Below are 144,179 nucleotides of genomic sequence, written 5' to 3'. Positions count from 1 at the left end.
CAAGTTTCTATAACTGAAACGTTCAAACTAAATCATGCTTGATATCTCATCTAGTCATGATTCATTCTCTCGCTCTTTCTTTTAGGTCAAAGGTGAAGGGTCAGCCATGGGACAGCTCCTGACTGTTTTGATGACCTCTTCTGATTCTAAACTGATTCATGTATCCAAGCAATTAATCTGTCAGGTAAGTCTATTATACTTTGAACCCTTGTACTTTTTCCAAGAAATGAGATGATTTACTTTCATTTGATATGAAATTCTGTTACTTTTTTTGCTTCTATGCATAAAACAAAGGATATACTTTCCTCTTTCATACGATATACAATTGTTATATTTTATCATAGCCATATTTGGAATATTTGATTTCCAACATAATTCATCTTCTGATTTTGCAGTGTTGTTGTATAATATACAAAAAATTTCCTGTAGCTACTGTTCATGAATTGAACGTAATGTAATAATATGAGAAAGAACTAAACATAATGTTGAAAATTTTACAAATTTAATGTCTGTTCTTTGTATCACTGATTCCTAAATGTTGATTGTGACTTCATTCCAGGTCCTGAAGCACACCGGTCAGTTTGACCAATGCCCCGATGAACCAATCATCTGGCTTGATGCCTTTTCTGCCCCGACCTCGGTGACCCATGACCCCAAGGTCGTGACCGGCTTCCTGCAGCGTATTCTGAGCAAGGTGGTGAGGAATCCATACCCTCACAATGATCGCATCATGGAAGCTGTCACAGAGATGGCTATGAAGGAAGAGGATGATGGGAAGATGGAGGAAGCGGAGGAGGATTCCAGGAGCATTTCTGAAGCAGGATTGGCAGGTGAGATCACGATCCCATCTTACAAAGAGTTACGATTGATCCGACCAACCTCGATTCTATGGAAATCCATCATTGTCATAATAGTTCAGCCAAGAAATTTGAAAAATGTCCTTTGTAAACAATGAGAAGCACACTGATTTTTCAAGAAAACAATGAATGTATGAATATACATCAAAATTGGAAAATATTTTGAACAAACATGCATAATAGATGTTGACGTTGCTGGCTTTCCATAGTTGTCGTTGATCCGATCACTATGTAAGACGGGGCCCAGGATACTCCTTTACAAAACTTTGCTAAAACTTTGTTATCAGTAACAAGTTTTGATAACTGTTACAGGCTCTTGCAGTCATTGCACTTGGTTGTGGGATTGCAATTGTTTTTTAGACAACTTGCTTGTGTTGTTGATTTCATAATGTGATGGAGGGGAATGAAAGGATGAGGGGGATTAGAAGATGGATGATGAGGATGGTGATGATTAATGATGATGATGATGATGATGATATGTTTATTATGATGATGATGATGATGATGATGATGATGATGATGATGATGATGATGATGATGATGATGATGATGATGATGATGATGATGATGATACTGATGATGATGATGATGATGATACTGATGATGATGATGATGATGATGATGATGATGATGATGATGATGATGATGATGATGATGATGATGATGATACTGATGATGATGATGATGATGATGGTAATGATGAGGATGATGATGGTAATGATGATGAGCTAAAGAATCTTTAAAATAGTCTCTCTTCCTTTTTGGAGAGAAGTGACTTTGGCTTTGGTATTTTGCAATGGTGATTTACAAGTCTTTCTCTCTCCTTGTATCACAGCTATCTTAGACATGGATGAGATACCAATCATTGCTTCCCATCAAGATGATGATGTCATGCAAACTGACCAATTACAAGAAGAACAGGTGGTAATGACCCCTGACCTGGGTCAATCAGGATCATTACCCTGTAGTGCCCTTGTACCGGCATCATTAGAAGAGTTCAGTGCAATGGAGGAAAATGGAAAAGGTATTTGCATTTAATTGCTCCTGGTAGAGAAATAAGAGCAAAGAAACAGATATGATTGGGTATTAGGATTTCTCTCAAGTATCAGGATTGTAGAAGAATTTCACCCTAACATTCATATACTGTATACTGCAAACTTAGATAGGAACAAGACAAAAGAATATGATAAGATCCTTTTTTTATCATATTTGCTATGATAGGACAAATGTTTTTGAAGGTGTGGTAGAATTTACAATTTTAGCAAATGAATAGTTAGTGAAACAGCCTATGTGCATGTTAACTTTTGAACAGTCAAAGCTACTGAACAAAGGATATTCCATGATGACAATTCTAGGTCTTGAATATTACTCTTCAGAATTCAGCCTCAAATGTGCACATGCAGGGGCGAGCTTGATAACATAGTTCTTGGGTTTCCTGGCGTGGCATATCAGTGGTGGAGCACCCGCCTTGTGACAGATCGTGGCTTCGATCCCCTGGCCGAGTTCCACCAAAACTTTTATAATTGGATGACCTGCCGTCTATCCAGGAGTTAGGCATATTAAAAATAGGTTGGACAGGGTAATGAAAAAAGACATTTTATTCAGGGCCTCTGGAAGACCAGCATATTACACTGAAGAAGCTACATGTACCCTGGATAGAAAATACAAATTTGAGTTATTATTTATTTTAACTAGAAATGCGAATAAATCATTTGCTCTTCCATTTTCTTAACCGTTTAATTTATTTGAATTTCTTCATTCTCAGTTGCTGACTACCTTTCCAGAGTCCTCACATCAATCCTCAACACACAGCATGATCCAAGGGTCATTTGTCACCTGGTTTATCAATCCAGCCAGAACCAGACCAAACCGGTCATATCCAGCTGGAACCGCCTGCTATCATACTGCAATGAGTGGCTTCCAAAGTCAAGACAAATCAAAGTATCCAAGGTAATTATAAATGTTATTATTTTGTTATGTCTAGGTTTATTTTGCTGTATTTCTATTTTTGTGGGATGACATCATCTGGATTATTGTCATTGTGTTTTTCAATGTTACTTTATCATTATAGCCCTTTTGCCTTTAAATTATATAATCATAAATTTCTTGAGAATATCAGTTTTGCCATCTCATGACAGAAGGTAGCAACTCTTAATTTCTTTTAAATACTTTTTTCTTGATATTGGATATTTTCTGTATGCTCCACATGATGCTCCGAGATAAGAGACAGATAGGACCCAATTTGTGAAATATAGATGTTTTAAAACCAGGTATCCCTGAATAAAAACAATGACAAATCTTCCTCATTTACTCAAATTTCTTTGCAAGGAGTTGCTTCCTTTTGTCATGGGACATGCAGAGTTATCTGTGGTATGTATATTTTCTACCTTTGTTTTTTTTATAGTATTTGTTGATTTCAAACCTTTCTTTTTCTCTTGAATGGCAGCTAAAGGCCAAGCAGTCCTCATCATCACTGAAGACATTTTCCTCTTTACTCCAAGAAAGCTTCATGAATAGGGCAAAGCTAGAGAAGGATGTGAACATAAAACAGGATATCATGGATAGTGTGCCCTCTATTGGTCAGGATGCAGTCCATCCCATCATACAACAGTGTCTACTTTATGTAGGATCGTGCACCAATCAAGAGGTCAGTGACTTTTGCTATTTGCTATCAAATTCCACTTTTTTGTGACTAAGTGGAATAATTTGCTTGTCATCACATCAGCCATCAGCAATATAGGTGGGTTTTTTTTTTGTAACCAAAGCTTGGTCAGGGACCTATGATTGGTTCTGTCTCGTATCGATTATTGCAATGGGCTCCTTTCTACAATTCCCTCTAATCAATTAATTCGTATTCAACGACTACAAAATTGGGCAGCACGATTAATTTTACAGGTTTCCCGAGATCATCCTTCCCAACCACTCTTTAATTCTCTTCACTGGCTTCCTTTTAAACAGAGAATTACGTTCAAATTACTCTTGATTGTCTACAAAACACTGAATAAACAGGTTCCACAGTATTTAAGTAACTGCTTGAATCTGTATACACCTACTAGAGCACTTAGGTCGGCCAGTGATCACCTTCGCCTCACATATTCATTAACTCGTACATTAGCTGGTGACAGAACTTTTACGGTGTCGGCTTCAAAATCCTGGAACGACCTGCCACTAATAATTAGACAGTCTCCAACATTAGCAATTTTCAAAAAGTCATTAAAAACTCATCTCTTTCGTACTTTGTAGTTTTTAAAATATTACATTTGATTAATTCATTGTAAGCGCTTTGGGCCTAATGGGAAAAGCGCAGTACAAATAATAAGTAATAATAATAATAATAATATAAAGTTTAGCGATTGATCATACATGTAGGCCTGATATCTGCAATTGATTTACATTCATTATTACGTGTGAACAATTGAAAATTAGCCTTATGATCAATTGCTAAGCTTTATGCGACAGGGCCCAGTTCTCTCAGGTTAAATTGTCCAAGTTAAGTGTTCACTAACCATCATCATTCAAATTTAATTTATGAATAAATAATTTTCACTATCCTGAAACTGAAAGCCTTATTGTTTTAGTATACTCATGAAAAGAAAAAATGTTTGCATTGGAAAAAAAAAATAATATGAGATTTATGATGTCACCTTATTCTATCCTGTTGTTTGTTTTTTAGAGCTCCAATGATGCTGCACAGTTCTACACTGACATATTTATGGCTGTACTTCATCAAGCAAAAGAAAAATCAAAAGATGTCTGCAAAGAGCTGAGAGAACAGTGTGAACCATCACAGGAAAATACCGATGCCATGGATATCCAAATAGATAATGAAGATAGCTATAGTAAAGAGGACTGCGATTGGCTCAAGTTGAGTACTGTAATCCTGAGGCATCCAATCATATGTGGGCTTAGATACGACCCATGTACAGATAGGGTCAGGGAGGTGTTGACTGTGTTGAAGGAGTTTGTACCCCAAGTTGAACTTGAGAGAGAACTGAGGGTACTAGTTGCAGCTGCAGAGAATATGCTTCGGACTTTGTTGGTGCCATCTGAGAATGAGGCACATTCCAGAGTCGTCATTGATCTCCTGGTTAGTCTCAAGGGTTACATCCATCCAGGAAGATGTCTATGTGTCCTCAGGCAAGTTGTGTCCTTCATGAAGCAAGAAATCGCCAAGGACCAAAATTATGACTTTGAATCCAGAGGACTACTATGTTTAACAGGGGAATACCTCCTTATAGCATCAAGGATATCATCTTCAGAGTCCAATTACAGGAGCCTGGATCACAGAAAGGTCACATCCTCCAGAGGCACTTATGCAGCTGTCAAAGAAGTGCCACACCAACATCCCTCAGGGTCAGACTGTTTGAACACTATAGATGTCAAGGATATCCTAGCCATAGCGGTTGAACGGAAGTCATGGACTTTGTTGAAAGCCATTGGTGAACTCTTGAAGGAGCACACTCACCTGTTGCCGTTAGATTCTGATATGAAGGGAGCCCTCTCTGTTTGCTTGGAAGCTTCCAGACAGCAGCGTAAGCAGGTAAAGAGTTCTAGTCCATGTTTCCTTAGAAGAAGAAGATGAAAAAAACGATTTGAAGATCGAAAAGAAATAATTTGAAGATGTAATGTGGAATGTTGTATTAATGAAATTTACACTGAATAGTGAAATTAGATTGAAGTACATGTATCATTATCAGCCCCTTTGTCCTGAAGTCCTTACAAGTTCTTACAGCTTTGAAAAACTCTATAGAAAATTTAATTTACTCTGTAATTAAATTTATCTGTACAAATTGATTGTCTATATTCAATTTATGTATTCATATCATTCCCCCCTCCCTCCATCTCTCTCCCTCTCTCTTCTCCTTTTTTTCAGATGGGAGATGAGATCACTCCAATCCTTATTAAGGCCAATCCTTGCCAATTTGAGGACTGGATCATGGATAGCTCACAGAAGAAAACAAGAAAAGATAGCATAGCTAGTTTGTACCCATCAATAGCAGCTTATCTGTCCTCAGCTGGAGATAATAAGCGAAGTAAGTCCAAGCTTATACTGAAACACTTATTAATAAAATATGTAAATGTATTTGTAAAAAAAAACAAAATTTGAATATTTGACTCCTAATTCACTTATGAGTTTTTTATATTTTTTTCCAGATGTCATCATTATAGGTTTTCACAAAAAAAAGATTGCAAAATCAAATTTTTAGTTCTTCATCATTTGTTCTCTGTTTTTCCAACAAAATTCACTACTTACCATTAAACAACCAAACCTTACCGTAAATTAAATTAAATGCAATTCAATAAGCAGTCCAGAATAAGAAGTAACCACCCTTTTAAGAATTTCATCTGCCATTGGCTATGTACTTAAAGCACAAAAATGAGACTCTATCGGTGTGACACGCTGTGTCCCAATGCTATACCTGTATGCAGTGAGTTTGGTTTCAAAATTTGTGTGAGATTTGAAAGATCTATTTGTTTCCTTGTCAAGGTCTCCGATGCAGGAAGCATCTCCAAAAACTCTGCTGGACACCTCTTGTGAATGATATCTTAAAAGATCCTGGTAACCAGGACGATGATGATGATGGTACTACATCAACAGACAGAATTCCTGCTGCTGCATCATCAGAAGTTCTGTGTCTTCTTTTACCGTATGCACCCCAGGTGGAGTTGAGAGCCTTGTTTGATGCAGTAGTGGATCTACCATCATCTCAAAACAATTCACTAAATAAGTAAGTTGTGCATGCATTCCAATTTCAATTACTTTCTTATGTTTAACTATTAGAAATTTGTTTGCTTGCATTTCAGTACATGTATGACAATCCAGATTACTTTCCAGAAATATAAAGTAGCTACGAAACTGATGAATTAATTTTTTTATAAAGTGTCAATAGAAATGCTGGTTTCTGCTGTTTAGTTTTCTACAAAATTTCAACTGAATTATATTGTTTGAACAACATAAAATCTTGAGGTTACTGCTTTTTAATATAAATAATGATAGAAATGCTGCAATTTTGATAGATTGAATTGTAAAATTGCATAATTATGATAATGAAGTTTAGAAAAAACCCAATACTTGTAAACAACATAACCTAGGCCTCATAACACAAAGGTTAGCGATTAATCGCTAATTTGAAGAAAAAAATTTCTGATTGGTTCCTAGTAAGTCTACTGAGCAACAGTGGTCTTCATATGCCATTTCATTTTAGCGATTTATTGCTAACCTTTCTATTATGGGGCCCTGGTGCTGCCAGAGCATAGAAAACTATTAAGGAATTCAATAATGCCTTAATTTTCAATCTACTTGTGTTTATTTGCTTTAAACTTGTCTATTTTGGCAGGTCCCAACTAGAGGTCCTGAAAGGAATCATAGAAATTTTACTGAAACAGGATATAGAGAGAAGAGATGTTCTGCAGCAGAAAGCTCTCCGCTCCATTCTTCTGAGTCTGGTCAATGAATTCAAGTCTTCCGAAAAGAACCAGGACCAGTTCCAGGAACTGTCTATTCCCATCAAATACATGCTTGAGGTAAGACTTTGCCATCACTTTTTTTTTATATTTATTGATGTAAAATGTTTATTTACAGTAAAAACATAGCTGATAATAAACAGCTCACACAGTAACCCATTTACGGACAAATTTGTACTTTAGAAATCTGTTGATTTTTTTTTACAGATAACTTTGATTTAAACTTTGATGATTCATGAAACACTATTTTTATATTAATCTCCTGAAACTGGATCTGGAGCAAAATTTGATGGAGCAATAGTTTTGCATTAAATTCAGCATCACTAGAAAAATTATATATTTATAAAAGTTACTAATGACTGCTACCATGATAATTATATGTACTGAAATAATTTTCCATCAAGATTTATACAGTGTATTCTTGGAATATTCGCATGTACAGTATGGCATTCGGTATCAGCTTATTTATTGTCATGAAGTTACACAAAATTTAAATATTTGCTCTCCTAAAACAGCATCTGAAAGATTTTGAGTCGAACCGTGACCTTGCAGTGACCTGGAAGCAGTTTGTGATCTCTGGATTGAAGACCCAGTATCATAACCCAGCCTTCCTGGATCTGCTAACCCAGTTGGTGGAGCTAGTCTACTGTGCCAGTCACTCCGGCAGAAAGTTCATGCCACTGAGTAAGCTCTACCATGCAGTCGTGGGACATTCCAAGTTCCTTCCAAGCATGTTGGGGCCTGGTCAGGAGTCTACTGATGTACCCATTGAAACGAAAGGTAAATATTATTTTGAATGAAAAAAAAAAATTTAGGTTTTTTAAGCTGTTTTAATATTGAGAAAACAGGGTTACTGTGAAACCCTATGAGGATTTCAAGGTGCTTTGGACCATATATTCACTGTTTTTATATCATTTATGATATTGATTGTAATTTGGGGGCACAGTCAGAGTGAAATTTGTGCAGTCTTTTTATAATTATCTCTATTTATCTATGTTGGTTCATTTAAGCAATTTCTCATAATTTATTTGGCCTTTACTGCAAAGAAATTACATGTTTTCACAATATAAAGTTACTTTCTTGTGGCAATGTTATGCAAATCTATGCAAACGCTCCATGTCTTTACATTGGAATGTTTCTAACAAGGTTCACTCAAGGAATTCATCCCCCCCCCCCCTCCTCCAAAAAAGTCATGATTTGCTGTGTTTTGTTATACGTCTGTCAAGCAAATTCTTCTCAAAGTAAATTAAGGAAAGTTGTTTGAATATGTAAATGGAAAATGTATAATACATTAAGATTTGGAATGTGAACATCCAATGCAAGGCATGTACAGGCATGAAACACAATTTTCTCTTTTGAACAGACCTGCCTTTGCTACCAATAATCCCATGTTTGACCATATTTCACCCCATATCTTCCTTGTGATTTTACAGGAGCACTGGTGAAACTACTACTCGCTGTATCCCAGAGAGAACCGTCCTGTTGCAATACTGTCCACTTCACCATTCTCCTAGGTGCTTACACTGCAAGGAGGACAGTTTGTGATAGGGGACTGCTTTCTCTGATGCATATCTATGAGAAGAACAATGCCCACATGTGGGAGTACAGGTAAGACCAGGGTCAACGACTTTTATGATATTCTTCGCAAATCTTTCTGTGCATGGTAGGAATTGATTAAAGAAATGAAAAAATAGCCACTTAAAATGAATAATTATTGATTTCTAAGGGCATGTGTGTTCAGCATTAGGGCTTTTTAAAAACTTATTGGGGCTACTCCTGGGCACAAATTGCACAGTTTAGGTAAGCAGATAGCAAGTTGATAGCACTTCTTGACCTGTACTTTGCGTAATTTCCTGCTTTTTTTAATCGCCTTGTCCCTTACTAAGGGCTAGAAGGCAGTATCTCAGCATTCAGCCAGAAAAGTGCTGTGATAGTATTCAAAGGTTGGGTGAATTTAAATAATATTAGTCATAACTACACTTGCTTATATAGTGCTTAAAACTACCTTTATCAGAAGTCTCTACGTGCTCTTCAGTAATGCAGCATATTTTACATTCATTTGATAATTGTCCCATCCAGGCCTTACATATGGGGCAAGGAGGCAGTAACGCAGCATGCAGCCAGGAAAGCCCTAGGGAGAACCTTGTGGAAGCAACCTAGTGTGGAGGATGTCCTCAAGCTTCTGGACACCAAGGTTCTCTACGATTCCATGCTCAAGTTCCCACTGGACCAGTCATTACATGTAAGTTGACGATTGTTTGTGTTCAATTTTGTCTATTCACCACATAAAAATATTCAAAATACAATGCAAAATAGAAACATACATGTAGAAAAAAGTAAATACAATTTACACATTCATATAAGAAGTCAGCATATGGGAAGAGGCAACAAAAAAGATTAAAATCTTGCGGGCAGGTGCCTCTTTAAATGATAATACTAAGTAATAATAATGATAATAATAGTAATAATAATAATATGCTTTTATATAGCTCTTGATACATCAAGATGATTTCTCTAAGCACTTTTAAGATATATCTGTAGAAACATTGTGGTGTAGTGGATCTTCTTGCCTTTTACCAAATAATCAGGGGGTCACATATTTGAACCCCACTGAGGTCTAGTATCCTTTGGCAAGGCATCAATCAAGATATTGCCCCTTTCCACCCATGTGTAAATGGGTATCTGGTAAGATGTGACAGCCTAGGTAGTATGCCTGTCAGTTGAGTTTGGAAATGAGTGGAGAAAGTGCTTACATTGTGTGCAGGCCAATATCAGGTTCCCGGGGTAATATTATATCTGTATAGGCCACCGCACGCCTTACGATGTGAATAAACGTAGTAGAATTTGATGCTTATATTGAGGTATGTAGTGTCCTACTGTGTAATGTTCTAAGTCATTGTACGAATACCTATGTTCTAATCTCTGACTATGCTATCATCCTTTTTAGAATAAAAGTGAATTAAATATCTAGTCGTTATGACGTCACACCAATCGTACTATTGGCTACGATTCAAAATTAATTTGGCCTTCACTCAATCAAGGGCTTTAATGAGTCACATGACTGCAGAATTTATTTTTCTCTAGGTCAGTGCTCTCCATCTATTGTGAATTACGCATTCCTACTTGTTTACAAATTTTCATCCAAAAAATTACTCAGTGGTAGATTTCACCCTTCCTGTAATCTACATCCAGTACCACCTGTTGTTCTGCATACCGGGAATGTGAATTTCACACTGATGGTATGCGATTGTAATTTACGACATGTGTCATTCAAAGTCAGCTGATGAACTTTGTAACCTACTTCTACTTCTTACCAGTCTAAACCAGTTCAAGTGTGTTTATGTAATATTTTTCATTCTATAATTATCAGTCTTTTCCCCCATCTCTCCTATATCTTTTTCTTACAGCCTGATGTATCAGGTGAATCATGCGCAGGAGATATTGAGATACAGTCAGAGTTGTATGATCCTAGTTTTCTGCTTCCTCTTTTTAGTCACCTCCTCCAACCAGGTAATTTATCATTCTGCCAGTTTTTAGCAGTCCCAAATGATACTATTATTTCTGTTCATATTTTTGTGTAGTTGATTGCCATATGTGTATTTATGTAGCTCCCATTTGGAATTTCCTCTTTTTTACTTTTTAAGATTGCATGTTGAATATGATGTGCGCATCGGAATTTAAGTGCTACTCTGAGTCATACTTAAATCTTTGTGAAACACCCCCCCCCCCCAGTTGTAGGATATGAATTGCAGTTTAGGGTGTAGCGTTTTTTGTGGGACACGCTGTTATGCACAGTTCTTTATTCCATTATTTATGATTTCAGAAAATCTTGTGCCTTGTCAGACCTTTGTGGAATCCAACGCCTTAGGTTTTGTGATAGCCTCTTTATCCAGTCGTCATGACGATGTCAGACAAGCAGGGTATCACATTCTCTCATGCTTTGTTCAGCATCTAGAGGGCGCCAGATTCAGAGGAAGGAGAGAGGTGGGTTTCTTTCTAATTTCATACTCAGCCAATAAAAAAGAAATCAAAAGAACATTATTTTTTCAATTTTGGCTTTCTTTAAGTTATTGTTGGTTACACCAAAATAAGATTAAAGTTATTTGCTATGAATTTGTTTTAAATGGCATTTTTTTCTTGCTTTATTCATAAAGGACAGTTATTATGATCACATAATACTGCTAAATAGATATTGAAGATATGTAAGAGTATTTGTGTTTGAAAATTGAAAATAATATACATTTCATGCCTCTTGATATGTTGATACTGTTGGAAAGAAAACCTGACGTTGAACTGGTCTTGATCAAGTGTCAGTATGCATGAAGTTTAACCCGTTACCTATGGGAAGCAGGTGATCCCTGTACAAAGCCTATGAGAATTACAGATTTCAGGACTCAATAGGTTAACCCATTGTTTACTGGAAAAAGGTGATCCCTTTATACAAAGCCTATGAGAATTACAGATTTCAGGACTCAATAGGTTAACCCATTGTTTACTGGAAAAAGGTGATCCCTTTATACAAAGCCTATGAGAATTACAGATTTCAGTAGTCAATAGGTTAACCCATTGTTTACTGGTAAAAGGTGATCCCTTTATACAAAGCCTATGAGAAATACAGAATTCAGTAGTTAACGGGTTAATATAACAAAATTCTATTAATCTCCCACCTCAGATTGCCTTCATCCTTGGGATATTTCGGAACTCGGTGTCCTCCTCGACCCAGTACATCCCATCTCTCCTGACGGTCTTCCTGGCTAGGTCAATCCAGCAGATGTTACAACCGGAGAGCGCCCTCTATCCGATACTTATCTCATATCTCATGTTCAAACCTCAGCTGAACCTCGCCAAGGTACCGCTCTTCCCGAGGCTCTTCGTTGGAGCAGAAATGCAGGTAATTTTCATCCTTTAACTAGTCCTCTCCCCAACTATCTCCTCCTAGTCCATAATCTAGACAGAGGCTGCAACTTTTGTCTTTGTCTTATGAGTCCGATGCTGTTACATGAAACGTCAGCAATACCTACATCTGACTACTTACAAGCCATCGCCTATGCACTCCAGTATTGGGTATGAATGAATCTGTGAATAAATTAATGGATGGATGGATGGATTGAATGAATTAATGAATGATTGCTTGATTTATTGATTGAATGAATGAGTGAATGAATGAGTGAATGAATGAATGAATATAATGAATGAATTTATCAATCAATACAATGAATGAATTAATTGATTGATTAATCAATACATTAAATTAATGTACATGTATGAATGAATAAATCTGTGAATTAATGAATTAATTGATCAATTGATACAATAAACGAATTAATGAATCAATCAGTCAGTGAATTGATCAGTGAATGAATCAATGAATGAATACAAAATCAAAATAATATATAGTATTATAATTCTTCCTCTCCTGTACGTATTCACAGCACAAGAGTGAGAAGAATTGGTTCTTGTCCTTTCTAACGGATGGTCTACGTAGCCCTACTGATTTCAAGCTTTGTGCCAAGTCCAACGTGTTCCAAACCCTACTTGCTTTCTATGCATCTCCTCTCTGTGAAAAGGCTATTGGGGTAAGATACGGAACGTACATACTCTTTTTAAACCTATACCTCCTGCATGAGGATATTAGGAGATAACATTAATAAATGCTCATGAAGAATATAACTATTTTCAGAATTTCTGAGTTATTTTCCCAACCATCTGAACTCTAATATAAGGAAATATTTTCTTATGTGTAATACTGGGTGAAATAAATGCTGCTAATGATGACTATATACATTTACTGCAAATGTAATGCTACTGTGTCTAAGTTGACATTGTGACAAGGAACATTGCCTGGAAACTCTGTGTCTGCCATCAGTAATGAGAGCTAGACAAGTGCTTTGCTCACTGAAGATTAGATCCAAGAGCTTTATAAGTTGCCTAATCATTAGTAGTAGAAAATTAGTATTTGTTGCAGCTTCTTGAAGAATGATATATGAAGTGAAACAACAAAATTGATTACTTTAAAGGGGGAGTGAACCGTGTGTGGTCTCTCATTGACTGTGTGTCATAAATACATAGTCTTAAAATATATGTTTTCAGCTATCTACTATAAATACCAAAGAGAATAAATTGACCTATAATGGGATTTGTATAGAAAAAACTAAAATGTTTCGAGACGAAAAGTAATTGTTTCGCTACTTGGTAGCATAATTATTCCGATATAAATGTGTTGAGTAGTTAATTAGCATGTTATTATTCAACTAGGTTTATATTGCTAGACTACACCAGCATTATGGGTCAGAAATGTGCCCAGGATGACAAAGTTGAGGACTAGAAATGGTGCTATTGGTTCGTTTCTGCTTTAAATGATGTAGTTGAAATGTCAAAAGAAATAAACAAATTATTTATTTTCTCTTTCCACTAAGGACTTGATCATAGGTGTGTTAGTGAAGGCTTGTGAGATCCCAGAGGGCGCTGTTCAACTCGTCAAACAGAGCAAGATTCTAATCTGGATTCAAGCCCAGAAGGATTTGAGGTTAGTAATCTACCCCAAACCTCTTTAGCAAGGATTTTTTTTTCTTCTAAGATTCATATGTTCAATCCAATTTTATTTTGATATCTTCATTCGTTCAATTTTACTGACAAATACAAGAAAGCTGATAATAGGTTACAAAAAAAATTTGTAAAAAAGAAGGGTGCTGAATGTTATAGACAAAGCATGTGTAAAATAACTAAGAGTCGCAAACAGACAAATGGAATAGATGTGCCCACACAACCAGATAATAATGTTACAGGACAATGAATTCAAGCAAGAAAATTGAGAAATCATACTCAATGCTATTATTTTCATAGCTCTACTTGGATGATAAAACAAGTTTGGAAATATATTTATTATGTGAAAGTTTTTAGATAGCATTAGCGACCTAAGAAAGATCAATATAGATCAATAAAGTGGTTGATATTTGCGATCTCTGGTGAACTGAATTTCGAAAGCAATTTTTCTTTACTTCACCGGTCCGTCGGTCTCTGACCCCAAAATCACCTGCAGTCACCTGTCAAAGAAAAGAATGTTTTGACTCGGTCCTAGATTGCACCATGTGCACACCTCATGCTTGGATGAACCCTGAATTTTATTCCTTGTTTTCACCTTTTTTTTTTTTACGTCACTACCTTTCTTTTAATTTCAATTATGCACCTGTATGGGTTATTATTGATCAGTGTAAACAATTTATATATCATTTTAAGCACTGGCGGATCCAGGGGGGGCAAGCCAGCCCGTCCCCTCCCCCCCCCCCCCCCTTTGAGAAGCAAAATTAAAATTTGTAATGTACAAATGCCGTTAAAACAGAAGTGTGCCCCCCCCCCCCCTTTGAAATGAAGACCTTTTTTTTGCTTATCCCCCCCCCCCTTGGAAAATCCTGGATCCGCCTCTGATTTTAAGCTTAGTACTTGCTTTTTCAAGCTCAATGGAAAAAATGTAAAAATTCAATTTCTGTGACTTATTGTTGGTATTGGGTGGCAGGTCACGTTTATACATTGTCTATGTATTTTTCTTTTTCTTTGATGTACACAGTGCGGTTGAAGGTGTGGACAGAGTGCTTCATGCCTTGGAGAAAAGCTTTGTCAGTCTAGACAATGAATCAAGAGAGACTAAAGAAGCTCTTCATCATATTACGCTTCTTAAGACCAGCCTAAAATGATAGAAATAGTGAATTTTCAAAGCTACTTATGATAAGACTGTTTGTTTTCACAAAACTTGTGAGGAATGTGAGGGGCCAGTCTTGTGTTAACAACGTAGGATGATGGTTGCCAATAAACTGATCAGTGAACAGAAGTGAACCAGTGCTCCTTTCTTCAAATTTGCATCGTTGATGTTTTCCATCGTGCTGCACCGAGATCTGGTATAAAAAATACTGAAATGCAAAAAAAATCTTAGCTTCAGTACTCTATCATTGATTAACACCAATATAATTTGATGAAATGTGACCGAAAAACTACTCTCATTTATTTATTTGTTGCTGTAATATTAGCATTTCCACCATTTAATTTGAAAGCTACACAATGTGTAATTTAACAAGGTACTCTCTGGCTTGAAATAACGAATGAATCATGGAAAATGAATAGGTTTAAATCAAAGTTTAATTCCAGTTGTGGTAACAGTTTCATAAAGAAGTCTGTTCAGAATCAAATATGTGCCAAAGGATTCTGGAAGAGATAGTGTAATTGCTGAGAAATAAGCAAAATCAGCATGGAAGTCTAGTCGGGTTTTTTGTCTTTTTTAAAGTTATTACATGGTATAGTAAACTGTCCCTCATGATTTCAAAACTACATTCATTTATCTTTACTAAAAAGGCAAGCCTGAAAATATAACTTCCAGGAAATATTAATTTTTGAGGGCATGAGCACCCTTAAGTTAGGTCTATATTAATAAAAGCAGACAGATAACAGGAATGTATCAGTAAAGGTTTGATAAGTTTCATGTATGAATTATTTTGACAATTTTTTTGTGATCGACTCCTAAACTTGAGAAAAAGGGTGAGATAATTTCAACACCCCCCCCCCCTTCCCCACCCATGTGGTTCAATGAAGAGGATTATGAATTCTGTTAGTACTATAGATATAAAGATAAACTTTTGTCTATATTCATATTATTATGATCATGATTATGAGAAATTGCATTTAATTTGCTGCATGCCATGTTGTGATATGCAGACTATAGTACTGATGTGATTTATCATTTACGAATGTAATAAAAAGTAAGATCAGTTCATACATGTACTTGGTGTAAAGAATCCAATTTGTGTGTGTTGGCATCATAAGGTTAATCTACATGACATGTAAGTTAATTAATTCCAAACTGATATGAATTTTCATTGACGTGAATAAGTCACCTATCAATTACATGTACAGTCGTCAGTCACAGAAATACATGTAGGCCGGGGGGGGGGCAGAACCTGTAGTATTTTTGAGCCAATCTCGGCCTAAGCACAATGTTCATACTCAAGTATCTACATTTTGAAGACATTCAAAACTGTTGCAATCATGTGGAAAATATATTATAACCATAAAAATAGTTTAAAACAGTTGCACAACCAATTGTGGAAGCCCTGTTGCGACTTATCACATTTTTAGTATTTGAACATTTGTTGAACCTATTTTGAACCTCTAGAATGTGGAATAGAAAGTATTTGGCAGGATTTGCCACTCATAACATGATGCAAGAGGTTGAAATAAATTTAACAATGTTCAAATATAGGAAGATTATCAGTCGCATAGAGCTTTCATAATTGATTATATGACAGTTATCAACAGTATTTTGGTGGTATGTTTTGAACATGATTCGCAGCAGTCTCAAATATTTCCACGATTTATCTTGGAAGCCCGTTTACATGTATCACAGTCCTTTCCCAACAATGTCTATTTTATTTTACTCGAATTTGGTTCTGAAGGGAATGAAACACGTTTTCATCAACATGGATTTCAAGACATAGAATAGCCTTTGATTTATTCATCATTGGGAATTGTGTTCGTGCATGAACAGATATATGTTTTATTGAGCAAGCTATGTAATTCTAATACCTTTCTGTGATCACTAAAGCATTAGTTGCAAGTGTTCAATGATGATTACTTCATGAATTCAAATTTTTGATAGCCATATTGGTATCATTTCATTTGATACATGATTCTTTACATTGCAAATTGTTTAATTCATTTTGACAGGAACTGATATCGAGTATTGGGGACAGCCCATGTACAAATTCAATGGAGGAAGGTTTCGCTCGATTTTTATTTGTCAAACCTTGTTCCAAAATAATAAAGTCAACTGAAATGCTATGAATCACAGATCAAATTGAGGAATATTATTTCCTTGGTCAAAAACCTGATTGAACAAGCCAGAATCATAGAAGCATTACAAGTTATGGTTCAGTGATCACAGAAAGGTATCAAAATAAAATTAATTTGCTACCAATGGGTATCAGTTCATGCATGAATGAACAGGATTTCTAATATTCTTGTCTTGATGTACAGGCATGTTTCATTTTATTAAGTGCCCAAACTTGAAATTTTGCAAATACATGCCGGAGTCAAACCTTACGCGACAAAAAAATCTGTTTGGCTTGGGATAAGTTCACCTAAGAGGAGGTATATAAATACATTTTTTGCATTATCTGGTTCTAAAAAAATGCTTCGGCTCAAGACTAATTCCTTATAAAATGGAAGATTGACTTGTACAAGTATACCCGAGTCTTGTAACCACTACACAGACACTTACTTGAACGTAGAGAATCTATTGTCAAAAGGCTAAAGCCCTTCATGACAAAGCAGTCTTGTCGAAAATTTGTGAATCAAAACAGTAGTACAGGGGTTCTCAAACTACGAGCTTCTCAATCCGGCCCGCGAGACTCTGCTGGGTTTAAAAAAATCACTTTTAAGTCACAATATGAAACATAGCTTAATATGATTACATTGTATATCCATGTAGACCTAATCGTAGTAAAAGTAATGGCAGTCAAATTAATTTGACTTTTAAACAAAGTTTAGACTAGTGGAGTCTTTTCTGTCTGTTCGATCTGCGCTGTTCTCACCATGTTTAGATCTACATACCGGTACAGGTGCGAAAGTGCATTTTCCACAATGAACATTTAAAGAACTATCTCATACCGAAGTACCTTGACAGGGGCCGCTGGACGGTTTTCAAAGTGGGGAGGGGGAGGGGGCTGGCCATGCAAAACATCACAATCATAATTATGGTAATTTTTACGTTTTTGTACATGGTTTTCGAAAAAAGTGGGGTCGGCTGAAGCCCCCCGCCCCCTCCCCCCCCCCTGCTTCCGCGGCCCCTGTTTGTCCAGTGAACATTTGCACCAGTGCCTTCGTCTGGCAATTACACCTTTTGTGCCAAGGTTTAAGCAACTTGTTGGTGACAGACAGTGTCACTTTTCCCTTTGAAAGTGATTAGGAGACTGACACCCTTATTAGAGTCTACAACAGACATGCTCTATTATTCATTCTACTTTGACTACAAAAATATTGATACTTCAAGACATTATCTGTCTCCCCAATACCAGGTACGTATAGGTACAATCTAGATATTCCTTTTAACAAAGTACTACATGTACAATTTTGTTATCATTAATATCGACTCTCGCTATATTTTGAAATCTTTTCTAATTTTGCCTGCATTCCATATGAAACTGTAATAATTTTTTTGGATTAAATGCTCCCAAAATAAGGGCCAGATTGCACAAAAGAGCATCTATACCCCGACCGCAAGGGTCTTGCGCTTTGCGCACATTTTTTTCTAAGTATCCACTTCACCCTGGCCCTTTCAGGTTTACTTGGAGTCTCATCTGGCCCTTCAAAGAAAAAGTTTGAGAACCCCTGCAGTAGTATGTTCTGCGACTCTGAACAAATCATATTTGCAATGTTTTTGTCAGCTCAGAATTTGACGAAAATCAGCTGTCTCGGCTCACAAATTTTTGACAAAGATCTCTTAGCTGTCTATTGTGATTTGATGACCATTTTCAATAGATTTCCTATGTTGTAGAAATCTGTCCCCGATTGCGATACTATTAATAGCTCCTCGGGGGGGGGGTTAATAATTCTGCTGACAACTGTATTCAAATAATGAAGAAAAAAAATAGAGGGTAAACTACAAAATCTGAATCAATAATACATGTTGAATATCAGTTTTGTATCAAATAACATTTATTTCTCTTGATCACACTGTCCATGTAAAATGGAACATATACAATGTGCATGAACTGTATTGAAAAAAAAAACAATTAGAGTAGACTCGATTTACATACACATATCATTCATAATTTTTGTTGTATCCAATATTCAATTTAATTATTTTTTTGGAAACTATAGTCAACATGTATACAGTACATACACCTGAGAATGTCCGGCTGTCTCTTACCAATTGAATGTTCAGAGTAGGACTATATGTACTTGTATGTACTACGGCAAATATATTGTACAGTCGACAACCAGCTTAATGAGGTTGGCACTTAATATTTCAAATGGAAATTTGACTTGTCCATAACTTGATGGCGATTTCCAAACATCAGGGGGCCGTTTCATAATGCTGTTTGCTAGTGAAGAGTGACTAAGAATGACCTGTGATCCTTTCTTAGTTTCTTGTGGAAAATGATATTTACCATCAAATGTTTATTGGTCATTATTTTATAGCGCGTAAGAAAGGTTCACCAGTCGTTCTTAAAGTCGCTCTTACCTTACAAACAGCTTTATGAAACACCCACAAGGCCTGCTAAATCTCCTTCCCAATACACCCCTCCCCCTTCTCCAAGACTCTTCCTGTTTTCCATGGACAATTTGTGTTATAATCACAAGAACATTTCCTTTCATTTTGCTACTTTCATACTTTGAAAATTGAAATAAAGTTACATGTAACACATTCACAAAATATGCAACACAACATATTTTCGGATGCAGTGCTCATTGCTCAGCTTTGCTTTTTAATTTCTTTTGTAATTTTTTATTTTGTTTTTCTTAAAAAAAAATTCTGGTGTACATGGAAGTACATGTATGTCTGGAGAAATTGTTGAGTAAGGGAGTTGAACTCCCATCAAGTCAGAATTGTGCTGGTGAAGGTGAAAAGTGAAATGCTAATTTTCTTGACTTAAAGTGCTTTTCCTTTTTTATTCACTCTTATTGTTTGGCATAATGCTCTTAGAGAACAATTTATTTTAAATGTCTACTTAGGTGTTCCCAACAAGCTGTTAAGAAAAACTGTCAAATTGAAACCAAAAAAGTGGCATGGCCAGTCATTTACTATTAATGGATAAGCTTTTGATTACTACACTAGTACATGTACCTATAGATAAACAAATTTGAAGAGTTTGATTTCTTTAAAAAGTAAATTAGATTTGTAACTCCGGATTAAGGCCTCTTGGAGTGGAAGTTTTTATCTGTCTTTTCTAATTTCCTGCTTTAAATTGTTCCTCTTCCCGCAGGAAACTTGTAAAACCCATCCTGGAAATGTACACCGACAATGAATTAAGGTGTGAACAGACTTTCAGTTTTCTTTTTTGAGGTATAGATTATAACAAAAAAGAGCCTTTACAAAAACATTTTACATGCCCTATAAAAGGGATGTTCACCTTGATGATAAGTTGGTAATAATAAAAGCAGAAAAAATTGGTGAAGAGTCAATGAAAATCCATCTACATGTAAGAATAAGAGAATAATGAATTTTTAAAGTTTTAATTCTTTGACGTCATATGAAAGCTGCTCCTCCATATCATGTTATATAAATTCCACTCATTCTAATTTTCAATGGAACACTGATGAATGAAAATATTTTCTTAAAGAAAGGGGAATAAAATGATGTGTCTGAAGATATATTCCCTGCAAAAATGAAATTCCTTTCATTTTTTTTAGGAAATTGCATTATTTTCAAGGAATTTGTACAACATAACAAATAGAGAAGCTGCTCATCTGTGACGTCACAAAAACCATCAGAGAATAATTTTCCTGGTATCGCATCGCAACTTGTTCCACATTTTTGAAAGACTGCTATGCATAAAGTCTTTGTATAGCATATTTTTACATTATTTAGTTGAGAGCTTTTCTCTTATGATCAAAAATGCTATTCAAATTTGTAAAGCAAAATTATTCCCTGACCAAAACTTTAAAATTTCATAACTCTGTTATTTTTTTATGTATAGTCTCTTCACCAATATTTTTTTCTTTTTTTTTTAACCAACTTATTGTCAGGGTAAACTTACCCTTTAAAGTTAAAGGGATTTCATCTTCTTCAATCCCAAAACTGTAAGAAAAATAGACAAGTAACATTATTTCATTATCCATGTATTTATATCAATCCTGTCAAATTTCTCCTTCATCTTCAATGTCCCCTTCGGTTGTTTTATCATTAAGGACAACATATTCCCTTGAACTAAATCCAAACTTGAGCACATCTTTTTCCTTCATCTCATAGTACCTCTTTGGCTCTATCTGCTTGTTGTTCAGAAATGTGCCATTGGCTGATTCAAGGTCAATGATGTAAGGTCTAACTCTCTTGCTCATCGTGCCGTCATTCTTCTCGTACTCGACAAGCCTGTATTGGATGGCTGCATGCTGCTTGGAACACGAGGGATGATCGATGGGCAGGTCTGCTATCAACCTCTCTCGACCCAGAAGGTAGGCACTCTGTCGATGGATGTACAATGTGGGCAACTCTTGGTCTCCTTTAAACACATAAAGCCGCCATCGCAGCTTTGGCTTTCGAGCCTCCGGAGGCTCATTGTATTTGATCACTATCCCACGGAATGTATTAGTGTCTTCAGTAAGGGCTCCCGACAGTCCAAAATTGGGTTCTTCCTTTGGTGCAGGAGGAGCATTTTCTTCTGCATTTTCTTCTGCATTGTGAGCAGTTGTTTGGAACGGATTAGCATCCCCGACCTGCCGCCTATGTTCTCTCCTCCGCTCATCATTGTGCTCGCGTTCTTGTTTTATTCTGATCTGCGGTACTTCCTGCCTACTACCTCTCCTATCACCACCCTGTCTCGTGTTCTCTACCTTATCATCATCGTCCCATCGACTCCTTGATTCCTTTTCTTTCTCCTTTCTCTCAGGAAACTCATATTTTCTATAGCCTTTATCAGCTGGTTCAGACTTGATTTTCCTCACTATCGGCTCTTCTCTGTCTGCTCTTCGGTGGTTGCCTCCTTTTCTTTCTGGTTTTCTCCAGACATCTTCCTCTCTCTCTTGTCTTCTCTGAGAACCACTCTGTCGACAAAGAAAAAATGAAGTATGATCAGTCACATAATTACTAAAGGTATGCAAATGTATGGTGACATGTATGGTAAGCACATAAATTTTGATTGCCAACTTCAATCAAAATGGTAGAGCTAGGCGCCAGTAAGAAAGTCAGGATGATCTGTTTACATGGACTGTCTTTTACTTTTTTTATATATTTATTTTCCACACATGAAATCTAGGTAAGCTAAGTTCATTCAACAATCAAGTGCCGACACCAATACCACCCAACTTTGGCAAAAGGAAGCAAGTGACACATCAGTCAAATTTGAGTTATTGTTTTTTCTGAACACCCTTTGTATGTTGCACGTTTAGGAAAAATTTGGGGAGGAAATAATCGTTCTATGGAAAGATATTGAAAAAAATATGCTATTAAATTACATTGACGCCTATGTAAATGACGAACACACATTGGTCATTTACAACAAATACCACAGTGACAAATTGTGTACAACGGATAGCGGAGCGTTCAACGCTAGCGGGCGTATACATTTTGCTTATTACAAAACGTCATCCAGCCACTGCCAAGAGCCAATTTATGAATGAAAATATAGTAAGCATGTGCAGTGCAAGCCTGCGATTATTTTGGCGACCACGTAGTCATGACGTGATCTGCGCGATTGACCAATCAGCGGTCTCCGAATCGCTGTGCGGGGACGATCTATCCGTTGTACACAGTCTATGGATGATTTGTCGTTGTGAATACTATTGTTATTTGCTTCCTTTTGCCAAAGTACGGCAGAATAGGCTTCACAACAAGGTTATTTGTAGTAAAACAATAAGTCATGAAAATACACAGTGAACTTGGGGGTGCAAGGTGGGTATTGAGGTCACATAAGCGCGTTTTCGCCCAGCGTCGTACGACGCTATCTACGACGTAGAACGATCTCTTGGTTCGTGCGTCCGTCGCGCTCAACTCTCGCTTGTAAGCAGTTTCGCAAATCGCTGAACGGATCCGGATCGACCGGAAGTACGTAGACTGCATGACGTCACCACTACTAGGGAAAATCCCGCGCCCGCGCTCTATGAACTGGCTGTCGGCGCGGCTCAGCTCAGCTTGCTCGCTCTACAAGCGATCTGATTGGCTGTTGACGGCTGTTGACAAATCCTACGTTCTAATGCGGACGCCCACTAATTTGCGGAAGAACCGTCCGTGATTTGAGCTCAAGAACGCTCGGGCCTCTGTTTCCATGGAAGTTGGCGATTTTTGCACACGACCCTTACGTTCTACGTCGTACGACGCTGGGCGAAAACGCGCTATAATCTATTTTTAGCACTCTCATCTCAGAGTATCAGTTCCTGTATTTATTGCTATGTCCCACAGGGGAAAGTTATTTTAAACAAGTGGAATGCCTCTGGCCGTCTCACCTGCATCACGCGATTCAATATAGCAGCAGTGCTGATTTTGAAAACTACTATAACTCGCACAAGATCTTCAGTGATACTTGGTTACTCTTATTTCCACGTTTTATGAACTAGACCAATACACTTATAGAGATATGATGGCAATTCAACAAATACCCCCAACGTGGCCAAAGTTCTTTGACCTTACATGACCTTTGACCTTGATCATGTGACCTGAAACTCGCACAGTATGTTCAGTAATACTTGATTACTATTATGTCCAAGTTTCATGAATCAGATCCATAAACTTTCAAAGTTATGATGGTAATTCAACAGATACCCCCAATTCGGCCAAAGTTCATTGACCCTAAATGACCTTTGACCTTGGTCATGTGATGTGAAACTCATGCAGGATGTTCAGTGATACTTGATTAACCTTATGTATAAGTTTCATGAACTAGGTCCATATATTTTCTAAGTTATGATGACATTTCAAAAACTTAACCTTAGGTTAAGATTTTGATGTTGATTCCCCCAACATGGTCTAAGTTCATTGACCCTAAATGACCTTTGACCTTGGTCATGTGACATGAAACTCAGGCAGGATGTTCAGTAATACTTGATTAACCTTATGGCCAAGTTTCATGAACTAGGTCCATATACTTTCTAAGTTATGCTGTCATTTAAAAAACTTAACCTCAGGTTAAGATTTGGTGTTGACGCCGCCGCCGTCGGAAAAGCGGCGCCTATAGTCTCACTCTGCTATGCAGGTGAGACAAAAATGTTTGTATAATAAACAAAGACAATCTCAATTTATCAAGACATGATTTCTCCTAGTTCATTAGAATTTTCTCTATTTAGACGTTATCGTTTGCAGCTTTCTGGACAATCCTGGTTTTTCAACCAGTAGCGTAGTCTGATCTAACTAGTCACTCAAGGGTTCATTACATGCCGCTGCACACAGAAAAATCAAGCCATAGAAGTCGTGTGTTGTGGACACCAGAAGTGGGATCGCAGCACGCGCGACCCACTAGTTAGAAATCCACTGCCAAACGCGGTTCATGGTGCGAGGTTAGTATACTAATACTGTCCTCGCAATACATGTGACTTTTTGTGAGTGGATCTAGAGTAGACTAAAGCTAAGTTAGCCCTCTTTAGGAGATTAGCTTTTGTCTATCACTATTTAAAGTTGAAACTAGCGAAGAAAAGGTCTGATTTTGAATGCGACTCGCGACTTTGAGTCTGAAAGAAATCAAAAGACCCATTATAATCTCAGTCGTGGGGAAATAGATTAAAAAAGAAATGAGAAAGAAGACGAAGATCATAATGATGATCATGAAATGATGAAGCGACGACGGCGACAATGATTGATGTCTGATTAATAAACACCCACGGCTACATCTCAGCCGCCGACTACAGAATAATTGAAGGCACGGCGCATTCAACAAATAACGTTAATTTACGAAAAATTAATACGAGGACTTACAGAATGAAGTCCTCCTACGAAACTAACGAAACGATGTGAAGTCAATTCCTCATAATTTGATGAATATCCCTCAAAATGCGTCATTTAAGCGTTGATTTTACTTCTCGTTGACAAAATACGAAAGCTACTGTAGGATTGTTAATTTGTCATTTACCTACTTTGTTTATTTCCTTTGACTTGTGTTTTCTTAAGGTGTTTTACATTTCTGTTCTGTCTAGATCTTAGTTCATTTGCATTTCTTTTCAGTACTGCCCTTGCAGTCTGGACTAAGGTTATTTGAGTTTAATGATATTCAGTTGTCATTCATTCATTCTACTCTGAATGCCTTTCCTGTGTTTCTCTTGTCATCTTCATTCCTTCTCTATTCTCTCTTCAGGTGTTCCACTCATTCCATCCCTCACCTGACTCCTTAGTTTTTACTTCCATTATTACATAATCACCAGACATCTTTGTCATCTCATCTCATTCCTTATTGGTTTATCTTATGAATTGGGTTCTTACATTTTAGTTCGATCCTTCCATTTTCTTTAGTTTGATTGGTTATTTCTAATTTAAATATTTATGTAAATTATACTGTGATCCAAAGTTAAGCTGAGGCAAAATAGCCCAGATATTAAACAGTGTACAACCAGACTCCTTCGGTTTAAGTTCTCTTCATTTTGCGTCTGCTTCATTCCCCTTCAGTTTGATGATTTAGAACTTCATTTATTTTCAACTCCAAACATATAATTTTCTTCAACCCTACACTACCTTTCTAGCTCTCAAATTTTTCGTCTAATGAGCGAAAGAGGGCGCGCGATTTATCTTCATATCAAAGACACTACAATTGAAAGACTAGACACAGAAATTATCTTACACGTAAATCGATGCAAAGCGTTACGCGAAGTCGGCAGTGTTCAATCTTTTTACTGTAAAGACTTTGGTGGAACATTAATTGACAAACGAACGGTAGCACTTGCGGGGCTTTGTTCAAGGTACATAGAATTATCTATATTTTTTGTTTAATTTGTCATCGTTTTGAATATTTTCCAAAAAGTATTATCGTCAGCAAAAATAATAAAAAAGTACTTTTTTTAAGTTATTGCATTTATTGGGGTCTCTATTTTATCAAACAATTATTGGAATTGCGCATACAATGAATCATGAATCTAGTTTAAAAAAAAACACACAGCTGAATTAAGGTTGTGAACTGTATTAGCGCCACCAACGACCTCCTTATTATTTCCGTGGAAGAGACGTGCGAAGCCACTTTCCAGGCGGAGGTAAGCGATTTTGCTCTTTTTTGTATCCTTTTAAATTAAAAAAATATGTTAAAAATTGAAAATGGAACGCTTTATACCATAAAAAGCCCTGGTGAGTAGCGGAATGGGTTTCGGCTAACATCATTCACGTTATGAAGCGATGTTAACGACAACTCTAAAATCCACTACAAAAACATGATGGTTGTGCGAGGACGAGGTTCGTATACTATATTATAGGCCTAGTTAGTATAGAATATACATTTATAGTTTAAATTATACTAACCTCGCAATAGTCAGTGTGAGTGATTAATAAATGATGAAGATGATGACAGGGGCAAAACGGTGTACATGATTGACGAATAAGAAATAACAGTCGAAGTTTCCATCCATAGCCATAGCATAGGCTATAACGTTAGGTATTGCTTCGGCTTTTGAAATTAGTTTCACCATACATACCGTACCAGCCCGCCAGCTGCCCTGACCTCGCGCCTCGCCCGGCCCTCGGGCTAGGGCCGGGTTAATTTTTTGTGCATGTGCCATTCGAGGTGTCGCAGCCGGCAGCCGGATCTGTTTGGTCTGAAATTGTAATAAGTTGCTCCGCTACGTACCGATTTTTCAGAGCGATGGGATTTACCATCCTTTTCTCTGTTACTAGTTTTCGGACTTCTACTGCGAGATCTTGGTCTATGACTACGATGTCTATCGTAATCGTCGTGGCTTCGATGTTTTCTTGAGTCTGACTTTGATGACATTTTTCTCTATTCTGCAAAAACTACATTAATGCCCAACGGAAGATGGCGCTATAAAAGAAATCAAAAGACCGTATTTCTTTTAACTTTATTTGGGGAGGAAGAGATAGAATAAAACGCAAGGTTCTATATCAAGACTATTCTGTTGGAGGACTGAGAGCTCCAAATTTTGAGGTCTTTGTTAAGACCCAACGAATAATGTGGATTAAACGTTTGCTAGATGGAGGGAAAAGTTCGGGTTGGAAAGCAACCTTCGAATATTTTTTTAGCTCTTTAGGTGGTCGAATCATATTTCTGTGTGATTATGATACGATTAGAATGAATTTAAAAGGTATACCATTATTTTACATAGATATGCTGAAGGCATGACACGAATTGGATAAGTGTAGACATTTTGGAGGGAAAAGTAATCCCATTATTTTTAATAACAAGCGTCTATGCCTTAATAATAAGACCTTTTTTATATTGAATTATTTCAGAAAGGTATAGTTAAGGTCTCGGATATAATAGTTGGAGGTAAATTAAGACCAGTTTCATACTGGTATAATCTGAAATTTTCATCTGAAAACTTGCTCAAAATTCAAAAGATATTTTCAGTAATAACAGAAGAGTGGATACAAAATGATTTTATGGAAATGGATACAGACAACTTTGAAATTCAATTGATGATATGTGGGCATGTTCAGAAACTATGTGATATAAAATCTAGACGAATATATGACCACTTCATTGAAAATTTTCAAATTGATTATGTGCAATGCTATGCAATAAACACAGAGAATTTCAATACAAACAATTACAAGGGGCTGTGTACACAAAAAGGGAACTTTTTAAATTCGGTTTTGAGACAGATAATTTATGTTCCTTTTGTAAAAAAGAAGTTGAGTCTTACCAACATTTATTTTTTTATTGTCCTGAAGTTAAGCGATTATGGGAAGAGATGAGTAAAATATTTCAACTGAATGAACTTGGCAGTGACGTTTGGAAAACAATTTTCATGGGGATATCTGGAAATACTACAAGAGTAGCTTTAATAAACTGTATTATATTCTTAATTAAGTATATCATTTTTAGTTCAAGAAAACAGGGAATATTGCCAACCGTACAGAAAGTGACACATTTGGTTAAAGAGTATAGAGATACGGAATATCAAATAGCGTTTAAAAAGGGGAAGCTGGGGGTGCACTTAAGGAAATGGGAACAAATCAATGCATACCTTTCTTAATACTATGGATGTATTGGTTGCTTCATTTTGTTTCTGTTTTGTTTATTTGTTCAAATACAGATAATTGTACCAGAGCAGGATGCATTGTGTGTGGGTGTACGTGTGTAGATGGATGTGTGAGTTTTGTGACGGGGAAGAGGGGGGGGGGGAGCTGTGAGTAGTGGTGGTTTGAAGTGAGCTTGTGTGAGTGTCTGGGGAGAGAGATGAGGGGGGGAGGGGGTATGGGGGTATGGGGGTAAGGTGAGTGTGTAGGGACGTTTTAGGATAACCTTCCTCTAATTAACCTTTAAAATAATATTTTATCCTTTTTTTTTTCTTTTTTTTCGTACAATTAATATGTGCAAAAGAGATTATTTCTATTCTATTCAGGGAAAAATTCATTTTTTACAAAGTACGTTTTTTTTATTTTTGTCGATTGATACGGGTTTTTCCCCTCTGCTTTCACATTGTTATAGAAGAGAAATTTGGCAGTTTAATTTAATTTGTAATCATTTTAAAAATATTCGTAATCTCATTGATATTGATATATTTATTTGTTTGATTGTTTATTGATTGTATACATACAAAGAATCTTTATTTATATGAATTGTGATTGTAAACTTATTGATTTGAAAGAGGAAGAAAATAAAATATTATTCAAAACAAAAAAAAAGTATCTCAGTCGTGGGGAAATAGATGAAAGAGAAGAAAAAAGAAAAAAAAATGAGAAAGAAGAAGAATAATGTAAGAAAGAAGACGAAGATAATGATGATAAAGCGACGACGACGACGATGATGATGATGATTATGATCAATATGATGACAGGTGCAGATCTAGCTTTTTTCTAAGGAGGGGATTTTGACCGAGAAATTTGACAAGCAAGCAATAAAAAAAAAATGTTGGTTTTTTAATGGTTTCACTATCAATAGAAGGTCATTTGGGTACCGAGAAATGTTCTTGCAAGACAAAAAAAGGGGTTCACTACCAAAAGGAGGTCCTTTGAGTACTGAGAACTTTTTACACCCCAAAAAAGATGGTTTTAAAAAAGAAGGTCATTTTACCAGAAAAAAAGGTTCACTATAAAATGAAGCTAATCAGGGGTTTGATCCGAAATGTAGATTATTACTTTTTTTTACTTGGCAGCCCAAGAGAGGGGTTAAATCCTTAAACCCCAATCAACTGGGTGCCAAACAAAATACGAATACATGGGATTATTTTGTATTTGTAATGTGATTTTAACGGAGGGAACTATAGCTATATGCTTTCCAGAAGGTTCCCATTTCATTTTAATATATGCTGTATCATAATTCCGGCACTTTTTTTTATAGTTTTGTTGAAAATTTGAAATGAAATGAATTTGTTAAATAAAAATGGTAAATCAGCTCAGATTTCTTATTCATGAAAAATTGTTTTTCAGTTTGAAAATTCCTGAAAAAAAAACTAACTGGCAAAAAGTGTTTTCAGATTACAAAACATTCTTGGGAGTTGTATATTGTGAAATATAAGATAACTTTTTGCCAGTTAGTTTTTATTTTTATTTTTCCCCAAGTAATTTATGGAATCACACAATGACTACCACTTTGAACAAAATATGTAAATCTGAAATCATGAAGAATAATGGTTTTCAGCACCTTTTTTTAAGAATAGTCTAATAAAAGTGTTTAGGCGCTTTGAATATTTGAAAATCTGATAAGATACTTGAAATATTATATATTGGTTGAAATCTTGAAAATCAGCCCCCAGATATACAGTGCGTATACAGTTTACATTTAGAAATAATGCTGTAAAATTATAGATTTGTAATATCCTGAAGCTTTTTTCCACATGTAACCATTTGTACAGATCTCCTAAAGCAAATGACGATATATAACTGTGAGTACCACTTAAAGGACAAGTCCATCCCAGCAAAAAGTTGATTTGAATAATAAAAGAAAAATCCAACAAACATAACATCGAAAATTTCATCGAAATCGGATGTAAAATAAGAAAGTTATGACATTTTTAAATTTCGCTTAATTTCACAAAACAGTTATATGCACATCCTGGTCGGTATGCAAATGAGAGAACTGATGACATCACTCACTCACTATTTCTTTTTTATTTTATTATATGAAATATGAATTATTCTAATTTTCTCCTCATTGTCCTGCGAAATGAAGTTTTATTCCTACCTGAACATGTGGTATTACCATTCTTATAACATCTTACGGCTCATTTGCAGGTCACTGAGTTGTGCATATAACTGTTTTGTGAAAAATAAGCAAAACTTTAAAATGTCATAACTTTCTTATTTTACATCCGATTTTGATGAAATTTTCAGCGTGATGCTAGTTTGATTTTTCTCTATTGATTCAAATCAACGTTTTTCTGGGGTGGAATTGACCTTTAATATCATTTTCAAGCTTGGGAAAAGTGTGGAGAAACCCCGGGGGATAAACAAGTATTAATGAAATGTGGTCCCACTTTAAATGATAAAAACTTAGTGCGGCATGTAGATGTCTGAAATAAACTTTTGTTTACATTCAGTTGTGTCCTCAGATCCAGCTGGCACAAGAAAGGAGTAAAGGTTGAGCGTACTGTTTTTATTTCAATTCGCTAAAAATACAAAGGAAATGTATGAGAAATGTACCTTACCACACGGTTAGTTTGCTTTCGCCCTTTGTGCTTGACATAGCGTCAAAATGAGCATTTCTGTGCAACCGATTTCTGCAAGCTTAACAAAAATCAATGGACAGTATATTCACTCAAGTGTAACATTCTGTCAAAATGTTTACTTTTATTTGATAGATGTGACCCAAACCCAAGTATATAAGTGAACAAATTATCACCATGTTGTATATTTTTCAATTCCCAGGACTTTTTCAAAGTGTATTGATACCCATTGTAGATAGATAGATAGAGAGAGAGAGAGATGGAGAGAGGGGGAGATAGATATATGAGGAAGGGATATAAATCAGGCTTATGAATATCCTTAATTCCTTTCTTTATTATATAATGATCAATTAATCATTCCATATAGCGGTAATATCTTTGAAACAGAAATTGAATGAAAAAAGATGTGGATACAGGAAATGAAACATGCGATGTCACATGGACCTGGGAAGCGGGGGTGCTGGGGGTGCTGAAGCACCCCCAGAAATTTTCATGGGGGTGCTGCGTGTATTATTTTCCATAGGCAGCACCCCCACGAAATCAGGTTCCCCCTGTATTTTTTTAATATGTTTTAATTTACATAATTATCTCATCCGACAATCGCAAATCATTTACATAGTATTTCACATATTCCAATAACATCCCTCCTACAACTCGACTCAATCAAGCTCCGGCACTCCGATACAGACGTAGTCGCGCGCGATACGTAATAACCATATTTTACACCAAGGTTTACACACTACTCGATAGCAGGGAGGGACATGGGTGTGGTTGGACGAGAAACTTTTTATGTCGAATCAAGTGCGCGCGCGCCCGACCGCCCGTGTTTTGTATAAACAATTACAAGTTAGACAATAGAAATAAAATTTCACAGTCTTTTTTGCCCTGCCCCATGGCCCTGGGAAGCGGGGGTGCTGGGGGTGCTGCGTGTGTTATTTTCCATAGGCAGCACCTCCTGGAAATCTGGTAGGTATATGATAAATGACCAAAATGTAATGAAAATGAACGACGCATTGTAACCCCCCCCCCCCACTTCAGAATTTTCCGACACCGTACTTAAAATAGTGTTTAAATTCAGCCTTTTTCAGATCGGAATATCAAATATCTTAATTCTGCTCGCGCTTCGCGCTCGCATTGTTGGTTTTTATAATAAAAAATGTATTTAGAATGCCCAGATACTAGGTCTACCTCTAAACACCCACACGCATGTTCATTCAGATACGCAGCTTGTTTTGGGGGTACTCAGGGCTGAAAATATATCAAATAAATTATATCAAAGTGATTTTTTTTATCAACATCTGATAACAAATAGTTAAGTAAATTAATTCTAAAGTTAAACAATATTCTATGAAAATGTTGATATGCATGTCGTCATGAATATTTAATAGGTGAGTTGATAATGTCACATCCCCACTATCCTGTTTCTTGTGTTATTACATGGAATCAAAATTGTTTCATTGTTTTCATACCAGTGTGAATAATATGTCTCCCTTATAATGAAATAATTTGCAGCAAAGAATATCTAATGGACTAAATCCGTTGTTAATTCAATTGTTTAGTTCTTGAAGAGAAAATATTGAATAAACCTAATTTTATATAATAAAATACAAAAGAACAAGTGGGGATATGACATCATCAGTTTGCTCATTGAATATTAATGAAGACATGCCTAAAACTGTTTCACCGGAAAAAATGCTAATCTAAAAATGCAATAACTTTGATATTCCTTGTCTGATTTTTATCAAATCTTTATTCTTATGTTCGTATGATTTTTCTTTATCTGTTCAAACCATATTACATTCAGTGTACGTGGAGCTTTAGATCAGAATATCAACAAAAAATTGCTCGCGCTTCGCGCTCACATTATTAATGTAAGAAGATATCAAATTACCCATTATTTTCTTAATTTACAAAACATGAATAGAATGTCCCGTTTTTAGGTCTGAAATCTCAATTTTTTTCCGCTCGCATAAATTGTATAAAAATATATTCCTATCCTGTTCATGATTAGAAAAGTGCTTAAGATGTCCAGTTTTTTGTCTGAAATCTCATTTTTATTTCCGCTCGTGCTTCGCGCTCGCATCAATTGTATATATATACCTACCTATCCTCTTCATGATTAGAAAAGTGCTTAGAATGTCTCGTTTTTGGTCTGAAATCTCAATTTTGTTTCCGCTCGTGCTTCGCATCAATTGTATAGTTATATACCTATCCTGTTCATGATTACAAAAAGTGTTTAGAATGTCCAGTATTTAGGTCGGAATGTCAAATTTTTCAGCTCGCGCTTCGCGCTCGCATTATGTGATTGTTGATATATGTATCGTCTTCAAGGGTAACTGCAAACAGTCCATATAACACGTTCCTTTCGATCAGGCCAGAGCGTATATAAAAAATATCTGCACGCGCTGATCGCGCTCGCACTTATTATTTGTTACATACGCATCTTGTTCAGGACCACAAACATTGCTCAAAATTTTAAATTTTCAGGACAAAAATACATTAAATTTCAAAAAAATAGCTCGCGCTTCGCGCTCGAATTATCTATGTTCCTTTATGAGAAGAAAGCTAAGAAGTGACTGTCATATATATATGTATGTGTGTGCGGGTGCGTGTGTGTGTATTTGAATGTGTGAGAGAGAGGGTGTGTGTAATTATGGAAAAATCAATTGTGCCCCCCCCCACCTTTGAGGATTTGAGGAGAGATTTCAGCACCCCCACTGAAAAAATCGTTCTCAGGTCCCTGCGATGTCACGCTTAATTTGCCTTTGTTAAAGTAAGCAGTCAATCATAACCACTATTTTAATCGCCCAACTGATGAATTCAATTGTTTTCAGGATAAGTGACTGTGAACCGAACCCGCGTAAATAAAAGATAAATATTGTACATATCAGCCTAAAAGGTTAATAAATTATCAAACTGAAACTGTTTATCTCGATATCACGACTGGTCGACATGATAAAATGGGAATTATGAGCCATCGCATTTTATCCGTTAGGCTTTCTTAGAATTTTTTCCAGATATTTTTACATGTCACTTTTGTTTTTGTAGATTTAGATTTTTTATTTGCTTTCAAAGTCAACGGGTATTTTTCAAAAACCGGTTTATAACTGGTCAACCATTTGGTCATGGGTTAACTCAATTCAATCCAACACCAGTCTAAATTTCCTTTGTACTCCAAGATTATTATAAAATAAATGAATTATTGATTTTAAATCATAGATTTTTTGGCGCTGACTTCCCTCACTCCTAGCTTAATTTCCCCAAATAGTGCACGTATCATTAATATTTGGTTATCGAGCTTGTGAGAAAATTCAATACAGTTGGACTACTCGCAGGCTCGCCGCGCGGGCAGCGCAGGCATATAATGCATCGCAGATTCGCAGTATAGTAGTCTTTGCCATTTTATTTTGATTTGTTGGAGATACCGTACCTTAGGAAAGTGGCGGGTGTATTTGATTTAGTTTCTGCACGAATTTATCTCTATTTCTGACACATCCTTGAGAGGACAAAATTTGAACTTCAAACCAGAATGATGCTGTTGAAGTTTCGATGAAATATGTAGATATCTGTGAGTTTCTTTGATTATTTTAGACCATCACTTCCCGTTCGTAAAAAGTTGATTTGACATTTTTGCCAGGTTGCCGCGCCGCTGGCCGCCGCGCGCCCTCGCTGCCTCATCATCACTCTCACTCTGCCGGAGAGCCGGGGCGGCTGCTAGAACTTCGCTTCAGCTTCAGCGGCTGCTAGAACTTTGGTCTTTTTTTGGTGATTGGTGGTGATTTTTCACCTGATTGCTAAGAAAGCATGAATGCTTGTAAGCAAGCAACCAGAGGACCGACGGCTTAAGGTCCTCTCTGAAGGACCTGGTACTGAAGTCGAAGATTAATAATGCCTTACCAAAAATAGGGTGTCTGAAGCCACACTGAAAAGTGTCAGCATAACACAGTCACAGGCTGATTTAGGGGAAAATATGGCACATTTTTTCGGGGAAGTTCAGGCTACTAGAAAAATGTGATCTGAATTGATTATATTAACTTGTGTTTGGCATGTATGGAAAGAGAAAATTCAGGGGCTTCTTTTGACAGTAAGGACAAGTTTAGATGATCATTTTAAATAAGGATTTAGAGATAAATTGCAAACCCTTATTTTTGTGTGTGTTGGGATTGCCATTTCTCCATGCGTTTTCTATTGGAAAATGAAATTTTTGTTTTGCACAATTTTTTTCACTTTGTCGCAATTTTTCATTGTGATCTGGTTTCCAAATCTTTATAAAAATCATACCATCAGATAGAGCATAAAAAATCCTATTGGGCTCTTTATGGACAAGTTTTTGGCATCTAAGCCACTAGCGCACCAAGTCCAAGACAAGAAGTGGGAATCGAACCCGGGTCACCGGAATACGAATCCCCCGCTCTCCCGACTGAGCTATCGCGCCTCTTTGCTACAGCAGCCGGTGTAGCCAGTAGTAGAAGTGCTGGTCCGAAAATTGTGATTGTCCAAGAAAACAAGGATATCCAGCATTATCCTGGTACTTTAAGTCACCACTTAGGTATGTGACAACAAAAATGAAAATCTTCAAATATGAATAAATTTGGTATCACTTGAAAGCTCTTAAAAAGACCTTTAAAATGATACCAAGAACTTTAATTTTCATCAAGAAATTTTAAAGTTATTCCAGTTTAAGTCGCGCATATTCATCCAAATTTGTGGTCATTTGTGGTCTTAATGTAAAGTCCAACGAGTACAGAACCGATTTTTGTGACCATTTTGTGACCATTTTGAACCCAAGTCTTCAACAGGCTCTAACTTCTTTGTTTTTGAGCCCTATGAAGTAATTTAGGTATCAATGGAAAGGTGAGAGAAGGCTCAATTGATGTGTATCAATTCATCTTGTAATTTTTCTTATTATGTGTAAAATAATTTCTTCTAATTAATTATGCAAATGACACAAAATCACAATTACTCGCCTCTTTTTTTGCCAAATGAAAGTGATTATGATAGATAATTCATATAATTTAGTTGGCATCAAAACAGCATCATGTAGATAATTTCCTAAATGAATTTGTCTAGACTAAAGTATTGTTTTTGTAATTTCTAATGTATTTCTTTGTTTTTCTGATATAAATTACAAGCTCTTTTTCAACTTAGTATTGTAATTTTGTATATGTGTATGTACGGGGGTCCTTTTTTACATAAAAAAAATTTCTTTTGTACTTTGTATGACCAAATAAAAATATGTGTGCTTTTTTCTGATGTATTTGATTGTTTCACCAATTCCTTATGTATTCTATTGTTTCAACAATTTGTTATACATCAACCAAAAAATTACACGGGGGCGGCGGGCGAATTCGCCCCGGAAAGTCCAAAAAGAGCCCCGGAAAAGGGCTAAAAACATTCACACGAGGGCGACTGCAAAACTCATAATCGCCCCCGTCAACTAGGCTTGGGAGCCAGCGCCGGGTAATCGAGTCTACCCGATTCTCAATGCCAGAGTCGGGGAGTCGACCCTGATCTCTGGAGACTCGAGTACCAAGCGGCGGCGGTTCTGAGATAAAGGGACTCGAGTCTTTGCCATGCTCTCTCATTCATGGACGAAAATCGGCCCCAGCGCCGACTCCAAGCACTGAGATAAAATAAATGTAGAATTTGGAGCCGAGGAGTCATATACTTCGAGCAGAACGTTTCTCTGCTTGTGTGCTTTAGGCTCAGTGTGACTGCATGTGGTATGGGGATGCATCGTGTGCATTGTGTGTAGTGTGTATTTCTGTGTGTGTGACTGTAAAATGCCAGTAGAGACCACGTGCGCATGTGTTGAGCGACACTTGTGATTGTATCATGAACTGGGATTTGTGTGTGGATTGTGTGAGAAGTTTGGTGAAGGTGTAAGATTTTGGGCGACTTGATAGATGATTGCTCCCCCCCTCCCATTTATCGAGCTGCAGCCACCCATCTTCATCCTTCCCCCCAAAGCTTGTCTCTCCTCATTCCTTCTTTTCTTCCAAACTTTATTTCCCTATTATTCTTGTTAATTTCTCCTTTTACAAGTTGTAATTCACTACGAACTTCATTATAATTTTAATGAAGTGTTTATCACCTCTTGTTTGTTTTTAAATATTTTTATATCTCTGTTCAAAACAAGAGTCTCGTCTATCCCCTTAAAAAAAATCACGCTTTGATTTTTTTTCTTTCATTCTAGTCTTAAATGGGAGTCTTGCCTTATTGGAATATTGGCAAGAAGTTAATAAAAAAAATGATGTTATTGTTCTGTCAGTAATAAAAGTAGAGATTCAACTGGATATTTTTCAGTCATATTTCATTTAATCTTCGTTATTTTAATCCAAACATTCATTTTTTTTTCAATGATGTATTTCACCTTTGGCCAGTTCGCCATTTTCTTAAGTGACTGAAAACGTAGACTAGCCCCTTAATTCAGGGACATCAACCCTCGGCAATTTGTTTACATAACTTTCTTTGTCTCCGTCATGTATTGCACAATCTTGAGAAGCACATGTTTGGAAATCTGATATTCTTGTGGTGGTGGTGGGGGGGGGTACGAGATTGCCGCCCTTTTTATTCTGTTTTGGTTTGGCTGCCACATGGCCTCTCTCACTGTGTGGAGAAATTAGGTCAGGTAAAATTTGCAAAGACGTGGATAAGTTCATTTCGATTAGAGGCTGTGCAAGGCTAGGCATTCATGATGGATGATGGAAATTGCCAGTTTTGGTTCTGGTAGGCCTTTTTGTCATGAATCTGTGTAACTGTTACGAGCGCTTAACAATTCAATGACCTTTATGACTTATATCATTATTTTGTATGAATAATTTTAAGTCTTTTTAAAAAAGTGTCATTTAAATAACTTTCAGTCAAATATGTACGAAGGATATTTGTTCAACTTCATAACATTTGCAGGTACCTATATTGTATGATAGAATAAATTACCTCAGAATTGTACAAATTCAGAACTTTCTTTTTCTTTTACATTGTCTTTAGACACGAATACAGATCTTTCTAGATTAATTTGACAAATGGGCTATAACACTCAATAGTAAACACGCAAAGCTCACGTCAACCAAGTATCAAACATTCAAACTTGGATTAATTCATGGAGGTTCTACCTCCATGATTTAATCTGAATAGGTCTGTATTAGGTCCATGAATCAACTCAGATATCGTTCAAGCATCAAAATCAATCTATCATCACAACACTAAAATCATTAAAGGACAAGTCCACCCCACCAAAAACTTGATTTGAATAAAAAGAGAAAAATTCAACAAGCATAACACTAAAAATTTCATCAAAATCGGATGTAAAATAAGAAAGTTATGACATTTTAAAGTTTCGCTTCATTTCACAAAACAGTTATATGCACATCTCGGATGGTATGCAAATGAGGGAACTGATGACATCACTCACTCACTATTTCTTTTGTATTTTATTATATGAAATATGAAATATTTTGATTTTCTCGTCATTGTCATGTGAAATGAAGTTTCATTCCTCCCTGAACACGTGGAATTCCATTATTTTAACATTTTGTGCTTCAGGCAAGGAGGTCCTAATCATCAAATTCGTAAAAATTGAAATATTGTATTATTCAAACAATAAAAAACAAAAGAAATAGTGAGTGAGTGACATCATCGACTCTCTCATTTGGATGTAACTGGCTCGTTCATATAACTATTTTGTTAAAAATAAGCGAAACTTTGAAATGTCATAACTTTCTTATTTTACATCCGATTTTGATGAAATTTTCAGCATTGTGCTTGTCTGATTTTTCTCTATTGATTCAAATCAACATTTTTCTGAGATGGACTTGACCTTTAACAATCACTTCGAAGAAACAATGCTATATGCGAAGGTCAAACCAGGGAAGTGTTATACTTCCCTGGTATATGCTAGCTACCGTGTATATATACACACACACACACACACACAAACGCAAAAAAGCCGCGAAATAGCTCCAGAAATTGTAGCCCTGGAAAGTAGAAATTGTAGCCCTGGAAAGTGGAAAAAGAGCCCTGGAAAATGAAAAAGTAGCCCTGGAAAATTTTTAAGTTTCTCCAAAAAGAGCCCTGGAAAGAAAAAAAGTAATTTTTTGGTTGTTATACATGTATAATATGTAGCTTTTGATTTGAGAGACAATGGACATGTGATTACATTTTTTTAGAAGGAATGAGCAGCTGAGTGTATATGTATGTAGAATTGTATGCAATTTATTTCAAGTATCAAGAAGGACGAAAATTAAGTTTTAATATATTCTATCAGTTGTCAATTTCTTATATTTGTATACATACATTGTATTACAAAGGCCCTGTTTGAGCTCTCTTTTTAAAGAAAAATAAATAAATTCAAATTATTAGTCAAAGCCAAAAGAAAAGGAAAAGAGTGGTCTATTTCTTTCAAAACAGAACAAAAACAACCAGGAAAATATATACAAAAAAGCTCTAAACAACAACAAAACAGACATCAAAGCTCCAAACAAGCACTAAAAACAAGAGAAACAAAAGTGACACAAAAACTTGTACCAATCCCATCCCCATTTTCCAATTCAAAACACAACCCCAACCTGCACCCCTAAAAAAAAGAAAAGTGAATAAAAAAATAAATAGTACAATTAATAATAAAGAAAACATAAATACAGGACTTAGACCCATCTGGATATGAAATATTCTTTCCTCTGAGTTTTCATGTATTTTCTTACAAGAGTGAAAAAAATTACAAAAAAATAAAAATAAACAACATCTTTTTTTTTTTTTTTTGCAGGAGTTTCTGCATTTATTGTAAAGTCAAAATAAATTTACAATACATAAACATAATCATAGTATGACATGAAAGTACATTGTAATGTGACAAATTTATAGAAGTGTCATAACAAAATTTAGACATGAATACAATTTAAGGATAAGACAAAGTAGTGAAAAAAACAAATGCAGTGGCAAACTATATAAGCAAAATAAATGCTTGAGTAATAGCAGCCAAAGGGGGAAAGGGGCTACATGGAAACCAATTATTCTATATTTCTAGGTCTGGAAGAAAATCTTACGTCACAAATCATCAGAAAAGGAGAAGGAAGAAAAATGAAGAAATGAAGTGTGCGTGTGTGTGCAAGTGGGTGAACGTGCAGGTGTGATATTTAAGAATACTTCGATAAAAGAAATTTTTTTAATGAAGCTTTAAAAGAAAAGATAGATGCAGTGAGTTTAATATCATTGGGCAATTCATTCCAGATGTCTGGGCCATGATGTCTGATCGTTTTATGTGCTAATATTGTTATCGGGTTTGTGAGGTGGATGTTGGATGAGTGGCGTGTAGGATATGAATGAATGTTGCTGTTGTAAACAAAAATATCTTGAAAGGGTGTAGGTATAGATTTAGTTGAGAACTTGTACATGAAAATGGCAGTTTGGAAAGTATGAATATTATGAATTTTTAATGTTTTCAGATTCCGAAAAATAGGATCAGTATGTGCTAAAAATTGCGAGTGGGAGCAAATGCGTAGTGCTTTCTTTTGGAGGCGTAGAATTTAGTCTATTTTTGTTTTGTTGCAATTACCCCACAATATGTTGCAATATGATATATGTGACAAAATAAAAGAATTGTAAAGCATAAATAGTGATCTTTGGGAAAGACAATATTTCAGTTTGCATCTAGTTCGTGCATTTTAATAAAAAAATCAACATTTAAGATATTCTCCTTTCAAAAGCAAATCCAGTCTCCAAATAATGAAATATGACAAAAAAATGAAAAAATAAACAATACAATAATTTAAAAAAGAAACTTTAAAAATTATATAAAAAAAGAAACTAAAAAATAAACATAATTTTTGCATTTTAATTAAAAAGTCAACATTTATGATATTCCCCTTTCAAAAGCAAATCCAGTCTCAAAATAATGAAACATGATTGAAAAGTTTCAAAATATATTTTTTTTCTACAAAAGAAAAAAAAGAAACACTATAGATTTTGCATTTTAATTTAATAAGTCAACATTAAGATTCCACTTCCAAAAGAATCCAGTTTCCAAATGAAAACATGATTGAACAATCAAAGTAAAACATGTTGACTCTAGTATAACCTTAGGAGGAAAGAATGTTTTTGTGACAAAATGTATATATTTAAATCAATATCAGAATAACAATCTACGGTATAATGACAGACATTTTCAGAAAAAGGCACAATATTATCAAGTAAACAATTTAGATCCAGTTCAATCCAGCATGAACGACTCACTATCGACCGCTCCCGTCACCAAGCCCTCCGCATCGGGTACTGGTAGCTCGACTGCCGAAAGACCGACGGGAGCCCACCGCATCGGGCAGCTCGATTGCCGAGAGACCGGCTGTGACAAGGGTAGCTCGCTCCTCTTATATCTGGACTGCTCCATGAGAGAATCTTTTAATTTTACTTTTTTTGTCGATTTGAATATATTCTATAACAATTCATATACATAATTGGATCGTACTTTTACTTACCATAAAAAAATTTCGATCATTTGCGCATCCAAAAATTTGATGAACTTTCAAGCTCCGATATCCACACTTTACAGGCGAGTATCCACATTGAAACTTATATGTACAGAAAGAGCACATTTTCAACTGTCTGTATAAAGGCATGAGATTGCATTAACTATGTGCGCATGCGCATGAAACCCCATTTTCGATGAGCCGCCCAGACAGAGGCGATGCCACTTGCAGCAAAACCTGTGTGAAAACCGTGCAGCCAAAACCAGCGCTCGCGATGCGCCCGTATTCGCACATACCTACACCACTCCATTCACTGCCGTTTATTTCGTCAGCGGCGGTGACTTCTTTTTCTTGTACTTTAGTTTTAGTAGTACATCGAGTGCACAAATTTATCACATCACATCACATCAGGTACGGAAATGAAGGACTTCTCCTGTACGAGGTTTTCCGATCTTAACTTCTGGTAATTGACGATTATCTAGACAGTTTAAACTTGTGAGACCTTACGTGCGTTGAGAAATGGAGGTTTTAAATCTTTCCCCCCACCAAAATTTATCCAACAGATGTTTTTTAAACATTTCCACTGATTTTGCTTCCACTACTTCTGTAGGCAGTTTGTTCCAGTCAGAAATTAGTCTTTGACTAAAAAATTTGCTCCTAAGTTCCAACCGAGATCGTCCTGTGAAGAGCTTGAACTTGTGACCTCTAGTTGCTGAATGGATTGCTGGTGTGAAAAATGTGTCACTCGAGATCCCAAATTTTCCATTTAACAGTTTGTACACAGTAATCATATCTCCTCTTCGTCTTCTGTAAAACAGTGAGTGAAGGTTTAGTCTCTCTAGACGTTGCTCATACGGTAAGCTCTGGAGACCAGGAATCATGCGAGTAGCTCTCCTTTGCACCTTCTCTACTTTGTCTGCATCCATTTTGAATCTCACATGCCATAAAATGTTCCCATATTCCAGATGAGGTCGAACCAGAGATATAAGATACAAACAAAATTGGTAATATTTCAGGGGTTATTTGAGAAAAAGTCCTGTGTATTATTCCAAGTATTTGGTTAGCTTTCAAAACAACTGCTGAGACATGTTGGTGAAAATTGAGCTCTTCATCCATAATAACACTGAGATCGTTCTCCTGCTTACATGGTTCTAACTCATCTCCATTTATAGTATAAACACTTCTTGAATTGTTCTTTCCACTACACTGACATACACACGAGTCACGAGAAGAGTAATAACTAAAGAGAGGTGACTTATTTCAGGATAAGGCCGGATATCCTCATAAACCAAGACAAATCATGTCTTGATAAACTGAGACTGTACTTGTTTATGGGGACAGTTTTTTTCCACTTGTCTTATTAAAGTCCACTCCAGAAAAATGTTGATTTGAAATTGAATAAATAGACAAATTAAATCAAACTAGCCTAACGGCTTTTAACGCTGAAAATTTTATCAAAATCGGATGTAAAATAAGAAAGTTATGACATTTTTAAAGTTTCGCTTATTTTTCACAAAACAGTGATATATATGCACAATTCAGTGACATGCAAATGAGACAGTCGATGTCACTCACTATTTCTTTTGTTTTTTATTGTTTGAATTATACAAATTTCATGTTTTACAGATTGGACAATAAGGACCAACTTGTCTGAACCAACAATGCTAATTTTACATTTTCAGGGAGGAATTAATCGTTGTTTCACTTGACAACAAGGAGAAAATTAGAATATTTCATATAATAAAATGCAAAAGAAATAGGGAGTGTATGAAGTCATTAGTCTCCTCATTTGTATACCGACCAGGATGTGCTGTTGACATCGTAGACAAGCTTCAGTCTCTGTATTGGTTGTTCCGCTGGACTGCGTTGGCTCCACTCACCAATACATAGACTGAAGAGCTTGGAGGCCTGTACGTTAGATCTAACATTCGGCGGAAACCCGATTTTAGGATTGTTTTTTTTTACATAAAATGTCATATCAAAATGAAATTACATCCAACTTGACAAGAAAATATGTAAAATTCAGAAATATCGTACCTTAGACCTAGCCTTCAGGACTCTGTGTTCATTTTTTTTGGTGATTTTGATATTGTCATTTGATCACGGAGCCTTGAACCCCCTCCCATATACATATAAGGGACGCATATAAACAAAGATGGATTCCCGTAGGAAATCCATCTTTGAAGATAGAAATCATCATGGGTGTGAGAGTTCAGATTTTTAGCTGATTTCAGATTTTTTTTTTTTGATTTTCAGCTTAATTTCAGCTTATTTTTGGCTTTCCTCTGAACAAAAATTATGAGAGCTCTTTCTATTTCAGACTTTTTCAACACTCTTCAGCTTTTTTCAGATCTTTTTATTTGTGACCACTCACACCCCTGAATCACGTAAATTTCTATCATTTTATTTATCTTCATACGCCTAAAAATATGTCAATAAAAAGGTTAAAATGAGAGGTTTCGTACCAGACCGATCTCGTGTAGATCCCTCGATCCATTCGTATACACCGCACATACAATAGGCTTGACCCTTGAATTGCTTCGTTATGACGTACATGTACGTAGCTTCGATAAGCAATGTTACAAAATGCCATTTTGAAGAACAATATACAGATAAAAATTATTATTTAACAAATAATAAAATCTAAAACTTGATTATGAATATTATAGATAATTATTATTACAATAATGATTATTTATAATTAAGTTTTAAATTTTATTATTTGTTAAATAATAATTTTTGTCTATAAATTGTTCTTCAAAACGAGTTTCAGCAAATATTATTTCTGTAATGAAGCAATGTTTACCGACCTTTCAAAAATCCATTGTGAAATCATGTTCGTAGTGCGAGGTTAGTATAGCTAATGGCCAAATGGAATTTCAGGTGGCCCAGATATTATGTTAAGATGCATGCATATGCATTAATAACACTTGGGGATAACTGTTCAACTCCAGTTTAATGAATCACACAATAGCAAGAGTATTTGCAGTGATAAGAAGTAAAACTCAACTAGTGGAGCGCCTCCGGCAGTTTCGCCTGCATTATGCGATTTAATATAGCAGCAGTGCTGACTTTGAAAATGACTAAAATAATTTTTCACAAAAAACACCATTCATATGATAATAAAATTCTATGTTCATTGACCCTAAATGATATTTGACCTTGATCGTGTGACCGGAGACTTGTGCAAGACGATCAGTGATACTCGATTACCCTTATGTCCACATTTCATGAAATAGATCCATAAACTTTTAGAGTTATGATGGCAATTCAACAAATACTCCACACATGGCCAACGTCCATTGACTTTGGTCATGTGACCTGAAACTCACGCAGGATGTTCACTGATGCTTGATTACTCTTACAGTATGTCCAAGTTTTGTGAACTACATGTAGATATCGTACTTTCAAATTTATGACATTTCAAAAACTTAGCCTTGGTTAAAATTTTGTTTTGATTTCCCCAAAATAATCTAAGTTCATTGACCTTATGACCTTTGACCTTGATCATGTGACCTGAAACTCACCAAGGATGTTCAGTGATATTTGATTTCTCTCATGTACAAGTTTCATGAACCAGATCCATAAACTTTCAGTTATGATGGAAATCAACCAATACCCTCAACATGGCCATATATCATTGACCCTAAATGACCTTTGACCTTGGTCATGTGACCTGAAACTTGGTCAGGATGTAAAGTAATACTTGATTACCATTATGTCCAAGTTTCATGAACTAGGCCCATATACTGTCTAAGTTATGATGACATTTCAAAAACTTTAATGGGTGGGTTTGAAAGACTGGTCATTTATTTATTTATAAGTCTTTTTTTAGTAAGGTGGCTCCATCAATTAAAAATAGACAAATATATTGATAAAAAAATATTGCATAAAATTGTACTGCTTAACCTGTTGAATTCCAGGCAGGTTACTTTTCCCATTTCTGCATGCTTTATAAATTCAATGCCAATTTTAAAATGTCGCATTCGCAATCACAAGTATCTTTGTTGCCACTGGCCATGCATACTTTTGATTGCGATATTTAATAATTGGCATTTATATAGCGCTTTATCAATCTACGACTACTCAAAGCGCTTCACAATTATTATTACCCAGTCACTGGATTCATAGCATTTCAAGCTGCCTGTTAGGCGCACACTTGCTAAACCAACCACAATGACGGTTGTTTCCTACCGGTACCCAATTAGCACCTGGGTGAGAGTGGCAAAGTGTGGATTGACGTCTTGCCAATGGACGCTAGGCCATTGTGGGATTCGAACACACGACCCTCTGATTACAAGGCGAGAGTCAGAACCGCTACACCATGGCGCTTCCAATCCTGCTTTCAGGTTAAAAAAAAGGAGAAACAGATGTTGGAGTCTGAGTCAAAGTATGAGGAAAATTCGCAACCAACTTTTTGAAATAGGGATTAGTGATACGTACAGTAAATCAATAATGATTTCGTTGAATTTTACCCCTTTTTGCAGTGTAGGTCTATGATACTTGACCTTTGTGTACGACAACCAACCAAGGATTGAACTGATTTGATAGAATGGAGTCTGACAGTCTCCCATTTTCTGTCACTCTCTCTGATGACATCACTCCACCGTTGTCCCCTGTCTTACAAGGAGAGGATCAACCTCAGAAAAGAATGAAACTCAGCCAGGATATCGGTGAGCACACTCTCTATGGAATATACATGATCCACTTGGTCTATTAGCAGATGGATCATTAACACTATCATTGCAAAACCTTGACTTGGTCTACCATCAGTGTAGTCAACTGCTCAAGTGGTCCAATCGTCACTTGGTCTAATGCTTGTTTTTGTGGATCCATTCGGGTTTGAGTTGCATACCATTCAGATTTGAGCATTTAATTCGATAGTCCAATGGTACGTTTAATGCCCAGGTGATCTCATTTCCACTTTGTCAATTTTGGTTCTTCTTTTTTCTTCATAGAGACTAAGTGGTGTTGAGCAAAGTGGATATTCATTATTAGACAAAATGGTTATTACCTAACTGGAAATTAGTCGAGTAGTAAATGTGCTAAATGGCAAGTAGACAAGATGGATAGGAGACAAAGACCGTGTGGGATAAGACCAAACTGATCAAAGTGGGTGTAGGCCAAGTGGTTACTTACTATGTCTATTCATCTGCATCGTATCTCAATCTGTAGGGGACAAATTGACCATTTTTTCTGGTTATGCCAATCAAATGTGGTAGGAGATCTCTTCAAATGATACCTATTAATCATTGCAACTACATCAGCTAAAAGCAATATCTGAGATTCCACATAAACTCTTGCTTGTTTTAATTGCTTCAGTGATTCCAGTTTGATGTTGAGTGTCTCTTAAACTATTAAATTGGAAACATGATGAAAGTAATAAAATCCATAATGTACGAGTAAAAAAATAAGTGATTCTTTAAAAGTGTGGCCGAGTAGAAATAAATTCTACCCATTACTTTTAATTGCATCTTTTTTAACATCAGAGCTGTGTTTTTCACATTGGAATCATGCAATCATTTTTCATCTTATTCATTGTATTCTGTTTATATTGACTTTTGATTGGCAATAGAATACCTGTGGAGGGGAAAAAGATTTAAAAAAAATCTTCTCACCAATCCTCACATTCATAATAGACGAAAAAAAGGAGGAATGTGAGAAAGTAGCTAGTGCCTTTGAATGAAAATGATGCTCTTATCTGGAAGAGCAAAAAAAAATAAATAAAATACCTGTGGAGGGGAAAAAGATTTAAAAAAAAATCTTCTCACCAATCCTCACATTCATAATAGACAAAAAAAGGAGGAATGTGAGAAAGTAGCTAGTGCCTTTGAATGAAAATGATGCTCTTATCTGGGCCCTGTAACATAAAGCTTTGTGATTGATCACAAAGATGATTTTTAAGATTGATCATACATAATAAGCAATACAATTAATCATAGAGTTCAGCCTCACGATCAATTGCTAAGCTTCATGTAACAGGCCTCAATCTTTGTTAAATTACCTTAAGGAATGTCAGGAAAGATTATTTTTGTTCTTGACACCTCTTAAAGATATTCCCTGGGCACCTCCAAGGTTTGAATGCTGTCGTCATAGAAGCTCCTCGTCGTGGTCACCTGAAAACAACAGTTTCCTTGGATCAAGAACACTTAGCAGGTCAGTACCACTAACTCAGTGAACTGTGATTACCTTCCAAAGACCAAGGTGTCACATATAGCTTTCATGGGGATATTGACATTATAAACCCTATGAGGACTAGGGGGCTGAATAGAACTTTCCAGAGATTACAGAGAAAATTTCTAAGGAAAAAATGGCAGTTGCAAAGTTGTCAAAGGAAAAGTATGAAGAACTAAGGATGGCAGAGGAAAAGATATCAAAAGAGGTAAAAATGTAAGGATACATCTGGCAGAGGGAAAAATGACAGAGGTAAAGATGGCAGAGGGGAAAAAATAGTGCTCTTCATCGCAATTCTCTGTTACGGCTGATTGGGGGGAAATTGAGTCACACAGTCATCCTGATGATATTGACATTCATGGAAACTATTTGAATGACAGTTGAACAAATAACATTTTGATGACACTTTGCAATGCTCATGGCCAAGATTGGGTTTGGATTTATTGGACCAATTTTTTTTTTGCCATGGGAACAAGCTTCAGCAATCAACCACAATTAAAATTTCCATGGCAGTTACCATAACAACAAAGGTCCAGTAATGATATGCATTTATATCACTGCTTATAAGGCAATGGGATCCATATGTAATATATGTTGTTCAAACTGTAATTTTATGATAAAATGCAAGTGAAACCTATCATTTTCAGGCTCTTGGAGGGTAGTCTGGTAGTGGTAGACCAGCATGAGGGATTGACGACTCAGCTGTTTGGATGTTGTTATGTTACCAGTACAGCTCTTCTTGACCAAATATCACATCTCTTCTCAACATTGAGGTAAGGTATTGAGGAAGCTAACAGGGAGCTTACAAAGATCTTGGCCGGCCCTTTAACGTAAAAGATGCATTCAATTGTACAATTAAACATATTTTTAAATCTTTGTTGAATATCATGCCTATTTTTATGCATTTGTTCATATGAAGGAGTTGTCCTTACTCTACATCACATTGACATTACTTTTATTGCCAATTTAAGATCCCCACAGGTATAGAGATTACAATATACAACTTTAATGAAATTCAGAACACTCATTGGTTCTCTGATTTGTTGTCTCGCCTTCACCTCTGGTGGGCGAGACAAATGTCATCCGTCCGCCATCAGTGCGTCCCGAACATTATGACACATAACTTTGCAAAGATAAGTCACTTTTTATCCAAACTTGGGTTGTAGATGTACTTAGGAGAATTGCATGGGTCACATGGTAAGGTCAAAGTTCATTTTCAGGCCAACGTAAAAGTTTACGGGCAAGACTCTCTTATGACAAATGTTATTTCATCCTAGTTATTTAACAATGTACTTTTGGTACAATTCTCTTGCGTGCCATTGCAAATCGCGATATTTCTGGTTATTTCCACAAGTGAGCGTGACACAACATCGCTTATGCCTTGTGCTAGTCTATGTTTCATGAACTGCCCTCAAATATAGTACACAGATTTTTGCGCAATAGCGCCCTCTCCTGGTAAACTTATGGCCACTAAGTACTTCTGTTCACTCCCATATCATGCTAGCACGCACGCTGAACGTCCTCTTATTTTTGCTCTCGTGGATTGAAGAAGTCTCCAAGAAAGTCTCTTGAACAGGGGTGTGAGAGTTCAGATTTTTATCTGATTTCAGATTTTTTTGTTTTGATTTTCAGCTTAATTTCAGCTTATTTTTGGCCTTCCTCTGTACAAAAAGTATGGGAGCTCTTTCTATTTCAGACTTTTTCAACACTCTTCAGCTTTTTTTAGATCTTTTTATTTGTGACCACTCACACCCCTGCTTGAAAGAGCTAAGTACATTTTTAGGCCGTATTTTCTTCTTTGCAACCAGAATCTTTGCCAACACTTACTTTGGTAATGTTGCTTTGGCTCGTTTAAAATTCTCTGAGCGCGACTTTTTGACTGATTTTCTTAATTGCTTTTTCTTTTAACCCAGTGTACTGCTTGTACACAGTGCCAAGCAAGGTCTTCTTCCTCCTACAGCTTCCCCGCGCTCTCTCTTGCATGAACGCTCTTTTGCTCGACTCCTGGTCTTAATTTATTCTCGTCTCGAATATTTCCTCCTTTGCTTCCCAGCCGGAGCTTTGATCTTTCAAAGGTCTCCCCTCTGTGGAATGGGGCCCTACATAATGTAAGTGCACTACGCCTCTGTGGGGGCTTTCACAACGTCCAATTGGCTTAACTCCTTGTAGTTTTTGCCTCTTTAGACCAGAAGTCTGTTATTTTTCTCACAGACCTACTGGGGTGGAGCACACCCGAGTGTTGCTTTGCTCAGGGGGGGGGGGGTGTTATTGGGGAGGCTTTCACACCCTCCCTTTGTAAATTCTTTACATTTTTTGCAGTGTGCTCTTTTGGTGTAGGATTTTTTGAACAGGTCTTGGGGGTTTTAAGCACAGCTGGACCTGAATTTGGACTAGGCCAAATCTTGCTTCGCTCGGATGTGTTATAGGGAGGGTTTCACACACTCCCTTTGGTGTAAATAATTCAACTTTTGCACAGCGAGCTCTTTTGATGTTGGAATTTGTGCACAGGTCTTGGGATTTTCAAACATAGCCGGACCCAAGTCTCAAAGGGCCGTGAACCTCCCGTTGTGCTACACTTAGGGGGCTTTCACACCACCCCAGTATTATACCCTTCCCCTTGGCACTTAGTGCTCTACTGGGTATCATTACCTATGGCTTGTTGTTGGACAACACGATTAACTTAACCTCAAGCTGTTTTGGGGACCTGTGGCCTGTTTTAGTTAATTAGAGCAAACTTATGATTACATGATTTTCTTAAGGGGGGGGGGGGGCCTGATTCAGTCCCCAACCCCCCTGTCTTCTTAGGTGTGGAAATAACCCAGTTTTTCTGATTGTTCATAGCATGGCTTCGAGATGATGACCTGTGAATAATTAACTATATTAGGTGTGCCCAGTCAGATTTTTATATTAGTTTTTTTAAAACATAGTTTATGCAGGAACTTTATGTCAATTTTCGCTCGGAGATTGTATCCTGTGAATTATATGCCTACAGGGCAATGCCCCTTGAACTGTAGGTGGACGCCAGGCCCAGTCAGATGATTTGTTTGGATTGTTTACCAGGGAAAAGGGAGGGGGAGGGATATTTTTTAAGAGTTTCAATACCATTTTGGCTGGGAGATGGTAGTCTATGAATTGTGTGTCTACAGGTTCTTCCCCCTTAAATTGTAGGTGAACAGTCACGTCCAGTCAGATGAGTTGTTGGGATTCTTGCCGGGGGGTGGGGGGGGAGTGAAATGTAGGCAGATGAGGGGGTTTATGGAGTTGGATTATTTGAGTTCTTCTTTCAAATTTGATGTCAATAGTATTTTATTTATTCCTGACTGGAATGTGACTGGTCAGTGATGTGCAAACCTATAATCTACAAAGAGGCTGCAGCTTTTTGTCATGAGTCTGATGATGCTCTTTAGCAAATCGTCAGCAAAATGTCTAGTGGCAGGTTTTTTATAACAAAAAAACTGCACCAATTCCTACTTGACAAAATATGACGGTGGTGCTTTTGCAGCCATGGTTTGTATTTCTCTGCATGAGACGTATTGCTTGCTTTCGCAAAATGGCACCAGACTGGTAAATGCAAGAAAAAAGCTGCTGTCTCTGCTTAGATAAGTTTAATGATGTTTTGTAAGGCCTTGTATGCCCCTTATTAATTTAGATCAAAAGCCTCGTCCATTCAGATTAGGAGATGTATGCAGCTTTAGATGGAGATGGTGATCTGTGAATTATGTGTCAATTGGCCCTTGCCTTCACACTGTAGTACTATCAAACTGTAAGGGAACGGCATGATTAGTAAGATTTATATATATATATTTTGAACAGGTTTAGTACATAGTTTACATACATTTTGGCTGGGAGATTGTGGCCTGTCAGTCAGATGATTTGTTTGGATTGTTGCCAGTGGTGGGAGGGGAAAGGATGTCTTTTAACAGTTTTAATACAGTTTTAGTTTTCCATTTTGGCTGGGAGATGGTGGCCTGTGAATTATGTGCCTACCGGGCAACGTCCCTTGAACTGTAGGTGAACGGTCATTCCCAGTCAGGGTGGGAGGGGAGGGATGTTTTTAATAGTTTTGATGTGTAGTTTACATACATTTTGGCTGGGAGATGGTGGCCTGTGAATTATGTGCCTACCGGGCAACGTCCCTTGAACTGTAGGTGAACGGTCACGCCCAGTCAGGGTCAGAGGGGGATGGATGTTTTTAATAGTTTAATGTGTAGCTTACATACATTTTGGCTGGGAGATGGTGGCCTGTGAATTATATGCCTACCGGGCAGTGTCCCTTGAACTGTAGGTGAACGGTCATTCCCAGTCAGGGTGGGAGGGGAGGGATGTTTTTAATAGTTTTAATATGTAGTTTACATACATTTTGGCTGGGAGATGGTGGCCTGTGAATTATGTGCCTACCGGGTAACGTCCCTTGAACTGTAGATGAACGGTCATGCCCAGTCATGGTCAGAGGGGAAGGGATGTTTTTAATAGTTTTGATATGTAGTTTACTTACATTTTGGCTGGGAGATGGTGGCCTGTGAATTATGTGCCTACCGGGCAGTGTCCCTTGAACTGTAGGTGAACGGTCATGCCCAGTCAGGGTGGGAGGGGAAGGGATGTTTTTAATAGTTTTAATGTGTACATGTAGTTTACATACATTTTGGCTGGGAGATGGTGACCTGTGAATTATGTGCCTACCGGGCAACGTCCCTTGAACTGTAGGTGAACGGTCATGCCCAGTCAGGGTGGGAGGGGGAGGGATGTTTTTAATAGTTTTAATGTGTAGTTTACATACATTTTGGCTGGGAGATGGTGGCCTGTGAATTATGTGCCTACCGGGCATCGTCTCTTGAACTGTAGGTGAACGGTCGTGCCCAGTCAGGGTGGGAGGGGAAGGGATGTTTTTAATAGTTTTAATATGTAGTTTACATACATTTTGGCTGGGAGATGGTGACCTGTGAATTATGTGCCTACCGGGCAACGTCCCTTGAACTGTAGGTGAACGGTCACGCCCAGTCAGGGTGGGAGGGGAAGGGATGTTTTTAATAGTTTTAATATGTAGTTTACTTACATTTTGGCTGGGAGATGGTTGCCTGTGAATTATGTGCCTACCGGGCAACGTCCCTTGAACTGTAGGTGAACGGTCATGCCCAGTCAGATGATTTGTTTGGATTGCTGCCAGGGTTGGGAGAGGGAGGGGGAGGGGGAAGGATGTCTTTTAAGAGTTCTAATACAGTTTTAGTTTTCCATTTTGGCTGGGAGATGGTGACCTGTGAATTATGTGCCTACCGGGCATCGTCTCTTGAACTGTAGGTGAACGGTCACGCCCAGTCAGGGTCAGAGGGGGATGGATGTTTTTAATAGTTTTAATATGTAGTTTACTTACATTTTGGCTGGGAGATGGTTGCCTGTGAATTATGTGCCTACCGGGCAGTGTCCCTTGAACTGTAGGTGAACGGTCATGCCCAGTCAGGGTGGGAGGGGAAGGGATGTTTTTAATAGTTTTAATATGTAGTTTACATACATTTTGGCTGGGAGATGGTGACCTGTGAATTATGTGCCTACCGGGCAACGTCCCTTGAACTGTAGGTGAACGGTCACGCCCAGTCAGGGTGGGAGGGGAAGGGATGTTTTTAATAGTTTTAATATGTAGTTTACATACATTTTGGCTGGGAGATGGTGACCTGTGAATTATGTGCCTACCGGGCAACGTCCCTTGAACTGTAGGTGAACGGTCACGCCCAGTCAGGGTGGGAGGGGAAGGGATGTTTTTAATAGTTTTAATATGTAGTTTACTTACATTTTGGCTGGGAGATGGTGACCTGTGAATTATGTGCCTACCGGGCAGTGTCCCTTGAACTGTAGGTGAACGGCCACGCCCAGTCAGATGATTTGTTTGGATTGCTGCCAGGGTTGGGAGAGGGAGGGGGAGGGGGAAGGATGTCTTTTAAGAGTTCTAATACAGTTTTAGTTTTCCATTTTGGCTGGGAGATGGTGACCTGTGAATTATGTGCCTACCGGGCATCGTCTCTTGAACTGTAGGTGAACGGTCACGCCCAGTCAGGGTCAGAGGGGGATGGATGTTTTTAATAGTTTAATGTGTAGTTTACATACATTTTGGCTGGGAGATGGTGGCCTGTGAATTATGTGCCTACCGGGCAACGTCCCTTGAACCGTAGGTGAACGGTCATGCCCAGTCAGGGTGGGAGGGGGAGGGATGTTTTTAATAGTTTTAAAGTGTAGTTTACATACATTTTGGCTGGGAGATGGTGACCTGTGAATTATGTGCCTACCGGGCAACGTCCCTTGAACTGTAGGTGAACGGTCACGCCCAGTCAGGGTCAGAGGGGGATGGATGTTTTTAATAGTTTAATGTGTAGTTTACATACATTTTGGCTGGGAGATGGTGGCCTGTGAATTATATGCCTACCGGGCAGTGTCCCTTGAACTGTAGGTGAACGGTCACGCCCAGTCAGGGTGGGAGGGGGAGGGATGTTTTTAATGGTTTTAATATGTAGTTTACATACATTTTGGCTGGGAGATGGTGACCTGTGAATTATGTGCCTACCGGGCAACGTCCCTTGAACTGTAGGTGAACGGCCACGCCCAGTCAGGGTGGGAGGGGGAGGGATGTTTTTAATAGTTTCAATATGTAGTTTACATACATTTTGGCTGGGAGATGGTGACCTGTGAATGATGTGCCTACCGGCCAGTGTCCCTTGAACTGTAGGTGAACGGTCACGCCCAGTCAGGGTCAGAGATGGAGGGATGTTTTTGTCTCACCTGCATAGCAGAGTGAGACTATAGGCGCCGCTTTTCCGACGGCGGCGGCGACGGCGGCGTCAACACCAAATCTTAACCTGAGGTTAAGTTTTTGAAATGACAGCATAACTTAGAAAGTATATGGACCTAGTTCATGAAACTTGGCCATAAGGTTAATCAAGTATTACTGAACATCCTGCCTGAGTTTCATGTCACATGACCAAGGTCAAAGGTCATTTAGGGTCAATGAACTTAGACCATGTTGGGGGAATCAACATCAAAATCTTAACCTAAGGTTAAGTTTTTGAAATGTCATCATAACTTAGAAAATATATGGACCTAGTTCATGAAACTTATACATAAGGTTAATCAAGTATCACTGAACATCCTGCATGAGTTTCACGTCACATGACCAAGGTCAAAGGTCATTTAGGGTCAATGAACTTTGGCCGAATTGGGGGTATCTGTTGAATTACCATCATAACTTTGAAAGTTTATGGATCTGATTCATGAAACTTGGACATAATAATAATCAAGTATCACTGAACATCCTGTGCGAGTTTCAGGTCACATGATCAAGGTCAAAGGTCATGTAAGGTCAAAGAACTTTGGCCACGTTGGGGGTATTTGTTGAATTGCCATCATATCTCTATAAGTGTATTGGTCTAGTTCATAAAACGTGGAAATAAGAGTAACCAAGTATCACTGAACATCTTGTGCGAGTTATAGTAGTTTTCAAAATCAGCACTGCTGCTATATTGAATCGCGTGATGCAGGTGAGACGGCCAGAGGCATTCCACTTGTTAATAGTTTTAATGTGTAGTTTACATACATTTTGGCTGGGAGATGGTGGCCTGTGAATTATGTGCCTACCGGGCAACGTCCCTTGAACTGTAGGTGAACGGTCATGCCCAGTCAGGGTTGGAGGGGATGGATGTTTTTAATGGTTTTAATGTGTAGTTTACATACATTTTGGCTGGGAGATGGTGGCCTGTGAATTATGTGCCTACCGGCCAGTGTCCCTTGAACTGTAGGTGAACGGTCACGCCCAGTCAGGGTGGGAGGGGAAAGGATGTTTTTAATAGTTTTAATGTGTAGTTTACATACATTTTGGCTGGGAGATGGTGGCCTGTGAATTATGTGCCTACCGGGCAATGTCCCTTGAACTGTAGGTGAACGGTCATGCCCAGTCAGGGTGGGAGGGGAAGGGATGTTTTTAATAGTTTTAATATGTAGTTTACATACATTTTGGCTGGGAGATGGTGGCCTGTGAATTATGTGCCTACCAGGCAATGTCCCTTGAACTGTAGGTGAACGGTCATGCCCAGTCAGGGTGGGAGGGGAAGGGATGTTTTTAATAGTTTTAATGTGTAGTTTACATACATTTTGGCTGGGAGATGGTGGCCTGTGAATTATGTGCCTACCGGGCAATGTCCCTTGAACTGTAGGTGAACGGTCATGCCCAGTCAGGGTGGGAGGGGAAGGGATGTTTTTAATAGTTTTAATGTGTAGTTTACATACATTTTGGCTGGGAGATGGTGGCCTGTGAATTATGTGCCTACCGGGCAACGTCCCTTGAACTGTAGGTGAACGGTCATGCCCAGTCAGGGTGGGAGGGGAAGGGATGTTTTTAATAGTTTTAATGTGTAGTTTACATACATTTTGGCTGGGAGATGGTGGCCTGTGAATTATGTGCCTACCGGGCAATGTCCCTTGAACTGTAGGTGAACGGTCATGCCCAGTCAGGGTGGGAGGGGAAGGGATGTTTTTAATAGTTTTAATGTGTAGTTTACATACATTTTGGCTGGGAGATGGTGGCCTGTGAATTATGTGCCTACCGGGCAATGTCCCTTGAACTGTAGGTGAACGGTCATGCCCAGTCAGGGTGGGAGGGGAAGGGATGTTTTTAATAGTTTTAATGTGTAGTTTACATACATTTTGGCTGGGAGATGGTGGCCTGTGAATTATGTGCCTACCGGGCAACGTCCCTTGAACTGTAGGTGAACGGTCATGCCCAGTCAGGGTGTGAGGGGAAGGGATGTTTTTAATAGTTTTGATATGTAGTTTACTTACATTTTGGCTGGGAGATGGTGGCCTGTGAATTATGTGCCTACCGGGCAACGTCCCTTGAACTGTAGGTGAACGGTCATGCCCAGTCAGGGTGGGAGGGGGATGGATGATTTTAATAGTTTAATATGTTGTTTTATTTTGGGTGGGAGATGGTGGCCTGTGAATTATGTGCCTACCGGGCAACGTCCCTTGAACTGTAGGTGAACGGTCATTCCCAGTCAGGGTGGGAGGGAAGGGATGTTTTTAATAGTTTAATATGTAGTTTTATTTTGGGTGGGAGATGGTGGCCTGTGAATTATGTTCCTACCGGGCAACGTCCCTTAAACTGTAGGTGAACGGTCATTCCCAGTCAGGGTGGGAGGGGAAGGGATGTTTTTAATAGTTTAATATGTAGTTTTATTTTGGGTGGGAGATGGTGGCCTGTGAATTATGTGCCTACCGGGCAACGTCCCTTGAACTGTAGGTGAACGGCCACGCCCAGTCAGATGATTTGTTTGGATTGCTGCCAGGGTTGGGAGAGGGAGGGGGAAGGATGTCTTTTAAGAGTTTTAATGTGTAGTTTACATACATTTTGGCTGAGAGATGGTGACCTGTGAATTATGTGCCTACAGGGCAATGTCCCTTAAACTGTTGGTGAATGGCCACTCCCAGTCAGATGATTTGTTTTGATTGTTGCCAGAAGGGGGAGGGGGAAGGATGTGTTTTAATAGTTAATACAGTTTTAGTTTTACATTTTGGCTTGGAGATGGTGGCCTGTGATTTGGTACAGTAAATTTTATTTTGTTGAAATCTTTCTTTAGCAAAACTGTTGAGGGCACATAAAAATCTAAGAATCTTAATATCATTGCTATATTTTTATAATTACACAGTTCTTAGATTCTCTTCCTTTTCTTTATCAAAGGAGGCGAGTTCCCTGTAAATTTACCATGTGTTGTCTCTATGATTGTTATGTGTTAGGTGCTGGAGCCTGGTGAGTATACAGGTCATTAATAGGAATGTGGAGGCATGCTCTTGCTGTTGTCTAGAGCATTCTTTCTTATTTCATTCTCGCTTTTCAGGCTCTAGTACCTCACACAAATTTTTATGCTATGGTTATGTTTAAGCATTACACATATTCTAGTCAGTCCGGCATGGGTATTCAAATTCTTCCTAATACCCCTCTTTATTTCTTTTATCTTGCCTGGCGTTTCATGCTTGTTAATAATGTCTGTTGAATGTGTTTTATTTGAATTTTAATAATGTGTAATTTTTATATACTGGAATGTGCAATACTCTCTCAATGGTTTTTCCATGAGGGCTCGCATGCCTCTGGACAACAGTACTGAATTTTACTTTTGCGAGCCCTGGCCCATGGAAAAAACATTTTCTTACTCTTTTCTTTTCTTTCATTTCTTCCTATCCATATTTAATCATACAATTTCAAATTGTTTTTTTGTAATTACATTGTACAATTTTTGTCTGTTTTTATAGCCAAATAAATATATGTGCCAGCAGGCAATGTTCCTTGAACTGTAGATGAATGGCCATGCCCATTCAGATGACTTTTTATGATTGTTGCCAGGGTGGGAGGGGGAGGGATGTTTTTAATAGTTTTAAATGTAGTTTGCATACGTTTTGGCTGGGAGATGGTGGCCTGTGAATCATGTGCCTACCGGGCAGTGTCCCTTGAACTGTAGGTGAACGGTCATGCCCAGTCAGATGGCTTTCATGATTGTCGCGAGGGTGGGAGGGATGTTTTTAATAGTTTTAATATGTAGTTTACATACATTTTGGCTGGTGAATGGCCACGCCCAGTCAGATGATTGGTTTGGATTGTTTCCAGGGTGGGAGGGGGAGGGGGAAGGATGTCTTTTAATAGTTTTAATACAGTTTTACATTTTTCCTGAGATTGTTGCCAGGGGTGGAAGGGGGAGATGGAGATTCTGGTCTGGGAGCTGGTTGCCTGTAAAGTACATGTCTTGGTGAAAGATAGGGCCATTACGTCAGTTGATTTGCTAGGTTTTGCCTATCAAACTCTAGTAGCAGTGGCCATGCCCTGTCAGATTTTTTTTTTTTTTTACGTAGATTTGGCTGGGATATGATGGCCTGTGAATTATGTGCCTACCAAAGGCAACGTCCTTTGAGTGTAGCTGAACGACCATGCCCAGTCACATCTATTTTTATAGTCTGCATAGAGTTAGGAGATGAAGGTGTGTAAAGTATGTGTCAAGGTCAAAGGCATGGCCACTACATCAGTTGATCATTTAATTGTAGTAGCAATAGTCATGGCCAGTCTGATCATATGTAGCTTAGATTTAATACCTATTTGGTTTATGATGGCCTATGAATTATGCCTACAGGACCTTGCCCAATTATTAGAAGGTGAATAACCATGCCAAGTCAGTTGATTTGTTGGGATTTTTTATAGTTTGGATAATGAATCTGGCTGGGAGATGGTGGCCTGTGAAATATGTGCCTACAGGGTCTTGCCCTGAAATCGTAGGTGAACGGCCATGCCCAGTTAGTTGATTTTTTTTTGGGGGGGTAAGAATTGGTGATTTGGATTTTTTGAATTCTACTAAGATTGATATCAATCCCATTTTATTTATTTTTGAGTGGGATATGATGTGCCAACCTATAATCTAAGACAAGACTGGAGCTTTTGTCTATGTTATGACTCTGATGCTGTTACGCAAAGCGTCACCAATACATCTTTTTATCAAAGAATGTCCTGTGGCAGTTTTCTGTGACTAAGAATCTGCACCTAATCCTAGTTGATAAAAATAAGTAACTGAAGATCGGAGTGTATAGACGGTGGCAGCTTCACCGCTATGGTTTTTAGTCTTTTCTTGAGACGTATTGCTTACCTTTTGCCAATTAGCATCAGACTCGTAAAGGCAAAGACAAAAGCTACAGCCTAGAGTGTGGGCTAGTGATGCCCCTCATTAATTTAAGCGACCGGCCTCGTCCAGTCAGTTTAAGAGATTCATGTAGCTTAGATTGGGTAATCTCTGGCATTTACAGGCCCGCCTGTTAAATTGTAGGTGAACGATATGAGATTTTTAATATTGATCTATTTTAATAGCTTTGCTGGGAGATAGTGGCCTGTGAATTATGTGCCTTCCGGGCAACATCTTTTTTTTATAGTTCGCATAATTCAAAAATTCATATGGAAACCTTACTCCACCCACCATTTTAAAAGCACTTTAAGACTATTGGGTTGGCTTTCATTTTAGCCCCCCCCCCTCTTTTTTGTCTCGCCTGAACGAAGTTAATAAATTTTCCTGTTAGTCTGTTGGTCTGTTATAGCTAAGTCACATTCCAGCACGATTAGGGTTAACAATGTACTTGCAATGTGTTTTTTGGCCATTTTGGACTGGTTGCTGACTGAACGGTTGCTGACCGGACGCTTGTGATCATCGTACGAAGGCTGGGGCTCTCAGGTAGCATTGATGGGGGTGATCAGACAAAGATACTGGGAGATAAAGTTTTCTAATGTCTCCGCCGATATTTTTAATCGCCCACTCATCCGTGACACATCATTTAAGTATCGTTCAATGTCCAGCCATGAATCGGCCGATGTCCTTAGCATCGGAGGTCAACTCCTTGAGAGCAGATATCAGTCAGACATCGGCCATATCAACCGATTTCTGTTCGGACGTTAGTCACTAACCGATGGATGTCCGACCGGTATGCATCGATGTATGACCAATGTGATTGTCATCGGGCGGACAATGGTAGGTGATTAGAGATGCATCGTGGGCCCTTTATGAACCGCATCATTTAGCATGTACAATTGATGTCTGTAGGATACTCAATCAATAATCTTACGATGTCCGGTTATCGCACGAGTACCGTAGTAGGATTAATTTCGGATTATTATCAGATATTCAATCGATGACCAGATGTTGATCGCTGCCTCCCTGGCCCAAAATAATTTTGGTTGTATGGACGCGACCTCAAGATGGCAATTGTTACTGTGATGTGTTACTATTTGGCTGATGAGGACTGATGTTTAAAAAAAATGCTCACCCTTCGTCTACCCCTGATGTCCTGCCATCGGCCTGCGAATTTGACTTAATATGTCGTCTGTTGGTCTGTTGCAAAAATGTCCAGTTTTTGTTCAACTTGCTCTCATTTCTTTATTTCTGCATCAGTTACATTCATACTTGGTGCATACGATCCTTGGGTCCAAAGGTAATTTAAAGTCAAAAGGTCAAATGATATGAAATCATGGTCATCCTTGTTTTTGTTCAACTTGCTCTCATTTCTTTGTGCATCAATTTTCATCACACTTGGTTGAACGAATCCTTGGGTAATACTACATGTGTGTTGTTGAGGATGATCAAAGGTCATCTCGGGTTCAAATTGTAACGTTTTTGTTCAATTACTTGTTGTCATTTCGTTATTTCTGGATTAATTATGTTCACACATGGTCCATATGATCCCTGGGTAATGCCACATGTGTGTCCATGAGGATGATGGAGACAAAGGCCATCTAGGGGTCAAAGGTCAAATGATGTGAGGTAATGTCCATTCTTTTTTGAAGTCTTTTGTGTAACTTGTTCTCATTTCTTTATTTCTGTATCAATTTTGATCACACTTGGTACAAATGATCCTTTGGTAATACCACATATGTGTTCTTGATGATGGGGTCAGAGGTCATCTAAGGGTCAAAAGGTCAAGTTTTTGTTTAACTCTAAAAGGACTGGGCCCCCCAACGCTTTGCGCGATATTTCCAAAACGCAAAAAGATAGAGCCGCAATTTTTTTTACTTTTTTCTTTGAAGTCTCGTGCTTCTTTTGAGACCGAATTCGCAACGTACAGTTATAGTGTCACGACGCCACATGACTTTTATGAGACAATGTCATGTCAAAAATGGCTCATTTTTATACTTTAAATTTGTTTACAGTTTATGGAAGATGAAATTCATAAAAAGGTGTTCTAATTGGTCTGCTTAAATAATTTAGGGTTTAATTTAGTTGTTAAGTGGTCTGTAATAATTTCCATTGAAAAGAACAATGAAAAAACAAGATGAAGACATGAAGAAACAAAGAAATACATAAGAAATTCTAAAAACAAAGGAAAACATAAGAAAAATTTTGGCTTTCACGATTCTTTTTTGGAAACCTTTGATTAAGATTGCAAGAAAGATGACATCTGGGGGAAAAAATGAAAATTTTAAGTGAAATTGGCTGTTATATATATGCAAATAATGCTTTTCACTAATGAATTTGCATAGTTCATAATTGAATAAATGTTTCAAATTAAAAAAAAAAACAATGACCTGTAGTTTATGAGGTAAAAATGTGCCAAATTTCCAGTCCTTTTAGGGTTAAGCTGCTCTCATTTAATTATTTCTGCATCAAATATGTTTACACTTGTTACAAATTTTCCTTGGATAATTCCACATGTGTGTTCATGAGGATGATGCGATCAAAAGGTTAATTGATACAAGGTAATATCTATCCTTATTCAAGTTTTTTTTAACTTGCTCTCATTTCTTTATATCTGTATCAACTTACTACAAATAATCATTGGGTGAGACCACACTTTTGTTCTTGAGGATGATAAGGTGAAAGGTCATCTAAAGGTCAAAATATCATATTGCATATTTTAGTGATCGCAAAATCAGGAGAGATTGCTGGTTCACGAACCACCTTGTATAAAACTTTCACCTACATGTACGTGTATGTACTACACAGAGGTTTTTTTTAATTTATTTTTAATTTTCTTTCCAAACAATTTCCTAATTGTGTTGGATCGTCTTTGAGAAATTCCCTCCAAGATTCCAACAAAACTACTCCCCTGTATTCTTATTTTTTCCATCTTGTTCTATATACTGTCGATCAGGCAGGTGCTTGGGAAGATAGAGTCTTTATTGGGGAAGCAGAGCCATTGGTCTGTAACAGGTAGGTAACCAGATAACTGTTTTCACAAAACTGTCCATCAAAGCTGTGCATAATCTTATGAACAAGTGGAGTATGGCAAGCCAAATGTGTGTGTCTCAGTCACATATTGATATTGCTTTAGAAATAAAAAATGCTTTGCCTTGTAAATAGTAAACAGGCAGCCAAAACTGCTTTAAGACCACTCTTTAGGACCACCAGGCAAATGGGACCACAAATTTAAGTTTCCTCTGATTATATTTCCACATTGAATCATGCAGATTACCTGCTTGATAATGTTCTTGTCCCCTTTAAGTTGTTTTTATAGACGGATTGTTCATGTACGTATGAAGTAAATCATTTTATATACAGCAATAATTCTTAACATTTCATGACAACGGTTGAGCTTACAGTTTTTCACTTCATAATTCAGTCTATTGTAAAGTTATGCATGATATAATCAAGAAAGCTGTATGAAAGATTTTGTATGATATTTATAAAATGTTTCCACTCAGGTTTTACAAAAGATTTGAAGCTGATACACCCAATAGAAGGAAATGATAATGAATTGAAAATAAGAATTGACATCTAATTTGCATATTTTGATATAATTGCAAAACTGTTGTGTTGTAAAAAAAAAATTCAAATAGAAAATATCTTTGATTTGTGCCTTTTCTTTTACAATTTCTTAACTCTTCACGAAAATATTTGAGCTTACAGTTCTTCATTTCATTGTTCATTCTTTTGCAGTGTTATGCATTATTGAATGAAGAAACACATGGACCCCTCAGAAAAACAGCCACTTTGGCTAAAGAAAATGAAATACAAAATGTTGCACTGCTTGGTCTGTTCTCAATGCAGATCCATAAGGGGTCAAAATGGTCTGAAAAGTTCATTTATTAAAAAATTATGTTAATGGAGCATGGGGAGAGTTAAATAACTTTACAACTGATTTCATATTTATCCTGTAGATCCACTCATAGAAGCTAGCAACAAGTTGAGAGAACAGGTCCTACAATTCTTCTTCTATGTACATTCTTTCATTCAAAGGTTTGTATCAATGCTTAAGAAGACTGAAGATAGATTATAACATCATTCAACAAAAGTTTTCAAAGCAAGCTTTCAACGTTTTGTATTATTCTTCAACAACAGAGCATTTGAAAACAAACTGGAAGCAAAGAGGGCAAAGAGTTTAGATGAATTACTGCTTTGATTTTCTGATGATTTTGAAGTCTAAAGAGAAAAGGACAACACAAATGCACATCCAAAAGAAATGTTCAAAGATTCCAAAGTTGTCTGCAAGGGAAATGGTTGTTCATTCAAGCAAGAAGTTTTTTTGTCTCGCCTGCATAGCAGAGCGAGACTATAGGCGCCGCTTTTCCGACGGAGGCGGCGACGGCGGCGGCGGCGGCGTCAACATCAAATCTTAACCTAAGGTTAAGTTTTTGAAATGACATCATAACTTAGAAAGTATATGGACCTAGTTCATGAAACTTGGACATAAGGTTAATCAAGTATTACTGAACATCCTGCCTGAGTTTCAGGTCATATGACCAAGGTCAAAGGTCATTTAGGGTCAATGAACTTAGACCATGTTGGGAAAATTATTTTCAAAATCTTAACCGAAGGTTAAGTTTTTGAAATGACATCATAACTTAGAAAGTATATGGACCTAGTTCATGAAACTTGAGCATAAAGTTAATCAAGTATAAGAGAACATCCTGCTCGAGTTTCAAGTCACGTGACCAAGGTCAAAGGTCATTTAGGGTCAATGAACTTTGGTCAAGTTGGGGGTATTTGTTGAATTACTATCATAACTTTGTAAATTTATGGATCTAGTCCATGAAACTTGGACATAAGGCTAATGAAGTATTAGTGAACATCCTGCCTGAGTTTCAGGTCACATGACCAAGGTCAAAGGTCATTTAGGGTCAATGAACTTTGGCCAAGTTGGGGGTATTTGTTGAATTACCATCACAACTTTGAAAATTTATGGATTTAGTTCATGAAACTTGGACATTAGATTAATCAAGTACCACTGAATATCCTGTGCGAGTTTCAGGTCACATGACCATGGTCAATGGTCATTTAAGGTCAATGAACTTTGGCCGTGTTGGGGGTATATGTTAAATTTCCATCCTAACTCTGAAAGTTTATGGATCTAGTTCATAAAACTTGGACATAAGAGTAATCAAGCATCACTGAACATCCCCTGTGAGTTTCAGGTCACAAAACCAAGTCAAAGGTCAGTTAAGGACAATAAACTTAGGCCATGTTGGGGTAATTGTTGAAGTGCCATCATAACTTTGAAAGTTTATGGATAGAGTGAATGAAATGTGGACATGGGTGTAGTTGACAGTCTTAAGTCTCCGTTCAAATGTCATTTATGGTCAATGAACGTGGTATTATGTCATTATATGAATGGTGTTTTTGTGAATGATTATTTTATAGTAGTTTTCAAAGTTAGCACTGCTGCTATATCAAATTGCGTAATGCAGGCGAGACTGCCAGAGGCGTTCCACTTGTTTAAGAATGAACTGACAGTGAACTGCAAATTAATTCATACTGCATCCCATTTCTACAAAGAAGTACAAGACAATACACAGTTGCACTGTAGCCTTTGATGGTGACACGTAATGTTGACAGTTTCTTGAGAAAACTGAAAAGTGATTTTTTTTTTAAATAGATAATTGGGGATATATCCTATTTGATTTGATAAAAAGACATGGATATTGAACATTAATTTTTGACAAAAATTGAAGTTGGGTAAAATATTGTGTGAAAACAGTTTCAAAATATGACAAAATAACTTGGAATTTGACCATTTTAAATAAACATTTTACAAATTTCCATTTGCAGGTATTTGGCTACATCCAGGTTAGTCTCTTCTCAAGACTTCAATGTGGTGCCATCTCTGTATAGTCAGCAAGTGGAAGGTTTTCCACTAAGACTAGCAACTGAACTAGTTAATGTATCTATGTTTATTGGGAGGCTGAATGAACTCTCCTCGTCAAGGCAGTATGTCACTTCTCGTGATAGACAGGTATTATATTTATTTATTTAAGTATTTAGTCTTGAATTTTTTTATCAATTTGTTTCAATATAACAGTCATATGAATTTGACATAACATAACATTTTCTTTAAATGTGCGAAGTTATGGAACGCTCTTGCATCTGAAATGAAAGAAATACATTCAAAATATGCCTTCAAATGTAATATAAAAAACTCTTTACTTCCATATTGATCTTACAGCTCTTTCTAGTGTTTTTCTGTATGTTGTTTATTTTTTTTATTGTAATTTATTGTGAATATGATTGTTGCTTTCTTGATTCTCTGTTTTGTATGTTTTCTCAAGGGGAGCTCTTTTACAAGCCAGAGGTTTTTATTGCAATTCCTTAGCCACATTATATGTATATAATTGCTTTGTATTTTATATTATTAATAAATGAACTCAATTGTGAATTTTAGTCAATATGACTAGTTTATGTTTATGCATGTATTAATTCATTCATTCATTCATTCGTTTATGAATAGTTTATTAATTAATTCATTTTTGTCTCACCTGCATAGCAGAGTGAGACTATAGGCGCCGCTTTTCCGACGGCGACGGCGGCGGCGGCGTCAACACCAAATCTTAACCTGAGGTTAAGTTTTTGAAATGACAGCATAACTTAGAAAGTATATGGACCTAGTTCATGAAACTTGGCCATAAGGTTAATCAAGTATTACTGAACATCCTGCCTGAGTTTCATGTCACATGACCAAGGTCAAAGGTCATTTAGGGTCAATGAACTTAGACCATGTTGGGGGAATCAACATCAAAATCTTAACCTAAGGTTAAGTTTTTGAAATGTCATCATAACTTAGAAAATATATGGACCTAGTTCATGAAACTTATACATAAGGTTAATCAAGTATCACTGAACATCCTACATGAGTTTCACGTCACATGACCAAGGTCAAAGGTCATTTAGGGTCAATGAACTTTGGCCGAATTGGGGGTATCTGTTGAATTAACCATCATAACTTTGAAAGTTTATGGATCTGATTCATGAAACTTGGACATAATATTAATCAAGTATTACTGAACATCCTGCCTGAGTTTCATGTCACATGACCAAGGTCAAAGGTCATTTAGGGTCAATGAACTTTGGCCAAATTGGGGTATTTGTTGAATTACAGCCATAAATTTGAAAGTGTGTTGGTCTAGTTCATAAAACTTGGACATAATAGTAATCAAGTATCACTGAACATCCTGTGCGAGTTACAGGTCACATGATCAAGGTCAAAGGTCATGTAAGGTCAAAGAACTTTGGCCACGTTGGGGGTATTTGTTGAATTGCCATCATATCTCTATAAGTGTATTGGTCTAGTTCATAAAACGTGGAAATAAGAGTAACCAAGTATCACTGAACATCTTGTGCGAGTTATAGTAGTTTTCAAAATCAGCACTGCTGCTATATTGAATCGCGTGATGCAGGTGAGACGGCCAGAGGCATTCCACTTGTTCTTTATTTGATAGTTTAATTCTTGTTCAGACATGGTGTCACAAATATTTAGCCAATCAGTTCCCTGAATTCAGGGGTGGGGGGGGGGCAGTTTTACCAAGCAGTTTGTAAACTACACACTACTAGTGAACCTTTCCTGTGCTAAATGAGGTGTTTATGTGTACCATATCTATTCCTAGTGTATTATCAAGATCTTACCTACTTTGACAGAACGGAAGTCACAAAGTATAAAAATGTGACAAGTAACCAAAATTTCTGAAGGTTTCCATGGCGAAGAAGAATAGTGTAGTAGGTTTCACAGTACACCATGTATCTTTCTTGGTGTCACGTGGGAAGTGACTTTTTTTAATTATTTATCTACTGCTGCTTGACGCCAAATAAAGAATACGTAAAACTGATAAATACAGTTAGTAAAAGATTTAATCAAAGCTCTTAAATCATTATGTGGTTTCCTTTGATATCTTTTACAATGATTTACATGGAAATATACATGGTTATAACAAAATACAACTTAACTTAACGGTAATCGTTGACTCTAGCCCCCATCATCTCATCTGGCCTGACATGCCCCACTCGGCCCTGGTGGTCGGTCCAGTTCCTGGCCTCCGCAGCTAGCGATGTCTCTTCCACTCGGCCTCGGCCTCCGCAGACTGTGTTGCCCCTCGATGAGTATATAGCCCTCAGATCAAAGATGTGGCTTCAACAAATTAGTGGACGAGATCGAGCCCCCAATGATGACATGAATTGTGTCGAATCATGTCGGTGGAGAACCGGTGGCAGCTGGGGTCGTTATCTCGTCACCGACGTAGTCCCTCAGTTTTAACTTAGACTGCCTATACGAACATCTGTAGTCTATTCTAGCTTAGGTGGTTCTCCCTGAATTACTGAAATTAACCTCCTAATATACCCTACCTTAACTAGGAATAACTGTACAATTTCTATAACGTAATTCAAAGAATTTCAATAGCAGATGAGTGCATAAAGCAACACATTTTTAATAACAAAAGACTTCCTGTGCATCTGTACATCTACATTCTTCAATGCTAAAGCATAGTATTAAGACACCTGTATGAAGATGCTTAGCTAGTACGAAATATGTCTAACACTTGAACAAAATATGGCATCCACCTGATCTTGTACTCTAGGGGGGGGGGGTATCAAACGTTTCCAACGCTTGCTTTTGGAACATTCAAAACATATGTACATATACAATTGTCTATAGGCCTACCATAAGCTGGACCAAGTAAATATTTTAAACACATGTCTGAACTCAACTGGAATACTCTATAATTAAATTTCTTTCCTGACAATATCCCCCACCTTAAGATGAAATTAAGGGAACCTGAATTACATCTGTTAAAGAAATTTACTTTCAAAGCGTTGACTAAGCTTTCATAACACTATTTCCAAAAACACAAGTAATATCGATTTCTATACCAGCATAACATATATGCCAAAACTAAAAGCTTTTTAGTTTTGTAAAAGATCTTCACTTTTCAGTTTAAAATATCAATTTAAATTCTGCAAAGCGCATTAAAATTTACAATCCTTTCTTACTTTGCTTTGTCAAATAACTGTTTAAATTCAGTAATCTTTCCGAACACAACTTCTTTTAAAACAAAGTGCAGTGTTTGTTACCACTTTCATAGCATTGTATATTTCAATAAATGAAAGTACTTCATAATCCTTAAAACATTGCTTTATGTATGTAAAATCAGTATTCTTCTCAAAATCAGCATGTTTTTTTTTAAACAATTAAGTAAATTAAAATTATTGCAATGCCATTCAATTTTCAAAAATTCATATTTTTGTGTACATAAATTGCTTCAAAAATGGTTACAAAGTTTCAACCGTTTCATGTTTAACATATTTAAATTCAACGCTATGTTCTTGCTTAATTTTTTTTTTTTTTAAATAATCGATTAAAGAAACAAATTTTATATTTCAAACACAGTTACTGATTTGCAATATTTTCATTAAACGAATTTGAATAGCACTTGCACGAATACAGCATATTCTAACACATAAATATGTATTTTGTATAATGAAAGTGCATGTTATAAACTACTATAAGTCTAAGACCATTTTTTTTTCAAAAACTTCTTACGAACAAGATAATTCTGTGTGTTTTTTGTTTTTTTTATGTCATTGCATACAAATTCCATACAAAGAGAAAAGAAATGTTTTACAATCTTATTTCCTAAACTAAATAACCTATAAGTTTTCCCTATTCTAACTAATTTCACAGGTAAGCCCTACTAACGTAAATCCCTATTCTAATTTCTAATCGCGAATTGTAGTTGAGTTGCGATTGTGACTTGCTTGATGATCCAAGGATACCTGGAATAAATGATAAAAAGATCATGAATATCTGCAAAATACTTATGCATAAAACATAGAATTGCGTATAAAATGGCCCTATGGCTTCTTTTTATATGACATGAATATAGAAAATATTACGATTCATAAGTGCACAGATATTGTATAAAATGTTTATTTTACGAAAGCGTGTAGTGTATAATATTGTGTATAAGTATTTAGTGTTTATGAAATATATATTTTGAACCATATATCCGTAATAATATTTAATATCCCAGTGAACTAAAGCTCTCTCACACCAGCTCATTTGACATACATGTAGACCCGGGATCAAACACGGTTATCTTGTTAAGGTGCCGGACATCTATCCAAAACCAGTCTGAACTATCCGGTTTCCTAACCAATACAATCGGATGCGCATAAGACGGATCCGAAGGCTCGATAACCATTGACTTCAGCATTGACTCAACCTCGACAACTTGTGGTACCCTAGTGTAAGGAGGAGAACGAACAGGTCCATCACTTGTCAAATGAATTTTACACTCAGCCACTGAAGTTAGCTTAGGAACGATCGTGAATACATCCTGGTATTCGCTTAACAATTCTCGAACCTCATCTTTAGAATCATGAACATGATTCACAAAGTCCCTTTGAAATGAGCCTGGCATATCATGAGTATCTTCCTCATCTCCAACCTTATTGCAAATATCAGCATCACTTGGATTTCTCTCATCCCTTTCTTGACAATGACTCATCTTACTCCACAAAGCCTGAAGTGACAAATCGTCCTTTTGCTTTCGCAAAAAGTCTTCCGATTTAACTTTAACTCCCGAGCCTTTCACTCTCGAATCCCGTTTAGGTTTATATTTATTTTCCTGTTGTGCCCTAGATTCAACAGCCATAGCCTCATCCACGCATGAAGATACATCATCCAAAATCTCAACTTTCGGAATCAACTCACTCACTTCGGAAACCCGAACATTATCTTCCGAACTAGACACAACTTCCGAACTTTGCACATCAGATTCGGATACCCGATCATCGTTCGATCCAGACACAACTTCCGAACTTTGCACATGAACAACTTCGGAAACTCGAATATCTTCCGAACTATCAACATCAACTTTGGACATGCGATCATGTATATTCTCTTTACGATCTATACTAGGCATCCATTGCAAGTCAGGATCCTTGGGCTCACGTGCCCCCTTCACATCATTACCAATAATGACGTCACACAAACAATTAGGCACACACAATGCATTGACCTCTCCAATGAAATAGGGACTATCAAGCATGACCTTTGCCCTAGGAAAACGCCTAAAAGTGCCATCTATCAGCTTAACCAACTGAATCACCCCCGTGAACTGATTGTCTAATACTAAACTCGTTCTCACTATACTCGTGCTACTCCCAGAATCCTTCAGCACGGAAACGGGCTTGTTCATGGGTAACAACCTACCCGAAACAACCGGCATATCAGTCATCGCACCAACTTTTTCATACGCCATACCAAGCGTTTCAACACTTGCATCACTCTCTGATGGAACTTCACCTATGAGTATACAACCGGCTAAACTTTCTACGAATCTAGTGGATTTCGACTGACTACTTGCCACATCGTCTGAACGCAAAGTTCCTATCGGTATAAAATTTTCATTCGAATGTAAACTTGACTTGTTTGACCTAACGCTATTAATCGGAGTGTCCTCCACACTCATAGCCTGAGCTGAATGAACTATGGGCTTCATTGGACAATTCCGTTTCAAATGATTCGGACTACCACACATGTAACACCCATACATCGTACCGCCACTATCATAATTAGGTTTTGTGTTATATTCCGTTGAATTAGCATACTTAGGTTTCCTATCTGCCTGTGGACCTAATACTGATTTAGGGTTTTGGATTTGACTTAATCTCTGTTTCTGATTTTGATTCTGTCTTTGGTTTTGATTCTTAGGATTAAATTTATCATTCCTATGACCAATGAAAGTATGCAATCCATGCGCATGCACATATATCTCAGCACATTCAACCATCTCATGCAACTTCCGACAATTCCTCTCCTTCAAGAATCCAACTACCTCTCTGGGACAACAATCCAAAAATTGCTCCCTAACAACCAAATCGACCAGGGAATCGTAATCACTAACACCAGACAAATCCAACCACTTATCAAAGTACCCTTTCATCCTAACAGCAAACTGTTTTGGGCGCTCTTCCCTATTTGGTCTTACTGACCTGAATTTCTTCCTATAACCATCATCAGTAAGATGGAAGTATTCCATTAGCTCACGCTTTACCCTATCATAATCGGTGCGATCAGTGCTATTCATTCTATTCACTACATCCAGTGATTTTCCAGTCAGATTCGAAATTAAATGCAAGCATCTAACTTGTTTTGGTATGTTCTGACTATCCATTAACAGTTCAAACTTTGTTATGTAAGAATCAAAACTGTCAGTTGATTCATCAAACTTTCCTACCTTCAACTTAATCCCACTGAACTCAAGAGGGCGTTCCTCTAATTTTGCCTGTTCAATTTTAATTTGGGCCAAGCGCAATTCGTGAGCTTCCTTTTCTCGTTCTCGCTCACGTTCGTGAGCTTCCTTTTCTCGTTCTCGCTCACGTTCGTGAGCTTCCTTTTCTCGTTCTCGCTCACGTTCGTGAGCTTCCTTTTCTCGTTCTCGCTCACGTTCGTAAGCTTCTTTTTCACGTTCCATAGACTCTGTGACAAAACTACTTAATTCGCCACCACTAAGTCCTATCTCTCTACCTAGAGTAGAAAACTCCTTCATTTTCTCTATACTACTAGCCATATTGACTAAATTCCAAAACTAACCAGACTTGAATTGTGAAAGGCGTCCGCAAAAACCAAAGCAACAATAGCTTTAACCTGGCAACCAAATGCCAAACCCTAGTACAAGCACCGCACTAGAAATCGTATCTCCACGAGCATACAATTTATTCAACCATGCGAACAAAGCCCACTTCACACATACAAATTCACAGTCTGTAACATACAATACTTGCTACCCTGCCAACGAGTTACCCGTAAGAATAGACAGTAATTATGTGAATTAAGAACAAACAGTTCTTCCCGACATATCCTTTATCCTAACGACCAACAGCCCACTATATACCATAGCATTAAAACAGGGCCTGCTTTCCCTAAATGCTGTTTACCCGGCCGAAAAAAGGTATGAAGTATATTTTCTCACTGAAAATTTCCCACAATAATTCATCGTACTATCCAAATGTAAATTCAAGCATAGCAAGTATGATTAGTACCAAGGCTTCAATGCACACCTTGGGGAGAAATACTTTTAAGAGCTATTACCAACAGACCATCAATAAAGTATCCATTTGGAAAGATGACCACAGATTAATTTCTTTCCTAAATAATTTTGAATTATTTCAAGCAGCAGTGTCTCGGTGGGACCTCCAAATAGTCACGTGGGAAGTGACTTTTTTTAATTATTTATCTACTGCTGCTTGACGCCAAATAAAGAATACGTAAAACTGATAAATACAGTTAGTAAAAGATTTAATCAAAGCTCTTAAATCATTATGTGGTTTCCTTTGATATCTTTTACAATGATTTACATGGAAATATACATGGTTATAACAAAATACAACTTAACTTAACGGTAATCGTTGACTCTAGCCCCCATCATCTCATCTGGCCTGACATGCCCCACTCGGCCCTGGTGGTCGGTCCAGTTCCTGGCCTCCGCAGCTAGCGATGTCTCTTCCACTCGGCCTCGGCCTCCGCAGACTGTGTTGCCCCTCGATGAGTATATAGCCCTCAGATCAAAGATGTGGCTTCAACAAATTAGTGGACGAGATCGAGCCCCCAATGATGACATGAATTGTGTCGAATCATGTCGGTGGAGAACCGGTGGCAGCTGGGGTCGTTATCTCGTCACCGACGTAGTCCCTCAGTTTTAACTTAGACTGCCTATACGAACATCTGTAGTCTATTCTAGCTTAGGTGGTTCTCCCTGAATTACTGAAATTAACCTCCTAATATACCCTACCGTTACTAGGAATAACTGTACAATTTCTATAACGTAATTCAAAGAATTTCAATAGCAGATGAGTGCATAAAGCAACACATTTTTAATAACAAAAGACTTCCTGTGCATCTGTACATCTACATTCTTCAATGCTAAAGCATAGTATTAAGACACCTGTATGAAGATGCTTAGCTAGTACGAAATATGTCTAACACTTGAACAAAATATGGCATCCACCTGATCTTGTACTCTGGGGGGGGGGGGTATCAAACGTTTCCAACGCTTGCTTTTGGAACATTCAAAACATATGTACATATACAATTGTCTATAGGCCTACCATAAGCTGGACCAAGTAAATATTTTAAACACATGTCTGAACTCAACTGGAATACTCTATAATTAAATTTCTTTCCTGACACTTGGGCAAATGTTGGTCCTGAAAAGCACCACCCAAGCTTGACATTTCGACAAGTGTTCCTGTCGTCTTCAGGAGAATTCCTCTGAACACTTGTCGAAACGTCGAGTTTGGGTGGTCCTTTTCAGGACCAACATTTGCCAAAGAAAGATACTGTGAAACGTACTACACTAACCAACATTTGCTTTACACAGCATCTGAGAGCACCCAGCTGACGGATCACCTGGGTGGTCTAGCATACAACACACTGAGACCAGTCACCAGTAATATAGTGAATGATGAAGATAACAAATATGTGTATTTCTCTCCTTTCAGGCGTCACATGATCATCTTCTTCTTCATTGTCATCTGGATGTCAGGTGGTACCTCATACAAGTTCTTCATCATCTACATGTTTCCACCGCAGGTAAAAACATTGGGCTCGAAACAGAAACACCTGAATTCACAAAGGTGGTTTCAATTCTGTGGTTAGAAACCATGAGCTATTCAGATTTCTTGCATTATGTTGTAATTCAGGATAATAATCATACTTGCTTATATAGCACTTAATACTTACTTTATCAAAAGTCTCTAAAGCACTCCACAGTAATGCATCATAATACTCTTGCAATAGCAAAGCAGCTGTTACATGTACGTGTTCTGCATTTCAAGGAATAAATTGCTACCAGGTACCCATTCACCACGCCTGGGTTGAGTGCAGCACATTGTGGATAAACTTCTTGCTGAAGGAAAACACAACATGGTCTGGAATTGAACCCACATCCCTCAGGTTGAAAGACGAGAGTCTTAACCACCAGACCATGCCGCCCACAATGTATGTACTGTATATTGAGAAAGCATCAAAAATTGAATGCATGCTTTTATCACAGCACACTAAATTGACACTTTTTATGTAGGTTACATAATTTACGAGCCCACTGATCTGAATTAACAAGTCCACTATCTGTGTTAATTAAAGGGACAAGTCCTACTCAACACTAAATTTTAATTGAATAAAAAGAGAAAAATCAAATAAGCATCACACTGAAAATTTTATTAAAATCAGATGTAAAATAAAGTTATATTTTGAATTTTCCCTGAATTCATAAAACAGTTATATGCACATCTTGGTCGGTATACAAATGAGGGAACTGATGACATTACCCAGTAAGTATTAGTTTATTGTTGATTTGATTGGTTTTGCAATATCCCCCCCCCCCCTCTCTCACATCCTTTCTCTATATACATATGTCTATGCGTTTATATCTTTATGTAATATTTTTCCTCTCTCTTTCTCTCCCTCATAGGTTCTTCTCATGAGATTGAAATAGTTGATTGTTTGAACAAGCAAGTTGATAGATTAATGCAAGATCTTCTCACCACTGCTACAATACGTTACAATCAGGTTGGTAATCTCGTTTGTAATGATGATGATGATGATGATGTGATGATGATGATGACAATGACGATCATGATGATGATGATGGTAATGATTATATCCCAGGTAGAAGAACTAGATCCTCTGAAGACCCACTTAAATTAACATATCCAACTAAAAGAAAACAGACCGGAGATAGAACATTCACCGTTGCATCCTCAATGGAATAGAACAAACTCCCTCTCACAATAAGACAATCCCCAACAATTGAGTCCTTGAAGAAGTCCCTTAAAATTCTTTTGTTATAGGCAACTGCCTTCATTTAATATGTCATTCTCATTTTTTTTTTGTATAAATAAGTTAACTGAAATTGTGTGTGCTTTGGGCCATGTATTATTTTTATTACTATTATTTTGTAGTGAAAACTAAATGCCATTCATGTTGCTAGTACTTATTTGTAAGTATATATTAGAATTACAATTAATAATTGAACCTAACTATTTGTTGAAAATAACAGTCTCAATAGGCTTTTCCTTTATCAAGAGTCTTTGAGTAAACATATCTAGAATATTTACTAGTACCTTTGCCTCTACAGTCACATGATTGAAACTGACTTTGAACTAGCCGATGGTGCGTCATTGAAAATAATGTAATAGCTTTGGACTGTGACTATGGCAATAAAGGAAACAAAACATAAGAAAAATTGTTGGCATCATTCCTGTTTGGAATCTAGCTCATTAAGAATTAGTCTTATAGCAAATCTTCAGAAGCACTGACTCTCACCTTTTAATCAGGAGGTACGATAGCTCAGTTGGACGAGCGGGGGTTTTGGATTCCGGTGAACTGGGTTCGATTCCCACTTGGTGCGCTAGTGCCCTTTGGTAAGGCATTAATCCTCATTACCAGGTCCCTCACAGATGACCTTAAGCCGTTGGTACTCTGGTTGCTTGCTTACAAGCATTCATGCTTTCTTAGCAATCAGATAAAAAATTACCTCCAATTAGAGTTTTGTCTTTCAATACCACTATGCCATTTGCGTCTTTTGGTAAGACGTCAATGTACCCTTTGCTACTTCCCACCCATGTGTTATTTGATTTATAACCAGTAGGTTGCTTAAGCCAGTGTAGTATGCTCTGCAATTTGATCTTGAAATCCATCCCCAGGGAGTGGAGGAAGTGCATACCTCATGAGTGGGCAAGCTAGAATCTAATTGCAGGGCAGCCGTTCAATGATAATGAATACTAATACAGAAAATTTATGAAGCACTCTAAATGTGGTACAAAATGGCTGTTAAGAAAAGAAATATATAAAAATATGAATAGTACAAGACATGTTTACAGGAATCTATACTAAATAACAAAGAATGTAAATGTCAAAACATCATTACTACAACTAAATTATAGGTAGAAATACAGTATAGAATTATCAAAATTATACAACTGAAGTACAAAGGATTGACGTGTTTATCATTCCTTTCCATTTACAGTTTCATGAATACGCATGACTGGTGACCTCTTGTGCTGAATACTATATCATTATGTACCTGACTGCTGTACTTTGGCAAAAGGAAGCAAGTTACATAAGTATCATTTTTTGTAAATGAGCAATGTGTGTTCATCATTTACATAGGCATCAATGCGATTTAACAGCATATTTTCTTCAATATCTTTCCTTAGAGCGATCATTTCTTCCCAAATTTTGCCTGAACGTGCAATATACAAAGGGTGTTTCAGAAACCACAGTAACTCAAAGTTGACTGATGTGTTACTTGCTTCCTTTTGCCAAAGTTGGGCAGCTGACTTTAGCACCTAAAAACATGTACCAGTCATCATGCATTACTTTATGAACAGTGTTATAAAACACCATCCATGGGTTATGATATATCTGTATATTTTGTCTTGATGTATGAAGTGCTAAATAAAACCATATTACTTTTATTTGCAGCTATCTTTGAATGAAGTCCATCAGACGTCTCTTTTCCCATGTAACTGTTTAAAGGAGTTGTGGATCCTTCTCATCCACCTACTCGATCACAGACATATGAATAACTCTGCTACGGTAAGGACCCATACTTGACCCTTTTCAAAAAACTATTCCGAAGTTCTTTATGAACAACTTTCATGTGCTAAATTATTAACCTAAATTTTCCCCTTTTGAGTTGTATTTCCTATTGAATAATCTTTTTTTTTTTCATAATACATATTTTTTAGTCTATTTTCTAAAGAAAATATCTAATTCAGATGCTTTGTAACAATGAGAATTGTAGTCTTCAAAGATTTGATTTCAACTCCATTATTTTGGAATCAAATTGATGCAGACTCCGATAAAGCACCAAACAATGACTCACCAGTCATTTTCAAAGTCCTATGTAACTTTCATAAAGCTCTATGTAAGTTATGCATAATTTTTACAAATGACTGATGCCCCTTTCATGTGCTAAATTGTCCTTTTTTAGAGGTAAATAGAAGTAACTTTTGTTGTATTTCAATGTTTGACAAAGATTTTTTTTTATAAGTTACACACAACTATGAGCAAATGGCATCCCTTCTGTGCTCTAAATGAGATAGCAAAATATCCCCATTTTGAAATGAATAGAAGTCAATTTTGTTGTATTTCTCTGCTAATGTTTTCTTGAATATAAACTCTTACATGTATGAAAATATATTTGTGGAGCTATAAAATCTTGTATATTTGAATACTGTATGATAAGTCTTTACTTCAATTTGAATATTTTTACAGTCATTTTGGGGAATCATTCATCAACTGTTATCGCCTATTCTAGAGAATGTGGATGGCCAGTCTAAAGGAGGTGAGTCTTATTGCCATGATGGTAAATTATTAGCAATTTTACCCACATTTGAGCTGTCATTACCTTTCTGTGATTTTATAACTTTAATAGATGTAGCATACTTGTATACTCCAAATCCACTGTCATACTTGGTGGTACTCTCTTCACCCCTTGACTTCATCTTTTCCCTCCCATGCTCCTGTTGTGTCTGCTTCTGTTCCTCTGATCATCCGCCTCCTTTCCTTCCTCCTTACATTGTTAACTCCCTATGCTCCATGTACCACTCCTCCTCGGCCCTCCTCTCTCTCCTACCGCTCCTCCTCCATAGTCCTCTCCTCTAGCTCTCCTTCTTCCTCGCCTTGTCTCTATCCCCATCTTTCCTTCCTCATCTATCCCTGTCCTTTCTTACATCCTCATTCTCCTATTCCTCACTAACCCCCTTCCTCCTTTTCATCTTTTGCATCCCTCCATCCACTTCTCCCTCATCCCTCCTCCTTCTCTTTCACTTCTCTCCTCCCTAGCCCTCCTTTTTTGTCTTCTTCATCTCCCTATTTTTTAAATTAATTTATTTCATTTTTTTTTTTTTGGGGGGGGGGGGTGGATAATAGAATTCATTACTCATGCCAATTTCTGTGAGAAATTAGAGTTTATGCATTCAAAGAAATCAATGGAGGTCTGCCTACATAGTGATATCAGTATTGAAACACTAGTTCTGTAGCAAATTTAATTCCAAATGCATTACAATATATAACTTTTCCTATTCATTTTTATCAGATGTTGATTTTCTTTTATGTTTTTGTTTCTTTTTTTTTGCATTTTTATTCTCAATTTTCATTGAAATTCATGTTTACCTATTGAATACTGTTTTTCAGGTGCGACAGCCAAGGATCCCGAAGGTTTGTGTTTCTGGATACTTCAACAATTAGCTTCTCTCTATCAGTACGACAAGACGGGACAGGAAATTGGCCAGGTAACTATTCTAGATTTAAGTATGACTTACATGCCTAGTTGCGTGCGCTATAAAAGGCATGACCGCATTGGTCAGATCATGCCAAGATGATGCTCACTACTGCGTATTGATCAGTGAGATTTCGCGTTGCATATCATGTACGCATTGGCATTAAGTACGACTCTAAATCATACTTAAATCTCTGTGAAACAACCCCCATATCAATCAAGTAACCAGTCAGATAAACTAGTCAGGTAGCAAGTTAACTTGCTAATTAGGTAATCAGTGTGGTTACTAGTCTGGTAAGTAGCCAAGTTACTTGTAAGGTATTTTGTAAACTAGTCTCATTATTGGACAGACACAAGTAATCAGTCATTTTTACTAGTTGTGTAATCAATCCTGAATCGCACTGGTTTCATTAGTCAGGGTATGAAAACCATGATACCTATGATACTTTGTGGCTTTGCCTTTAGAACTCCCAACCAACCAACTGATAAAACCTTAATAAAGGCTGTATTTTAAAGCTATTGTAATGGTGGCAGTCTCATATTGTCGAAAACAGTCTCCAGATACCCGTCAAGAACTCTTTGGAGGCAAAAGAAGGTTGCTGCCATGTTATAACTCTAAAATCTTGCTTGTTCTCATCTGTCTTAATGTTTTTGATTTGAGATATGTGGTTTTATCAGCCCAGCAGCGAAAAGTTATCATTTGTAACAAAATATGACAGGAATACAGAAGTACAAAAGCGCATCCAAAAGATAAAATTCAGGGCCAAAATAGGAAAAGGCTGAGAGAGGGGGCAAAGGAGCTAATTGAGATGGATTGAATATTATGAAAATGTAACAAAAAATAAAAATTTCTTAGAAAAAATTATTGTTCGAAATGTCATTTTGTTTGTATTTTGTAAAGATCACACATGAAGAGTACAGAATTTCGAAAATGTTTTTTATTATCAAACATGTTTTTAATACGCTGTTTAACATTTCGTTCTCTATAGCCCATTGCAAGGAGCCATTGGTACTTGGTAGAAGATATTCTCAAGAAAGTCTTGTCAAAGGTATAGAATGAACAAGAATTCTGGTCTAATATAGACATAAGGGCCCGTATTCTGTAGTCAGGTTTAACTTAAGCCCCGGTTTAAAGTTGTGGTTTAAGTATGGATAGCCAATTGTTACATAAATCACTAACAGGAGAGATGTAATATTTCACCTCATTTGGCTCTCAAATCTTTCATAATTGTGTAAGAAGTATAAATAGATGATTGTCTTCACCATCGATGAATCAGGAAAGAGCACAGTAAACATAAGAAACATACAACTTAATAAAAATGTTGACCCTTTTGGTTAGACCATGGTCTAAACTAAACCTGACTTCAGAATACGGGCCAAGGACTGCTATGTACATGTATTCATTTGTAGACTCTCCTACTGTTTGGCCTCACTTCATAAACTCTGCTGTAGGACCTCATCCCAAGCATAAGTTGGTTTTTAGAGGTCGTGGCTACATCTTTGTAATTTTAAACGATAGTGATTTTCAGTTTTCGTGTGGGTGAATTAATTCAATTCAAGACTCACATGCCCAAATTCATAAGATGATAATCCTATTTTATAACTTGCGCAGATAATAGCAATATGTGCTGAAAAGATGAGAACCTAGTGTGCATGTAGTATTCTGAATTTCGCGCAGTTAAGTAATATTGCAGTAATTGGTATCTGAGCAGTGCGCATAATTTTCTCTTGATATAAGGAACGCTTCTATTGGTTAAAGTGCCAATATAATTTTTTTTTTTAATGGTAATATCTGAAAAATGTGCGTGTTGAAGATGAGAAAAGGCATTCCTTAAAAAAAAAAAAAAAAGAACACAAGAAGATTTTCAGAATACCGATTTGAAATTTAGCGTCTTCCTATCTCAGAGAGAAAAGATCAAAGATAAGAACAGATGTATGTTTTGATTCATCCTGGAAGAAAGACAAATAACGAAGAGAAAATAAATCTGTTCATCTGGATTTACTGTTATTGAAACGGTGAATAGTTTCACGTCCGATCCGGGATGCTTCTTCAGCTTGTCTGAAGAACGTTTTCAGAATACCAACCCTAGTCTGAACGCTCCTTTGTTGTGTGAAAGCACCAATTGCAATGTCTTTTGATATCCACAGGATGCAGGGACTGCGGAGGCATCGCTCCAGTCATACCTGAGGCATTTTCTGGTCCTGTGCCACCTTTGGGAACCACATAGCAAGATTCTTATTACCCTTTGGGATCATTTCTACAGGAAACTGGTATGTACATGTAGCAATGTTCTCCTTTTCTGTGAATAGGTGACACGACCTTTGATCCAGTGGCAATTGCTCTGGGCTTTATTTCATCTAAGATATAGGGTTAGGGTTGAAATAGGGTTTTAGGGTTCGGGTTTATGATGGGGTATAATGTTAAATCCAGGGTTGAAGTTGGTCATTCCGTTAGTATGTGGAATTTACAGCGGAGCAACTGTTGCCGGAGCAAAAGTCATGGAACCTCAAATGGCAAGTCCTGGCACAAAAATTGAACAATTGGTAAATTTGCGCATTTCACCATCCTCACGTGCCAGTTGTGCCCTTATAGTGACATCACTCCAAAGCATTAATCCTAAGAGATTGGTCAACAATGCACACACTGTTACTCAACGCCCTTCATTCACTCTGTTTCTCTCCTGTTCTAAGTGATTACAAACTCCATTAAAAACATGTAGTTCTCCTGATTCTGATCAAAAGAAACTCACACAAGCAGAAATCACTTACAAATGTTATGATTGATCCGATCAACCTCAACTATGGAAAGCCAGCAGCGTCTAAATTGCATGTTTGTTCAAAATATTTTCTATATTTCTGTATATCCATACATTCATGACTTGCTTGAAAATGCACTGTGCTTCTCTTTGTTTGCACAGGACATTGTGCAAATTTCCTGCAGAAAATAATTGTGGTATGGGTGGATTTCCATACAGTTGAGGTTGATTGTATCAATCGTAGCTCTTTGTAAGACGGGCCCCAGAAAGTCAAGTCAATATTGGTATAATGCAAGTTTGAATTTCCAAGACTTTTTTGGTTTGTGAATAAATAAATCATCTTGTATTTCCATTACCATTATTAGATATGAGTGTATGAAGTGGAAAGTCATTGGAATGAAAATGGTTCAGGTACTAGTAATAGAATAGACACTTTACCTAGTATTAAGTTGTAAAATGGAAGATAAGGTACAAAACCGGCTGCAGAAAATCTAAACAAAAAACAAAGCAGTGGTGATGAAATTACATTTCTCATTCAGATTTGCCTTGACCAATAATTGGCAGGTATCGACTACAATGATGCTTGCAGACTACAGCAAGATTCCTTAGTGAGCAATGGAAGCTTATTATTATATTTTTTTTCTTGAATCTAGAATCACCGCCTCACTGCTCCCGGGCAAGGCATCCAGGGCCTAGCAACCATCAGGTATGTCACATGTCCCTATTTAGAATCAACCTTGACCTATTGGCCATATACAGTACACCACTCAGTCGTACATTTTAATTCAAGCTGCTTTTCTTGGGTGTCCACATCAAAGGGTAACCCAGTTGAAGAAATATGTTGATTACCTTGCATTGTTGGATCCAATGGATTTGGCCTTCTAGGAATATTGGAACATTATTGCCGCCATATTTGATTCATTTTTGTGCCTCCACCCTCCATGGGGCCGTTTCATAACGCTGTTCGTAAGTTAAGAAAGACTGGTGAACCGTTCTTACGCGCTTAACCATCGGCAATGAATATACCATTTACCACAAGAAAGGATCACCAGTCATTCTTCAAGTCGCTCTTAACTTATGAACAGCTTTATAAAACACCCACCAGGAGTGGTTGCCTGTGGTGGTTGATGGAGACAGCGTTTTGGGGTTGTTGAAATAGAACATTCTTATGATGAAGAACTGAACCGAAGAACCATTTTGAGTTACAATTATCTGATGATATTACGGGTCACAAGATCATAGGTCATTGAGGTTATTATCCTAAACTTTTAGAAGTTTGGTGTGTGGAGGGTTGTGGCCCAGTGGATTAGTCTTCAGACTTTGAAACATAGGGTCGTGGGTTCGAATCCCAGCCATGGCGTAATTTCCTTCGGCAAGAAATTTATCCACAATGTGCTGCACTCAACCCAGGTGAGGTGAATGGGTACCCAGCGGGATTAATTCCTTGAATGCATGAGCGCTGGAAGGCAGCTCGAGCTAAAGCCAGGTAACAATAATAATAACAACGCTTGGAATAGAATATTTCTAGATAAATGGCGCTATATAAATGCCTATTATAATTATTTTTCCTGATCTGGCAGTGGCAGAGGCATTGATATAAACTATGTGCAGTCAAGAATTTAGCTAGCTTTAATGCCTTATTATCAATGCTTGAATTGTTATTTTTGTGGATATGCATACCACTCATAATGTTGATTACACTAAATATTCATACCCTTCAAAATGCTTATCTTTATATCTTAATACATAGAGTAGAATTCACTGATCAAAATGCCAAAAATTTCATCAAAATCGGATAACAAATAATAAAGTTATTGAAGTTTAAAGTTTAGCAATATTTTGTGAAAACAGTCGTCATGAAAATTCATTAGGTGGGCTGATGATGTCCATCCCCACTTTCCGTTTATGTTATTACATAAAATCATATTTTTTTTCATTATTTCATACTTGTGTGAATGATATGTCTCCCTTATAATGAAATAAGTTGCAGCAATAAATATCTAATGCACTTAATCAGTTGTCAATCCAATTTTTCTAGTTCTTGGAGGAAAGAATTTGAATAAACCTAATTTCATATAATAAAATACAAAAGAACAAGTGGGGATGTGACATCATCAGCCCACCTAATGAATATTCATGACGACTGTTTTCACAAAATATTGCTAAACTTTAAAATTCAATAACTTTGTTATTTGTTATCCGATTTTGATGAAATGTTCAGCATTTTGCTCAGTGAATTCTACTCTATTTATTAAGCTATAAATACCTTCAGCACGGACCATCCCTTTAATAAGGTAGATAAGTATGCCATTCAAAACGTATTCTGATTTTGTTGAATTCATGTGTATTGTGTAATTTTTTACTTGTCTTTCAGTAAGTCAGCACTAGCTTGGTTTCAGACCTGCAAGAAGCGTTGTGATGATCATAATGCAAGGTACAGTAAGATATATTACATCAAGGATTACATTTAATCTAGTGTACAAATAATTAGACAACCCAGAATATTGGTATAAATCGTACATTAATAGTCAACTATCAAAAGAGGGTCTCAGCTAACAGAGACAACTTTTTAGAGAAACGCATCTTGATAAGGGGAAACTACCCCCACCCTTCCTCTATCTTTTGTGCAGTATTGAAGTATCACACAACAGAGCCGTTGTAGTGTTCCATGACATTTTTCTTTCAAGTACTAGTTTATATACATTCAAATGCAAATTGGTCAATCAAGAGTATTGGCACAATCTACAATGTACAGTTTTCAGATGCTAATTGGTCAACCAAGACTATTGGCACAATCTACAGTGTACTTTCAGATGATAACTGGTCAACCAAGAATGTTGGTACAATGTTCATTCAAATGGTTGTTGGCCAGTCTAGAATATAGGTTTCAATGCATTCATCCAGCAATGTTCAATATGCATATTGTTTTTGCATTTACAGTGTATGATTAAAGGTCAATGCATGTTGATTCAGTTTGCATTCAAATACAAGTCATCTGAGAATAAATGTTTCAGTATACAATCACCAACAGTTGCTCTGTAATGCATTCAAATACAAGTCATCTGAGAATATTTCTTTCAGTTATAATCACCAACAGTTGCTCTGTAATGCATTCAAATACAAGTCATCTGAGAATAAATGTTTCAGTATACAATCACCAACAGTTGCTCTGTAATGCATTCAAATACAAGTCATCTGAGAATATATGTTTCAGTATACAATCACCAACAGTTGCTCTGTAATGCATTCAAATACAAGTCATCTGAGAATATATGTTTCAGTATACAATCACCAACAGTTGCTCTGTAATGCATTCAAATACAAGTCATCTGAGAATAAATGTTTCAGTATACAATCACCAACAGTTGCTCTGTAATGCATTCAAATACAAGTCATCTGAGAATATTTCTTTCAGTTATAATCACCAACAGTTGCTCTGTAATGCATTCAAATACAAGTCATCTGAGAATATATGTTTCAGTATACAATCACCAACAGTTGCTCTGTAATGCATTCAAATACAAGTCATCTGAGAATATTTCTTTCAGTTATAATCACCAACAGTTGCTCTGTAATGCATTCAAATACAAGTCATCTGAGAATATATGTTTCAGTATACAATCACCAACAGTTGCTCTGTAATGCATTCAAATACAAGTCATCTGAGAATATATGTTTCAGTATACTATCACCAACAGTTGCTCTGTAATGCATTCAAATACAAGTCATCTGAGAATATTTCTTTCAGTTATAATCACCAACAGGTGCTCCATAATGCATTCAAATACAAGTCCACTAAGAGAATTGTCCTATTTGTATTCAAATATGACTAACTCAAGTTGCCCTATAGTTCTAGGTCAATGTATATCAAAATATAAAATCAACTTAATTTTTAGAAAATTTAAACATATGATATTCATTCTTTTAGTGGTGGACAGGAGACAAGTTTTCATCTCTTCCTGCGGATCTTGGCCTGTAAGATGAAGAAATGGAATGTTGCTAACAACACTCAGGCATGGAAGCAATTTCAAGGAAGGTAGGTCATTTAAGTGATTCTAAGCATTAACCCTAATAAACATATGATCATAGGAAATGTATACTTGTATGTATTTGCATGCGCACAATATAAATGTTAACATTTGTTCTACATACATGTACACACATAAATTTCAATACATCTGTGTGCATGGATATACCCTGGAGGTCGATTTTCTCTATAAATGTATATCTTTTTCCTTCTTTATTTATGTTCTCATTTTTTAAATTTATTATATGTATGAATTTTTACTTGTTTGCAGGACCCCAAGAAAAACAGTGCTTAGTCCACTGATGGGGTTACCCTGGGTACACAAAACAAAATAAATGAATAAATTAACCGAAAAGACAAGGCTGATAAGGATGGGTCGATTTCTAATTATGCTATTTGTTTTGTGCTTAACATGTACTCTCAATCATGAAATGAAGATTGAAATGAGCTTAGAATAAAAAAACTGAATACTCTTATATGTCAACTCTCTGTTGAATGGGTAGCCAGTAGGATGCTGAAGGCGATGACTAGTATTACAGCTGGAATGCTCCCCAGGGAGTGGAGACATGCATTGTGTGAGAGATGCCTTCCTGTTGTATTAACCCAACAGAGATCAGCATAGCACACATTTCCCATAGACCAAGCCTTCTCAGTCTCAAACGGGCAAGGGCTAGAGCCAAATATTTGATATCGGACACTGCTGTTTGTGATTCTTGAGATTTGACACCATTTCTATGTCCTTTTTCAGGTTATATTCCAAGTTTCACAGTCGTACTATGCAAGAGCTTGGTGATACTGGTCTGCAACATTTCTTTGACCTTTTCTTGACCCTTGCCCTCATGGTTGACCTTTCATCTTTGGTAAGTGAGGCTCTTTGCCCCCCCCCCCTCTGCCACCTGTATCTAGGTATGGTACGTATCTCAAGCAGAGGGGTGTTTCATAAAGCTGTTTGTAAGTTACAAACGACTTTATGAATGACCAGTGACCCTTTCTTGTGAGTTAAATCTGCACCAATCAAAAAAATTAGGGTGCATTATTAATCATAAGAAAGGGTCACTGGTCATATGAAACACCCGCCTGGGGGGCTTTTCATAAAGCTGTTTGTAAGTTAAGAGCGACTTTAAGAACGACTGGTGAACCCTTCTTATGCGCTAAACCATCGCCAATTCAATATACCATTTACCACAGGAAAGGATCACCAGTCTCTCTTAACTTAAGAAGAGCTTTATGAAACACCCACCTGTTCCTCATCTTTCACTTGTGCACAGATGTAAACTAAAGGAGTGCCCCTAATAAAGATAACAATAAAATAAGCAAAAGTTGCCCTTTTCAAATTTGATCATCTCTCTATATCTGTTTCTCCCTCCCTCTAATTAAAGATCATATTGAGACAAAAAGTGCCCATTTCAAATTTTTATTATCTCTCTATCTCTCTCCCTCCCTCTACCCCCCCTTTCCCTTTGTTTCCATCTGTCCCTTTTCTGATCGTTGGTAACAGACAATGAGAGTACTTGACTTTGTAGATCTGGTTCCTGTGAGCAACGTGAACATCAGCAGACGGCTCTTAATTTGGAGAGGTATGTAAACCATAATCAGATCAAATTATTACATTATTTTCAAATTCTCCTCACGGCATGTACCCAACACTCAGTGATATCAACTGTCAATAGCAAATTTTTTTTGTGCCGTGAGAGGTACTTCCGCTGCGAATAGCCGATCGATCTATGATTGTGCAAACAATAAAAAAATTTGGTTGGTAGATCTAGAGGAACAATTAAATTCGCATTTTCACAATCAGTGGAGCTACCTAGATGTAAACAGTAGCGCTGATTAGCTGCTATGCTAACTGCTACCAGGGCCCCGTCTTACAAAGAATTGCAATTGATCTGATCACCCTCAACTGTATGGAAATCCATGTAAGTTATAATTTTTTCTACTGGAAATTTGCACATTGTCCTTTGTAAACAAAGAAAAGCACGCTGAATTTTTAAGAAAAAGATGAACGTATGCATATACATCATGTCTAGAAAATATTTTGAACAAACTTGCATTTTAGATGTTGATGTTGCTGGCCATCCATAGTTAGTGGTTGATTGTATCCATTGCAAAACTCTGTAAGACGGATTCCAGAAGTGCATATCCCAGCAAAATTATCTTTGATGTTGATATCAGTTGCTATTGCTGAGTATTGCCTATATGCAATATTAAAAGAAAATACATATCATCATTCAGTGTGAATTAAAAAAAAAAATCTTTCAATGATATTTATTAGAAATACTTCATAAAAACAAAAAATAAACATCATATATATACATTCTAAAAGACAAAGTAGTTTCAGTTTGGAATTGAATTTGTTGATGTGACTGCGTTGTGATACTGGTTACTTGTTTGCCTGATATTAAATCAGAGATAGATACTTCTGAGGGAAGGGCTTTGTTCCACATAAACCGTAATATCCATCTATCAATCAAGGAAAGTAACAGCTACTCATAATTGTAAGATACTGGAATTCTTCATTGGTCAAGGGTGAATTTGGCCTAAATGTAGCATTTGTTCTCAAAGCCAAATTTAATTGAGCCTTGCCTCCTTTTAAATATAAAGGCATACAATCTTTCCCTTCTTTTCCACTTTCCTTCATTCCCATTTTCCCTTTGTAATTTCTTCATCTGAACCCCCTTCTCTCCCCTTCTTCTTTCTATTTACCCACCTTCTTCCTCTGTTCCTGTCTTCTCCTTCCTGAAATGGCAAACAATTCGGTGGATTCACAATATGGTGCGTCGTCTATTGGTTGCAGTGACCAGGCTAAATTTCTAACTTTGGGTTCGACACCGAGCGCAAGCAGCACACAGCGCTAGTGCTTCAAAAATGGAAAACATGAATTCACTATAAACGGTCTAAATTTCGCAAAGAAATATGCAGGCAAATTTCTCTCCTACCTCCTGGACCCTAGTAAACGGTATGTCCGGGTGAGCCCTGTCAGCCAGCGCTGAATAATCGCATGCATGCATTCACTTAGGTACTAGCACCCGCAACAGATGTCAACTTTTTCCCATACTGCATTGTGAATTTCAGCCTGTCGGCTGCAACCGATAGATGGCGTACTGTATTGTGAATCCACCGAATTGTTTGCCATTTCAGGAAGGAGAAGACAGGAACAGAGGAAGAAGGTGGTAAAATAGGAAGAAGAAGGGGAGAGAAGGGGGTTCAGATGAAGAAATTACAAAGGGAAGATGGGAATGAAGGAAAGTGGAAAAGAAGGGAAAGATGGAATAGGATGGGAGAGGAGGAAAAAGATGAGAAAGAAGAAGAATGAAAAGAAGGAATCAAAGGAAGAAGAATAGATGAGGAAGCAGGAGGATATACATTTAGTCCTTGATTCTTATTCATATTTTTTTTATACAGGATTACTTGCACTGTGTTTGATCCATGAAGAACGCCAGTTTGATCTCGAGCTTGTCGCTGATAAACTGATGATTTCCTTCAATACTGTTGTGAGGTAATGATTGCTTGCCAGTTTTCTGGAATGGATATATTTAATGTTTTGTTTTTAGATTATCCCAATGCAATGCCCTTTTGTCAATAACATGAGTGACAATGTCTTTACACATCCAACTTGATGTAATTTTAGAAAAATCTTACGACACACCAGTTCTATTTATTGTCTGCTCGTTGGCATTGGTTGTCACTGATTCTTTTGGTACACAAGGGGCCCATTTCATAAAGAGTTACAACTGTTGTAACTTTGCCATTATGGCAACTACCATGGTAGCCTTGATTCTGATTGGCTGCTGAGCCCTGTTACCATGGTAGTTGCCATAATTGCAAAGTTACAACATTTGTAAGACCTTTATGAAACGGGCCCCTGGGGCCTGTAACACAAAGCTTAGCAATCATCTTAGAATATTTTACTACGATTGATTGCATTGACTACAATGTACAATTGATCATAAAAATCAAGCGTACGATTAATTGCTAACCTTTGTGTTGCGGGACCCTGATAATCCTCTATTGCATAAACGTATTCATTTTTTGGTTTATCTTGCCTTAGTAGATATTGTACGTAAATTCGTGATTTGTATCATTGTTACTGTCTTTGTGCCAACTTTGTGCCTTTTGAGTATATAAAAGTACTCTTATTATTTTAGTTAAACCTCAATATTTATTGAATTTCAATTGAAAAGGGCATACAATCAGATTAAGAGTGATCCACTAAGGAAGTCAGACTACTGGAGTCTTATCGTCTGCTACCTTGAAGGAGTTCAAGAAGTCATTGATTCCAGTAACCTTCTCAATCTCTCAGAGGACAAGTTCATTGGTGAGTTCACAGAGTATTGTTATATCTAGTCTTTTAATCATTACCCTTCATTCATTGATGAACAAGAAATAATCATATCAGATTAGAATTATACTGAGAATGCATAAAATTGACTTTGAAGCAATTAAAGATTGAATCAAATGGAGTTTGAATCATGGAATTTAGTTGAGGGACTGGAATTAAGCTAAGATTAGAACCAAACTAATATTAGAATCCAGTTAAGTTAGGAATCAAACTGAGAATTAAAGAAGGATGAAATCAAATTAAGACTAGAATCAAACTAAGATTAGAATCAAACTAAGATGAGAATCAAATTAAGATTAGAATCAAATTGAGATTAGAATCCAACTATGATTGCAATCCAACTAAGATTGGAATCAAATTGAAAATGAGTTAAACTGAAATTGGAACTAAACTAATATTGGAATCAATTTGCTTTTTTTTTCTTTCAGCTAGTGGTCTTGGAGAACTGTTATCATCATCAGGGGACCAAGAAATCAGATCGGTTCTTATGTTTGTGCAAACTACTATGGCAAGACATAGGTAAGACTATATGTTCCATCTTGGGGGGTGTTTCACAAAATTTTCTGTAGAGTTATGAATGGCGCGATATATCAGAATAACTGAAATATTGAGATTCACCAGATGCTGGAAGTCTTTTCTTACTTTGAATTTTATACATATGATAAGTAAGAAGTTCTCACTCTCAATCAGCTCACAATATATGGCCATATTGATAAATAGTCTTCCACATTAGGAGTCAGTCTATGCATTACATTATTGGAGAAGGAAGAAGGAATACTCAAAATTTATTTCGCAAATTGTTAACATGTAAAGACATCCTTCATTGGTCTTTAATTTACATTTATTTTTTAATACATAAACTTTATAATTTTTTTGAAATGTAGTTAGGAGGGGAGAATGTCAATATTGGCAATTCAATAATACCAGCTGATCAAATCAAGCTACTTGTACAAATATTTTTCATTGCTCTGAATGGATAGACATTACATCAGCTTGATGTTAATTAAACAATCGGCATCGTAATTTGATTTGATTTTTCAGAAGCCTTTATAAACAGCTTACCAACCAAGCAGCAAATGATAAAACATCGGGTCCATTGATGACAAAGTACAAAGGTGAGAATATTCAATAGAATGAAATATTTTGTTTCTTTTGGAATTATGTGTGTTTCCAAAATCACTATTCATGCAAATTAAGTGGAATTCAGCTATATGTAGTTAGTTACAGCAGATTGATTGATCAATAGATTGATTGATTGATTTTTGATGGATGGATTAATTGACAGATTTACTCATTCATTGATTAGGTATTTGTTAAATGAATTAATCGTTATCAGTTGTTCAATTGATTATTTTATTCATTGATTGATCGATTGAATGATGAATTGAATAAGTGATAAGATATTGGATTGATTGATTGAATGAATGATTCATAGAAGGAATTGATCAACCTGTATGATTGATCAATTATTCATTGATTGATTGATATAATAAATCACTTTCTGTTCTAGATTTGAAAAAGAAAAAAATTTGAAGAAAAAAAATGAAAAAGACAAATTTTCTTATGTCTGATGATTCATTCAACTGAATTCAGTCAAGTCATTTCACTTCTTTTGATCGGTTAATTGGTGTAATATTGGTCAAATCATTGCATTACTAGATTAATTTTTTTTTTAAATTTATATGATTACTATAGTAATGTCTGATGCCCTATGGAGTCACATCTATCCATTCGTGAAGCAGCATTCCACCACTCTGACCCCGCCCTCACAGCTTGCTGATGTAGCTGCTGGATTCACTCTTCTTGCAGCTGATATGTAAGTTAATAAGAATCTATACCCTAACTAGGCCGGGCTATCTTGGTAGTTTATAAAGCCAGGGAGGGATCTCTCAGGCCCCCCTCACCCTTATCATCTCAGCCGTCGACTGGGTGATCATGCCGAAACTTAGCGTTACTCTGGAAAAGCGTACCCGATCGTCACAGACTGGCCTCCAAAGTTGCGCAAGATTTCAGAGATGAAAGACCACTATCGCTCAAAGTGCCGAAGGGGGCATATCAGCCGCCTCCTACACCCTTCCCCCCAGTAAGGGTTTGGTAAAGTAAAAGGCATTCAATCTATAGCCTACTGGAACTTGGTGGTCCCTGTCGAAAGCCTATGGGAATTACAGAATTCAGTCACCTTACGCATTGAGTACAATTGCATAGATTTTTATCTGAAGTCAACAGGGGCAGTTGATAACACTCAAATGCATGATCAGTGGATGTTGATGCCATTCATCCACTAGGACATGAAGTATTGATTAAAAATGAGAAAAATAACAAAGGAATAAATAACTAAACCAAAACAGTTTGAAAAAATGTGGGTGGTCAGTCATTGACGTCTCATTCCCACATCCATGATTGGGCCGTTATGTTTATTTTTGTTTTTCAGACCATCAGGATGTGGACCTGAGACCCCGGTGTGGAATCTCTTCCAGTATTTTGGTTTGCAAACCAACAAGGTTAATCCAAGGTATAGTCCTCACTTTAACTTCTCGTTTAATTGTCTTAAGATCTTTTGGATGTTTTTGAAAAGGATAGAAGAATAACACACACAAATATGATTTTTGACAAGCAATATATTTCATGAAATAATTTTGGAATAAGGATATATAATTGTGATCTTAACCACATTATATAGAGGAATCTGGTGCCATATGCCAAATATAATTAGTATTTTGATTACCATTCTTTCACAGCATCTGGCTGACCTGGCCTCCATTCATCACTTTGCAATATTTGAATTTTTCAGACATGGAGAATCAACAAATAAAGCACAAAGTAAAATATCTTTCAGTTTATGGTATGAACTTACAAACATATTTCTGATTAAGAAAATAAATTTGTGATTATCATATTGCTTCTCGATTGAAAAGGTCCATTTATTACTCTAAAATACTTGAAATACTTCCTTTATTGAAATTTTGGGGTACATATGGTTTTGGCATTATCTGATATATTTGGGGTATTCCTTTTTCTTTCCATTTAATTCATTAGATATGGAACTCGTTACAATATTCACTGAGAAAGTTTAAGATAGGGCAATAGTCAATACACGATTGGAAAAATAACAATGAATATAATAATGATTACCGGTATGTAAGCCTTGCTGTTATTATTGGGTCAAATACAAGAATAAAACCACCTACCTGCATGGTTCTTTCACAGCATCCGGACCCGATACCTGTGCCACCTTCTCCCTAACCAAGCCTTCCTGGAGAGCCTTGATCCTCCAGCAGGGGCCGGCTCCCTGGATCTTCTCCTGGTACGGGCATGGATCCATGCCTCCATCCAGCTACCAGGAGCATCGGATCAGATGCAAGAGCTTGGACGCCTCGTCATGAAGCTCCCACAGGTGGTCAGCATAAAAAAGAGTATGGTAAGCCACTCGTACAGTTTTATTTTCTTCCACATTCCATAAATTCTTGAAGGGTGCCAAGTCTCCCTGATTGTCAGGGACACTCCCTGAAAATTTACTGATTTTCGAGTGAAAAACTGCAGATTTGCACTTGCCGCACCTTCCTGATTCATACATTGGTTTCTTTCATTGGATTGTGTGTAGTCAAGAAAAATCTCCCCCCTTTCTCAGTAAATTCCCCTTAAAAGGTGAATAATAAAGTTGGCAGCTCTGGAATCACAATACGATCAACATAATTTTGATATCATTATGATACATGGAAGTTGTATTCTTCCATCATTATGAATTCTTCCTCTGAGAAATTAGTTGGTTTTGCTGATATAAAATGAAATAGATTCTTTAGAGTAAAAATTTAAGACTCATTATTCTTGATGTTAATATTGTATTATAAGCTGCAAAATATGTTTATTGTTATCATCTAATGTGTACTATAACTGAAATGGCTGTCCTAGGTATACCGTAAGTAACGGTCTATTAACCGCACCTTTTTCTCGGCGGGATAGAAGCAAAAGTCGGGGGTGCGGTTTATCCACGGTGACGGGTCTGAGCCAGCCCGTCGTAACCCCTCCCGAACATGTAAGACGTCTGCCAGTTCACAACACATCAAGTGGCCGGGCGTAGCCGCCCAGGGCAATGTCGTTTAGAGGGGTATGAGCCGCGGATAATGGGAAGCGATTATTACGATCTTAATCAAATATAGTCCATAACAATTGCACCCACCTTCATGACACTAATTTCGACTTTATTCTCGATTCAAAGCAGCGAAGTTCCCTGGCTAAGTTCAAAGAGACGCCAAGCATACTCGGTAATATTTTGTCACAGCTGAGCGAGAGTTGAGTGAGCTGAGAGCTTGCGTTGTAGTGCGACTTAAGCTGGCGCTATTCATTTTAACCCCTCCCTCCAAAGTCCCGTTTCACGCCAGTTTATTTTTTCTTTCCCGTTTGCTTTTCATAAGATACCATGTACATGTACACCACGCACGAGAGAGACGGCACGAAGCCGTAAAAACAACTGGAAAAAATGCAAATTTCTTTGTTTTTTTAACCTTCCTGTAATTCCGTATCCAAAATTCATGCTAAGACATCGAATGCTAGACAAACTCTGAAAGTGATTGTGAGGTTGAGTTGCAAGAAATGTGAATGTTTCTTCCTCCTACGCCGGGAAAGACACAGATCATAATTTGATAAGATGTAATGGTATCGTAGTTTGCAATGTACAAGAACGGCAGTGCTGTGTGTGTGTACACTGTGACTGTGAGGTGAGTGAGTGTGTAAGTGGCCAATATTGTCAGGACCTTTCTTTCTTGCTAACATTTGTAGAAGAATTGATCAAGAACATCAGATTTGCGCATACCGGTAATCTCTTTGGATTCTTTGAAATCTTTAACTTAGTTTTTGTTTCTTCGCACCTCAAATATGCATGTACATGTAAATGTGAGGATTTTTTTTTTTTTTTAGTCCAAAGTTTGGGGTGCGGTTAATCCATGGGTGCGGTCTATAGTCCGTTACTTACGGTATGTAAATAAGATGCTATTCTTTTCATGGTTTTTCATCTTTATTGACAGGGAGTAGATGAAAGCATGATGGATGCAAGCCAGCCACCGGTTTTCAGGTTCTTCTACATCCTTGGAAAATATTCCTCATCAGCACAGGTAAACAGTAGGGACAGTTATGGAAAATCCATTTTGGTTCATTACATTTCATTTGAAGATTCATTGAATTTATCTTTGTGAAACAGAATTCATGTTTTTTGCTGTGTACATTCTCAATGACAAATAGAGTTTCAATCTTAGGTCATTTTTGAAAAGGAGTTACAGGTTTTCAGAAGCAGAAAATACAATTTTTTTTACAGAAAGGCATACCTCAAAAGAAAGAGAATGACTTGATGAAACTAAGTTTGAAAATTGGATCATCGCGGCGGGCATCGCAGTTTCATAAAGTCAGCCATTGTGAGACTGTAGGCTCAAGCATGATAGATGGCGCTGTCCTTATCGAGGCCTAGCGCTAGCTAGCAAGACATGTCTTTTTTTTTCCCCGCAAAAAGAAAAGAACTTGATAAAATGGTTGCTCTCTGCCCTGATTTACTAATAAAGTATCCTGTCTAAGTTCTTTCGGTGATTTGGGTAAGATATTTTCATTGAAAAATGATGTGGTTGTAGGAAGACTAGACCTATATTGGAAAATGTATGAACATGTATTTAGTTTGCATAGGAATTTTTATTTTGAGATTGAAATCTCATTTTCCCACATACTAGATTGAAAAAAAGAATAATAATTCTTGGCAAGTGTGCGCCCAGATAATAGAAAGATCCAGATAAGGGAAGGCCGGATAAGAGAGGTTGGACTATATTTGAGTATTTTCTGTAGATCTTAAGACTAGGTCAACTCATGCAAATGGTTCATTGGGTTAAATATCACATATATCAGGATGAAGCAACAACACAAAAAAAAAATCATATCTTAAAGAATTTGAGCATTCAGGATAAAGAGCTACAAATAAACCTCTATGGGTTCAATTTATTTTTTTATAAAAATCATTGATTCAATTCCCAATTACATGTGGAGCTCCACTAGGTTCTCTCCTTGGCCCTACATGTACCTTATTTCTCGTGCATTTTAATGACTTCCCTCAGTCTTCAAAAGATGACATATATCAGAATGAAGCAAAACAAAAATAATAATTTAAAGAATTTGAGCGTTCAGGATAAAGAGAAGTTAAAAATAGACCTCTATGTCCCTTATTCTGAAGTCGGGTTTAATTTGAACTCTGGTGGTTTAACTATGGATAGCCAATTGTGGCATAAATCTCTCTTAACAGTAGAATTTCAATGTATCAGCTAATTTTTTTTTCTCAAATCATTCTTAACTGTTTCGGAAGGATAAATGAGATAGCTTTCTTAACTATTCACGAGTTGGGAAAGAGCACAGTTAACATAAGAAACATGCAATATAAACAAATTTTTGACATTTTATGGCTTTCCATAATTTTTTTGGCACAGAGTTAGACCATGGTCTAAGTCAAGCCTGACTTCAGAGTACGGGTCTATGGGTTCAAATAGCAAAAGATTTTTTTTTAAATAATCTTCTATTCAATTCCTTATGAATTACACATGATGAGTGTTAAAACTTGAAAATGACAGTATTTTTGATTCACACAGACATACCAAGAGAAATTGAAACGTCGAAGTACAGCCCTGCAATACTTGGGTGACTTAGTGGCACTGGTTCGGACTCAGGTCAGAGGTCAAAGGTCAATAGAGGAGATGAATCGGATGTATGTTGTGGTGGGTCATGCAGTCAAGTACTGTGGCAATTTCCTCTATTCACAGGTTAGTCATGACTTGGTGTGTGTGTGTGTGTGTGTGTGTGAGAGAGAGAGTGAGAGGTCAAAGGTGAATAGATAGGGGAAGTTCAGTTCACAAAAGTCACAGTTAAAGATGTTTCCATGTTTCAGGAAGCTGTAGTCATCAGCATGTCTTTAGGAATGACTCAGATATGAAGTGCTAAAATGTGCACCAAGACTTTTTCCTTAAATATAATCAAATTCCAATGTAATATGTAAATAAAAATTTCTTGTTGTTTTAATGGCAAACGAATACTGTGTTCTAAAATATGTTTTATCAGGGCGGATTTAAATCAGAAATCTGTATATATTACAACTTCCATATGTGATCTGAAAAATTGGGGTACCATATTTCCAGTGATTTATGACTGAGAAAATGGTTTTCAATATTTCCTTTGATCTAAGTGGCTTTCCATATTTCCAATGATTGTGAAAAAGTTTGATAAACATCCCAAGAGTACTATAAAGTAAAGTCAGAAATATATTGTTCACTTCTTCTTACATCTTATTCATTCCTAATGAACATTGTCTTCATTTTACTTCAGGGATCATCTCAGTCCCAATTGCCTGGTTTACTGACTGAGCTCATCCTATTCCCTGGTGTGTTCAATCTGAAGAAACCACTTCCAGCAAACCAACATACAGCCATCAGGGAAACACTGCATCTGGTAAGGTTATAACCAGGATAGGATGAGTAGTAGTAGCAGCAGTAGTAGTAGTAGTAGTAGTAGTAGTAGTTCTGTAGTAGTAGTGGTAGTAGTAGTAGTAGTAGTGCTGTAGTAGTAGTAGTAGTAGTAGAAGTAGTAGTAGCAGTAGTAGTAGTAGTGGTAGTAGTAGTAGTATAGTAGTATTAGAAGTAGTTAGTAGTAGTAGTACTCGTGAAGAAACCACATCCGGTGGTGATGGTAGTGGTAAATAATTCTGTTCAAAGGTGTGTTTAATCTGAAGAAACCACTTCGAGCAAACCAACACAACGCCATCAGAGAAATGCATCTAGTAAGGTTTTCAGCAGGATAGGATTAGTAGAAGTAGTAGTAGTGGTGGTGATGGTGGTGATGGTGGTGACAGTGGCGGTGGTGGTGGTAATAGGAGGGGGAGGAGGAGGATGCTTTCTACAATTATGAATCTGGCACAAGCACATGTCAGAGTGTACATCCATTTTCAGAGTACCTTTTTAGGAACAACTGGCAATTCTTAAATGCAATTGTAATTTGAACATATAACAGAACATGATTCTTGGTAGGATTTTTTTTGTGTGGGGGGTCATATGAATCTTACTTAAATACTACATGTATCTCTCCTTTCCTTTTGATGTGAATTATGACTCTTATTTTTTTTTCTTGTTTTCAGTTTGTTGAAGGAATCGGTCTCCATGATGTTTCAAGAGATTCTTACATTCAAAGAAAGCTGAAAGAAATCATGTGTCATTACTTCATCAGATACAAAGTGGTGAGTTCTGCATGTCTCCTTTCTTATTCTTGAAAGGCTTTCTGGGGCCTGTCGCAGAAAGAGGTGCAATTAAAGGCAACTTCAAGAATCAAATGCTACTTGAACTAATGTTGTTATCAGAAGTACACATTTAAGACTTGCGTTTGATTTAAAGGTGCGCTTAACGTGCTATGCTCTGTCAGTGAAAGGAGATTCAATTCCAAGCAGCTCAAGCATTAGAATAATTTTGATATATACTTTCACACAACAATTATACAGTCAAACTAGTTTGGTACAATATAATCTCGCCCATAATCTAATTGGATGCTGCAGCTAAAGGTAATTGATGTGTCTGATGCATCAAGACTACAAACAGTGACTACCTGTCGTCTTGCTTTAGTAGTTGTTTTCTTATCGATGATGTCCTGTGGCAGTCTTTCATACAAAAAACCCGCACAGAATCAGAATCGATGAAAATAAAAAAAATACTCAAGCACCCTCTTTGTAGTCTCTCTCCATCAGACGCATCGCTTATACCTCAGTCACATTTCCCCTATGCAAATCAAAATCAAGGTTACCATGGAAGTTGCCATAATTGCAAAGTTACATCAGGCCCAAGATCTGTGCAGATATTGGATACATTGTTCCATTTTTTACTCTGTTACAGTGGTGCTCAAAAGTTAGTGAAGCCCACTAGAAAATGAACATATTTAAAGTGTTCAAATTCTGCCATATATTACATTTGATATTGTGAAGTCAGGTGATGAAATGTTACATTCAGTAAAGCTTGTTTCTCTGGACTCACCAAACATAGTGTTGTTGTCTACATTCACACTCAGCATGAAGGAGTGTATTTTTTGGTGGAGTTCACTATTCCTTTGAGCACAACTGTATATGAAGTGAAGAATATTTCAATTTTCTAGCATACTAGTGATGCACATGATAGAGTGAGATATTAGGAACTGTGTGCACAATTTAATTTAGGCATGGTTTAGACTAATGCAGTAACTGCATCCATGCAGGTCCACATACCCTTGAAAGAAACCTGTGCATCAACTGTTTTTTGTAATGGGAAGGGGGAGTTTCACAGATTTATGTATGTTTGAGAAATATGCTCTGTATTGTAAAATCTTGAGTGAAATAATAAAAGGGAGAAATAGCAAATACCTGCCTCAATTTTATTTCCTCTTACAATATATGCTCTCAATATACTATGGGGTTGAATAATTTGGCATCCATTTGTATATAATTCAAATCAAATATTTTTTATTTGTTTTAGAAACTTTCTTCATCTGGATTTGGTGAAGGACTTCATCCTCTTTTGGTAAGCCAGTCAATTTATAAACAAAGATCTACTGTGTATATCACAAACCAGGGATTCTAATAAAAACACAAAAAATGTCAGTCATCAGTCATGCGTATATTTCCAACAATTTTGTTTTAACACCAACATTTTATTTAACACATAGTCTTGTTGATAACTTTATGCTAGCGTGCTTCCCCAGACCGTGATGTGATAATCGCAGTAATAAGTTACATTTACCAAAAATATGTGAATTTTAAGGGATAATTTAAGTTAAACTTAAAACTATGTTAATGCCAAATTCATGGATATTTTTTATGCTGATGATGTCTTGGTATGAAGTAATTTGAGTTAAGGGCTATTAAATTGTTGCAACTTTTTTTGCTTTATTCTTAGGCTATTTTGTTGTTACAAAAAGTTCTAAAAGTTGCTTATTTACTAGTCAGAACTTGAAAACTATGGTTATGATAACAAGATAGGAAGTAATTATTTGATGTAAAGGCTATTGAAACTTTTTATCCAGGGGGCTACTTTTTCATAGCATGTTATGTAATTTAGCAAACAAAAAGAGTGATAATATTCGGAGTTAAATGATCATAATTTGGATCTTTTAGGTATGTCTCATACAAATCATGAAACTGTTTTTAAGAATAATTATTTTAAATCATTGTATCCGATTTTTTTTTTGGAGGGACTGTTAAGAAAATGGTTGTTCCAAACAGTTAGGGTTAGAGGATTTTAGGGAGTATTTTGGGGTGCAATGAGGGCCAAATTTTGCATTCCCTTGTGTTACTTCCTACTTGGATAATTATGATGATTGTGCTTGTTGTTTTACAGAGAGCATTGAGTAACACATTCCGGGGTCATGTGGATCCAAAAGACAGGTTAGTAATTCTTTTCTTTGCAGTATACTTTACTGATTTTCTTGCAGTGCACCTATTCCGTGTATATTATTTGCATGAATTTCAGAAATGATTGATAAATGTTAGAGGGATTTAAATCAATTGAAATGAAACATAAAATGAACTAATAACGTGTGGAGGGGGGGGGGGGGCTTAGTGAGTAAAATGGAACCTCTTTTTGTGTCAAATAATTGATATGATACAGCTAATAAAGTCAACTTATGAGATTTTATAATAAGAGACACTTTCATAATGATTATTGTTTATTGATTACTCAGGCATTTTCTGTACTAGTCAAAAGGGGAATTTTTTTAAAGATTGAATGATATTGGGATAAAACAAATATAGTTGATAATAATTTTGATAATATTATTTCTTATATACCCAAATTAGCCTCTTCAGCTCTTATTACTGTTCTCCCAGCGGGCTCTGCATCTCATATTAAGTTTACATGATATTTACTCCGATGGCAATTACTCCGGGCTTTATTTGGTATAGGGTAAGGGTTGCAATAGGGTTTTGTGTTAAGTTTATGGTTTGGTTTGAGATAGGGTACTTGAATCTAGGGTTGAAGTTCGTTATTCCATTAGTGTGTGAAATTTACAGTGGAGCAAATGTCATGGAAACAAGTTATTATAACCCTGCTCCATACTCATGTCAAGTGCCTGGCTATTGGCAGACTATCTCAATTGTCAAGTCTTTGGTATGACTCAGCTGTTGATCCTATCAAAGACCTTCTCTCTGTTCATGAGGCGGGCCCTCTACCACCGGTCATAGGTTTCCCACAATTCAAGAATCTGTTAAAATCTTTGCAATCCTCTTCTCATCATATGTAAATCTATGTTTCTCTGACAGCACACTGCGGAGGTATATGCTGAGTGAATTCAAGGATCGGTTCTTATCTGGCAATCCACAGCAAGTAGGTCCACACACTTCCCAAGCTATTGCCTTCATTCAGGAGCTGTTACAGAGGACTACAAGTATGGCACAAATAACGAGGTATTATATAAAGGGCTCCTACAAGCTGAATTCAAGATATATGTTGCTTTTTAAGTATCTAAATATGTTTCATAGATTATTAGATAATTTTAGCCAGAATATTTTCAGTATGCATTTAAGTTCCACCCCTTATTAATCAAGCTCAAGATCTCACTCCTGCAGACCTATAATGTAAAGTCATACATTCATCATTTTCTTGAAAATTCAGTGTGCTTTTGTTTTGCTTTCAAAGGAAGTTGTGCAAATTTCCTGTAGAAAAAAAATATGACAATGATGGATTTCCATGTAGTTGAGGTTGATTGGATCAATTGTAACTCATCAGTGAGCTTACAAAGGGACAGTGGTATGTATTGTTGCCTGAACTGACCATCTGTAATAACAGTCTAAAGTAAATGTGCACTACCGATTGGTTGAAAATCCAATTGCAGGCTTTCCCTTTCTGCAAAGGGTCTCAAAGCCATTAAATTTTGAAGAAAAATTTATACTAGCTCCGACCAACAGTGAGATGTTTATATTTATAAAATATCTTTTTTTTTTTCAAATGTTTTTATATTGATTTATGATCCACATGTGTTTATGTGAATCATTTCCTGGTCTTCACAAATTCTCATTATTTTGTTACTTCAGAGACACTGTAGTCCTGCTTAGTGCTGTATTGGACTTCATGTTGCTTTGTGAGTCAACATCGGTCAAAGGTCAAATGTCACAGATTCTGACCCAGATGATGAACGCATGCAAGGTTGATACCCCGCCAGAACTTGAGTGAGTTTTTTTTTATTGATTTAAAAACTAAATAAAAAGGCATAACCATATTTCATTTGGGTGAAATTTTGTTTAAATACAATTTTTTAAGGTTTGGAGACATTGCCAAGTAATCAGCATCTGTATCCTCTTTGCTTTGCCTTTTATGGAAAGGTTTAATTAAGCCAACAGTCATCTGAAGGCTTATGCATATAATTTTGTTATATTTCTAATGCTTCATTCTTATTGTTGATTTTATATTCAATTGACTTTTTTTTCTTATCTTTACTGACCAAAGGCAGTTTCTGGGGTAATTTATCAATAATTTGGCCAGTATTTGTGATACAGACTTGCCGAGAAGCAGTCTTTTTTTTGGCTGATTTGAGTTTTCTGTGATGTAAATAAATTCACTTTGATACATCTAAGTGGCCAATGGGCATTGCATGATACATTAGCACATAGAACTTAGCCTGAGGTACATGTACACAGCTTTTATATGGTGGGTATAGGTTAATCTGCTTTTGCTCCTCATACTGGGAACAGTTGTTGATTTCCAATTCATTTTTATACTCTGACAAAAACAAATATGGATATACATGTATTTATAGAGTTGTAATGAATAAAACGAATTTTCACAAAAATGTGCCAAATTGGTAGTGATTTTATTGTTTTCATGGCGTTGCCAGTTAAGAGTGTGTGATGATGAATGGGCTTTTTACAAAGGGTACTCGGATACTGCACTGGAAAGGGTCTCATTTATTTTAAAAGAAACCCATTAAAGAGGGAAATTCCTTCTTTTTTGTCAGAGTGGAGCTGGTGAGTGTTGTAAGAAGCTTCTTGTCACGTCACATTCATCATCATCGTAAGGCATCGTTGGGACGATTGGAGTCCCTCGCTGTCTTGCATCCAAAGCTAATGATTCGCCTCATACCCGATGCTACGAGACTGATTGAGGAATGTGAACATCGCAGAGCGGTTGGAGTAGATTCAGTACTCAGGTAATCTTGTATTAGTTTATAACTCCCCAGGGAGTGGAGGATATGCACACAATGTGTGCGGGAATGACTGATTGAATCTGATGACCGGGGTAATAATATATCTGTAAAGCGCTTAGACATGTCGTTCCGATGTATTAAGCGCTATACAGGGGTGTGAGAGTTCAGATTTTTATCTGATTTCAGATTTTTTTTTTGGATTTTCAGCTTATTTTTGGCCTTCCTCTGTACAAAAAGTATGGGAACTCTTTCTATTTCAGACTTTTTCAACACTCTACAGCTTTTTCAGATCTTTTTATTTGTGACCACTCACACCCTGGCTATATAAAAGCGGATTATTATTATTATTAATGCATTTCCACTGGAATGAGTTCATGTAATAGAAATCATTTGATTATTTATATGTCCTCATCCTTGTGATGATATGTATTGTGTTTGTAAGACATGTGTTATACTATTGACATTCATCAGTATTTGATTTCTGAAAACAAAATACAAAAGAGCTACATTAAAAGGGAAACCTATAGGCCATAAGTATAAATCAATATTCTGTATTTAGCTCAGTCTGCATGATAGCATGATAATATAAAAATTGAAATTTGAATGAATAAATGACTGGTCAATATTCTGATGTCAAGATTATCTTAGGCCACGGTCTACATCTGCATTGAAATTATGAAAGCTAAAATAGTAAAAACTGGAGTTATCTTGTATGTTGTGTATTTTTTGTTCTTTCCTCATGGTTAATGATTGGGAAGAAAATGTCTTTCCTAGTTGGTTATAAATGATATAATTAAGAATATGTTTATGATTTGTCCTGATTTATGCTCCATTTGGCTTTCCATAGCCAAGGTCTAAACCACATATTTAGATCAGAGTTTTCATTAAAAAAGTGGAGTTCAGAATAAAATTCATTTTGTTTTACCAGAATATAATATCACCTTTCAATATGGAGAATTAATGTTTCAAAAATCAAAAGAACCTCAAATATCTGTGAGATATTTAAAAAAAGATTTAAAAAATATATCTAAGATTTGTGAGAGAAACTCCAGTCATCCCTAATCCAACTAACCAATGTTTTTTTTTTTTTAATGCAATTAATATTCTCAATATCTGTAGACAAGCTTATCATAAAGTCCTGAGCCATCTTGGACCAGAAGGACAGAAAGAGAGCCTAAGATTGCAGTCCCAGTCAAAGATAGATGAAAGCCTGGATGTTATCTGAGCCATGCTACACCCACCTCTGTAGTTAGACCCTCCAGATGATGAGAGATGTAGAGACCTGGAGGGTGTCTCTGAACGCTTCATGAACACCTGTCTGCTGGCAACCGTCAGTGCTGACCGAGTTTGAGATTGTTGATTGGCTGAGAGTCACTGGCCGAGAATGATATTAATAACTTTCATAAAATGATGCCGTGTGTCTGACTGTTACTATGTGAACTGTTGGATAATAACGTCTTTTTCAGTGCTGAAAACTTTTGTGAAAAAGTCCCCTGTATTTACCAGCCTGTATCATGAGCAGCTTCACGAAGGACATCCTCAAGCATATTGCCTTTAAAGCGTCATGCTTGCCCTGTAGAATGCTACAGTTACACCTAGGAAACTGAATCCAAATTGACCAATCAGAAATATATTTTGAATTTTGGTCATTTATTTCATATTGAATATTGTGTATTGTGTATGCTTGGATGCATACTACAGCATTTTGTTTCTTGATAAATATTATCAAGAAACAAAATGTACATGAATGTTGTAGAGAGAAGCCAAAAATTATTCATCATGCTAGTGGATATATCAAAGCTTCATTATCAGAATGTTGCATGCTGGGTAATTGCTGGGTATTGAGGATCCAGGAAATTGATCAACATTGTGCTGCACTCAACCCAGGTGAAGTGAATGGGTACTCGGTAGGATTACTTCCTTGAATGTACAGTGCTGAAAACAGCAGCTCAAGCTAAAAGTTCAAAAATTTGAAAATCCGGTTGGGAATCCATAATTTGTTGTTTGAAGTAGATATCTGAAATATGAATACTCTGAAAATTCATTTTGTCAAATTGATCAAGGGGCCCGGCAGCCTCTTTGCAGCGTCAGATCAACGTTGCTCTATCCCTAAAATCGTTGAACAACGGGATAATGATCATAGTGAACCTCAAAATAGATTACTTCTCAATAGATGGCACTATGTAAATGCCTATTATTAGTATTATTTGAACTTTTATCTTGGCTTTGTGTCGTCCATGGTGGCTGTGGAATATTGGCTTACAAAGCTACAAATGCACACTAAAGTCTGCACAGTACTTGTGTCATTTGCCTATTCTAACTAGAATTCATCCTAAATTAAACTTGTGGGTGTTTAGTTATTCATAAGTTACAAATGACTTTACACTTGACTGTTGTCCCTTCAGATGCTATATGATTTAGCACCTAAGAAGACGTTCCACTCATTTATAAAGTCATGCATAACATCACAACAGCTGTATGAAACACGTACCTGGGCACCGTCTTACAAAGAGTTATGATTGATCCGATCAATCGCAATTCAATGGAAATCCAGTATTGTCATACTGTTTTCTACAAAAAATTTGAAAAATGTCCTTTGTAAACAAAAAGAAGCACACTGAATTTTCAAGAAAACCATGGATGTATGAATATATACATCATATTTCGAAAATATTTTGATCAACATGCATTTCAGATGTTGATGTTCCATAGTTGTGGTTGATTGAATCAACCGCAACTTTTTGTAAGACGGAGCCCTGGGCCCCATTGTAAAAAGAGTTCTGATTGATGCGATCAACCTCAACTGTATGGCAATGTCATAATTTACAGGAAATTTGCATAGTGTTTTTGTAAACAAAAGAGAAGTACACAGAATTTTCTACAAAAAAACAAACAATGAATGAATGAATTTGCAGCATATGTAGAAAATATTTTGAACCAACATGCACTTTAGATGTTGATGTTGCTGGCTTTCCATAGTTGTTGATCGGATCATTCACATCACTTTGTAAGACAGGGTCCTGGTGTCTATCAGGGGCCGCGGAACCGGGGGGGGGGGGGGGCTGGGGGGGCTTCAGCCCCCCCACTTTTTTCCAAAACCGTGTACAAAAATGTAAAAATGACCATATGATTGTGATTTTTAGCATGGTCAGCCCCCCCACTTTGAAAACCGTTCCGCGGCCCCTGTCTATGGTCCTGAGAGGTTGCAAAGAGTGACATCTTGGTTGGATGTCAATCAGATGCTTGGAATTTAATACAATCGTCAGTCAGCACGACTGACAATACAGCATCATAAATGCATCTTCTGGGCTACAACCACAAGCCGGTATCCATTTTAAAGCAATATATTGTGACAATACATGTAGGGCTTATTTGACTTTTGAAAACCATGCTTGAATAGCTATAGCGCATCCACTTTATAAGTACACACTCCCTCATTATTAATGCAGTTTTAATACAAATAATTGAGTTTTCCTCTGGGTATGAATTTTAGATTTAAAAAAATCAAATTTTTTTATTGATAAAATGTTTCTTCCTTTCTTAATGCTGACATAGATATGTTTTATGTGCAAAATGGAGAAATTTGTTCAAATGTGTCACAAACTGTTTCATATAATTGCAATAAATCATGGGAAGGCATGGAGGGGAAAAATCATTCGTTTTGAAGAGCAGTTATCTTATGTGTTGTGTAGATGGTTTTTGGAAATGAATGGGCGATGATGAATTGTTCAATAGAGGTACAGTTCGGCAATTCCATGTATTGATTAACCCTGTTTTAGTCTGACCCACATTTTTTCTTTATTCTTTCTTCACTTTACAAATTGCTCAAGCAATTATGAATTGGAGAGCATTAAAACTTTTCATATGAATAGAAAAAAAAACCAGATGGATTCTTCAGGAAGATCCCACGTAGTCGGTTGAACGTATATACTTTGTGGATTTGCCCTTTATTTGAAATTATTGTAAACGTAAGAAGTCCTACATATCCCTTGTTGCAGATTTGATTTGATTTTTTTAGATAGATAGGGGAGAGGGTGAGAGAGGGGGGAAGAAGGGGTAGTGAGAAAGAGAAGAATGACAGAAGTAGAGGGAGAGAAAGGGAGGAATGGACAAGAAACAAATGACAGTAACAGAATGCAAAAGAGAGTAAAAATATGGACAATGGGGAAAATTAAGAAAGTGGAAAATATCTTTTTTTTAAGGGAGAAACAGAAAGAGAAAAAGAGAGGGAAGCACACAAGAAGTATGGTAAGAAAGAGAGAGGTGGAGTGGTATGTGGGTGAGGTACTGAGTAATACGACAGCTAGATGAAGACAAAATAAGTTGAGAATAGAAAATGAGGTTTAAGTCCTGTAATAAAAAACAAAGTCATCAAAATTTTTGGTAATTTGACTGATTTATTTACAAAAAAATTGTTTCTCATGAAGTTTAGGATTTAGGCTGCTAATGTAAGTGGTTTATATGACTAAAAAGCAGATTGCATGAAAGGGTCTTTGCAAGGACTTTCTTTCAAGGGGCCAATTCATTATGATGCACCCCATACGAGGCATATTTTGTAAATGCATTATCAATTATCAAAATTAATTTACTCACTTTTCAATCCGTTTTAGTGTTTTGACCATAGAGATATATACTAATAATCTCTATGGTTTTGACATAGTTTTTTTTTTTGTTATTTTAAGGACTGGGTAAAATAGATTTTTAAATAAACTAGGTATCTCATATGATAATAAATCTGCGACACAAAAGACAATCATTACAAAGACCCTTCTGTGCAATTGGTCCCAAAAATATGCAAGGCTAAACATTATAAACCAATGAAAAAAGAGCCCTCTTCACACAACCAGTTGTAAAAAAAAGGGGAAAAAATATATATTTATATTTACAGGCGAAAATACATACGATACCGGTAATACACTTGGCTTGCCATAGACATCGTTCACGTTTCGGTTGAGCCAATTGGATCTGCCGACGGACCTTATTTATTTATTCTTTCATTCCATTCAGCTTAGTCTAAATCACAAGACCGATTAATGAGTGACTTTCTGTCATATGGAACTAGGTTATATCAAATTTTAGGAATTTAGACTATCGGGATTCAAGTATAAATCATGTTGCGGACTGCCCGAAACTTGTTGAGATGTACGGGGCGGCACTTGTCCGAAGTCGGCAGATCTCCGGGGGAGAAGGCGGTGAAGAACCGCTGGGTTACCTTCAAGCGACCGTGCTCAACAACCGGTGCTGTTGATGTTGAGGGCAGCGGAACACCACGGCGAGCTGTGTTGTATGTTCCAGGTCATAGTGAGAAGATGTTGAATAAATTGACTGATCTTAGAGTGGACTGTGCTGTAATGGAATGTGAAGATGGGGTTGCAATCAACAAAAAGGTAAAACTTAAAATAAAAAAGCCTAGTAACAAAAATAATAGACCTCTGGCTTCTGCTCTAAATTGATTTTTAATTTGACGGTCCAAAAAATGTGAGAAATTTTAATTGTATTCATTGAAAATGACATTAGTGGAACAAGACTAATTTAAGCCAGGGGATTTTTCATACTTTTATTTATATTATAGACCAATTTTATTTCACCCAATTGAAAGGGGATCCAAATACAATTTACAAACGGGAATTATTCAATGAGTAGTCGGATATCAGACAAGTATTGAGAACCTAGGGAGGCAGCGTAGCTCAATCGGTTAGAGCGCATGTTTCGGATAAGATCGTAGATCTCAACGTGAGGGGTTCGAGTCCCGCTCATGCCGAAACGGGTCTAAAAAAACATCTGATGCTATAGCGTGTGTAAGCGTGCCTCACCACTGTATTCAGTTCAGGTGTGAATGCAGTTGGAAAACACTCCATCCATCGGAAAGGCCGCAAATGTTGGTCGCATGTATTGGAGAGTCACAACAAAATATTCAGTCTCAACCTGTCAGCCAGACTTCTGACTGCCTCCAGTCCACATCAAGACTAGGGGGAAGGACTTGAACAAAAAAGTATGAAAATATTTAACTAACAGAGTTATTGCCCAATAATATAAACAATTGAAGTATATAGAAGGCAAGAATTCTCAATATGTTTTATAGTAATTCAAGTTGAATTTTATAATGAAACATTGCGATTGCATTTTTTTAAACAAAAACTTGGTCAAGCTTATGCGGAAAAGAGTTTAAAAAAACATGCTGTCAGACATTTTTGGCATCCTATTTAATGCTCCATACTCGGCCATTCATAAAGTCATATATAACTCGACAAATGGCTTCAAGAAATGGTTACTGGATTATTAGCAAGGTTGAACTGTATTATTGATAAGATAATTAACTTTTTTATACTTTATTATCCAGGCTGAAGCTCGAGAGACTGTTTGCCGGATGCTGGAAATTTTGGAGCTACCACTTGTCACTGACGTCGCAGTCAGGATCAACTCAATGGAAAGTGGATTTGCAGAAGATGACCTGACAACAATCCTCAAGGCTCAAAGACTACCAGATACCATCTTCTTTCCCAAAGTGGATTCGGTAGAACATATCTATTGGGTGGGTAAATATTGAATCTGTTTATAAAAATGAAGCTAAGAAACAAGAGAAAACTCAAAGAGTTTTTTGGGGGATAATAAAAACTATTACATTCATTCGGATTAAAGTTGCTGTTATTATATTCATGCTGTGTACTAATTTGCAAAACTGGGGATAATGGCTGTTGTTAACTGTTTCCTCTTTTTCAACTGTTCCTCTTAATAAAATTCAAATATAATTTTCTCAGTTGTAGTAACAATCTTAAAATGAATTTGGAACAGAATAAGACAAAATTATTAGTGTGCTGAATTATCCTAGTAGAAATGGCTCAGTAATTTAAGCAAAATATCCATGGCTTTCTGTTGATGAATGGCTCTCCAGTAATAAGAGGTATGCCCACATAATTATGCCAACTTGGGGATCCTCAAGATCTATGGTGATATGGCAACAAATACCTCTGTTTGAAGACTTGTAAAATATTGTCCTTCACAACTAATTGAATTTAGCTTCAAAATTGTGAAACTTACTTTGAACACCTTGGTCTTTGTTTCTGCAGCTGGTCAGGCAGCTAAAGTCAAACCTGAGGGACCGAGACGTGATGACACCTATCAAGATCATCATCTATGCAGAAAGTGCTATAGCATTGTTAAGACTACCTGAGATCGTCAGTGAGGCCTTGGAACTCTTTGACTCAGAACCATTCTCTTTGGACGGTGTGGTGTTCGGATCCGATGATTACTGCGCTAATATTGGTGAGAGTGTACTCGAGAGTAGTGTTAGGACTGCTTGTTGTGGAAAGTTTTACCCAAAATACAACATTTTGAAATTTAATGGTAGGGAAGTGGAATGAATGAAAGTATCAAGAATAACCCCCAGACATGTTTCAATTGGAATGGTTTGACTCAGTACTGTTGTCTTTATACAGTATGGTATTTGGATCTGATGATCACTTCGCAAGAATATACTCAGGATGGCATGTCATGGAAATTTTTACTCCAAAGACTTTGTGTAGAAAATGCTCTCATAAACTTCTGTGATAGATGAAAGTGTACTATTAATGAAAAAATATTGACAACAGCCCGCTCACAAAAAAGAAATATTTTCTGGCCATCAATCTAAAAGACTGTCTATCAACATTTTGGGGAAAGGGGAAATGAGGAATTTGTTTTGTACCTTTATTTGGTAGGCCTAGATTTTCTACATTTAAGGTGACACTTTTTAAAATGGCACATTTGTATACTACTGTGCAATTGAATAAAAGTGAAAAGGGGCACAGCAATTCTCCAAGGCAAATGAGATAGACATTAAGGCTAGTCAACAGTTGGATTGATATAAGCCCTAGGTCGCGTTGCGTAAAAGTTACTATTAGTTATGGTAACGTTGCCATCCAATGGTATCTTCAATGTAATCCTTGATTTTGATTGGCTGTTGCACCATTGGAAGGCAAAGTTATCATAATTGTAACTTTTATGCAACAGGGCCCTGGTTATGATATGACTGTAGAACAACATTTACTGAATCAGCTGCTCTGCATAATAAAATGCATACATACAATTCTCTGAGAATTATTATTTGTTAATTCCCTGTCTTTCCATATTTTCTTAGAGAGTACAGATGTAGTGACTAACGTGTATTACAGTTTGTGAAAATTTGTTAGTGAACCCTTCAAATAAGCCTGTTCATAGTTGTAAACTTCACCTAAGCACTAAAAGGTAAATTGAAATAAACCATTAAGGTGATTTTCAAATTCACAGTCATTAGCACTTGTGATTTAATGATTATTCCTACATTTGTTTTAAGATATTCTTTTCATCACATCTTAGCTGAAGATAAAAAAACTTAAGCTTATGCAACATCTTCATTTGAAAGCGTTAGTGTTCCATGGGAATGGTCATTTGAGAAAAGTTGATCATGAGCTAACCGTGAATTGGCTTATTCTATCTTTTTTTTTTGTAGGAGCAACTCGGACTCCAGATGGCAATGAACTCCTGTATGCAAGACAGAAGGTGGTGTCTGTAGCAAAGGCTTTTGGACTTCAGGCGATTGATATGGTACACATTGATGTAAAAGGTATAGTTACTGGGCAAATCATGGTCTAGTGGTTCAGACTCCTGTCCTTCAGTTTGAGGGTCAGAGTTCAAATCCCAGCCATTGCATGTTTTCCTTTAGCAGTAAGTTTACCCATGTTGCGCTGCACTTAACCCAGGGGAGGTGAATGGCTACCCAGCACAATAAATTCCTTAAAATAAATTAAGCGCTGGAAATAGCAGATTGAGCTAAATCTGCTATCATTGAGGTGTTGTGGCACAGTGGATAAGTCTCCTGACTTTGAACCACAAGGTCCGGGGTTCAAATCCCACTGCAGCAGTGGCGGACCGTGACCCGGAGGAGACAAAGCATTGGGGGGGCACAGCATTGTTCACAAACAATACAGTGCCCCTCCAATGCTTTGTCTCCTCCGGGTCATGGTCCGCTACCGCGCTGCAGCATTCGCGTCCATTGGCAAAGGCGTTTATCAATGTTTGCCACTCTTTGCCCAGGTGTAGTACATGGGCACCCGGTAGGAAGGAATCCCTTGAATGCTCAAGTGCCCGATCAGGGTAGCCGTGCTAAAGCCGGGGTAATAGTATGCAGCGCGTAGAAACATTTGCATTAAGTGCTATATAAATGTTGCATATTACTATTATTATTATGTTGAGGTAATTGCTCTGTGCCACAGATCAGATTATCCTGATCTAGATTTATGGTGCCATATAAATTCCTATTAAAATATGATTATAATTACATATTCTCAGAGGGTCGTTTGCTGTACCGAAAATAATAATTAGGGGCTAAGTATTTTATCAAGGTTCTGTCATTTGGAATTCAATTCCAACTGAAATCCGTAAAAGCAAATCACTAAATGTTTCAAAAGGAAATATAAAACTTTGTTGCTTGATCAGTATTTGCATTGATATATAGGCTCTTTTATTTTAATAGTATTATACCTTTGTTTTGTCCAGGGTTTGTTTGGCTTTTTGTTGTCTCATTTTAGTGTAATAAGTATCTTGGGTTGACTTTTATTAGGTTCGTCCTCTTTTGCCACTGCCCATACTCATGTTCACTATAATTCTATTGTTTTTTCATTATGTACTGTATTTGTCTATATGTTTGTTGATTGCTTTTTATGAGTGAAAAATGAATACAAATTAAAAAAAAAATTAGTTCTCTTAAACAGTTTTCCCTCTATTGAATCATGTATTACAAAAACTTGTTGTAAAGACCACCTGTCATAAAACCCACTTTCCCTTGAATATTCATTATATACAGGTTTCATTGAATTTAGCACATTCCATGGAGACAAAGTTATTCTCTTCCAAGGTTTATGAAATTGGAAGAATGAGATAGTTTGGGTGGGTTTCACAATGCGTAGAACTGGCGTTGTTAGTAGAGATAAGATTTTAATGTGGATACAGTTTGATATTACAATTCTAAAAAAATATTTTCCTGTTTTTTGTTTTTCAGATCAAGATGGTCTACAAAAGTATTCAACAGAAGGTGCAATGATGGGCTTCACTGGTAAGTTCATTCTGTACACGATTCTCTACCACAAGCTTCAATTTTAGGACTGAGTTTAACAATTGATTGCATTGAAAATTGTGTACAATCGATTGTACAAATTGGCTATGTAATCAATTGCTAATATTTGTGTCATGAGCCTTAGGGTCTATTACATTCATTTTGAGCTTGAAAATTGAAATGAAGATAATCATTAAATTGTTACCAAATTATTGGCATTATTCCTATTTGTTTAAGATTGCTCTGCTCGATCTTATTGAAAAAATTTGAACTAGTGGGATTCGAACCTGCCATCTACTGCTCTCCGGGCAGCGACTTAACCACCAGGCTATTCTAGTTCACGACTAAGCCACGATGAACTTGAATTCAAATACCCTTGATCCTCTTTTTTTTTCTGACTCATTAATGTGCAAATACCATCCACCGTGGACAATAGATAGTAAATAAAGATGCTTTAATAGGAGGAAATTATAATTTGTTAATCATAAGTCAGAAAAATGTTTCGCAGAATGAAGTGAATTATTGATTATGATAATCATTGTTTTAGATTATCACATTTAGAGCGAAAATTGTCTCTCATGACAAATTCTGTTCTTGTTTTCATCTTTACCAATCAGGGGCCACAGAACATATGTGAAAGTGGGGGGGGGAGGAGCCGGCCTTGCAAAAAAAGTCACAATCAGATGGTAATTTTAACGTTTTCATATACTCCATCCCTACCAAGCACTAACCCACATGATCTGAGCTCTGGATCATCTACTGCAGGTATCTTATACTGTCTGTATAAGTCAACCCTGAGAAAGTTGAGTAAAGGTCTAAAGACAAAGTATCCTGATTATGCGAAACATGTGTTATTGACTTCTTCAACTTTCACCTGTGGAAAATCTGCACAGATACTTGGTAGGGTTCCTCCAAAAGACTCCATAAAGGTGTTTAAACTGGAGGTGGGATTTTGAAGTGTGTGTCACTTGTTTATAATACATGAGGGTTTAACTTTCACATGTGATTTAGGTAGTAGCACGTGACACCTGTTGTTTTCGACTGGACAGGTTCCAGGTCAATCCTACCTGTCACAATTATAAGTCGATGCTGATATTTCATGCTATGTTCTGACCAGATTCTGGACCATGGCTAGTACATGTTGAATACTTATGTTCTCATCTTATCCATTTAATCATGTTGTTTTCATGTCAGCTGAATTCAGGGGAAGAAAGTCCCGTCAGCAGCCTTGGGTTGGGATGCTTGAAACTTTCTGAGATGTGAATATTTGATTAGTTGATTCCATTTTCCATGGGGAGGGCTTTCACCTTTATTATAATGTTATGTTTTATATCATATTAGCCAGGAGTGGCAAGAGATCCATTTGCATAAATCGTGGTATAAATATGGAAAATTGGAGGAGAATAGTCAGTCTTCAATCATTGACAGAATGACGTCCTAACTTGTAGAGTGTATGTAAGGTCACTCTTTAAACATTGTAACTTGGAACTTTGTGAAGTTTTGAAGATCCTGAGTAAATACTCAGTTGTACATAGTAAATGTGTATGATTGTCTCTTGAGTTATTATTTCAAGAAGGTTGCGTCATAGGTCCAAATATTTTGGACTAAATAGGCAACTTCACATTTATGTTCCTTTTTCCAAATTATCATGGAGAAATAAATGAGATGCGTTTGTGTCATTGTAGAGCCAGCTCTTTCAGGGTTTATTTAATGCTTACTCTTTGGCCCAAATTCAAGAAATTTTTTTTTAATCTCGGGTTTGAACCATATGATTTAAACAGATTTCATGCATTAATTTTGCTAATTATCACCACCACCATCATCCTCCTCAACGTCATCATCATCACCATTACCACCATCATTATCATCATCATCATTGATTATTGCTGATGTTGTTATTACTATATTTATTCTTTACAGGTAAACAAGTCATTCATCCAAGTCAAGTACCTATAGTCCAACAATCCTTTAGTCCCAGCCCCGACCGGGTAGAGTGGGCAACACAACTCTTAGCTGGCTTTCACCAGCATCAAGAAACTGGTCTGGTATGTTAATACTCCTACATTAATTTCATCAATTGGTCAAAATTATACCCTATCCAGATACTGGTATTTCCAAGTGCTTCCTTTATTACATGCCCCCTTAACCCTAATAAGACTGGGGAGGGGCTGATTCAGCCCCCACCCCACAACATTTTTCATGATAAATCTGACGTGCAAAATTTTTGACCGCGTCGCTCGCTGACTTTTTACCTTCACATTTCGCGCAACTTTTGAAACCAAAATTGCGAACCCTGAAACTACGTAACATTTCATAAGTGCATGTTAGACCCGAAATTGCTCAAAAACGTGAATCCAATGCAAAGTGTGTTTTTAGCCAAAATTCATGAATGTGTCATTTATTTACTGAATAAACTCAATTAATTATCTTGTTTATGGTCAAAATGCAGTCCCTGACAATTTTCATTGAAAAAAGTCGAAAAACAAAGAAATACAGATGAAATTTAGAAAACAAAACAATACACAAGAAAAGAATTGTGATATTGCATATATACATTTGATCAGAATCCTGTAAAGAGTCTGTGAACACAAATTTTGCATTTTAGGCACCTTAGATCTATTTAGTTAATTAGAGCAAACTTTGGATTTTATGCATAAATAAGCATAATTAATTAGAAATGAGATTTTATGAAGATTTGATCAAACAATTTTGTTGACTATTCCATGGGCAATACGTGTGCCGATTTTCATCGCGGTCGTTGGCCGAGAAGACTGGGGGGGGGGGCTGATTCAGGCCCCCCGTCTTCTTAGGCGTCAAGATGGCCCAGTCTTTTCAGGGTTAAACAAGTGTAACCTGTATAAAATACACTTTCAATAATGAAATCATTCTGAGATAAAAGAAATAAAGATCAATTGGGGGAGGGGAGGATACCCTAATTTCCTGGTTAACTCTAGATACACACCCCTTTTTTGTTTTTGCTTATAAATGCTATGGAGATCATTCATTCCATTGGCAATGTGAACAAGATGTTTGATGTGACGCATGAACAAGAACAACTCTTCACATTGAAACTATATCCCCAAAATATCTCTTTTTACTTATTCTAATTCATCAATGCTATAATATTGTAAAACCTGTCCTCTAATAATATATGATCTTATGATTGACTCGATAAAAGAGACAAGGCAAATTAAAAATTGTGCAAGTAATAGGGACGTTCTGTCTGATACCACAGATCTTGGCTTCATTGCCATCAGGAGGATGTGCATATTATTTGATCTCAACATTTTTTTTTGTGGGGGAGGGATCCCCCCCCCCCCATATTTACAGGGTTTTTTAATTACAGTGACCTTGCCTTAAAGATATCAAGATTTAAGGCCTCTAAAAAGTAAAATTTTGTTGATGGAAGGGGGATGGAAAGTTCATTAACCCATTCTTCTTGGTTGATATCTTCATATAGTCTTGTCTTCTAAATAAATTTTGTTTCTCTCCCATTTCTTCATTCTCCACAATGATTTTGATATCCCTCTTTATGCCATTGCGGAAAAAAATTACAATTGGGCTTGGAGTGATTTAGTTCCGAAATGCTCATAAAAGCCCTGGAAACAAAAAAAAGGAGCCCTGGAAATCCCCATTCATCTCAATAGGGCCGTCTGCACCATCCTGAGTTTTCAAATTAGCGCGCTATTTCTGATCTGGAAAATTATCCCGATCTGAACAATCTCGAGATTATTTGCAATGGAGACGCAATTATCGCGCTAGTTCGTAAGATTAATCTCGAGATTGCAATCCCAAGTCAACTTGGGATTATTTGCAAAATAGCGCGCTATTTTACGAATTATCGCGCTAATTCGTACATGTAGGTGCAGACGCACTCGGGATTATTTATTCACGGCGTCAGACCATAATGCATCGATGCTTCGCTCGAGCAGGAATCGCTCTTGCGATTAATCGCGAAGAGGGCCGATCTGGCTAAAATCTCGAGATTGAGCAAACTCGGGATTGTGCAGCACCGCCTAAAGTTAAAGGCTTATCCAATTTTGCAGATTTAGATAGTAAGCTGTGAAGAGTAGCCCCCGAAAAGAAAAGAAAAAAAATTGCCGCTACCACTGATATGAAGAGATTGGGATTTTGTGGGACTGTTTCTATTTCAGGCATAGAGGACTAGAGGTCAAGGGCTGGTCATGTGTTACATGTATTTGCTAATAACTGATTTAACAGAACAGTCCTGGGAAACGAACAACTTTTGTTATTTTTTAAGGAAAGAAAAAAAATCAAGATTTTTCATTTTTTAAGTAACCCTGCATTCTCTTCAGTAGTGTCTAGATTCTTTGGATAACCCTTTGAACCTATGTCCCCTTGATAAATCATTCTTCCTAGGAGTGTGAATATTTTATTTGTACAGTTTGTATTTCCTATTTTTGAGCAAGCGCCATGAGCGCCCAGCTGAGGCGGATACCGGCGCTTTACAAGAGCCCATCATCATCATCAGTTTAACAAATTGACATTACCCTTGAAAAGAGACCTAAGAGTCAAATTTTGACTCATTCCACAAATGATAGTTAAAGGTCAAGTCCACCCCAGAAAAATAATGATTTGAAAAAATAGAGAAAAATCAAACTAGCATAATGCTGAAAATTTCATCAAAATCTGATGTAAAATAAGAAAGTTATGACATTTTAAAGTTTCACTTATTTTTCACAAAACAGTGATATGCACAACTTAGTGATATGCAAGTGAGACAGTCGATGATGTGCATCACTCACTATTTCTTTTGTTTTTTATTGTTTGAATTATACAATATTTTTTACAGATTTGACAATGAGGACCAACTTGACTGAACTATATAGTATTGAACAATGCTAATTCCACATGTTCAGGGAGGAATTAGTCGTTGATTCACTTAACAATGAGGAGAAAATTAGAATATTTCATATTTCATATAATAAAATACAAAAGAAATAGTGAGTGGATGACGTCATCAGTCGCCTCATTTGCATACCGACCAGGATGTGCATATAACTGTTTTGTGAAATTAAGTGAAACTTTAAAATGTCATAACTTTCTTATTTTACATCCGATTTTGATGAAATTTTCAGTGTTATGCTTGGTGGATTTGTATCTTTTTATTTAAATCAACTTTTTGTTGGGGTAGACTAGAGCCATTCTGGAAAAAGAGGCCTGTATAAACTTTAAGAAGCATTTTGGGGTAAAAGTTGGGAACCGGACTATTTCACACAATTCGAATATGCTGAATCTGATAGGATCGGTTCCCAAGCTAATTTCTCATGTTTTGACCACCTAATTTGCATTAAAAAAATGGCTGCCAAATTGACAATTCAGAATATTATTTCGACAATGTTCTTTAATTATATTCGCTTTCACAGACATGAATACTGCAAAATTCTGCATACATACGTGTACCTTTCGGGAAAATTTGTTATTTTTGTTTCCGGCTAATTAATTATGCAAATTTATGCATATTTTGCATCATTATGCTTTAATTTGATAATTTCAGCTCAAATGTTTATATTTTTTGGTACAAATAGCATTTGCATCATTATGAATAGTTGTACGGCCCTTAGAATATAATATCACAGTGAATGTTAATGTATTTTATTGTTTTTGAATTTCTTATGTATTTTGTACCTTTTGTTTCGTGCATGTTTTGTTATGGGATCTGTCAAAGTATTGATTATCAATGGCAGACAATAATTAGTTTCAATGATTTTTACAGGTTTGTATTCGTATATATCTCCCACACTCCCACACTCACTACAAAGGTAAATTCCTGCAGGGAGGGCCTTCGCATTTAAAAGCACACTGGTGGTGATCCAACGAATTTCATGAACCTATTTGTATTCAAGCGAATGTCACTATTAATTGCTTAAATTTTCATTATAAAATGTTTTTTTTTTTAATTATGATATCAATCAATTCATTCATATTTACAATTTTAGATGATGGATTATTAAATTTGAATCATGACAGTACTGTAAATCTCAACTCCTAATAGTCAATCAGTTGCATTTAATATCCTTTGGAGTAGTTATGTTCCCCGACCAACAGAATCTGATCACACATACATGTATATAATATATATATATATTTAGTGCGTTTTTCTTTAGCAAAATGAAGAGAAAACAGTCTGCTGAAAATGAGATGTATTGTGTGTTCTCCATTATGCTTGTCAAATTGTCCCAATTTTGAAAACAAAATTCTCAGAACTGAACCCACATATTAATAAACCATCTAATGTCTCATTTTGCCTATCAATTAGACCGTTTTCCATGTTTTAAAAGCCAGACTCTGGTGTTCTAAAGTTCCACAACGAATAAGTCACTGCATGTCCTTTTAATAACAAATTTTGATTATTGGACTTCATTAACTGATTACATGTGCATCTCCATAGTATATCTTTTCCAATGCAGTACTGCACCTGTCCTATCAAGGATTGCCGCTTCATCCAACTTAGAGGCATCCAGCTTCCCCCCAGCTTGATATACACTTTTACCTTCGGGGTGTTGAATGATCAATGTCAGTTATCATCGTGCTGGTGTTCCATTGGATGGCTTGATTAATAGGGCAGCCTCATATTATAAAAGTGATCTCTAATTGTTGAAATCAAATAAATTTAGTACAAGTATTCTGCGGAGGCAGTTCGGATCGAAGTCATCGTGTTTGTGTTCTTGAGATATGACCGGTTCTCATGTCACAGATCCATAGAGAAAACCTAAACTTTTGTCTTTAGAGAGAATCTGCTGTCTGACCAGATCTTGTTTCAGGTGTTAAAATGCTCGGAGTGCACCTTTCAATACCGCAGTGAACTGTGTAATGTCCCCTTGGCCATTTATCGAACTTCTAATATTCACACATCTTCATATCTTCATAAGATAGACTATTTATAATTGATAACGAAGATATCTTTCAGAGGATGGTGGGTTCCTGACATTTTTGGTGTTCCTGTAGGTTATTATTAATCCACTTCTTTTGATCGGTATTAAACCCAACAGCATCCAATAGCTTACCCAGCTGAGGCCAGCTCTGATAGGCTGCATGCGAGTCTGTGATATCACCATCAAAGTCTAGGTCGAGAATTTCTTCGATTGTAGAGCCAGGGGATCTCTTTCTATGAAGAAAGCAGTTGCCTAAGTTATGTTTGACTTGTCAACCGGTTTTGATACCACTGAACATGTCATTCTTCTTGGGAGACTGACAGTCTGTTTTGGAATTGATGATTCTGCACTCCAATGGCTTTCCCTTTATCTTTCCAACAGAGGACAAGCTGTATTCATCACTGGCATGCAGTCTCCTGTGACTACCCTTTGCTATGGAGTTCATTGGGAGTCTGTCCTTGGTCCCGTGTTTTTCAAACTGTACATCTCTCCTCTTGGCTCTATAATGTGGCAACATGGTCTTGGTATACACTTCTATGCTGATGATATCCAGCTGTATACCTCACTTTTGATCCAAAAGTTAAAGATACAGAAGTTCGTGCAGCTGCTGTTGTTGGTGCTGCCATTGAGGATTCGATGTTGGATGATGGTCAACTTCCTGGAGCTTAACGATTAAAAGCGAAGTATCTGGTTCTGTCATCTCCATATGCGTAATTATTATGACTACAACTCCAGTCTTAATAGGTGAAGAAGCTATATATCTCCAGTATGCAAGGCTAGATATATTGGCGTAGTCTTTTGATAGAACAATGAGCATGAAGAAACACACATCACATGTCTGCCAATCTGCATATTACCAGCTTCACAGAATTGCTGAGATCAGACATTGTCTTACATGAGGTGGTGCGGAAAATATCATCCATGACCAGATAACCTCTAGACTGGACTTCTGCAAACTGTCTCCATGCTGGATTACCTTCCTCAGGCATCCCTAGCACTTTTCAACCATAGGACGCAGTGTGAAAATTTGTTCTGCATTGGGCAGTGACTGGGCTAGAAACCTTCTTGTTTTGCCCATGTTTTTTACCATGGATCTAATCTATGTTTAGCCCCCTATTTTTATCATTTCCTCTTCTGTATTCAGTATCGTTCGGCAAAGAATCTTCAATGGCAAGGATTGGATAGAAGCTGTGGTATTTAGTTATTACCATGATGGTTGACTCAGGGGAAAAAAATGAATCGGTAATGACCAAAAAATGAGCAAGTGATCCGGTAGTACAGACCCTTTGCCTTTATTACAAATTGTTCTTTTGTTAACTGTCATGATTGCCGTTCTGATGGAGCCGAATCAAAGATATAATTTTGCTACAAGGATGTTAACAATGTACTGATACTTATATCCGATTGATAAACTACACTGCATAAATCATACGTTTAATTGATTATTGGGTCTGTTATCTAATTATAAAGGATATATAAGATATTTTAACATAAATATTTCAAGAAATTTAATTCCAACATGATTACAGATTTTCGAACTTCTAAATCCTTCTTTTCTTACGGGTTCATTGAATTTGGTAATTGTCATGATTATAGGATCAGCATCAATTTGTTTTATATTGGGCATGTATAATATACCTTGCAAGTATATTACTTTCTATATACATGTGTGGGTGTGGGAGCATGTGTGTGTGTTTTTTCCTGAGTACAATTAACAGTTGTGGCAAAAGAAGTTTATCAAATGATTCAATGATTAAAGCTTACTATTTGTCTGCCATTGATATTATTTTTTTTAAAGGTCATATCAAACATATACAAAGAAGATGGTTAAAAATACAAGAACATAAAAAAATATCAAAGAATAATGAAATACATATAAAAATTGACTTAAATATTACATTTAAGGGCCAAACATTTATCATAATGATACAAATGCTGTTTGTACCCAGAATGATAATTTTTTAGGAGTAATTATCAAATTATAGCACATTTTTGCAAAATATGCATAAATTTGCATAATTAATTAGCCGCAAACAGAGATAACAAATTTTCCTGAATGGTACATGTTATGTATGCAGGATTTTGCAGTATCCATATCGGTGAAAGCGAATATTATAAAAGAATATTGTAGAAATATGATTATAAATAGTCAATTTGGCAGCCATTTTGTTTATGCAAATTAGGTGGTAAAAACATGAAAAATTGGCTTGGGAACCGGTCTTATCAGATTCAGCACATTCAAATTAGGTGGAAAAGACCGGTTCCCAACTTTTACCCCAAAATGCTTCTTGAACTCAAATTTTCCCCATATTGGTCTTGTCTAGGGTGGACTTGTCCTTTAAAGGAGAAGTCCATTCTGAGATAACCTGGGCCCAGTCTTACAAAGAGTTACGATTGATCCGATCAATCTCAAGTATATGGAAATTCATCAATGTCATAATTTTTATGAAAACAAAGAGAAGCATCCTGAATTGTCAAGAAAACTGAATGTATGAATAAACATCATTTTTTGAAAATATTTTGAACAAACATGTACTTGTTGATGTTGCTGGCTTTCCATAGTTGCGATTGATCGGATCAATTGTAACTCTTTGTAAGACAGGGCCCTGATTTACATATAGATAATGAAGACTTGATTGAAATGCAATAAAGAGCAACTTGTGTGATTTGTTAGCTCATCCGGCCCGAAGGGCCAGATGAGCTTATGCCGTGGCGTGGCGTCCGTCCACAATTTCAAAATGCTTTTTCTTCGCCATTTCAAGTCCGATTTCAATTCTGTTTGCTTTATATGATAGCACTAGGTGGGGGATTCAAAACTTCTACACAGAATTTTGAAACTCATTAAATATGCTAATTTATGCGCATTTTTCAAAATTCACAAAAAATGCTTCTTCTTCTTTATTTGTTGACCGATTTTGAATTTTTTGCTTCCATCTGGTAGAGGTTCACCAAACTTCTACACAGAATTTTGAAATTTTGACTTGAAAAATTTTTATGCTAATTTATGTGAAATTAATTCATGCATATTTTTAAAAATTCTCATAAAATGCTTCTTCTTTATTTGTTGAACAATTTTGATTTTTTTCTTCCATCTGGTAGAGCTTCATAAGGTTCACCAAACTTCTACACAGAATTTTTAAATTTGGAGTAGAAAATTATTTATGCTAATTTATGCAAAATTCAGAAATCACAGGAAATGCCTCTTCTTTATTTGTTGACTGAATTTCAAAATGCTTCTTCTTCGTCATTTCAAGTCTGATTTCAATTCTGTTTGCTTTATATGATAGCATTAGGTGGGGGATTCAAAACTTCTACACAGAATCTTGAAACTCATTAAACATGCTAATTTATGCGTATTTTAAAAATTTCACATAAAATGCTTCTGTTAATTGTCGATCAATTTTGATTTTTTTCTTCCATCTGGTAGAACTTTATGAGGTTCACCAAACTTCTACACAGAATTTAGAAATTGTCAGTAGAAAATTATTTATGCTAATTTATTCATAAATCACAGAAAATGCCTCTTCTTCTTTATTTGTTGACTGATTTTGATTTTTTTTCCTTCCATCTGGTAGAGCTGCATGAGGTTCATCAAACTGGTACACAAAATTTTGAAATTGTGTCTAGAAAATTATTTATGCTAATTTATGCAAAATTTATTAATAAATCACAAAAAAATGTTTATTCTTCATTTGTTGATCAGTTTCAATTTTGTTTGCTTTATATGATAGCTCGAGGTGGTGATACAAAATTTCAACTCAAAATTTTGAAACTCATTAAATATGCTAATTTATTCATATATTTTCAAAACTCACAAAAAATGCTTATTTATTTGTTGATTGATTTTGATTATTTTTGTTCCATCTGAGAGCTACATGAGGTTTACCAAGGTTCTACACAGAGTTTAGAAATTTTGACTTGAAAATTATTTATGCTTAATTTATATGAAATTTATTCATAGATCACAAAAAATGCTTCTTTGTCACTTCTTCATCAATTTCGAATTCTATATCCTCAATTTATGTCACCAATATAATTCACTACAGTGTCAACTGGGCTGAAATTAAAATTGTGTTAGATTTCGTTGCGAGATGCCGGATGAGCTCCACATCATTGATGTGCTCGTCTAATATGTTTGTGATCCGCTTGTAAACTGCACATGGTTGATTGTTAAACATACCTCCCTGAATACTGGGGAATACCAAAAGCCACAGAGGCTTATTGAGGTTATTCACTATACAAATAATAATTGAAATTATAAAGAGAGGGCAAGAATAAAAGAGAAAGCAAGGAGGTAATAAAAAAAGGATTGAGTGACAACGAAATGCAAATCAATTCATGTAGCTTCCAATTTATGAAGAAGTACAAAAGAATGCACAGGTGCATGCCACTATACAGTTTCATGGGAAACCTGGAAAGTGATTTGTGTTTAAAAAATTGTAAATATTTCCACTTTTATTTTATTGCAATATGGGGATATTAAAGACATGACGAAATATATCTCAGAGCCTTGTTATGTCCTAAAATTGGGTGAAATATTATATGATAACAGTTTCAAAATGTGAAAAACCTCAGATTTTGACAATTTTCAAAGCAACATTCTACAAATTTACACAGACTTCCTCATAAAAAAGTTAAGATTGGTTTCAGGGAATACACCCATTTGTGATTTTATATGTCACAGTTGCGCCCACACGTGCCCAGTCAAGTAATTTCAAATCATATTTCATTAAAAATTGCAACATTTATTTTTGCTTTCCCCTGCAAAAGTAAACAATGTGTCTGTTCATACAGTCAGAAGGCAGGTCCCCAAAAAGTGGCTTCTTTCATCCAAGTGATATGACTAGAGAGGTTTGCATATTCAATGAGCTTGTTGCGGACAAAAACACCTCTTTTAATTCGGTCATTGCTGCTCTAGATGTACATCAAATTTCATGATTTTGGTATCATTGTTAAGAAGAAGAATCCTTCTTTCATGTCATGTGTTTAGATTTATTTAAAGATTTTGTAATGCAGGTGAAACTTTTGATCTAAAATATGCAACAAAATGATCATTTTCACCTGACAAAAGTTGTTATTGAGCCCAAATGATTTTAAATCATGATAAAGCTGAATATCTATGCTTTAAAATGGTAAAGGTTTCGAAACAAGTATTGGTTTAATTGGGTCAAGATCACACTTTTCATTGGCCAAGTATATTAAGCAGCTTAAAAACAAGAATACTGAACTCTGATTGGTCAAAGAGACCACTAGCCTCTTGACATCTGAGCTGAATTATATATTCATGAGGAACGTCTTCCTAATGAATATACATGAGTCATGATATTACCGGTCACCTAGTAAACCAATGAAATGTCAAAGCTGTTTCGTCCGGGGTTCGGAATACTATAGTAGTCCACTATTCTGCAGGGGATTCATTTAATTGCGGGACACAGTAAAGGGGATATAACCAGCAAAATGCTACAAGTAGTGGTACTACTACTGCTACTACTAGTACTGGCCATAACAGACCCATCACCGCCCCGTATCTTCCCGGGAGATACTGGTCAGCCGCTGGTCAGACTCGAGTCAAGGGGAAGCAACTCCACTCCAGCATTCCCTCACTGCACAGCGGAGATCGATAATCGACGCATAGTGGAATCGCATGAAATATTACATTTTTTCCATATCCTGTGGGTAGATTTACAAAAACACCTTGTCCTTTCAGTGCAGATTTAATTTCATCGACTTGCAAATCCTTAAATCGGTCAATATTCAGCATTTTAGAGGCATATTCAATGCTTTTTGATATTTCGTCGTCACCCTTCATCAAGAATCCACGGGTTGCCATTCAAGATGAGCTCATGAATATTCAATATGACGTCATAGCGGCCCGCGCTCTCATTGGATGATTTTCACCGACTAGTTCTTGGTCGGAATATTGGTAAAAACAATAAAAAAGCAAAAGAAAGTCGGTGAAATTCGGCTCAGATGTCAAGAGGCCCTGTCTCGTGGCGCTCTGCTTCGCTATATCCCTTGCTGAGCCATGTTCGCTCAGAAAGCAGCCGACAGGGCCTCGACAAGAGGCTAAGAGACCACACACTCAACCGTTCTAGTGCTGGGTTCACGGCAAGGTCACACTCCCCATGTGGTAATCTCATCAAATTACCCGCGGTTGTGGTTTTGAAGCCATATCCAGCCAATCAGAACACTAGATTTCATGCTACTCCAAAATTTTAGAAATCAAGTCTTGTACCTTGGTGGGAAAAGTGTGATCTTGACCCAATTAAAATGTGCCGCATATTAAGAGTGACATTGCGAGAAAGTACAGAAATTCAGCTTTATGATGATATAGATATCTTTGAGGCTCAAAATAAAAAGTTTTGCACAATTTGCAAAAGAAAACAGAGGAAGAAAATTCAGTTTTCATGCACATTTTCAGCCCTGAAATTCACTTATTTTTCAAAATATTTTATACAAAATAAATGACCAATATGAAAGAGTAACATTTACTCTATCTGATGGTGCAATGATATTTAATTTGACTTGAGGTTAAAGTAGGTAAATTCTTAGAGAGAGAAAATTTCATGAATCACAAGATTTTGCAAGGAGGAGGATTCAGCCACAAGATGATGTGGATGAATCTGGCCTATTTGCTCATTATATCTGACCACAGGCAGCTAAAAGTAACTATCATTACAAAAGCATACATGTATGTCCTATTCATTGTATCTAGCCAGTAAATCTGTAGTTAGGTAGGAATCTTTTGTCTACAAATTGCAGGCAAAATCCAATGAAACACATGCCTGACATATTTTATCCCTGCGGCATCAACAGTGGCTTTCAATGAGTTTGAGTTTGATGTTTTATTATCCAAAAAAAGTATATGTAACAAAACATTGCGAAACTGAAAGTTTTACAAAGTAATGCCCGGTTGACACTTGCACGCATTGTGGTGCCCGCATTGCCCCGCATTGATGCGTGCCAGTGCGGGACACTTTATGGCACGACTTGGTTATATCAGTTCACGCAATGTCCCGACACGTTCACAACATGTTTGCGCATTGTTTGCGCATAGTTCACGCAGTGTTCACGCACTGTCCCGACGTGCTTTCAGCAAATATTCTCGACACCCTATTTCTGTGACGTATCGAGCGCAAATTTAAATATTCAACGTTCTGGTGTTGACACCCTCTACGTTCGTTGATTAGAACGACTCACATTGATCACGTGGTCTGCACTCACAATTTTGCGCATGTCATTCGCGAACTATGCGTGAAGTATGCTTGACCTATGCGCAAAGTATGCGCGACCCTGTCGTGAACTAGTCGCGAACTGCGTGCCACTACCCTGGGGGTGGCGTACCCACTGTTTTTACGCCACGCACTGGCACGCATTGGCACGACTTGTTTGCGCATAGTTTGCGCACAGTTCACGCACTGCTGCAATGCGGGAAGTGCGTGGCAAAATTTTCAACATGTTGAAAACAAAATTTCGCTCTTCACGCATTGCTGCGCATTGCCGCTCATCGTCCCGCCCCTTCCCGCAAGTGTCGACGCATTGGCACGCATGACGCAATATCAGTGCGTGAACTATGCGGGAACCGAAAATCGTGAAAGTGTCAACTAGGCATATAAGTGAAGTGAGTGAGATTACACTCCTTCCTTTTTAATCTCCATGGAGGGAGAGAAAGGAAGGAAGGAAGGAAAGAAAGAGAGGAAGAGAAGAAGAAGGAAGAAAGGAAGGAAGGAAAAAAAGAGAAAGAAAGAAGAAATTAATTACAATGTACATGTAAGTACATGTAAGGATGGAAATAAGGAAGAGAGGAAGGAAAGACATGCAGATTGAATGAAAGAAAAGAAGAAAGGGATGAAGGAATGACGGGAATTAGATTATAAGAATGGAAGACAAACAAGAAACAAACCAGTAATAAATTCAAATGAAAAAAGAAATAAAGATAAAAAGTAAGTAAGTAAGTAAATAAGTAAGAAAGAAAGAAAGAAAGATATAAAAGGAATAGAGAGAATAAGATGGAAAAAAGCAAGATTGAAAACTAGATGGTAAAGAAAGATGAAATATGTTGCATGCTAATTGTGAATGGTAATTAGACCAAATATGGCCCCAACCAAAAAAAAATCCACTAAAAAAGCATGCAAGCTTGTCTTCTGACTTCTCTCAGAAATAACTGAAGCGTTGCTTGGACATCGACAGTTTATGTGTGATCATTTGAAAAATATATTTGTTTAAGTGGCCGAATGATACATGTAAGAGAAATTCATGTCAAATAATTTCACACAAAAAGTTTTAATGGGATCATTTAGATGATAATTATCAGACCATTTTTAAATGGTTTTATTTGAATTATCCTTTACATATAGCTAGCTACCTCTACTCATCATACCCTAAAAAAATATTTTGTGCCTTTTATTTTTTTTTTTCGATTAACGTTTTTGTAGCTTCATGTTGATGTAGTTGACCAATTTTTTTGTTCCTTTATCTCCCATGGATCCTGTAAACAAAATAAATTCTGAGCTTTTTTGCTGGCTGACCTTTTGCGGTGAAAAATTAACATATGAATATGTTAACTGTCTCAATGGTCTGTTGAATAACACATCACTCTATATTGTACAATTTTGGGCCATGATTCAAGGTAAAAAGACCTTGTGTAAAGCTGTTTATGTGATTTATGTCATTGCAATTTTTAAAAATCAGTACAGTTATAATGTCAAATAGCTATTTGATTTGAATAGGCTATTTTCAGCCATGACTTAAAATCTGCCCAAGAGCTGCCTACGTCAATCGTTTTTTTATTTGGACTTCTGTATAAGAATGAAGGCGAGTGCATGTATTCAAAGAATTTATCATTGTACTGTCTATAAGTGGACTTCTTGAAAACATTAAGAATGAATCATTCTGTTTCACAAATGCAACTATTTATCCACCTTTTAAGTTAAAATAATGGGTAATTTGCAGGGTGTATACTCCCTGACTCCCCCCCCCCCCCACAAAAAAAAGGAAAATAAGCAGTGAGTAATTACCATTTTTTGGTTGCAATATCATATGGGTTAGGGGAAAAATTTAAGTCAGAAATAGAATAAAAATACCTTTCTTCCAATATGATTGAATTCTTTAGTAATAGCTGCCCGTAGTTATAGGATTTCTCATTGTTACAGTATAGCTATGGTTCCATGACATTTGCTCTGGCGACAATTGCTCCGATGGAAAATCTGCACGTTATAAAGCCAAACATAAAATCTTACCTCCCAAACTAAATAAACCATAATCCTCATGTTAACATTATTCTGAACCAAAAACCCTGTTACAATCCTAACTCTAACCCTTTGCCCTCGGAGCAAATGCCGCAGAAGCAAATGTCGCGTCACCATAGCTGTGCTCTGACATATGAAGTATTGTTTACAGCAGACAGGTAGCTAAGTGTACCAAGCCATGAAGAACCTTTCAAGCTCGATCTGTAATCGAAATATCTTTCATGCATTAATGCAGAACTCTTTTTATTGTGTCTCATTGGCATAAGAAATCCTATCATTACTGCTTGTCTCTTTTTTTCCAGTCATTACACAAACTGAATATTTACAGCTCTGCAATACAAAGCTTAGTAATTTATCGTAGTACAGTGATGAGTATGCTCTTTAATTTTCAGGAATTTGCGGGTTTTCTCCCCCAGACACCCAATTACCGGGTGGCTGTAACCATTTCTTTCCTACCTCCATGCTGTAACCAATATAAACCCCTCAAAAAAGTTTAGAAATCTGAGTTTGGCCATTAATTTCTCTGAACTCTCAATTTTACGCAATGCATATTTGATATCATTCAAAAGATCATTTAATTCTTTTTAAGATGATACATGCTTGTTATGATCATGCCATCACAAAAAGAGCAGGATTCAAAAGTGTTGGATGAGGTCTGAATTGAAAAGCTGCAAAACGAGCAGAAATAGTCATGAAGAGTCAAAGAAGAACATGATTCTTTTGTCTGTCAATAGATATGAAAATCCATTCAAATCAAGCCCCTGCTTCTTCATTTTTGATGTTTTGTTTTATGTAGTGATGGTTCTGTGAGATAACATGGTTTGAAATACCCAAGCATATGTTTGCTTATTTGTTATGTGTTTGCTTGTGCAGAGGTGGTTTGATTTCATGTTAATGTTGATGTTAAGGTGCATGAAAACAAAAGAAATCGCTGAGAAACTCACTCATCACCACGGAAAAAAAGAACAGTGACTTTCAATATTGTGTCATTTTGCAACTTTTGAATTTTGACCTTGCCCCACATTTCAAGACGCTGCACCTTCATATGAAGCGTAATCATATCATGTAGGGTATAATTTTAAAGAAATTTAAATGATCTATTCAGTGGTATCAATCACATCCTAATGTTCACTAAAACCGAGGAGGGATTATCGATCAAAGTCAGGTTTCCAAACTTTTTTTGAGGAGTTTATATAATACATGTAACTACTATATTTTTCTACATTGCATGTGGGGTACTAATAATACATAATGATATACTAATTTGTATAGCCTAGAAACTATGTGCATGTATTCTTCTGCGCTGTTATTAAGAGCTCCTGAAATGCTTGAAAAATCAGATTTAGGAAAGGGAAAGGAAAAAAAGTGTAGGGGAAGGCGGGGTAAGTTGAGCCACCACCCCCAGGCCAGAATGAGTCAGACATTGTGGTGGTGCCATATATTGGTGACCTATTGCATAACTCCTAACTCCACCACATTGTAAGTACAGGCAGAAAGAAGGCAGAAAGGGCCAAATTCACAAGAAAGTTGTTTTACTTTTAGAGGATGTTAGTATTAATAGAGAATTAGCAAATGAAAAGACTGAATAAAAAGTTGTCATGCTGGTTCTTGTCCCATACCTTTTGTACATAATTTTTGTGGCTCAACTTACCCCAGAAGATGGCTCAACTTACCCCATAGATTGGGCAAGTTGAGCCATTTGACTTTTTTTTTCAAAGGGGACAATGACTTTCAGTGTTGGGGTAGAAAGTTATACATAGGTAAAAATATTTCCCAAGATACTTATTTCTACAAGATTATTAGTCATATCAGTTCTAAAATGCAAAAAGCAAAAAATGGCTCATCTTACCCCCCCCCCCCATGGAAATTATTGGAAAAGATAGGTTTCAACTCTAAGTTTGAACATTTCTACTGATGGAGAGGATTTAATTACATATGGCAAACCATTCCATAATGCGCAGGCAAATGCACGATCTCCCAAAGTTATCTTTGTATCATGAGTGGGGATGTGAAGGAGCAAATACTAATCTGGAATTATAGAATACAACAATTTGATTTGTAAAAAGAGATAAAGGAGAAACTCTTCAGGTATGTTTTAGTACTGTGTTTTACCTGATAGCACTCATGACCAGTGTAAGAAATGTATGAGGGTGGCAGGTGATGTCACCCTGGTGACATCCCAATTCAACCCTAAGTTTCTCAAACTTGAATGCTTTCTGGTGACCGTCTTTTCTAAATTCACCTCAAGATCTTCCACAAATGATAATCATGTTAAGTAGGGCCTGTCGGGAGAACAGTTTCCGGAACTGAAGTGGCTACTCTTGGTAAAATATGACATTATTGTATCCCCCGAACAGAGTTCGGAGGATACTATGGATTTGGCCTCGTTGCGCCGCCGCAGAGATTTCCTTGTGAGCGCTCTATCAGCTGCATTTCTTCTCTGATCATCTTCAAATTTGGCATGAAGGTCGAGTATGGTATAGCGAAGCCGCCTATCGAGTTTGGTGTGTACGGAGACATCGTTGCCATGGTAACAAGAGTTTTTTTGGAAATAGCAGACATGTCCTTGTGAGCGCTCTACCAGCTGCATTTCTTCACCGATCATCTTCGAATGTGGCATGAAGGTCCATTATGGTAAAACAAAGCCGCCTTTTGATTTTGGTGTAGGCAGAGACATCGTTGCCATGGTAATAGTTTTTGTGGAATAGCAGAGATGTCCTTGTGAGCGCTCTACCAGCTGCATTACTTCTCCGATCATCTTCAAATGTGGCATGAAGGTCCATTATTGGTAAAGCAAAGCCGGCTTTTGATTTTGGTGTGGGCAGAGACATCGTTGCCATGGTAACAAGTTTTTGTGGAAATAGCAGAGATGTCCTTGTGAGCGCTCTACCAGCTGCATTTCTTCTCCAATCATCTTCAAATGTGGCATGAAGGTCCATTATGGTAAAGCAAAGCCGCATTTTGATTTTGGTGTGGGCGGAGACTTCGTTGCCATGATAGTAACAAGAGTTTTTGAGGAAATAGCAGAGATGTCCTTTTGAGCACTCTACCAGCTGCATTTCTTCTCCGATCATCTTCAAATGTGGCATGAAGGTTAAGCAAAGCCGCCTATTGATTTTGCTTTGGGCGGAGACATTGTTGCCATGGTAACGAGTTTTTGTGGAAAATAGCAGAGATGTCCTTGTGAGCGTTCTACCTGCTGCATTTCTTCTCCGATCATCTTCAAATGTGGCATGAAGGACCATTAAGCAAAGCCGCCTATTGATTTTGCTGTGGGCGGAGACATCGTTGCCATGGTAACAAGAGTTTTTGTGGAAATAGCAGAGATTTCCATGTGAGTGCTCTACTGGCTGCATTTTTCTCCAATTATCTTCAAATTTGTCATGAAGGTCCATTATGGTAAAGCAAAGCCGCCTAATGATTTTGGAGTGGGTGGAGACATGGTTGCCATGGTAACCATATTTTTGTGGAAAATTTGGTAAAACCTGTAACTTCTGCTTTTTTTCCAGTTTGTCATAACAGTTGGCACACAAAAGCAATATTAGAAGGTAAAGCAAAGATGCTTATCATTTTTGGTGGGGGGTCTTATGGTTAGGTTTACAAAATATATCCAGATTACTCTACAGTGCGTTTCAGAAAAAACGGGACAGATTTGAATAGTCTATAAAATTTTTGTTTCAAATTATGATCTCTACATTCTGGTGTCAATAGGTGCTCTGAAGTCTTATCCTTCAAATGCCATTAAAATAATTTAGTTTCGTTCATGCTTGAGCGAACGCAGAATGTTTTTGTCTGGGGTTAAAAAGGAGGCTTGCGCCAGAATGGCATAAAATGATAAATTTGATGTTCGGACTTCTTGCTAATCAACAGACTTCCTCTTAAAGACCCTGACCGGTGTAAAAACAATCATATATCAAAATAAAGGTAATGATTCATACAATACGAAAATACCAAAAATATTACATATATCTCCTTCCAATAGTTAAAAATATTAAATAAAAATCAAAGAAACTGCTCCTCCAAAGTACGCTTCGATTGAGCACCCCCATGTCGCCTGGAAATGATGACGTCACGTTGTGTCAGGAGGGTTGTGATTCCATAGGTTTGTGTACAAAAGCATTGGGTATTTTCTTCCATTTCCATGTTATGAATCCATTTTTTTTTTCGTTTTCAGATGAAAATGGCACTCAAAATTATTCACTGTTCAAATTGTTGTAAACCTACAACTATTCACTACCTTTTTTGTGATTTCTTTGTTTGGCTCTTATTGGGCCTAAATTGCTATGTCAGGAAAAGTTGTTATACATAATCTAAATGCAGATAGAATTGAAATCTGCGCCAAATAAGCAGGAAATAAAATATGGCAAAAACTAGTTCAAAACTGCAGATTTCATAAATTCAAGCTTGTGGGTAAAAAAATATGTGATATCCCTCTGTGATAGAAGTGAAGAGAATGAAATGCGTTATCTGGAAAGCAAAAAAATCACCCAGTTTTTCTGTGTACAAACCTATGGAATCACGACGCTTCTTACACAACGTGACGTCACGGTCTCGAGGCAGGTGAAAAGCACAATAAAGCCTATTTTCTAAGCGGGGTTCGAAACCCGATAATTGGAATATTCTTAAGCAAAATACTCAGCTGGGAAGCGGTGAAAATGCATAAAGCATACCTTGGTGTATTTAGTAGCTTATAAGCTTTCGATTGGTATATAATTTATCAATTTCATTTTCGGGTCCGGTCTGGATCTTTAACCTTTTCATTATCTTTGCCATAATTTTCGAATTATGCGGTCAAAATTCATTTCCAAATCTACTTATTTGCTTGAATAGTTCTGTTGTTCCTTTGTTGTTCTCTTTGCTTTGAATATTCCTTCTTTAGGCAAGAATTTTTTTTTTTTTAACCGAAGTATGGGAGAGCGTGTTTTTTATTCAAATCCTTTCATTGTGTGCTACAAAGGTTATGGTGCCTAAGAACAGTGGCATACTGATGGGTGGGGGCTCGGGGCACTCCCCTCCCCCAATAAAAAAAAATCATGACCAAGAAAAAAAAAATGGAAAGGAAAATAACAGAAAACATAGAAAGTGAAATATGATATCATTTTCTGAACATTATGTCAAAATCACAAAATTTGATTTTTTAATAAAAAAGTGGAAATTTTACCCGAGCTGCCATATCTTGCTCCTTCAAAATTGACTCAATACACCATTGCCATTGAAAGACGTGAATCCTTTCCTGTTTGTCCTGTCAAGCACATAATTAAACTTGGTGAAGGATTCAATAACCCCTTGAAAATAGGATTCATGTCTTTTATAGGTACCATATATAACATAATTTGTTTCACATAATAAAAAGATTTGAATAATTACAAATTCTCCCAATTAATAATGCAAATCTTCTTAGTTGAATAGTTGGGTTGACAAAAAGTCTTCTTTCTTACTTATGATGGAAAATTCAAAGGTAAAAGAAGTTTAAATGAAAAACATAATAATTCAGGTAAAAGAATAAATTTGTAAATGAAATTTGACAGCATAATTCGAAGATTATGGCAAAGATAATGAAAAGATTAAGAGGAGGTCTGCTGATTAGCCAAAAGTCTAATCATCAAATTTCTCATTTCTGCCATTTGGGCGCAAGCCTCTTTTTGAACCTCCGACAAAAACGTCCCATGTTCGTTTAAGCATGAACAAATTTTTTTTTTTTAATGGCATTTCAAAGATAAGATCTCAGAGCATCTATTAACATCAAAATAGAGATAAAATGATTTGAAACAAATATTTTATAGACTTTTCAAAACTGTCCCGTTTTTTTTATGCGCACTGTATAATTGTATTCCCCAACAGGTGATACTGGACAATACTTTAGGTTCTGCAGAGTCATGCTCCTGCGTCATATTATTGTCATCAAATTTGGTACCCACAGGGCAAAATGTGGGCAGGTTCATTGTCGCCATGATAATTGTATTTATTTGTCAAATTTCTGTGTGAGCTCTATACATGTATATCGCAATGACGGATGACGCGGTGGGTTAAGGGGATACATGTGTTCGGCCGCGCGACCCGCCGAGCATCTCTAGTTATTATTATTATTATTTAAAAAAGTTTAGAAAATAAAAATTCTACATAGAGTAGAATTAGAAATGCCTCTACAGCATACATGTATTTGCTTGTTGCACAAGAAATTAGCCCTTGAAATGAAAGAAATAGCCCCCAAATTTGTGCAGAACTTTACCCAATGTGAATAAATAGCCCTTAAAAATAAATTTTCCTTCCCCAACCCAGCTCATAAATTGGTGTTGAATAGAGAAGGTATCAGTTGTTTTTTTTTTCTTCCAAGTTTTGACAAGTGAGCCATTAGAAAACCTCACTGATTAATCAGCCGAGTGATTTCTTTTTTTTTTGCTATAATTTTGAATAGCCCTTTTGTAGGATATGTTTATGAATGCAAGACTGATAAGGTCCTTTTCACTTTCCATTTATTCACCCCTTACATGAAAAAAAAACATGAAACCTATTTTCTTAAAGATAAATTCCAGTTTTGGGAACGATCTCAAAATGACTTTTTACAGAATTTAATATAATGATCACCAAAGTGTCTGTTTGTATGAATAAAAAATATGTGCCAAAGGATTCTGGAAGAAATTGTGTAATTGCTGAGAAATAAGCAAAATAAGCGCGGATTCGGTCACATTCCAGCAATAATAATACACTCTCCCACGTGTGCCTATCTGTGTTGGCGATCTTCAGTGTGATCGTTTTTTTAGCTAGATATTATGATTTCACAAAGTTCAGTTTATGTAACTGTACCAGATCTAGATCCACGATAATATATCAATACTTTACCTTGGTTTACAGACTTTCTCACGAAATCAGTGTTTTACTGCAACTACGTTCATTTAGCTTTAATATATTGGTGTAGGGTATAAAGTAAGTTAGTATAGAGTCAGTGGTTAAAGTAAGATATCATTTACAATATCAGTGGTTACTTTTTCATTTTTGGTAAATTTGATGTTCTCTATATTTCTGATACCTCTCATCCAATTAGCTTTGTATATTTATGTCTTAATTAAAAAAAAAACTACCATGTGAGTAAAAAAATCTTGACACCTCACAAAATCCCCAATTCAAGGAAAAATATGTCATGAATGCATAATCATTATATATGGCTGGAAAGAGTATCTACTCCCCAATAATTTGATACCATATTTATGTGGTATGTTTTCATGCTTTGATAATCAGGAGGTATTCTTTGCAGGGAATTTGATTTACACCAAAGGCATGATTGCAATGAATTAATTCAGATGCCAATGATGTCATAATCTACATGAGTTAGTAAATGTATTTCAAATCCCTTTTCAATGAAATTAACTTGAGAATTGATACTGAAAGGTGTTCATTAAACAATTATAATGTTAATCATTGGAAATTTATTTTGAAATGGATTTTAATGCAACCCGTGTAGGATTAAGACATTATTGACATCTGGATTCATTCATTGTAGTAATGCCTTACTTTGGCGCAAATCAATTTTTACATCACTGCAAAGAATACCTCCTGATAATCCAAGCGTTAACACATACCACATAAATATGGTATCAAATTATTGGGGAGAACATACTCTTTCAGGCCATATATAATAATTATGTTCATGACACATTTTTTCCTTAAATTTGGGATTTGTGAGGTGTCTAGTTTATTTTGCTCACACTGTATATCCTTCAGAGTAAAACTTTTGAAGAAAAAAATGGAGTAAGATGAGGAGTTGTCCTTACCCTACAAGGTTATTTTCAATTGGTCCAATGCCAATTCATCTTCTATCATTTGGTCTATGGTCAGTTTGTCCACTATCCACAAGGTCTAATTGCCATTTCATCTAGTCACCATTTCATCTAATAACCAGTTTTTCTAATAGCCTTTTAGTCCATATACTTTTCGTCTAATTGGATGAAATGTTAATTGGGCGAAATGAATGAAAATGAAATGGATATCAGACCAACTGGTTATGAGACGAAATGGTCATAGACGAACCAGTGATTAGAAGAAGTGATGATTGGACCAAATGGTTGTTAGACGAAATGTTGATGGATGTAATTGCATTAGACTAAATGAAGGTAGACCGTGTGATGAGTGGACGAGTTGGCAATAGACGTATTGGCATTCTACTCCCCCTACATTACAATGACATCAAATGTGTGGCCAATTTGGAAATAGGTATAGTGATTACAATTTTTTACAAGTTATTGAAAATCATAAATTTTGTATCGCTTGTCCAATTGTATTTTTTTATTCAAACTTTTCACCAATCCACTTCTTATAGTTTAATATAAATTTTCTCTTAAAAAAACTCTTGTATAAGGATCCCTTGGCTATATTAACTCAACTTTACAATTTAATGGATACATCTTCTTCACATTTTGCCTGTTGTTTTAAAAAAATCTGATAGAATTTCTTTTGTTATCCTTTGAAAAATAATAAATTTTGCATTGGAATGCAGTAAATATAATTTACAAAAGACATTTCATCTTCAACTGATGCAAGTTAAATTGGTTTAGATTCGTATGTAGCAACATTATCACGTCCCAGGTGTTCATGCATAACTTTAACAAACAGTGTTGTGAAACAGTTCCCAGGGGCCTGTTGCAAAAAAATATTACCATAAACAAAACTCTGACAAACCGAATTATGCTGTTGACGCTTTAATAACACTTTGCAACAGGCCACAGGAGTCTCAACTCTCAAAGGTTTACTTGCAAACAGTATTTCTGTGAACTTTGTTTTTTTTTCTGTGTCCACTACATTCCCTTCAAAATGCTTAGTCTGCATTATTTTGGGGAAAAAAATAAGTGTATCAGGAGAATTAAACCGTATTCCTTCTGAACTCTTTTCTCAGTTCTATAACACCTAAGTATCCCACTCATGAGATTAAGAAGGAGATTACTCTTTCTGAGTTAATTCGAAAGGTTACTTTCTTTGGCCTCGAGCTAGCTCTGAACATAAATGCATGTTCTGTGTTAAAGTTTATTCTTCACTTCATCCCTTACTTTGTGTCGAAATTTATGTAGCTCTCTTCCTTTTCTTTTTATTAATACTCAAAGGTTTCATAAAGGGATTGAGGTTTGTATTTGTGTGTGTGTCTATTTTTTGGGGGGGTCTCCTAAAGATGTACTTTAAGTCCTACTATATCAAGTGTCCATCTGTGTCTTCTTTATTTTCTTCTGATTCTATTACTTTTTTAGCTCAGATGAGCTTATGCCGTGGCGTCTGCTGTCCGTCCACAATTTCAAATTGCTTCTTCTTTGTCATTTCAAGTCCGATTTCAGTTCTGTTTGCTTTATGTGATAGCACTAGGTGGGGGATTCAAAACTTCTACACAGAATTTTGAAACTCATTTAATATGCTAATTTATGCGCATTTTTCAAAATTCACAAAAAATGCTTTTTCATTTGTTAACCGATTTTGATTTTTTTTTGCTTCCCTCTGATAGAGCTTCATGAAATTCACCAGACTTGTACACAGAATTTTGATATTTTGACTAGAAAATTTTTTATGCTACCAGTACCATGCGAAATTAATTTAATGCATATTTTTAAAAATTCACATTAAATGCTTCTCTTTAATTGTTGAACGATTTTGATTTTTTTTCTTTCGTCAGGTAGAACTTCATGAGGTTCACCAAGCTCCTCCACAGAATTTTGAAATTTTGAGTAGAAAATTATTTATGCTAATTTGTGCAAAATTTATTCATAAATCTTAGAAAATGCCTCTTCTTCTATATTTGTTGACCGATTTGATTTTTTTTTCTTCTGGTAGAGCTGCATGAGGTTCACCAAACTTGTACACAGAATTTTGAAATTTAGAAAATGTTTTTTTTCTCCTTCATTTGTTGATCACTTTCAATTTTGTTTGCTTTATATGAAAGCTCTAGGTGGGGATACAAAATTTCAACAAAGAATTTTGAAACTCATTAAATATGGTGTAGTAGGTTTCACGGTACACCATGTATCTTTCTTGGGCAAGTGTTGGTCCTGAAAAGGACCACCCAATCTCGACGTTTCGACAAGTGTGTTCTTGTCGTCCTCAGGAGAATGAGCAAAGTTTGTAAAAGCAGGCCTTATATACTTGCCCAAGAAAGATACATGGTGTACCGTGTAACCTACTACACTATTCTTCTTTGCCATGGAAACTATCAGAAGTTACATCATTAAATATGCTAATTTATGCATATTTTTCAAAACTCACAAAAAATACTAAGTTATTTGTTGACTGATTCTGATTTTTTTTGTTCTATCTGAGAGCTACATGTGATTCACCAAGGTTCTACACAGAATAGAAATTTTGACTAGAAAATTATATATGCTAATTTATACGAAATTTATTCATAAATCACAAAAAATGCTTCTTCCCTGTCATTTCTTCATCAATTTCAATACTGTTTCCTCAATTTATGTCACCAATATAATTCCCTACATTGTCAACTGGGCTGAATTTAAAATTGTGTTAAATTTCACTGTGAGATGCCTGATGAGCTCCACATCATTGATGTGCTAGTCAGTTGTTCTTTTTCATTTTGATTTTTCTAATTTCTTACTTTTCATTTGTTTATTTTTCTTCTTCCATTTATGTTTTTTCTACACATTTTCCTTCACTTTCTTCTTCCCCTATATCCTGAAATTTAGTTAGGTATCTAAACCAGAAAAAGGTGTAAGTTTTGAAACATAATGCGTATGAAGCCCGAATCGGTTCCTACTGTTAAGAAGTAAAGCTAAAAGCTTCCCTTTTTCGGTATAATAAAGAGTCTTTTACTTGTTTACGAAATGCTCCATCCTTCCTGTATTGTATGGATTGATGACCTTGACTACACTCTTTGTTGTTGTAATGGCTGTTGTTGTTTTTTGAAAGTCTTCACTTGTTATGAATTTAAGGCACAATATTGCAGGACTGTTATACATGTAGTTTAGTTATTTACAGTTCTAGCTTTGGTATTTAGTTCAGCTTTGTTTACATTCTTGATGCTTCAGTTGTCATCCATTTTCATTTGACTTACAACCTGCTTCTCGTCATTCCTTTCCTATTCAGGTGTGTTCATTCATGTAAGACTATTATTTTGACATTTGGTGTCTAGTTTAGTCCCAAGTTTAGTTATATGTACTTCTAGCTTTGGTATTTTGTTCAGCTTTGCTTACATTCTTGATGCTTTTGTTGTCATCCATTTCCTTTTGACTTTCAACTTGCTTCTCCTGTCATTCCTTTCCTAGTCAGATGTGTTAATTCATTACATTCCCACATCTGATTCTTTTGTTCAACATTCTTATTATGCAATCTCCCCAACATCTTATTCATCTCCATCCACTATCTCTTATTGGTTATTTTTATGAATTAGACTCTTCCACTTTTAGTTGGCTCCTCCATTCTCTTTATTTTGATTGGTTGACTTTACTTAATTTGTATATATAAATTGTAGGTATGATTCGAGTTATGTTGTGGCAAAGTAGCCCTCTAATAAAATTAGTGCACTACCAGACTTCATTGAGTTCAGATCCATTTAGTTGTGTTCCTGAGTTAGTTCTTCTCCTCTCCGTTTGCATCAGTTTGATGTGTGATTGAGCTTGTGTTATTCCCTTCTTCAGTTGAATATTCATTTTCCATAGACTATATAATTTTAAACCCCACAATATCATGAAATTTGATACAAAGTTTTCTATCTTTCAATAAGTAAATTTGCTCAGAAATCTGTACTCAATGAGATTGTTGGAAAAAACAAGTTTGAAATAAATTTGTCGGCCTAGAAACTATCAAGGTATTTTAGATGTAGGGTTCTCCATATATGCAACAATAAGTTTTAAGGGGTTGTCATAGTTATCTCAGAAAGCCAAACTAAAATTTGAATTTGTACAGTTATGCTTATATTTTATTTTTCTTTTGTTTGATTGATTTTTCAGGGTGCATTTGTTTTTAATTATAGTCAGCTTTATTCCAAATGATTTCTGATCTATTCAATGATTATTGAAGTGGCATATATTTTATTATCATCTATACAGTGTGTCCCAGAAAAAACAAAACCGAGATTAAACGATGATTTATCATAACTTATACAATCACAAATACAATAGACAAATGACCTACCATTTTAAAGCTCAGAATCTCCTCTTTCAGCTGATATTACTTAGATTATTCCTCATTCACACATGAGTGAGCAAAAACAATTTGAAGAAAGGATACCAAAAACTCATTTGGCGGGGGGTATCTGAATTTCAAAAAGAAAATCACATGCCTAAAAAGTTCAATATCTGCTCTTTTATTTGATACCTTAATCACAAAAAATGGTCAAGAAGTAAAAAAGTTATGGTCCCTCGAAACAATGCTTGTATTTCCATAATTTCATTAAATAACGTTTTTTCACCGGTTTCCCACAGAAGCTATCGCATGGTTAACAAAAGACTTAATGCATGGCTGATCGTCAACAAAACGGAGCGTCGAGTGAGTTTGAACACTAGCCTGTAAAACCTCTTCATTTTATGAAATTATTGAAATTCAAGCCTTATTTCAAATAACCAGAACTTTGTTATTTTTTGACCATTTTCTGTAATTGAGGTATCAAATTAAAGAGCAGATATTGAACTTTTTAAAAATGTGGTTTCTTTTTTAAACCCAGATACAGCCCGCCAAATGACTTTTTGGTATCCCCTCTTCAAACTGTTTTTGCTCACTCATGCGTGAATGAGAAATAATCGAAGTAATTTCTATTGAAAGAAGATATTCTGAGCTTTAAAATGGTAGGTCATTTGTCTATTGTATTTATGATTAAGTTATGATAAATCATCGATAAATCTCGGTTTCGTTTTTTGTGGGACGCACTGTATAGAGTGTTTTAGCGATACATTAAAGGAGAATGAAACTCTTGGAGCAAGTTAGCTTTTGTGAAAGCAGAAAAATCAAAGAATAAGATCAACAAAAGTTTGAGTAAAATAGGACTAGCAATAGAAGAGTTATGAGCATTTGAATGTCGAGATCACTAATGCTATGGAGATCCTCCCATTGGCAATGCGACCAAGATCTATGATGTCACAGATGAACAACTCTCCCCTTTTGGACACTGAAAATATGACCCCAAAACATCTCTTTTTGCTCATTCTAATCATATGACAAACGATTCATCAATGATATAATGTTGTGAAACCTCTGTACTTGTCCTCTCATATAAAGAGAACACCTCACCTTGTGATAGACTCTATAAAAGTGAGAATATAAGTGAAATAAGTACTAAAGTAATGAGGGAGTTGTACGTGTGTGACATCACAGATCTTGGTCGCATTGCCAATGGGAAGATCTACATGGCATTAGTGATCTCAATATTCAAATGCTCATAACTTTCTTATTATTCATTCAATCTTCCTCAAACTTCCAACAATATGTTTCTTTGATTTTTCTCTTTGATATGGATTCAGCTGGTTTCAAGGGTTTAATTCTCCTTTAAAAAACGCCTATTTCCGTCTGCATCAATTGCTCGTGCAGTATCAGAGCGTATCCCTAAAAAGGACTGAAATCCGATGAATATCCCACAGGCTCCTGTACAAAATTTGCCGTTGAATTTCAACGGCAAATTGGTTGAATATGAGACCTTATTCAACAGTCTAGTGTGCACATATGAATGCATGAAATATACAACACGTACAATAATGAAAGCAATGCGATGCGCAGCATAGAGCACAACTACGCTCGGTGACGTCATAATGAACTACATGCAAGTTGCATGTCAACGACCAAATTTGATTCTATGAAGTGATGATGCCATAATGTGATAAGTGATATGACTTGTTCAATCAAATTTCTCCCTCTTTTTTTGGGGGGGGATAGGTGATAATAATTAAATTTATATTGGATGGCTTTATTCATTGAATACCAGAAATATTCCACTCGTTAAGGCCAATATTCCACGAATCGCAGATGAGTGGAATATTGGCCCTAACGAGTGGAATATTTGCCCAAACTCTTGGAATATTTCTGGTATTCCATTCTGAGCCATCCAATATGATATGATTATTCTTTTGTTCGATTGGTTTCCAGGGAGCAATCATTTTGTCTTGCCTGAATGAAGTTTGACAGAGACCTAGTAGCCACATTTCCTGTGAGTCCGTTAGTCTGTGGGTCTCTAATACATGTAGTCTGTTACAAAATTTTTAGTTTTTTTACTGCCCTATTTCTGCATCAGTTGTGTTCAGGCTTGGTATATATATGATCCTTGGGTAATACCACATGTGTGTCCATGAGGGTGATGCGGTCAGATGTGAAATGTACTCTTCTAGCAATATGTATGTGTTTCATGTTCAATATTAAACATGTTTAAATTGGCAAAAATTGACATTCTACTAAGGTTTTGTTCCAAACGGAGCTAAATCCATGAAAATAAAAGTGTTCAAAATTCTTAAAAAATGATGATGAATGCCAGATTTTTGAAAACATGATTTAATTAATCGAAGATGATAGCACTATCATATATATCAAAATAAAACGGTAGTGGAGAAAGGAAAGTGGTGAATTAAAAAACGTGATTTAAAGAAAAATGCCAAAAGTGGATTTAGCTCCTTTTGGAATAAAACTCTTCATTTTATTGATCACGATATCAGGCAAGACTCATGGTTTGCGAACCACCTTGTTGAATGTAATTAGCTTGATTCAACACTGCCTAGGAACTATTTATTGAAATGGCTATCTTTGACCAAGTTTGTTTGTTCTTTATTGGTTTTCCAGGGAGCATTCATGTTCAGAGGTAGTATGATCGACATGCCCCTCGTGTTGCAAGCAAAAAACATCCTGGAACTGGCCAAGATAGATGACCCATCGGCGAGCTGACCAGGGTGCGTTCACATTCATTGATGGTCACGATTGATGCTCTTACAAGAAACATTATTGTGGAGTGTGCAAATCAAGATTGCCCGTGTAACAGGTGACCAAGATGTGTTTATACTCAAAGTGAGGATTATTGATATGTCTGTCCTGTTAAGAGCGAAAGATATAACTTGAGTACAGTCTTATTTTAAGACAAGTGCGATTGGCGTTGTCTTAAGCTATAACAACTAACACCTATTGGATGTAGCTGAGATATATAACCGTTCCATGTGTATGAGCTGATCAGGGTGTGTTCACATGACATGTAAGGACGATGTGATTAATGTCGTTATGGAACAGAAAAAAAAATGTGGAGTTTCGCATGATGGGTGG

General features: G+C 36.6%; 4 protein-coding genes and 1 long non-coding RNA gene across 5 annotated transcripts in view; 4 read left to right on the top strand and 1 right to left on the bottom strand.

The window, feature by feature from the left end:
- Positions 1-16,083, top strand: part of LOC129259039 (nucleolar pre-ribosomal-associated protein 1-like) — a 29,323-nt gene extending 13,240 nt beyond the window's left edge. The window contains exons 12-29 of the mRNA XM_064098365.1: positions 86-184; positions 560-830; positions 1,693-1,881; positions 2,623-2,807; positions 3,304-3,504; positions 4,531-5,397; positions 5,731-5,890; positions 6,346-6,586; positions 7,196-7,382; positions 7,838-8,102; positions 8,756-8,930; positions 9,402-9,564; positions 10,730-10,832; positions 11,146-11,306; positions 11,995-12,213; positions 12,755-12,898; positions 13,739-13,848; positions 14,887-16,083. Coding sequence (XP_063954435.1) covers positions 86-184; positions 560-830; positions 1,693-1,881; positions 2,623-2,807; positions 3,304-3,504; positions 4,531-5,397; positions 5,731-5,890; positions 6,346-6,586; positions 7,196-7,382; positions 7,838-8,102; positions 8,756-8,930; positions 9,402-9,564; positions 10,730-10,832; positions 11,146-11,306; positions 11,995-12,213; positions 12,755-12,898; positions 13,739-13,848; positions 14,887-15,013 — 3,867 coding nt within the window. The 3' untranslated portion in view covers positions 15,014-16,083. The remainder of the gene's footprint in view (positions 1-85; positions 185-559; positions 831-1,692; positions 1,882-2,622; positions 2,808-3,303; positions 3,505-4,530; positions 5,398-5,730; positions 5,891-6,345; positions 6,587-7,195; positions 7,383-7,837; positions 8,103-8,755; positions 8,931-9,401; positions 9,565-10,729; positions 10,833-11,145; positions 11,307-11,994; positions 12,214-12,754; positions 12,899-13,738; positions 13,849-14,886) is intronic.
- Positions 16,084-18,993: 2,910 nt separating this feature from the next.
- Positions 18,994-26,968, bottom strand: LOC129259040 (smad nuclear-interacting protein 1-like). The gene is made up of 2 exons (XM_054897310.2): positions 26,780-26,968; positions 18,994-22,070 (listed from the first exon to the last, which is right to left on the bottom strand). Exons 1-2 carry the CDS (start codon positions 26,921-26,923, stop codon positions 21,168-21,170), a joined length of 1,047 nt encoding a protein of 348 aa, XP_054753285.1. The 5' UTR covers positions 26,924-26,968; the 3' UTR covers positions 18,994-21,167.
- Positions 26,969-45,732: 18,764 nt separating this feature from the next.
- On the top strand, positions 45,733-48,182 carry LOC129258451 (uncharacterized). The gene is made up of 3 exons (XR_010293444.1): positions 45,733-45,912; positions 47,293-47,395; positions 48,061-48,182. It is a non-coding gene; the product is annotated as an uncharacterized LOC129258451 (long non-coding RNA).
- Positions 48,183-61,780: 13,598 nt separating this feature from the next.
- LOC129259568 (protein MMS22-like) lies at positions 61,781-106,405 on the top strand. The gene is made up of 32 exons (XM_064098363.1): positions 61,781-62,118; positions 63,066-63,144; positions 64,954-65,137; positions 73,675-73,765; positions 74,646-74,743; positions 76,661-76,774; positions 77,456-77,525; positions 78,377-78,474; positions 79,451-79,510; positions 80,610-80,732; positions 81,871-81,923; positions 83,592-83,651; positions 85,146-85,253; positions 85,993-86,104; positions 86,743-86,821; positions 88,647-88,740; positions 89,426-89,559; positions 90,012-90,102; positions 90,625-90,698; positions 91,279-91,399; positions 92,015-92,095; positions 92,791-93,001; positions 94,605-94,691; positions 96,198-96,368; positions 96,928-97,050; positions 97,733-97,831; positions 99,090-99,134; positions 99,951-99,997; positions 100,871-101,014; positions 101,642-101,776; positions 102,562-102,753; positions 103,870-106,405. The coding sequence occupies exons 3-32, from the start codon at positions 65,072-65,074 to the stop codon at positions 103,973-103,975; spliced, it is 3,087 nt and encodes a 1,028-aa protein (XP_063954433.1). The 5' UTR covers positions 61,781-62,118; positions 63,066-63,144; positions 64,954-65,071; the 3' UTR covers positions 103,976-106,405.
- Positions 106,406-107,664: 1,259 nt separating this feature from the next.
- LOC129258450 (citramalyl-CoA lyase, mitochondrial-like) lies at positions 107,665-121,544 on the top strand. The gene is made up of 7 exons (XM_064098362.1): positions 107,665-108,137; positions 109,091-109,282; positions 109,818-110,013; positions 111,218-111,331; positions 112,766-112,819; positions 114,740-114,864; positions 120,097-121,544. Exons 1-7 carry the CDS (start codon positions 107,862-107,864, stop codon positions 120,256-120,258), a joined length of 1,119 nt encoding a protein of 372 aa, XP_063954432.1. The 5' UTR covers positions 107,665-107,861; the 3' UTR covers positions 120,259-121,544.
- The last annotated feature ends 22,635 nt before the right edge of the window (positions 121,545-144,179 follow it).

The sequence above is a fragment of the Lytechinus pictus genome, chromosome 4 (genome assembly GCF_037042905.1).
Source record: "Lytechinus pictus isolate F3 Inbred chromosome 4, Lp3.0, whole genome shotgun sequence".
NCBI lineage: Eukaryota > Metazoa > Echinodermata > Echinoidea > Temnopleuroida > Toxopneustidae > Lytechinus > Lytechinus pictus.
Note: the sequence above shows the minus strand (reverse complement) of the source record. Positions and strands in the feature narration are given on the sequence as shown.

Coding starts and splice junctions, on each gene's coding strand:
- LOC129259040 (XM_054897310.2), bottom strand. CDS start 26,923: ATGTCATCAAAGTCAGACTCAAGAAAACATCGAAGCCACGACGATTAC. Junction 22,071..26,779: donor CCCATCGCTCTGAAAAATCG/GTACGTAGCGGA, acceptor CTTTGTCGACAG/AGTGGTTCTCAGAGAAGACA.
- LOC129258450 (XM_064098362.1), top strand. CDS start 107,862: ATGTTGCGGACTGCCCGAAACTTGTTGAGATGTACGGGGCGGCACTTG. Junction 108,138..109,090: donor GGGTTGCAATCAACAAAAAG/GTAAAACTTAAA, acceptor TTTATTATCCAG/GCTGAAGCTCGAGAGACTGT. Junction 110,014..111,217: donor TGATTACTGCGCTAATATTG/GTGAGAGTGTAC, acceptor TTTTTTTTGTAG/GAGCAACTCGGACTCCAGAT.
- LOC129259568 (XM_064098363.1), top strand. CDS start 65,072: ATGTTTATTGGGAGGCTGAATGAACTCTCCTCGTCAAGGCAGTATGTC. Junction 74,744..76,660: donor CTACAATACGTTACAATCAG/GTTGGTAATCTC, acceptor TTTTATTTGCAG/CTATCTTTGAATGAAGTCCA. Junction 79,511..80,609: donor TCAAGAAAGTCTTGTCAAAG/GTATAGAATGAA, acceptor TGATATCCACAG/GATGCAGGGACTGCGGAGGC.